This window comes from Petaurus breviceps, unplaced genomic scaffold (genome assembly GCF_028583685.1).
Source record: "Petaurus breviceps papuanus isolate PSGF00001 unplaced genomic scaffold, PetGlider_PUasm1.0 37, whole genome shotgun sequence".
Classification (NCBI taxonomy): Eukaryota; Metazoa; Chordata; class Mammalia; order Diprotodontia; family Petauridae; genus Petaurus; species Petaurus breviceps.
In genome coordinates this window covers 5,783,562-5,922,485 of record NW_027186296.1, presented here as the reverse complement: position 1 = coordinate 5,922,485, position 138,924 = coordinate 5,783,562, and the positions used below count along the sequence as shown (strand labels likewise).

At 37.5% G+C, this 138,924-nt stretch overlaps 2 protein-coding genes across 2 annotated transcripts; both read left to right on the top strand.

Annotated features, from left to right (window-relative positions):
* The first annotated feature begins 23,172 nt into the window (after nt 1-23,172).
* KATNBL1 (katanin regulatory subunit B1 like 1) lies at nt 23,173-78,853 on the top strand. Its single transcript, XM_069097666.1, has 10 exons — nt 23,173-23,336; nt 57,392-57,519; nt 58,076-58,116; nt 58,516-58,795; nt 63,661-63,779; nt 64,152-64,202; nt 64,278-64,367; nt 64,671-64,760; nt 66,347-66,440; nt 69,323-78,853. The coding sequence occupies exons 2-10, from the start codon at nt 57,406-57,408 to the stop codon at nt 69,353-69,355; spliced, it is 912 nt and encodes a 303-aa protein (XP_068953767.1). The 5' UTR covers nt 23,173-23,336; nt 57,392-57,405; the 3' UTR covers nt 69,356-78,853.
* Nucleotides 78,854-120,814: 41,961 nt separating this feature from the next.
* On the top strand, nt 120,815-138,829 carry EMC7 (ER membrane protein complex subunit 7). The gene is made up of 5 exons (XM_069097665.1): nt 120,815-121,094; nt 123,919-124,038; nt 127,831-127,969; nt 135,440-135,520; nt 138,338-138,829. The coding sequence occupies exons 1-5, from the start codon at nt 120,853-120,855 to the stop codon at nt 138,488-138,490; spliced, it is 735 nt and encodes a 244-aa protein (XP_068953766.1). The 5' UTR covers nt 120,815-120,852; the 3' UTR covers nt 138,491-138,829.
* Nucleotides 138,830-138,924: the final 95 nt, after the last annotated feature.

The window sequence follows — 138,924 nt, the reverse complement described above, 5'->3', positions numbered from 1 at the left end:
GCTACACTGCAGAACAGTCTCAGGAGCTCTGAACCAACAGCAAGGTTCCAGAACCTCTGCAACAACAGGACTGTCTTTCACCAGTGGACAAATCTGGCAAAACAACATCAAAACAGACAAAGTACCAGCATAACAGCCATGTCTCCTTAGTCTTTGGCAGCTGTGGGTGGCAGCTTTCAAAAGTCCTGGGCAATTCAAACTGGCCCTCAGCAATCCTGTTTGTCTCTTTCTGCCTCCAAGATGCTGCTTCCAAAAAGTTCTTCTGCCTCTCTTTTTTCTTGTGTCTCTCTAAATTTACATCACCAGCTCCTCCCAGCTCAGCATTCTCTTTTCACATCAGCAAGTCCATCCCACAAGTGGGATTCACAAGCTCTGGGTTTTAACACAGTCAATCCAAAAACCAAGCCAATACAGGGGGATCTTTAAATTCCATTACTATTACACAGAGGCAGATTGATGATGGTGCTGACAATGTGTATGAATATTATTGTGGCTCTGTCAAGCTTTGTCTTCCCAGAAACAGGAACTGTGAAGGACTTGAAATGGACTGGACACTGTGAATTTCAACATGGAATGGGAACTGGACGAAGAACTGGGCAAGGAACTGGACGAGGACCTGGGAGCTGCCTGCCTTTGAACCCAAGTGATAGTTGGAACTGAAACCATGGAAGAGGTCCTGGAGGAGGGTTTTGGAGGTCCTGGTACTTTACTGATGATTTGTGCTGACCTTTTGGACCTTGTTTGTGGGTCTGTGTTGATTTCAATGTTGATGATTTGTGTTGAGTTCTCAGACCTTCTTGGTGGATCTGAGTTGATTTCATAGGCAGATTGATGATGGTGCTGGCAATGTGTATGAATATTATTGTGGCTCTGTTAAGCTTTATCTTCCCAGAAACAGGAACTGTGAAGGACTTGAAGCGGACTGGACACTGTGAATTTCAACATGGAATGGGAACTGGATGAAGAACTGGGCAAGGAACTGGGAGCTGCCTGCCTTTGAACCCAGGTAATAGTTGGAACTGGGACCATGGAAGAGGAACCATGGAAGCTGAGAGCCAGCCTTGAGTCAAGCTGAAAGAAGACTTTACTTGAATACTGTGTACTGACTGACAAGATTATGATTTACTGTGACCTAGGGGTGGAGAACTTTTACTTTTGTACTTTGTGATGGAATTAAGGATTTTGTAATTGACCAAAATGAATGTACTTTGCTGAAAACTATATGATCACTTAGGTAAAAACTATGTGGCCATTTTAATGATAAGTTTTTGAGTTCTGACATGGTGAATGCTGTTCTTGATTTTCTGTTATAAGTTGTAACAATGTGAATGCTGTACCTTGATTTTCTGTGATTTTTTGTTCTGATTTGTTATTGAATAAATAAAGAGCTCACTATACTATGTAATCAGAACCTTGAAAGCTGTTCATAGCAGCAATCCTCTGGAAAGCTGCTCATGCATGGCTTTACAAGTATTCCTTCCTGCATTCTCTACCAGCAGTCCAGAAACTATGTCTCAAATAGCAAAGCTTTTAAATGGAAATAAGTAGTAAAGTTTGAAAAAAAACTAGGAGAAATTCCTCATATACACAGTGATACAATTTCCAACAAATTTCCTAAGTAATGGTGTGATAGGAAACACTCCTCATACAAATTATGCTCCTAGAGTTGCATCTCACTTGAAACACAGCTAGAACATGGCTAGAACACTTTCCTTGGAACTAGTTGTACCTCATTCCACTTCTTCGGCTACGAATATTCTCTATCCTTGTTGCTTCTCTGCAAAACTACTGCTGATATTTGCTGTTAGACTTCTCTTCTGAATTGGCTTTAGCTATTGTGGCTACTTCTGCCTCAAAGGTAATACTATCACTTTTTTTGTGAAATTACCTCTAGGATTGGTATCTGAATTTTCATCTGTTTTGTTAGAGAGGCCCAAGGCCTATTCAGTGCCAGAAAGGACCTCTGAAATTGAGATCAATTTTTCCAATGATCTTACTTTTCCACAGTAGGAATAACCTTTGACTCCCTTGAAATACAGGTGGGTAAATTACTATGATAACCTGCCTGAATTCATTCCTCAATAATTAGTATACTCCCACCCCATGCCAGTGATTCTGAACCCCTGGCTGTCATTGTACAAATGCCTGTCCTTGTCTCCCACTGCCCATCCTATCTTCTGCAATGCAAACCTTCCAATGTACCACTCAAGCAAGATCTGCCCATGCTATCTTCCACTGTGCTCTCTGGAATGCCTGCTCCACAGGTAACAAATTTGCTTTCATACTAAATCTTTTCTTCTTTTACTCTTTAAACCTTCTAGACGTAAAGACTGGAGCTTCATCCAGGTTATGCTAGATAAATGTTCATATTCTCCCAAGGGAATAGAGTGCCTGTCCTAGGTACTCTACTCTTCTCCTATATTATTCACTTGGAGATATAATCAGATTCCATGGATTCAATTATCATCTCTCTGCAGTCTCCCTCCTGATGACATAGCATCCCTAGCCACCCGTTTGTAATGTTAATGGGGATGTAAGATCTTCCCCAACCATTAATAGGCATTACATGGATCCCATTAAGGGAAGCTTGCTTAGGGGAGGCTTGCTTGCTTGTAGGAAGACTTTCATATCTTTTACTAATTTCTAATTAGGCACTGAGTCAGGAGGGCTGTGATTCCTTCTGGCTCTGGGAAGTGTATATATAGTCTGCATTGGATTTTGCTTTGGGGTATCACTTATGAGAAGGATCTTGTAATTCCCTGTTCAAGATTCTGAGTGACCTTTTGTTCAGAGCTCCCTAACCGCTCAGATGTAAAGGCTCTCTTGATCCAAGGATGTATGTAAAGTGCATAGTTGATTCAGGCAGTCAGAGCATTGTCTGTTGGTCTTTATTTCTCTGCTTGTATTTTCTCTGAAGTTCAGGGTGTTGACTTTTCCCCTGAACTAGTGAATGTAATTTTAAAAAATTGTTGACCCCTTAAACAACTATCTTTCCTAGTAAAACAGATCTAAGAACCTGTGCTAGCAGCCATCCTGGGTATGCCAGTGTGGTTGCCACTACACCTTTCCAGCTTTGGTTGCAGTTTCACCCATGCCTCATCTCACTCACTACACTATTAGTCATCGTGGTAAAGTTGGAATACTCTTTGTTCTCTGTGGATACTTCCAAATTCTCATACTCTACTATCACCTCTTAGTAGCCTCTCCTCTTTGAAGTTTATTCAATTTATATTTATCACTCAATCAAGATTCTGGTGATTGTTATATACCAACTTCCAGGGCACTCTCCTTCCTTCTTCAAGGAGTTAAGTGCCCAGCTAAAAATTTTTCTCTCCTCCCTAACTTCTGCTCTCATACTAGGGAATTTTGACAATTCTCTTAAACACCCTAACTTCCCAGTTCCTCAACTTAGCTCGTTTCCCATGACTGACCTCTACCCTACCTCATCTATACACAGATGGTCAAACCCTTACCATCTCCCACAAGTGTTGTTCTCCAATGTTCATGAACTCTGAAATTCCTTTATCTGATCATAATATTTTGTCATTATCCTTTTCCCTCTGCCTTACAACCCCTAACTTTGTTTTTCATCCTCCTTGTGACCTTCCACTCCAAGTGATCCTTCCACTCCACCCCTTATTTCCTTCCCAGGTCATCACCCTGGCACTGAATATACTCTCATCTCTTCCTTATCTTGACACCATATCGTTAATTTTGCCCTTTTATGCCCCAGCCTGGAAAACTCCCACTATCTTCTTCTTTCACTCCTATTCATGTACTGCTAAATGAAGCTGGAGAAAAATAATGAAACCATGATGACTGGGTCCACAGTATGTCTAAGTTACATAATCTCCACTTTGCCTTCACTATAGCAATGTAATGCTTTTACACCTCCCTAATCAAGTCACTATTCCATTCACCACAGCAGCTTTTCCAAATCTTTTCATCCTTCCTCAAACCTCTATAGTTTTCTATTTCCCACTCTCTCAGTTGAGAATCTTGTCTCATATTTCACTGAAAAAAAATCCCTCTGAAATTTCTCTCTTTTCCCCTTATTTTTAATCACATATCACACAGATTTCTTCTGTTCACTATCTCTTTTTTTATTCCTGTTTCACAAGAAGAAGGTGGACCTTTTCCTTGTCAAGGTAAAATCTTCTACCTGCACAAGTGGTCCCATTCCATCTCATCCTTTCCAACAGATTTCTCCCTCCATTTCCCCAATTCTGTCATTCATTTTTAGTCTTTCCTTTTCTGCTGGCTCCTTCCCTTGCTACCTACAGATGTGTCCATGTCTTTCATTCCTTAAAAAAAACCCTCACTGGATCCATCCATCCCTACTCATTATCATGCTACATTTTTCCTCCTGTTTGCAGTTAAACTCCTTGAGAAGTCCATCTACAATTAAGAATTCTAGCTACATTTATAAAAGGAAGTCTTCGATTCTTTTTCTCTCACTCCTTGACTTTCTTCAGTCTGTCTTCCAACTTAATCATTCAACTGAAATATTGTTGTTGTTGTTGTTTAGTAATTTCAATTGTGTCTAACTCTTCATGACCCCATTTGGGATTTTCTTGGCAAAGATACTGGAATGGTTTGCCATTTCCTTTTCCAGCTCATTTTACAGATGAGGAAATTAAGGCAAAGATGGTCAAGTGACTTGCCCAGGGTCACACAGATAGTAAATGCCTGAGGTCAGATTTGAACTCAGTAAGATGATTCTTTTTGACTCCAGGCCAGGTATTCTATCCACTGTGCCACCTCACTGCTCAAGTTCAAATGAAACAGTCCTTTCCAAAATTACCAGAGATCTATTACTTGTCAAATTTAATGGTCTTTTCTCAATCCTCATCCTTCTTGAACTCTCAGCAGTCTTTGATGCTATTGATCACACTCCTTTCTTTGATACTGTTAATTCCAGTGCTTTCTCTCTTTTAATTATTTCCCATTTATCACATATATAGTTTGCTTTGTGTATACTTGTTTGCATGTTGTCTCCCTCATTAGGTTGTAAGCTCCTTAAAGGCAGGCAGGGACTATCTTTTGCTTCTTTCTGTATCTCCACCACTTAGCACAATGCTTGGTACATACAGGTGCTTAATAAATGTTTATTGATTGATTGATGCTCTCTTATTTTTAGATTATCTTAACACTATTCTCTCCTGCTTCTCCTCCCATCTGTCTGACTGTACTTGACCTTCATCCAGGTCATGCTAGACAACTGTTGGTATTCCCCCAAGGGAATAGAATACCTGTCCTAGGTACTCTAATCTTTTATATTTTTCATTTTGAGATATGATCAGATTTCATGGATTCAATTATCTCTCTGAAGATGATTCTCATATCTATTTATCTAACCCTAATCTCTCTCCTGACTTCTAATCTTTCATCTATAACTGCCTATTGGACATTTCAAACTGGATGTCCATCTTAAACTCAACATATACAAAGCTAAACTCATTATCTTTCCCTGACAAGATACTGTCCCCCAAAATATATTGTCCCCTTCTTCCTAATGTTCCTATTACTGTCAAAGGCACTTCCATTTTCCTATCTCCCAGGTTCTCAAACTAGATGCCATTCTTAATTCCTCATTCTCTCTTACTACCACTACCCTTTCCAATCTATTGCCAAGTCCTGTTAATCCTACCTTCATAGTGTCTCTCATCTATGTCTTCTTGTCTTTCTTCTTATGTAGCTGCTACGCTGGTGTGGGCTTTTATTACCTTATGCATGAACAGTTGCAATAGCCTTCTAGTTGATAGCTGACCTTATCCCTGGCTACATGATTTTAATAATTATACATTTATACATATGTGAAAGTACAGGAAAAATGAGTATAAGGGGACTTAGATTTATTGATAAACTTATGTTGATATTTGTAGGCTTAAATACCTATTTTTACAAGTGGGTTTGAATATAATGTTCCAAGGTTTTTGTTACATAATATCTCTATCTCTTGCCCTCATTCCTTAGGTCCCATTTCTATCATACTTGCTATTCTTCTTCCTATCAAAATTTGTTCTATAGAAAGTGATTTACAAAATATTCATATGAATCTGTAAAGTGAAGTTAAGGAGTTACCTCTACCAGTGAAGAACTTTTATATAGCAAAAGCTCCAATCAATAGGATGAATCTCTTAATGAAGAAACTTCAGGTATTACATCACACAAAGGGACCTAATCTGCACTCCTAAAATAACAACATTAAAACTGATATCTACATCCCTATGTCCAAAATTCTCAGTTGTGAAGGTGGAGTGAACTACTCATGATTCCTATGTAAAAGGGCCTCTAGCACAAGGACAGACCACATCAACTTACTCAGATGGCATCTGTACTAATGCCAACAGGAAATCTTTGGACCTCTGATAAGGTAGGATTCATTCCAACTGCTATATTGATGAGCTATGACAGTATCTAAAATTTGAAGAAGTGACTATCAGTGTTCCTCCTCTTTAATTCTCTGACATTGTCCTTTGTTCTTCAGTGGAATAGCCTTTGTGTAGAATACTTCAGCCTAAATGTTAACTTGGTCAGGTAGATGACACAGTGGATAAGAAGGTAGCTCTAGAGACAGGAGGACCTGAATTCAAATCCAGTCTCAGATACTTCCTAGCTGTGTGACCCTGGACAAGTCACTTAATCCTATTTGCCTAGTTTCTCATCAGTAAAACAAGCTGGAGAAGGAAATGGTTCTACTATCTTTGCCAAAAAAATCCCAAATGGGCTCATGGAGAGTCAGACACAACTGAAATGACAACAACAACAAACTTTGGGAAATTATTCATGGACTTAAACTGTCCAGAAATAAACTCTAATTCATCTAGAAGTGACTAAGTTCTGGTCTCCTCTACATTACAGGGCAAGGGAGTATATATCAGCTGTATGACTTTCAAATAAGAATCCTACTTCTATTAGATTGGAATAAGCTGTGTGAGGTACATTATAGCTTTTGATATCTATAGGTTACTTTAATATGCAAAAGAGCTTTAGCATCAATAACATAGGTCCTGTTAACTATTTGGGTCTAGAGATTTTCCTTAGTTCTATGATTCAAATATCCAAGTTATGAATGTGTTTTATTTATTAAAATGAAAAATATGTGGATAGGGGCGGCCAGGTGGCTCAGCGAGTAAGAGCACCGGCTCCAGTGTTGGGACGACCTGGAGATCGAATCCCGGGCTCAGACACTCAGCACCACACCCAGAAATAACTGGCCGTGTAACCTTGAGCAAGTTACTTAACCCTGATTGCTTAATAAAAAAAATAAAATAAAATGTGGATAAAAAATTTTAAACTACTTAATTTTAAGTGGTTAAATGAAAAAGTGCTCCTAACAATGGAGGCAGCACAGCCATTGAGGACTCAAACCAATGACAATAGGGAAAAGGCTCTCACAAACCTCTCAGGGGATTTGAGAATCCTGAAGGGGAGATACATGGGGTCAAAGTGACCACTTCAATTAGTACCGATGTGTCAGTATCACCAACAAAAACTAAAGCATCAAGATTATGTTATTTAAAAAAAATCCTTCTATCCCTCAAAAACAATAATGGTCTCTAGTTCAATAGTTAAGTATTTGCAGGATGTACTAAGTCAGTCATAGTCAAATTTTGGCCACAAGAGGGTGCTAAAGATCAGTTTTTGTCACTACAGATCTGCTCCATGTTGGGGAATGTAATGAGCCCCTTTTCTTTTTTTCATTTAACTGTTGCTATCCTCCCTGTAGCCTTTCCCCAATTCCTCCCCCCAAATCGAAAGGAAAACAAAAACCTTGTAACAAATATGCATAGGAAAGCAAAAAAAAATCCTCACATTTACTGTGTCTGAAAATATCTCTCTCATTTTGCACCTCATTTTTAGGAGATGGATAAGATGGAGATGCTTCGTTACCAGTCCTCTGGAATCACAGGTGTTCATTTGGCATTAATGAGAAGTCTTAAGTCTTTCTTAGTTGTTTTTCTTTACAATTTTGCTGTTACTATACAAATTGTTCTAGTTCTGTCCTCCATTAGTTCCAACAAATCTTTCTGGGTTTGTCAGAAACTATCCCCATCATCATCATTTCTTATGACACAACAATATTCCGTTACATTTGTATACCATTTCTTCAGTCATTTTTTAATTTATGGGCACTTCCTTAGTTTCCAGCTCTTTGCCACTACAGAAAGGGCTGTTAATATTTTTATTTTTACATATGAGTTCTTTTTCATTTTCTCTGGTGTCTTTTGGATATAGGTCTAGTAGTGTTGTCACCATGTCAAAGGATATATGTGGGTTAGAGATTTTTTTGGCCTACTTCCAAACTACTTCCAGAATGATTAGACAAATTTACAGTTCCATCAGCAGTGTATTAATTAATGTGCATGCTATCCCATAACCCTTCCAACAATTGTCATTTTAGCCAAACTGAGGGGTACAAGGTAGAGACTCAATTATTTTAATTTGCATTTTTCTAATTATTAGTGATTTGGAGTAACTTTTCATGTCTGTTGATATTAACATTTAAACCATAAATTATTACCTATCACTTCTATTGTACCCTCCTAAGATGAAGAAAAGACTCCTGGAAGACTTGTAGGATTGGTGAATAGGTATTTTACTTTTATCTCTGATTTATTATGCCTCTGAAATTCCTAAATCCAATCTCCTGGAAGCATAGGAGATAGTTTGGGTATTCACCCTTTGGCTGCATAATCCAACTGGTGATTTTTCCCGGCAGCGTTGCATCTTTTTCTTCTGAGAAACACTTCAGATGCAGGTATTGCCTACCATTGTAATTCAATACCTGGGATGTCTGGATTTTTCTAGGTCACCGAAATGTCCATCACTAGGGATCTCTCTTGTGTTTAGTGATGGATGCTCAGGAAAAGCAGAAGAACTGAGATCCAGGGACTTGAGGTCCAGTCTCAGGGTTACCCAGATAGGCACATGTTATCTCTGTTGTAGATGGATAGTCACTAATACGGGGATACGGGGGAGAGGAAGAATCGGCTGTGTCTGTGTCCCAACAAAGAGGCTTTCTTGAAAGAGACCAGAAACGCTCTCCTTCCTCTTTATAGCCCACAAAAATAGGAAGTTCTTCCCATTACAATCGCTAATACTGTTTTGTTTTGTTTTTTGGCACATCCCCTCATTCCCTACCTTTTAATAGGGACCAAGAGACCAACCAGGAGCTTTTGGCCATTCATGTCCTTTAGCAAGGAGCCAAAGGGATCATGCCAAGTACTCCAATACAATCCCTGCTACACAATGACTAAATGCTAATGATGGTTGATTCATTGTTTTTGTTGAGTCCTTTCAGTTATATCTGACTCTTTGTGACCCTAGTTGGGGTTTTCTCCACAAAAGCACTGAAGTGGTTTGTCACTTCCTTCTCCAGCTCATTTTGCATAGGAGGAAACTAAGGCAAACAGGGTTAAGTTACTTGTCCAGGGCCATACAGCCAATAAGTGTTTGAGGCCAAATTTGAACTCAGGTCTTGGTGATTCTGGGCCCTACACTCTATCCACTGCATCACCTCAACTGATTCATAGAAATAATCTAATCTAGCTTCTTATTTCACAGATAAAATCCTGAGGGGAAAAGCAGCTGACAAAGGTTGTACAGCTAATAAATAGTGCACCTGAGATTGGAATTCATTTCTTTTTTTCCTCTTAATTCTGTGTTCTTTTCCACTGTATTATTCAGGTTCTTAAACTGATTTGCTTTTTTTTTTTTAAAGCAATTGGGGTTAAGTAACTTGCTCAAGGTTACACGGCCAGTTATTTCTGGGTATCTGAGTATCTAAGTATCTGAATCCGGATTCAATCCCAGGTTATCCCAACTCTGGGGCCAGTGCTCTTACTCACTGTGCCACCTGGCCACCCCTCGCTTTTTTTTTTAAGCTCAGTTTTTACATATTTTTAAATTACATGTTTTATTTATTTATTAACACATAGGTGCCTAATAAATGTATCTATCTACCTAGTTATTGAAAACTTAATATTAAACATCAAACAACCACCCAAGCTTGTTTAGTTAGCTTTTACAATAGACACAAAAACTTTTTTACAAAGGGATATTTGCTTCCAAAAGTAAATCTTAAAATATACAAATTTACTGCCTTTAACACATGGGAGGCATAATTCCTTTTCTTCTTGTACCACATCAGTTCCTGTGTGGGGGAAGGAGATTAGGTTCACAATTTAGCTCCATTTCCATTAGAGCACAATCCCAGTTCCAGGTTTAAAACCTTTCTTGGGCTCACTCTGGCTTCCTAGGGCTTCCAACCTGGTGGGTTAGCTGGCTGGCTGGCTGCACTTCTCTGCCTGCAGTTCCGGCTATAAGGTCTTCTTGGCTCAAACTCCCAGTCACATAGGGATTACCCCTAGCACCTGAAACTGAGGACAAATAACACAAAACAGAAACATCATCAGACTCATTTCTCAGAGCTGAGGTAAAAGAGAGGTAAGCTGGGGAAGGACTGTCCTTACCCTTTCAGTTCATGTTCTCCATGTTGGGCACAGCAGATAGAAGTCACCGAAAAGAGCACAGTGGAAAAGATGGTGGAAAGGAGATTTTTTTTTTTAAGCAATCGGGGTTAAGTAGCTTGCCCAAGGTTACACGGCCAGTTATTTCTGGGTATCTGAGTATCTAAGTATCTGAACCCGGATTCGATCTCCAGGTCATCCCATCACTGGAGCCGGTGCTCTTACTCGCTGAACCACCTGGACGCCCCGTAAGGAGATTTTAAAAAATTTAAAAGATTAAAAAAAAAAAGTTTTACCACTTTTAAAGACAATCAGTCAATCAAAGGAGGTTAGCCCATCCACATGCTAAGGGATGGGGGGAGGAGCTCCCCATTTGACAAACTGGGTATGCTCAAAGGCCCCTGAATGCCAACTCCATGTTAAAACTGGGCATACTCAGAAAAGCCCAATATAACAGTAAAATTAATTCATTTCAATGGATGAAATATCATAACTTTTTTCTTATTTTTCCTGTTTCTATTACAGTCTTCCCACCCATCTTCCACTCTCTCCAGCTGATGTTCTTCCTTATGAAAAAATATGAATAGTCAGGTAAAACAAATGAACAGATTGGCCATGTCTAGAAACGTCTGTCTAACTTTGTACTTCTAGTTCAGGGAGTCAACAAATTATAGCCTGAGGGCCAATTCTAGCTGCCACTTGTTTTTGTATTGCCTGATACCTAAGAATGATTTTTACATTTTAAAATGCAATAAAACTTTATTTAAAAATACAAAAACCATTCTTAGTTGGAGGACTATAAAAAGGAAATAGGTGTGGACAGGTTTTGGCCCATAGGCTGCAGTTTGCAGACACCTGTTCTAGTTCAAAGAGTAGAAATTATGTTTCATCTTCCTTCTTTTGTGTTCTTGATTGTTTGATGCCTTGGTCAAAGATTTGAGGTTTTTCTGGATTGGTTCTACTCACATTATTGTTGTATTCATGGCACAAATTATTCTACTGGCTCTGCTAACTTTACTGTGCATTAGTTCATACAAATCTCTCCAACATATTCCTGATTTCTTATGGAAGCTAGGTGGTGCAATGGTTAGAGTACTGGGTCCCAGAGTCAGGAAGACCTGAATTCAAAATCAATTTCATTACTTATTAACTGTGTAACCCTGGGCAAGTCATTAACCACTATTTGCCTTAGATTCCTCAATTGTAAAATGGGGATAATAACAGTACTATATCTCAGCATTGTTGTGAGAGTCACCTGAGATAATATTTGTAAAGTATTTAACACAGTGCTTCCAATGTAGTGAAAGCTGTATAAATGTTTGTTCCCTTTACTCTTTCCCCTATGGCACCATAAAATTCTTGTACATGTATACAACACAACTTGTTCAGCCATTCCCCAATTGATGGATATCTGTTTTGTTTCAAGTTCTTTGCTACAACTAAAAGTATAACTACAAATATTTATGTACAAATAGGTACATGTGTACACTCTTTTACCTCTTTAGGGTACATACCTAATAGTAATATCAATGGGAAAAGGATGCATATATTTTAGTGATTTGGGGGGGTATGGTTCCAAATTATTTTCAGAATGATCACACCAATTTACAGCTCCATCAACAATACACCAATTTATTTATTCTCTAACAATTCCCTATTTAATCTTCATTGCCAAATTCATGGGTATAATGTAGAATATCAGAGTTGTTTTAATTTGATTGTCTCTTATTATTAGTGACTTAGAGCATATTTTCCATATTATTGTAAACAATTTGTATTTATTCATTTAAAAATTAGCATAATAATTTGTATTTTTTTTGAGAAAAAAACTGGAGAAAAATTTCAAGAAATCTGGAAATAAATCTAGGGCATCTTACTATTTTAAGAGATCAGCAAGAAAGTTACTTAAACATAAATTAATCCAATAAGGAAAAAGCTAATATTTATTAGTTATTTATTTTAGGCCTAGTAGAAACTGTTGCAGAAAATAAAAATAATACATAATTATGAATTATTAATGAAGGTTACTTCTCCTATTCTGTTCTTGGCCTTAAACAGAAAAATACCAGCCCAAATATGGGGCTCACTTCCAATTTCATCAGTGTAGAAAATTCTATAGTTCTGTAATAACAAATCAATAATCATTATTAAATGCTTACTACATGCCAGGTATGCTAAGTTCTGGGGACACAAATAAAAGCAAAATGAAAGACAATCTCCTCCCTCAAGGTGCTTACATTTTAATGGGAGAAGATAGCATATAAAAGGAAGCTGAATTGGAGAAAGTTGGGAGTCTGGAATGGAACAGAGAAAACAATACAGCTGGTTGTTCTCCTTGTAATGGAGTTACTGGGAGGAACTTCCAATTAGAAGAGAAAACTAGGGTGTGTGTTTGGGGAAGGGCGAGGGTTGAGGGTTGGGGGAGTTGGGGGGATGGAGTGAACTTCCAGGGCGAGAAGGCTGTAGGATAGAATAAACTTCTAGGGTGAACTTCCTTCATTTTACTCCAGGCTGTACTATTCTATTAACTCTGGACTTTCTCTGCCATTCATACAAATCCTCTTCAGCCTGGAAGTTTAATTTACCCCTGGACTTCTCACACTGGAAATATCTCCTGCCCTAGCAGCCTCTCCTTTTGATTGGGTGGTTCCTCTCAGAATTTCCATTTTAAGAAGGACACCCAGGCTAACCATGTCTCCATTTCTCTAAAGGTTGAACTCCTCTCTGGACAAGTCACTTAACTTTTGTTTGCCTCAGTTTCCTCATCTGTAATATAAAAATAATGATAGCACTTACCTCTCAGGGTTGTTTTTCGGATCAAATGAGATAATAATTGTGAAGTGCTTGACACATACATAGTAAGCCCTACATAAATGTTAGATTATCATCATCATCATCATCAATTAATTCCTGACTCTCAGTCTTTTTCTACTATGTCCCCATCCTTGGTACCTTCATCTTTTCCCACCTCTTCAGCTTTTCAGCTTCCTTTTGTGTATTGTCTTCCTTATCAAAATATAAACTTCATGAGAGCAGCGACTATTATTTTTTCCTCTTGTATTTGTATTCCTCTGGTTGGTGCAGCAGATACAGTACTGGACCTGGAGTCAGGAAGACATCCTCCTGAGTTCAAATCTGGTCTCAGACACTGTGTGACCCCGGGCAAGTTGCTTAACCCTCTTTGACTTAGTTTCCTCATCTGTAAAACAAACTAGGGAAGGAAATGGCAAACCACTCCAGTATCTTTGTCAGGAAAATCCCAAATAAGGTTACAAAGAGTCAGACACAACTGGAAAAAAAAATGACTGAACAACAACAAATTTGTATTCCTAATGGTTAGCACAGTGACTTGCACTTAGTAGATGCTTCACAAATGCTTTTTGATTTGACATACTTAAGAAGGCTGCTGTGGCAGGGTGTAGAAAGTCTGGAGAGTCAGGAGTGGAACCAAGAGAAGAATGACGACATGGCTGGCCTGGACACTTTCCTTAAAATGGAGGTCTGGGAGGAATCCACCATCCAAGTAAGTGACCACAGATCAGAAATTAATTTGCAACTTATATTTTAAGAGGGTTCCCTTGGGTACTGAGATGTTTGGTGACCGTTTATGGTCACCCAGGTAGAATGTGTCAAAGCCTGGATCCTCCTAGATTCCAAGCATGGCACTCTATCCACTATACCAAGCTTCCTCTCCACTAAATGTGTTGTTTTAAGTAAATATATAAACAAATGAACAGATAGCTTTAAGATTGCAAGGTATTGCTATAAAGCATTTCTTTCTTAGTTCATACCATCTTATTCTACTAGTTGAGTTTTTATATCTTGCTTGGCTTAGGAAAGGCTGTGAAATTATTTCTAATACATTATTATATAGCCCTGGACTGATACATTTGGGTAAGGAATCCAAGCCAATAAAATATCCATTCAAGCAAAAATTTCTTTTAGCATAAATAAATGGGAAAATTACAAAGACAGATACTTTTAAGGAAAAGCCTTTTATAGAAATAACCAATATTTTTAGTCAATACTGTCTAGAATGTCACTGTACTGATTCTACTTGGCCACTGTCCCTGGTCAAACAAGTTCTACCACTATTTCCTAAAATCTCTTATGACTTTTTGCTGCTTCAATTAAGTGGGCTTCCATTATAAGTCCTCCAGTTTATGTGTTGTCTTTGTATGTGGTATCATTCTATTCTTTTGTTAACCTGGTTTAATTATACTGTGCTGTCCATGACTTCAATATACAGCCTACTAAACAGTGTTGGTAGGGAGAGTCTAAACAGGTAAAGAAGATTTCTTTACCCCCATTTCTGCTGAATTTTCATTTCCCTACCCTTTTCAGTTCAAGAAAAAGATCTACATTTACTGGATCTCTGACTAATTTCCATATTAATTTGGAATTTACTCAATTCTGGTTCATGGGCTGCCATGTCATTGTGCTTCCCCCTTAACCAGCAGTGACTTGGTCTGGAGGTATGTTCCCCGGAGAAGACGTTGGTGGTATGACCTACAAGTGGTTAGTAACACCATTCCACCCTGACAATTATCTTTTGTCATTAAGACTGAGCTATGTAATTATTTCACTGGTTCACATGATCTATGATCCCATTATGTTGCTTCCCTCAAGCATTTACTTGGCAGAATGAAGGGAGGAGGGCATCCATTCCCACAGATCATATCAAAGGATGAGAATGACAACTATACAGTGAGTCATAAAGACAGCCAAATAACTACATAAGAATAGCTCCCTGCTTGGGCTGGGTCCAGTCTAGAAAAAAAAAATCAACTAATATTTATTTAGTACCTACTATGTGGAAAACTATATAAGGCACTGGGGTGATAAAAAGATAAAGTCCAATCCCTGTCTTGGTGGGATACAGCATTTAAATATAATATTAAATAGGTTATAGGATCTACAACTGGAAGAGATGTTAGAGGTCATCCACTACAACCTCATATTTTTACTAGTGACAAAAGAGGCCTCTGAGAGACTCAGCAAGGATTCCATGCTGTGTGCCAGTCTAGCCTAGCAGTGGAGTCATCATTGGCCTGATATCTCACAGTGAACTTTGTGAGGACTCTCTGGTGAGATAAAGGATATTAAAGCTCCAACGTTTCAAAGTCATGACCTGCTTTGGACACAAGTTCTACCTAAGAGTGTACCTACTTACCATTGTACCTAAAGTTTGTGCCTACTCTTCCCTCTCACTGCCCCCCCACCCCCCACCCCACCCCGATCCCTTGCTATGACTATAGTTATGAGAGAGTGCATGCTTTGGGCTGTGTTTGACTCAGGCCAGTTTCCTGTTAGAATATAATGAGACAAGTGTAAGTCATTCAACAGCTGATGAAAGGAGATTTTTTTTTTCATAGCAAGAGAATATTTAACAAGGGTCATCCTAAGTTGATTCTGCTGAGTGAAGCTCTCTTGTGTCTGAGTTGCCTTCCTGCCAAGCAGAGCCCACTTGGAGCTCCTCCTGTCTGCTTTGCATTCAGGGTACCAGAAAGTGAGAGCAATAGCATGAAATTTTAGTCCTCTGTGCCAATCAAGTTTCAAGGATTTTAAAAATTACTTATTTTTGACATTCCTTAAAATTTTTTTGAGTTCCAGATTCTCTCCGTCCTTCCTGTCCCTCATCCATCCTTTGAGAAGGCAAGCAATTTGATATTATATATATATATATATATATATGTATGTAAAGTCATTAGCCATGTTGCAAAAAAGGAAAAGAAGGGAAGAAATATAAAGCAAGTGAAAGAAGTATGTTTCAATCTCTACTGAATTCATCAGATCTCTCTGGAGGTAGATAGTACTTTTCATGATAGATGCTTTGGAACTGTCTTAGATCATTGTGTTGATTGGAGTAATTAAATCTTTCACAGTTGATTATCATTACAATATTGCTGTTACTGTATACAAGGTTATCCTGATTCTTCTCACTTCATTTTGTATCAGTTCATATAAATCTTCCTAGGTTTTTCTGAAATCTTCCTGACAGTCATTTCTTTTAGCACTATAGTTTATCATCACAGGGCAGCTAGTAGGGCCAGTAGATAGAATGCCAGGACTAGAGTAAGGAAGATGTGAGTTAAAATTTAGCCTCAGACATTTGGTAGCTGTGTGACCCTGGGCAATTCACCAAACCCTGTTTGCCTCTGTTTCTTCATCTGTAAAATGAACTGGAAAAGGAAATGGCAAACCATTCCAGTATCTTTGGCAAGAAAAGCCCAATGGGGTCGCAAAGAGTGCGACACAGCTAAAAACCACTGGACAAAACTAAATTTACATGGGGGAGGGGATTAGGCTATTGCTCATCCACAGTGCATCCCAGGGTTTAGAGATATTATGTAACTATTATTCTTGTTAAGTATTTGCCTGAATGCTTTGGCTAAGCAGTAATTGAGTCAATGACTGGTTTTCAGTGGGTAACACATTAGTGAAAGATGATGAGTTAAAGTATTAGGAGTATAACTATTCAGGGTTGCCTAAAGAATGAAGGTATCAGTTGCCCTTCTGGGGATCCAACCTGCCAGTGGTAGTGCAAATTTAGGGGAGTATCTCCAGAGGAGGTGTTACACATGGAAATGAGATGTTCCCATTTGCTTCTCTACCAGTTTCTTCTTAGGTCTGGATTCTATGAATATTGATGAAGGGTTACATTGCCTTTCTCATACCTCATAGTGGCTCCTATCAGCAACTAAAATAGTTCAAAGTAGTTATTCAATCCCACTCTTAATGGTACAAGGACCTGGGTTGGAGCAGGAAATAGAAATGGGGTCCTCCATGATGGCAGAAGGATATAATGGAAAGAATGTAAAACTTGGAATCATAAGGGAAATTGGTTTAAATTCTACTCCAACACTTCTTAACTGTACAACTATAAGCAAATTACTTAAAATCTGAGCCCCAGTTCCCTCATCTATAAAAACAGGGAGAATAATACCTATAGAATAAGAGAGGGGAAGGAATAAGCATTCATATAGGACCTAATATATGCCAGGCACTATACTTGATGTTTTACAAATTTTACATATTATATGACAATGCTATAATCATTCCTATTTTATATCTGAGGAGACTGAGGAAAACAGAGGTTAAGTGATTTGCCAGGGTCACACAAGCTAGTAACTGTCCGAGGCTGGATTTGTCCTGACTCCAGGCTCAGTACTCTCTCCATTCCACTACCTAGCTTCCTCCACAAAGTTATTTCAAGTATCAAATGAGATAATATATGCATATCCTCTACCCGTACATATGGCAGCAGATTTGGTGGGTATTAGGCAGTTTTGTAAATCAAATCAAGGTTAAGTAACTTGCCTACATACCAGTTTCTTAAAAAGTCAAGGGTTCCATATCCTCTTTTTATTGTTTTCTGTCTCTCCCTGTGCTGCTTGGTCCACTGTATTAGACACACAGAGGAACGATTATTCAATTCAATTTGATTCAAGTGAACTAGTATCTTTTGGCCTCTCAGGATATAAATTCCTTCAGGGCAGGGACTCTGCTCTTTATCCCATCCCACCTTGATCTCTTATCAGATTGCATTCTTAACCATCTTCCCTCTCAGTAGAATTTTCTTCCTATCAACTGGTTCCTTCTCTACTGTCTTCAAATATACACAAATCTTTTCCATTCTTAAAAACAAAAACAAGCTTAACTAGATGCTACCTTCTCCTCAAGTTATCATCCTATAACTCTCCTCTCTTAGCCAAACTCTTTGAAACATCTATCTACTTTTACTGCCTCCACTTTCTCTCTTCTCAATCACTCCTTAATCTCTTTCAATATGGCTTTTGACCTTATCAGTCAACTGTTAACAGTGAACTCTGAATGGCCAAGTCTTTGGCTTTTGGAATATCATATTCTAATCTTTCCAACTCTGTACTGTAGTAGCTGCTAAATCTTGTGTGATCCTGACTGTGCTGCCTTAGTACCCAAACTCTTTCTTTCTGGTTGGTTACTAGCAATATTTCATTTTTCCCAAAAGGTTCTGCATTTGCCTGTAACTTTCCTGGAAGCAATCATTTTGGGATCTCTTTCAGGACATAAATGACGAATTATTTTTATTTTTTACTTTTCTCAATTTTATTTTCACAATTTAAAAAAATATAATATTTGGGCTCTTTTTTGTTTTATTTTGTTTTTGTTGTTGTTGTTGTTGTTGTTATGTTTTTTTGGTTCTGGCTTTCAGGTAGTCCAATGTTTCTAAAATTAATTTTCCTTGATCTGTTTTCTAGGTCAGTTGTTTTTTTATGTGACACAATTTCTTCTCTTTTTTGAGTCTTTTGACTTTGTTTTAATATTTCTTGTTTTGTGGAGTTGTTAACTTCTGCTTGATCCATTCTAATCTTTAAGGAGTCTATTACTTAGACAAGGTTTGTTTTTTAATGTCTTATATTGTTATTAATTCTTCTTTTCTCTAAAGCTTTCATTTATTTTCTCTTTCCTCAAGCCCTCTAATTTCATTTATAAAATCATTGAAACTTTTAAAAAACCTTCTTCCTTCACTTATTCTAGGAATTCTACTTAACCTTGTGTCTAAGTTGTTTTACTTTGAGGCTTTGCATGTCCATATTTTGGAATCATTTTCTTCTTCTGAGTTTGTGTCTTTGGAGTCCTTATTTCTATCACAGTTTTTTATCCTGGTAGACTTTTTATGTATATTCATTTTTTCCAGTTTTACTTCCCAAAACTAGACCTTTGTGTTAGGTCCAGGTTCTTTGCATTTCTTTAGGGAATGTCTGGACCTTGTTTGGTTCTGATCTGTATTCCCTGGGATCCTGATGCTGCTTTCTTCTGAATGTTGTATTCCTCAAAGATCTGAAGGGTGGTTCAAGGGGACCTACAAACTTCAGTGTACCCCAAGCAATTTAATCTAGAGTAAAGTCTGAATATTGTTCTCCTGCTCTGAGCTTTGAGATCTATTTTAGGTTTAGGTCTGAGTGATATGGCTGTAGATGTACTCCTGGTTGGACCTCTAATAGATTGCTACTGGCCCCATCCCCTGTCAGGTAGCCTAAAGGCTACAGAGGCTCAGGCCTTCCCTTGGTCTTAACTCTCTACCCTCCTCAGCTGTAGATAAGCCAGGGTAGAAGATGAATCTAATTCTCTAGGATCAGAGCCACTTGCTGCTTTCACCTGCTTCTAGCATAGGCTACATCCTTAGGCCTATGACCCCTGTATAAAGCATAGATCCCTCCTTCCTAGGCTCATATCTAGAGCTGCCATTTGGTTCCTGTTTCTGTTCCTTGCACAGCCTCAGGTCAGTTTCTGCTTTAACCCAATTACTTCTTGCTCTAGTAGACTACTGGTTTAAGCTTTTAATTTAGGCCTTGGCATAGAAGTTCTGCATGGCACCTTCCTTTCAAGACCATCCCCAATGTCCATAGATCTCTGTCTCCTTATCCTGAACTGAGCTGGAAAAATGACTTACTCTGTTTTCTGCTTAGAGTTCCTGATCATTACTCAGTTTGGCACTATTTATAGGCCTTTGAGTAGCTTTAGGGGAAAGTTGGACAGTACAGCTTCTTCCTGTTTTTCTATCTTTGTTGATTTCTCACTTGGACCAGGCTTTAAAGGATGGTTAGAAATTTAACAGGCATCTTTGTGTGCCTTTCTGAGCTCAGAGGGATGATAATCCTTTCTGAGTGAACTCTCCATATCCACCACATTCTCCAAGGCTTCAAGATATACTCACAACTTCCAGCCTGTGTAGGTCAGTGCCAAAGTGGTAGAAACCTCATTTATTGGTAGTGTACCTTAGGAAAGCTTTAGTGGTAACTCATATACTTTAGCTATGGCAAGAACAAATCTGTCCCAAATTAAGAGAGACTAGAAAATTTTCTTGAGCAGATTCTCCAAAACTCATGCCTAACCTTTAATAATTGCTTTGATGTCATAGCCAGGTCCTTCTAAGGAACCAGGATTTGTTTTTGTTTGTTTTGTTTTGTTTTGTTGTTGTTTGTTTTAGTAACTAGGGCTATCCAGGACTTTATAATTGAAGAACCAGATGGTAAAGTAGCTGAATGTTGATCTAAAAAAGATTTTCATGTATGACTATTTTAAAACTTGGCAAAATATAAATATCTCTGATGGCCTGACTTACAATGCATGAACACTAGAACTCTGTCAAGATGAAATCGTGTTTTTTAATGATGATGAAAGGCTTTCTCCTAAACCCCCTTCATTCTGGCTTCCAACTTCACCACTCTAAAGAAACTGTTCTTTCCAAGGTCACCTAATCACCAAATTAAATAACCTGTTTTCTTTCCTCATTCTCCTTGACCTTGATGCCAGTTTTATGCTTGCTGACTATGTCTCCTTCTTTAGTTTTCTGACTTCTCTTTTTCTCTAGCTAATCCTTCTCAGCCACCGTTGCTTATTCCTTTTCCTCTTTCTGCCTTCTTAAGTGTTGCTATTCCCATTGTTTCTATTCTTAGTGCTTTTCTCTCTGCACTTTTTCTTTTACCCACTCTCCTATTTCTTTATTATTCACTATTTTAGGTCATGACTCCCAAATATTATTTCTATGCCTGATAGCTTTTTCAAGTTTACTACCTACATTTTCACCTGTCTTCTTAGAATTTTTATGTAATTATATCACATTCAAACTCAATATGTCATATAGTTGTTTTGTAGGATCTCAAACTCAAGCCTAAAACAGAACTTATCTTTTCTTCCTTCCCCTATATGCTTCTTTTCTGAATTTCCCTATTTCTTTGGAAGGTGCCTAGGTTCATAATTTATGTTTCATCACTAACTCTTTTTTCCTCATCTCACACGCCCAAATGCCATGTTTTATGTGCTGTCTTCACAGCATTTCTCACATATGTCCCCGTCACTCACACAGTCACTACCTCTTATCTCCTCTTGCCTGTACTATATCTCAGTTGATTCTTTTTCTTTAGTTCTCTCTCTCTCTCTCTCTCTCTCTCTCTCTTCTCCCCCCACTCTTTTTCCCTCCCCCTCTAATCCATTATCCTTCACACAGATATCAAAGTACTTTTCCTAAAGCACTGATCTACATCTCTCCCCTACTCATAAACTCCAGTGGGCTCCCTCTTGCCTTTAGGATCAAATACAAACTCTTCTGCTATCATTTAAAGCTGCTCACAACCTGGCACCAATCTTATCTTCATGTACTTTACAATCCAGACAAAATGGTCTTGTTTTTCCTTACATGTGGCATTCTATTTCCCATGTGTGTGCTTCTGTACAAGCTGCCACCCTTGCCTGGAATGTACTCTCTCTTCACCTCTGCCTTTTAAAATCTCTAATTTTCTTCAGACTTCAGTTTAAACACTACCTTCAAGATAAGGACCTACTTGACTCCCCCAGTTGCTAGTACTTCTCCCCCATAATTATCTTGTGTTTGATTTGTCTATATGTGTAGAGGTTGCCTGTCCTCCCAAAAGAACATAAACTCCAGAAGGACAGAGACTATCTTATTTTTATCTTTGTATCTAGGGCATGCCACAATGTCTCTCACATATTAGGTGTTTAATAGATACTTTGTTATTAACCGTTTTCCAAAACCAAACTCATCATCTTCCCTTTCTATCTATCTTGTCCTTCCAATTTCAATTCAATTTGATTCAATTAAACAAGCATTTATTAAATTCCAACTATGTGCAAGGTACCAGGCAAGGGGACATAAAGAGAGAAATGTAAAAGTCTCTCCCAGCTATGAGTTAGTGCAGGGTTTTATGTCTTTTTGGGGGGTGGGGTGAGTGCAGAAGTTGCATTCTCATTTGAGGTTTTCTTATCCTGAGATCACTGAGGTATACTTGCAATGAATTGTCAAAAGTCACCCACCTGATGAGGACAGGAGCTATTAACCAAGTCTATATCCCTACATTCTCCACTCATCTGTTCCCCACTGAGATTATTTCCTCTTGAAAGCAAAGGTGGTCCTAGTTGTAGGCTGAATGGTTAACTGGTTTGATTTGAGGGACTTTAGGAAAATTCACCTTACCCCAAAATATTTCTCCTGGTAGTCCACTACTATTTTCTGGGACTTAAGTAAGTTACTTTATCTTATTGGATCTCAATTCCTTCAGTTACAAGATGAAGTTGATGGACCAGATGATCTCCAAGTTCTCTTCTAGAACTAAAATACTGTTAATTTTTTTTGATGAGTTCTCTTTGTAGGATGAAGGAACATCAACTTCAAAATCTTGTTTATGGACAGTTCCACTTAAGGGTCATCACTTTAAAGATGGAGTTCACTGAACCTTTCAGTCTCCATTTCCAGGTGTTTGGATTAGAGAGATTTTAAGGTCCCTTCCAGCTTTAAATTGATGATCCTATAATCTTTGAGACGTTCCCACAAATGGAGTATAGGGAAGGTAACTCTTGAGCATGAATAGAACTTTTATTCTATTCTGATGCTTATCATCATCATGGTATGGAGATCAGAAGGTTGTAACAGGGAATTTAGGGATGAGGGGGTCCATTTGATTGTAAGCTCCTGAGGGCAGGAACAGTTTTTTGCCTCTTTTTATCCCACCACTTTGCACAGTGCCAAGTATAAGGTAGGCGCTTAATGAATGCTTATTGAATTGGTTCAGGGTTGCAGCCACAGGAAAGAGCCAAATGGACAAAGCGCCTGCAGTGAGCAGACATTGCCGCCAGGGGGCAATGTAGCGGAAAGTGGGGTGCTGGAGCCCTTGGGAATGTGGGCTCCTCCCTTTTCCTCCGTCGGGAGGGCGGGGCCAGAGCGGGGAGAGTTGCTATCCCAGCTGGCCGCGCGGCCGCTTTTGAATGGCGCTGCCTGGGGGCCGCACTCTGGGCTTCGCGGAGACGCTCTAGGCTGTCGGGGCTGCAGCTAAGGAGGCGCCGCTGTACCATGAGCCGCCGGTGAGTGACCTCTTACTTCCCACACCCGCGGCTGCTCCCTCCGCCCAGCCAGCTTCGGAGGCCTCCTCCTGAGCCTTCTGCTGCCCAGCCCTGGGGCCACGGTCTCGCTGCTCCTGCTGGGCCTGACTACCTCTTCCCCGGCAGAGGCCGCCGCCCCCTCGCAGCTCCGGGTTCCCTTCTGTCTCGTGAGCGCGAGCGCGGGGCCGCGCGCTTGCCAGGCCTCTTAGCTTGGGGGGGGAAGGGGCGGAGGAGGAGAAGGCGGGGGTCGGTGCCACCGAGGAACCTGCCTCTGCTGTCCCAGGGCAAGGAGCTGCGTCTGCTGGGGCCGGGACGAGGGGCGGCCCGAGCGAGGCGGCTGGGCCCCTGCTAGGGCAGCATCCTGGCTAGGCGAGCGGGGGAGAAAGGGAGACCCGCGGTCACGTATCAACTGATCCTCTGGGTGGAGCTGACATCTGCAGGGTGCTTAAAAAAAAAATCCAAAACATTTGTGCCTTGGGAGGGGGAAGACTAAAGGGGTTTCAGGTTGGCCCTTTAAAGATGAGTGAACTTGATTTTGCAGAAAGTGTGCCTACACACTGGATTTCTCTGATTGCACTTTGGCATCCTTCTTTTCTTCTCTGTTGTGTTTTTTTTTTAAAGCTAAGCTTTTGTTTTTGCCAGAGAGAAACTTGGAGTAGTTGCATAAAATTTGCTGACTGCGCCTTTGAAAACCCTCATTGTGTATTTTCTGAAAAGTTGTTCTTCTATTACAGTACTCGGGCATGGAACCTTCTTAGGTGACTTAAATATAGCGATAACAAAGAGTTGTTTTGTTTTTTTCTTGTTGTCTTTTGAAGTTCCTTGAAAACAGAAGTGTCCAAACTGCTTTCTGTGTGATTTTAAACACACACACACACACACACACACACGCACACACGCACACACGCTGGAATAGAGAATTTATTTTTAAGTAATTTAGATTTTAACCATTAAAAACGGTCTGGAATTTCGGTCTGTATTTCAGTAGTTTAAAATACAATGCCTGGAGTCTTAGCCTAATGTTGTTTAGTAGTTTAAAATATTTAACAGTTTAAATTTTTTTTTTAATTACCAATATTTCAATTAAAATGTTAGAGAGAAGTGCAAAGGCCCCAAGCAAACAATGGGAAACAACTCTAATCAGAACTCTAATCTCTAATTGGTGATTTGATGTGGAGGAATTCACAGTAAGAACATGCATGTGGGTTTTGGTTGTTCTTTGAAATCAGGTGCCTCTGTTAATGACAATTTCTGATTTTAGAACACTGGTTAAAAATGCAGTTGTGTTTTCCAAGGTGAATGTAGCTGACAGGGTTAAAGTAGGTTAAGAAATACCATGCATGTATATATCTATAGTTAATGACTAAGTAGGTAGGATAACAAAGGAAAACCAGTATATTGAAATGCAGCTATCAGATTTTTTAAAATAACGTATATGGGTCCCAGGTTAAGAAAGGAATAAAAACTTTACATCTAATTTTAAACTGAATATTTAAATGTGTCACACATTACATGAGCATTTGCATGCTATTTGCCAAGTACAATGTTGGGCACCACAGAGACACTTAAAGCATGAGATCTTCCCTAAAAGGAGCATATAGTCCAGCTGTAGAAATAAGACCATCAGACATGAAATAATTAGTAATCTTAGAAATCATAGAAATCTTACAAACAGCTGGTTAAATGGAAAAAGTGATGAACTTTTTCATTGAACTTGGGTAGGACTTTGCATCCCAGCTCTGCCTTTGTAACCTGGACAACTCCTCTAATCTTTCTGGACCTCTGTTTCCTCACTTGTAAAGTGAGGATACTGGGCTAGATGACCTTGGAGGTCCTTTCCAATTCTATATCTAGCTTATTGTCCTGTATTGGGGTTATGCAATAGTACTTGGGAGAAGACAATGTTGTCAGGGAAGTTTTTTTTGAGGAGATAATATTTGAACTGGACTTCAAGGGATAGGTTGGAATTAATGAGAAATTTAGGGATGGACAGAACAGAATGAATTAAAGTTCTAAGAATGAATAAATATAATGTATGGAAATTGAGCTTCTTTTTAAGGAAAAGGGACTTAATAATCTGGTTCACTCTGTTGTTTTACAGTTTAGGAAATAGAGGCTCAGAGAGGAAAAGGAATTTGCCCAGGGTACTGTGTAGTAGAATCTAAATATGAGCCTAAATCTTCAGACTTCAATCCAGTGCTCTTTCCAAAAAGATACTTGAGTCAGCGGGTTAAGTTAGGCCCTAGAAGCTAGACATATGTTTTGAGCCATAATACAATAGGAATAATAGGCAAGAGGGATCCCAAGTAGATTGAAGAGTAGGAAAGTAATATGATAAAAGTGGCATTTTAGGAAAATTAGTCTGACCCTAGTATGCAGGAAAGGTTTAAGGAATAGGAGGTAGATACAGGCTAGATTTGAAGTGATGAGGTACTAAGATAGTAGCAGTGTCAGAGAGTAATCCATAAGTCATTTTGAAAGAAGAAATGACAGAATTTGCTGACATATTACTGAGAGGATAAAGATGAGCTGAATGAATTTAAAGCTTTTTTCCGTGAGAAATTGAAACACTAATACAACCAGTAACAGATTTATCATGATGCTTTTATTAAGTTTCCTTGGGAAACCTCAAATGGTTAGAGAGCTATGTGAATTATTCAAGACATTTATAACTAGGAAGGAAACAAGCATTTATCAAGTTCCAACTATGTGCCAGGCTCTGTGCTAAGTGCTTTAAAAGTAGTAACTCATTTAATCCTTATAACCCTGGGAGATAGGTGCTATCATTAACCTCATTTTATAGTTGAAACTGAAGTAAACTGAGATTAAGTGACTTGTCCAGGATCATACAGCTAGTAAGTGTCTGAGGTAAAATTTGAACTCAGGTCTTCCAAATGCCTGGTTCTGTTCTCTATTCACTGGACCACCAGTTGCCCCTAGATAACATTGTAATCTATTAAAAGAGTAAGTGTAATTATCTAGATCGAGTTTTTTCCCCAGAAAATTACATTTTAAAAATTTTGTATTTCTTTTGTTGCCACATAAAGTAGATGAACTTTTTGCTTTTGTTTTATTTAGCTCATTCTTCCAAGCCTTTTTATTTAAGGAGTTTTTTTTTGGGGGGGGTGCAAATATGTTTACATAGGTTAGATTCTAATTTCTTTACTCTGATTAAAGAATACAGTTCTAACATAAAATATTTTGAATGCCTTAATTTGACAATATGAGAAGGGAATGTAATTGTTTTATGGTATTTCTTTTAATGATCCTGAAATATATATCCTTTGACTAAATACTTGAACAGACCATGTTAGCATATTTAATTATTAACTTTAGCTCTTAATGGAACATAGATTCTTACTGGAAAATAGTCAAATTGATGTTTGGGGAAGTGACTTTGTTTTCTCTTAAAAAAAAAGGAACAGCAAACCATAAATTTGATCTGGATTTTTATTTTTTTTTAAGTCAAACATATTCTATACTCTTATAAAGTCCTCAATGTGTTTAAAATTGATAGATTATAGAGCAGCTAGGTGGCACAGTGAATAGAGTACCAGCCCTGGAGTCAGGAGGACCTGAGTTCAAATCCAGCCTCAGACACTTAACACTAGCCATGTGACCTTGGGCAAGTCACTTAACCCCAATTGCCCTGCCCTCCCCCCTCCAAAAAGAAAAAAAAAATTTTAATTGATAGATTATTTTTCAAAGCATGACTTGAACCACCTAAATTGATATGAGAGTTAATTTCCTGAAAGATTGTGTTTATATAGTCTTGTTTTTTTCCTCTACCTTTACTTTCACTATCTTGTCATTGTTCCATTTAATTTATACACTGAGTAGGGCAGAACAAGCCTACTTCTGGGCTAGTCCACTATTCATTAAGTGGGATATCAAGTTGGCGGGAGAGTGGAACCTAGAAGAATTCCATACTCCCCCATCTGTCCCTCCACTCTCTCAAAAAATCTGCCCCTCAATTAGAAATTGTTACCTCACTTTGACAGAATTTTGGCATTTTTGCTAATCAGAGATTCATTTGGGTTGAATAAGGAGATAAAATCCTTTTTGTAAATGTTCTTGTAAGGGCTTTCAGTCTTTACCGCTTTAATTAGTTAAGCTTATTTTCTTCTGAACTACAAGAGTTTTTATGGGGCAGGGGAGTAATTCGTGGAGATTGATGCACTAAGGAGAGAAGGCTTTGGGCAGCATATAGCCTTTAAAAACCTAGTGGTTTGAAGGAGATAATGAAAGGGATGTGAACAGGGGGATCATGCTTGCAACTTTGTCTAGGGCTGGCCCTTTGACTCATCTATTGGGGAACATATTAGGACTATAGGAAATTATATTCATTATTGGTTCTGGTAATGATAAGCTAGATTTGGAATCTCTCTTTTCTCACCTACCCAAGGCCCTCCCACCCCCCATTAGCCTAAGTGCTGTCATATACTCCCTGGGTGTTATCATAATGGAAATATCCCCAAATTTTAGATTTATGGGTTTTAGGGTCAATGCCATTTCAATAGTGTGTCTAAAGATTTTGTCTTAAGAAAATGAGGAATGATCTCTCAATAGAAGAAAAAAAGAATTGTGAGTTGCTGCTTTCTGTGTTTTTTTCGATTTCTACATTTCATAAGGTTAGTGCTATGTTAAAGAGGGTATTAGAAGATGTAGAATACATTAAAAGGGAGTGAGAAAAAAATAAGCATTTATATAGTGATTACTACATTCTAGGCTCTGTGCTAAGGACTTTTACAAATATTCTCTCTTTTAATTTAATTTTAAGACCTTTATAGCAGTATTGCCTAAACTGATTTGGTCATGGAACATTTTTCTTTTTTACTTAAAATACCTTGGTCTAGGAGTATGGGAAACTTCTGGGAAAAGGAGAATCAGGCAAATTTGGGGACAGTATAGAAAAAATAAGCCTTTTCTCACGTCTCCTCAAATTACTGTACATAACGTTTTAATGTGTGTATAACAACTTCTTGTTAAGGTTAACATCAGATATCTAGTATTTTAAAGGTTAAATATTACTATTATATATTTTTTTTCATGGAACCCCTAATCACATGAATTACATTTCAAACCATTCCTTTACAGAATATATATTAGAAATTCTTTTCTGGGGACCAGTATCTGTATTTAATCATTGGGAAAGAATGCAAAGGTCAGCCACCAATTTTAGTACCTTTTGGAAACTCTTATAAAAGCTAGATGGTAGTCTAAAGTCACATATTAGCTTTTATCTTTGAGTTTTTGTTGTAACTATTTAGATAAACCTTATTATTCTTTTTTTGTTCACTTACCACACTGAATCTGGCATCATTATAATAGATTTTAAAATTCACAACTTTAAATCATTTTTGCTATTTAAACAACAAGTAGTGAATTGGTACACATTATAGTTAAAAGGAGTGACAACAACAAAAACCCAGTCTGTTTTCAGACCACATAATGTATTGTGAGGAAAGCCACATTAAGTCGGCAGGCATTTAATAAGCGCCAAGCACTGTGCTAAGCTTTGGGGATATAAAAAAAAAACAAAAAAATAGGACCTACTCCGAAGGAGCTCACAACTAATGGGAGAGACAATATGCAAATTACTATGTACAAACAAGCTGCATACAGCATAAACTAGAGATAAATGGAGGGAAGGCACTAGCATTTAGGGGGGTTGGGAAAGTGTATAGAAAGTGGGATTTTTATCAGGGACTTGAAGAAAGTAAAAAAATACTGTAACGAGATGAGGAAGGAGAGAATTTCAGGCATAAAGGACAGTCAGTTAAAAATGCACTGAGTTGGGTGTGTTAGAACATCAAGGAGGTAAGTGTCACTGGGAGTAAGATGTAAAAAGACTGGAAAGGCAGCAAGGGGCCAGGTTATAAAGAACTTTGAATGTCATATAGATTATTGCTGTAGACCAGGAATGAGGTGATAAGGGTTTGTGCTAATATAGTGAATGGAGAATGGGGCTCAAATTAGATGTTGCAAAGAGAATCAACAGGACTTGGCAACAGATTGTATGGGGATGGGGTGGGGAGTGAGAGAGAGTTTGGAGTTGAGGATAACACTTCATTTGAAAGCCTGGGTAATGGGGAGGATGCTGATGCCATTGATAGTAATAGGAAAGTTAGGAAGAGGGGAGGATTTGGGGGAGCAGATAATGAGTTCATTTTTGGACATGTTGAGTTTAGGATGTCCCTGAGGCATCTAACTTGAGATGTGTAATAAACAGTTGAGATGTAAGACTAAAGGTATGGAGAGTGGCAAGGGATGAACAAATAGATTGGGGAATAATCAGCAAAAGGAGAGTTGTAGGAAAAGACTATCCTACATATTAAGGGGGATTGTATGTATGTGAAATGTAAATGGTTAGTTGAGTTTGGTTAGAATAGGGAGTTACATGAGGGCAGTATGTGGTCAAGCAGGTTGCAGCCAGACTTTCATTGTCAGACTAAAGAATTTATATCTTGTTTGTAAGCAGTGGGGAGACATTGAAGATTTTTTGAGCAGGCAATTGATAAGGTTAGGTTTGTGCAGTGGAATTATTATGGCATCAATGTAAAAAGGCTGATTGGAGAAGAGGGAGACGCAAGGAGCCCATTTAGGAGGCTGTTATCTAAATTTAATTTAGAAGTAATGAAGTCCTAAACTAAATTGATTATAATGGAAGTGGAAGTGAAGGGGATGGATGTGAAAAATATTAGAGAGGAGGGAGATTGACAGCATTTGGTTGCTGATTGGATATAGGAGAGGGAGATTTGAGAAGGAGGGAGGAGTGGAAGATAAGAGCTGGTATTTATATGGAGCTTTAAGGTTTGCAAAGCACTTTACAAATATATTATTTTATGCTTATGACAACTCTGAGAAGTAAGTGCTGTTACTATCTCCATTTTGCGGTTGAGGAAATTGAAAAATATCAAGGCTAAATGACTTGGGACACACAGCTAATAATTGTCTGAGGCTGAATTTAAACTCAAGACTTCTTGACTTTAGCACCAGACCTCTAATCACAATGCCACTTAGCTGCCTCTGAAGAGCATGGATGACCGGAAGAACTGTCTTTGGCATCATCAACAGAGATAGGGGAGTTGGGGGTATGTTTTGAGAAGATGAGTTCAGTTTGGGAAATAATGAATTTGAGGTTATGGCAGGACTTTTTTAGGTAGACATATCTAACAGGCAGTTAGAAATGAAGGATTGGAACTCAAGATTAAGGCTAGAGATACAGATTTGGGATTCATTTGTTTAGAGGGGGTAATTGAAACCATGCAATGTGTTTCAAATCTTCACAGAACCTGGAATTGAATGCTGCCTCTAACAGATTTTCTAACAGATTTGATGGCTCTGTGATCTGTCAGAACCTCAGTTTTCTCATGTAAAATAGGAATAATATATGATCTTTCTATTTGGTGGGGTGTGGAAAGTGCTTTGCAAGCTTCAAAGTGCTACATAAATGTAAATTATTTCTCTTTTCATTGGAGTTTATAAAGTCATTGTTAAAGGAGCAGTGAAATAGGAATGAAATTCTGTGTTTGAATAGTTACTGCAGTGAATTTGATTGGAGAATCAAGAGATGAATGAAAAATAATTTGTTTCCTTGAGGGCCCATTTAAAGTTAAATGGGGTAACCTTGTTGTGGATCCAGTTAAGATCATTTTGTGACCTTTCAATATATCCCGGTGGCTTAGATATAGGAATAGAGAAATCTGGTGTTGTAGTTTATCTGGTGCTGAGGATTGAGTGGGAATAGCAGAGGGATGAGAAAGTAGGGGATTAAAGAGTAAAGAGCAACATTGAAGTAGCTAATTATTGAGTGAGATTTGGGTTGAGAAAGAAGTAAAGCTGGAACAGGAGTGCTGGGGCTCAACCAAAAAGGGAGGGATCAAGAAATTGGAAGTTGTGGTGAGAATGAAGATCAGATTAGGAAGGAGTAAGCATGTGGAAGAATAGAAGGATGGGAAATTGTGGTTAGAGAGGGATATTGAAAAGCTCAAGATGTTGGAGGGGGAATAGTTTCAGATGCAGGTGAGGTCTAAGGTATGACCACCTTAGATCCAGTGGGGAACAGAAGTAGAATACAGATAGTGGCTCCTGGATTTGAAGAGTTGGAGACACTTATTTGTGTACATTTCTTATGTCCCTTCTAGATTGTAAACTCCAGGAGGCAAAGGACCTTATTTAAACTTTGGATCTACTTTAGTATTTAAGACAGTGTTCTGCACACAATAGGTGCTTACTGTACATAGAAGAGTAATGTCAGAAATGAATTTCTAGATTTTAAATTTTTTCTCAAAATAGAAGATTTTACACAAAGGAAAATTTGAGGTTATTTGTATATAATGTAAAGTAGGGTAGATGAGTTTCCACTGAATCTAGAAACCAGTCTCCAAGTATAGGAGGCAAAAAGATTTATTTTTAAAAATTGAATGAGGGGCAGCTAGGTGGCATAGTGAGTAAAGCGCTGGCCACGGAGTCAGGAGGACCCGAGTTCGGTTCTGGCCTCAGACACTTAACACCCATACATACACACAAAAAAAACTAGCCATGTAACCTTGGGCAAGTTACTTAACCCCAATTGCCCTCCAAAAAGCAAAAAAAAAAAAATTTAATGAAAAAGTTCTTTTTGGTCAAATGTCTTTTTAGCATTTAAAAAATGCTTATAGTTAAGTAAGTGGGAGGGAAGACTTGCAGGCAATGAAGGCATTATGGTTTAGTAGAAAGTGGGCTTGACTAGGAGTCCTCAGGAGTCATGGATTCTTGTCCCAAATCTTTCTTTAATCAGCTTCTGTAGGTGATGTTGGGCAATTCACTTAAATCTCCCTGGGCATTACTTTTCTCATTCTTAAACTGATTTTTTTCTTTTTTTTTTTTTTTTTTTTGTTTTGGGGGGGGGGGCAGTTGGGGTTCAGTGAACTGCCCAAGGTCACACGGCTAGTTTTTGTGTTGTGTCAGAGGCCGGATTTGAACTCGGGTCCTCCTGACTCCAGGGCCGGTGCACTATTCACTTTTCAGGTCTGTTTCTATGATTTTAGGGCCACTTTTCCACCCCAGTATAAAACCTAACTTTACAAAAGAGTTCTCCCCTGCTTGTTGCAGATATCCTCCTTTCTCTAACTTACATGAGATAAGCTGGGAAGAAACACTACAGAAATTCAGGGCAATAACAATAACTTTATATTGAGAAGCATCATGACTTAATAGAGAACCTGACATACCCTAGCTGTGTGACACTGGATAAGTTGCCCATATCCATTTTCTTTTCTTTTTTTTTTCTATATGAATAAAGTCACAGGTCTGGTTATTTTAAAAAATGTAGTGCTTTATTCCTCTCTCATTTTAATTTTACAAAACTTGGGGAAAATTGTGCATGTGGTATTTGTGTATGTGTGTATAGATCATGAGATATGACAGGAAGGCACTATGCAGTGTTCACTTCTATCCTTTCATTAAGAATTGGCCCCCTTAGAAGAAGAGGGAAGAAAGAAAATAACTAGCATTCAAAGGGGTGCTTTAGATCACCTCTTAGACAGAGAATGACTGAACAAATTCTGGCATATGATTGCAATTGAATTATTATTGCACCCTAAGAAATGATGAAAGATATTGAAGAGAATCCTGGGTAGCATTAATTAATTCAGAGTGAAGTGAGTAAAACCAGGACAACAATTTATACAAGAATAGCAACATCATAAAGAAAACAACTTTGAAAGATTTAAGACCCCTCTGTTCAAGGCTATGACCAACTATGTCTACAAAGGACCTATAATGAAGCATTGTATCTACTTCTTAACAGAAAGGTGATGGACACAAAATACAGAGGCATACATTTTTGGACTGGCCACTGTGTAGATTTGTTTGGCAGACCTAGGCCAGCCATGTCTTCATTTCCCACCTGGTTGCATTCCTTTGGACTTCTCATGCCCTTAAGAACCTCCATTATCCTGCAAGATAGCATGAACTTTGATACTTACGTCTTATCTGTAGCCTTAGCCTCAGAGACCCCTCTGATTGGAAGGTGGAATGGAGAGCTCCTCCCAGAATCTCTGTTTAAGGAGGATGCTCAGGCACACCCTCTTCATTTTCCCCACATAGCTGTACTCTTTTGGACTTCTCCATCATGCCACCCCTATATCTTTTCCATACATTTCCTTCTCTTTCCACCCTTTTCAGCTTCCTTTGTGTGTTGTCTTTTTAGTTATAAGCTCCTTGAGAACAAGGACTGGGTTTTGTTTTGGTTTTTGCATTTGTTTCCCTAGCACTTAGCCCAGTGCCTGGCACATGATAGGTGTTTCTTCCACCTCTTTTATGTGAGAAAAATGTCCCCATTTTACCTCTCCCTTTTCCCAGTGCATTCCACTTACTCACCCTTTCATTCCCCCCCCCCCCAATTTATTAAATTATTTATTTTTAGTTTTCAACATTCACTTCCATAAGTTTTAAATTTTCTCCCCCTCCCTTCCCAAGATGGCCTGCAATCTGATATAGGCTCTACACATATATTCTTATTAAACACATTTTCACATCAGTCATGTTGCATAGAAAAATTATAATGAAAGGGAAAAACCATGAGAAAGAAAAAGAAAACAAAAAAGAAAATGGTCTCCTTCACTCTGCATTCCAACTCCATAGTTCTTTCTCTGGATGTGGCAGGCGTTTTCCATCATGTGTCCTTTGGAATTGTCACCCCTTCATTTTTTTAAGAGAGCATCCCAACATAATCAACTCATACCTTCCCTCTGTCTATGTAGATTCCTTCTAATTGCCCTACTAATGATAAAATTCTTAGGAGTTACAGGTATCATTATCTTCTCTTATAGAATTGTAAACAGTTTAACTTTATTGAATCCCTTATGATTACTTTTCCATGTTTACTTTTTAATCTTTCTCTTAAGTCTTCTGTTTGTCAGATTTTCTATTCAGCTCTAGTCTTTTCATCAGGAATGCTTGAAAGTCCTTTATTTCATTAATTGTTTATTATTTTCTCCCCTAAAGGATTTTACTCAGTTTTGCTGGGTAAGCTATTCTTGATTTTAATATTAACTCCTTTGCCTTCCAGAATATCATATTCCAAGCTTGTGGTTCCTTTAACATGTAAGCTGGCAAATCTTGTGTGATCCTGACTGTGGCTCCACAAAATTTGAATTGTTTTTTTTTCTGACTGCTTGTAATATTTTGTCCTTAACCTGGGAGCTCTGGAATTTGGGCATAATATTCCTGGGAGTGTCTATTTGGGGATCTCTTTAAGGAGGTGATTAATAGATTCTTTCAATTTCACTTTTTTTGTCTTCTAGATCTAAGATATTGGGCTAGTTTTCCTTAATAATTTATTTTTTTTTTTTGGAGGGCAGTTAGGGTTAAGTGACTTGCCCAAGGTCACATAGCTAATTTTTGTGTTAAGTGTTTGAGGCCAAATTTGAACTTGGGTCCTCTTGACTCCAGGGCTGGTGCTCTGTTCACTGTGCCACCACACCGCCCCCAATAAATTCTTGAAATATGATGGCGAGGGTCTTTCTTTAATCATGCCTTGCAGGTAGTCCAGTAATTCTTAAATTCTCTCTTTTTGATATTATCCATGTCACTTGTTTTTCCAATGAGATCGAACATTTTCTTCATTTTGACTTTGCTTTATTGCTTCTTGATGTCTTATGGAGTCATTAGCTTCCACTTGCCCAATTCTGCTTTTTAAGGAATTATCTTCTTCAGTGAGATTTTATACATCTTTTTCTATTTGTCAAATTCTGCTTGTTAAGGAGTTATTTTCTTCAGTGAATTGTTGTGCCTCTTTTACCATTAGGCCGATTCTTTTTTTTTTATATGTTATTTTCTTCAGTATTTTTTGTGCCTCCTTTTTCAAGCTGTTAATTTTCTTTTCATAACTTTCTTGCATTACTCTCATTTCTTTTCCCAAGTTTCCTTCTAACAGTCTTATCTTTTTCTTTAACTCTTCTAGAAATTCTTGTTGAACTTGGGTCCAATTAGCATTTTTCTGTGAGGCTTTGCTTGTAGTTGTTTTCACCTTATTGTCTTCTTTTGAGTTTATATCTTGGTCTTCCCTTCCCTACCATAGTAGCTTTTTATGATCAAATTCTTCTTTTTATTGTCTGTTCATTTTTCCAGCCTATTTTTTTACTTTGAATATCATGTTGAAGTTGGACTTTGCTCACCTCAAAGTGAAGGGACACTTTCTCAAGCATCAGGCAAATTTTTCATGATGCTGTTTTCAGAGCAAGTTCTGGGAATCTGAAAATTTTTTGTGCTTCCAGAGTTGTATGATTCCAGGAGAAATGTAGTCATACTTTCTAGGTCTGTACTCTGGTCTTTACCCAGAAAGGGTCCCTGCTCCCTTGCATATACAAGTACTAGCCTTCCTCTTGTCCCTGTAACTATGACCAGGTCGCCTGCTCTCTTGCAGCCACAAGTGCTGGTGCTCCTCTCTTTCTTGTAACTGGGAACTGCCTTTTGACTGACCACAGGCACTTCTCTCTGCTGTGACCCTGAGCTGCTTATGGGCAGTAAAGCTGCCAAATAATGCCAGCAAAGGGTCCTCTGTAACCTGTTTCTGACCAGTCACCTGATCTGCTTACCATGTCTAAGTTGAAAGCTTCTAAAGCTGCTGCTGCTGCTGCTGTTCTGGCCACCTCTAGAACCTGCCACTGATGTTCTTGTTATGCTCTGGGTCTGCACCTAACCTGGTGTTAGGGACCTCTCCTACACACCTCTGAAGTTGTCTTAGGCTGGAAAAATGTCTCCCCTTTCTTGGTTCTGCTACTCCAAATTTTTTTGGAACAGTTATTTTTAAGTTACTTTGAGGAAAACATTGGGAGAGTTCGGTGGATGGCAGCCTTTATTCTGCCATCTTGGCCAGCCCATCAAGAGCAGTTCTTGCCAAATTAAACTGATTACTTTTTTTTTTTATAGGAGTACTAGATTGGTAGATCAAGAGAGTGCTATAGTTGACAAGTAAGTACTTACCCTAAAAGTGTTAGTCTTATAGAGGAAATAGGGTCATAAGAGGGTTTGGGACAAACATCCTAGAAATTGAAAGGATTTTTCTAGCCCTGTTTCATATCTCTGTATACACCCAAACTAGACTGTTCTCTGACTTCCATGTCTTTCAAAGTGAAAAAGCCGCCCTTCCTGTTTGGAATGTTCTCTCTTCTTGTGTTCACCTATCAAAATCCTTCTTATCAGGGGGTCAGCTCAAGAGCAGTCTCTTTTGTGAGGTTTTTTTTTTTAATATCTTCCAGCCAAAAGTATTTTCTTCCTCACTTTTTTGTAGGATATTTTGTCTCACTTTTTCCTTTTCCCCCATTGCAGTCTGTCTTATACTATACTTACTTGTGTGTGTGTTGCATGTAAATGTAAAAATGTAGAAGCCTGAGATTGTCTTTTTTTTCCTCCATTGTTCCCTCTCTAGTATCATAGTCTTGCATATAGTAGATCCTTATTAAAACTTTTGTGTGTGGTGGGGGGTTTTCATATCCATGATTGTGTCTGTCTTTGTATGGAATTAGTCATGGATGGGGTAGAAAGTTAGGAAAGCTTTCCATGCAAGAATTAGAATCGAGGGGCAGAGTCAAGATGGTGGAGTAGAAACAGCACTTCCTCAGGCTTCGACCTCCTCCAATTCATGTAAAAGGTGTCTCTGAAGAAACTACAGAACCCACAAAATGACACAGAGAAGCTAACCTCCCACTGAGGACAGCTTGGCAGGCCAGCAGGAAGTGGCCAGCAAAGCACTCTGGGAATTAGACTAGAGCAAATGGAAGCTAGTGACTTTATGAGAAATCAAGATACTATTAAACAGGTCCAAACAAATGAAAAAATAGAAGGCAGTGTGAAATATCTCATTGGGGAAACCACTGACCTGGAAAATAGATCCAGGAGAGATAATTTAAAAATTATTGGACTACCTGAAAGCCATGATCAAAAAAAGAACCTAGAAATCATCCTTCAAGAAATTCTCAAGGAAAATTGCCCTGATGTTTTAGAACCCGAGGGCAAAATAGAGGTTGAAAGAATCCACCAATCACCTCCTGGAAAAGATTCCAAAAAGAAAACTCCTAGGAATATTATAGCCAGGTTCCGGAAATCCCAGATAAAGGAGAAAATATCACAAGCAGCCAGGAAGAAACAATTTGAATATTGTTAACACAATCAGGATAACACAGGATCTGGCAGCTTCCACATTGAGGGATCGAAGGGCTTGGAATATGATATTCCAGAGGGCAAAGGAACTGGGATTAAAACCAAGAATCACCTACGCAGCAAAACTGAGTATCCTGTTTCAGGGGAAAATATGGTCATTCAGTAGAATAGAGGACTTTCAAGCATTCTTGATGAAAAAAGCAGAGTTGAATAGAAAATTTGACATTCAGATACAAGAAGCAAGAGAAGCATGAGAAAGTAAACAGGGAAAAGAAATCATAAGGAGGGGTGGCCAGGTAGCACAGCAAGTAAGAGCAACAGTTCCAGTGTCGGGATGACATGTGGATCGAATCCGGGCTCAGACACTAATTACCCACCCAGAAACACCTGGCCGTTTAACCTTGAGCAAGTTACTTAACCCCAATTGCTTAGGGGTGGCCAGGTGGCTCAGCAAGTAAGAGTACCAGCTCCAGTGTCGGGATGACCTGGGGATCAAATCCTGGAGCAGATACTTAGCACCACACCCAGAAATAACTGGCCGTGTAACCTTGAGCAAGTTACTTAACCCTGATTGCTTAAAAAAAAAAATCATAAGGAACTTATCAAAGTTGAACTATTTATATCCCTACAAGGAAAAACGATAATTGTAACTGATGAAACTTTTCTCAGTATGAGAATAGTTGAAGGGAATAGAAGTGTGTGTGTGTGTGTGTGTGTATACATACACATACATACATATATATGTCTATAGAGGAGGGTATATGGGCATATGAATACATATGTGAATGTGTGTATATATGTGTACAGGTACATAGAGGGCACAGGACCAATTTAATAGGAAGGGATGATCCTTAAAAGGTGATAAAAAAGTGAGAGAGGAATATAATGAGAGGAGATGGGGAGAGACAGAATGGGGTAAACTATCTCTATAGAAGAAGCAAGGGAAAATGGTTACAATGGAGGGGAAGAACAGGAACGCAAAAGGGAATGGGGTCAACCTTATTCTCATTAAATTTGGCTTAGGGAGGGAATGACATACACTCTAAATAGGATATCTTACCCTACAGGACAGTAGGGGGGAGGGTATCAGAGGGGAGATGATAGAGGGGAGGGCAGGCAGGCTGGGGGGGAGAGAAGTTGGAAGCATCCACTTTTGAAAAGGGACAGGGTCAAAGTAGAGAATAGAACAAGTTGGGGGCGGGATAGGATGGAGGGAAATATAGTCAATCTTTCACAATATATCCACTATGGAAATGTTTTGCATAGCTACACATGTACAACCTACACTGAATTGCTTATCTTCCCAGCAGTGGTGGATGACAAGGGAGGAAGGAAATGAATCTGGAATTCAAAGTTTTAGAATCAAATGTTTAAATATATATATGTATATGCTATTATTATTATTTTATATGTAACTGGGAAATAAGACATACAGGCACTGGGGTATAGAGATTCACTGTGCCCTACTGGAAAGTCGGAGGGGGTATGGGAGAAGATATAGGAGAGAGCAGATTGGAGGAGGGGATATCCAGTGGAATCGCTGTTTTGGGCTGGTGGGTAGGGGAAAAACGGGGAGAAAGTTTGTAACTCAAAATCTTGTGGAAATGAATGATGTTAACTAGAAGTTAATAAAGCATTTGATTAAAAAAAAAGAATTAGAATTATAAAGTCTTTGAGCTGTCAAGAACCTTAGAGGTTATCTCGTTTTGTTTTGTTGTTTGTGGGGTTTTTTGCCCTTCTTTTTTGGAGGGCAGTTGGGGTTAAGTGACTTATCCAAAGTCACATGGCTAGTAAGTGTGTCAAGTATCTGAGGCCGGATTTGAACTCAGGTCCTACTGACTCCAAGGCTGGTGCTTTATTCACTGCACCACCTGGCTGCCCCATTTTTTGGGGGGGGGGTTTATTTGTTTGTTTATTTTGAGGTTTTCTTGTTTTACAAATGAGGGAATTGAGGTCTAGACAGGTTAAACTAAATATAGAACTGTTGGTAGAAATTTTTTCACGTGGGGCTTACAGCATTTAGGGTTAGGGAAAGGGGCAGTGACATATTAGACAGTATGACAGTAGTTGGAGTTGTGCCAGGAGGGAGTGCCATCCCAGAGATAGAATTGTGGAAGTAGCAGCTGAGCCACTTAGGAATAGCAAAAACTAATAAAGGACTGTGTGTTGCAGGCCTGAAAGAAATACACTCTCCTTTGCATAAGAGTGTGTGTGCGCATGTGCTTGTGTGTATATACACACACACACACACACAGACACACACACACACAGACACACACACACACCTCTCTATGCTGATAACTGCAGAAAAGCCCCCTTTTGTCCCATGCTAGATGGTTTCGGCTAAGTGACTAATTTGTTGAAGGTCACACAACCATTCTGAGACAATCTCACTATGCCTTCTTATTCTATGCAGTTCTTGTCTATGTCTTCCTGTAATTTCCATAGTGTTCTTACCCAGTGTACATGGAGGTCTTTTTCTAGTTCTTTTTATTTTTACAAGTAATTTTAGATCACTAAGGCCATTTTATCTCTTATACCTCATTTTTACCACATGACCAACCCACCTCATTTTCCAGTTGTACAAATCCTTAAATTATCTTTTAATACTTTTGCAAATTATCCTTGATAATATATTGAATCATACATATACCATACGTTTATTTACCTGCCATTCAACTTTCTTTTTAAAATTCTTAGTAAAGTTTTTTTTGTAGTAATACTCTGGATTTCCTCCAACAAGAACAAGCAAGTATACTTTTCCCCATTATGGTTCTAGCTGGGGATGTGTCTCTTAAGCCCACTTTCTGTAATGTCCCTTCCCATTAGCTCTCTGTGATTAGCATACCAATTCATTTAACTATAATCAATTAGTTTCTACAAAGGGATATTTACTACCAAGATATAACAGGAAGGCAATTAAGTAGAAGCATAACCCTCCAACACCTGGGGGCACATTTTCTCTGGTATCACTACCATTGCAGTGGGTATTTGACTGAGGCAGGTTTCAGTTTCTACATAATGCTCAACCCACCAAGTTCATTGGCAAATGCGGCATGCCTGATGGGTGAATGAGTTGAGTTTTTATCTCTGCTATTGCTAGACTGGACTGGAGAGGTCACTTGGGATACAGCTCCTTGCCAGCAGGACTCTAACAAATCCCAGAATAGATTTTCACTCCTATACTTCTGGTGGCTTGCTCCCCTGAGCTTTTTAAAATGTTACAAGGTTATAGCTATTTCCAGTCTCCTTCATCTAAAAGCAGCAAAATATAAGAGAAACAGAAGCATCAACAGCACCATTATGTTTAAAGGCAGCAAGGTTTTCATGGGGAGATAGAGGCCTCTTTTTTTATCTGAGCTTAGTGCTTGCCTCCTCACTTGAATACAGTCAGACAGGAATTATGAAGAACCTACCATACATCTTGCCATTGCTCTTTGGGTCATTTGTGGTTTTTAGTCTTCTGAGATAAAAGTTTTCTGTCATTCACCATTGTATTGACTATATTGCTTGGCTGGGAGATTGTTGGTAGTTTTTTTTTCTTTTCAGTTACATTCATGTATTTTTTTTTACATACTAAACATTTGTAGATTACTCCTCTATTTTGTTCAGTCTCTTGTAACAAAGCAAAGATAGTTAAATAAAACAAATAACAGTGACCTCTGAAAGGTCATGCAATATTTCACATCTGTAGCATTTTCACCTCTATAAAGGATATTGCAAGAGTCTGTCATTAAATTTGCTGGAGACCTGATAAATCACAGTTAAGGGACATGATTTCTAGTTCTAGCTCTGTTATAAATTATCTGTGTGCCCTTAGATAAGTCATTTGACTACAGAGGGCCTCAGTTACTTTAAGTATAAAATGAGGATGTTGGACTAAACTAGATAATCTCTAAGATCTCTCCTAGCTCTACTATATTAAGGCATTTTATAATTTAGCAATCTAATAACACTAGCTAAAGAGTTGCTTTGATGTGACTTATTCTTAGTAAATATATGCTGTTCTCTTAGTATTCTTTTCCTTGATGTTCACAAGTCTATGGTTTAACAGTTAATTCTAGAATTTTGCAAGGGATGGATACCAAACTATATAGTTATATATAGATATATATAGTTATTAGATATTTTTCCTCTTTCAAAAGTCACTTTGATACTTTCCCTTGTCCATTGTTCTGTGATCTTTCCTTTTCTTTGTGATTCCTCAAAGATAACTGACAACATTGCCATATGCACGTCCATAAATTCTTTCAGAAGCATGTAGTATAATTTGCCTGAGACTGGAGACCACAACTCATTTAAAATCAGGTCTCTGTGTTTCTGTTGCTATTTCATTATCACTCTATTTGCTAATCATGTTTATGTGCATTGTTAGCCTTATCATTTGCACTGAGGGAGAAAATAAGAAAAACATTTAATAGTTCTACTTCTCTGTGTAACACACCATTTTCTTCAAGAATAGGTTTATCCTTTTCTTAAGTCTTATTCTGATCCTAAAAAAAAACCTTTTTGTTACCTTTAGTATTTTTTGCAAGGCTGAGCTTTCTTGACACCATTCTAAAATTTCGTGTGCTCCTTTGTATTTGTCCTTCATATTATGACTCTCTTTTCTGTCTTTTGTGAATTGTTAGCCCTTTCGCAATCTTAGCTGGTTGGAGAGAGCCACTATACAAGTACATTAATGTTTTTTTACTATCTCATTTTTATTAATATCTTTAGTTTTTACTCCATCTTCATTTCTAAACGTCTTCCCTACCCCCTTAAAGCTCTCTTGTAACAAAAGTTTTTAAAAAGAGAAAAAAGGTAACTCAGCAAAGCCAATCAGTACATCAGTCCTGTCTGACAGTTTATATAATATTCTACATCTATATTCATTCATTTCACAAACTACAGGAGCAAAGTACATTTTCTTAACTCCTTTTCAGGGCCAAGCTTGGTCATTGTAATTTAGTAACATTCTTTAAAAATTTTGTTCTTTTTTTTTTTTTTTTTGCTTTTTGGAGGGCAGTTGGGGTTAAGAGACTTGCCCAACGTCACATGGCTAGTTTTTGTGTTAAGTGTCTGAGGTCAGATTTGAACTCAGTCCTCCTGACTCTAGAGCCGGTGCTCTATTCACTGCACCACCTAGCCACCCCAAAATTTTGTTCTTTCTGTTGTCATTATTTCTATTGCTTTTCCTGGTTCCACTTATTTTATTATTTCAAATAAATCTTTCTATTCTCTGAATTCTTCACATTCATCATTTCTTAAAGTACAGTGGTATTCAATTACATTAAGTCCCTACAATGTTGAGTCATACCCTAATTGCTGGGCATCTAACCCAGGAAGATAAAATTTCTTGTCTGAGCCCCACAAAAGGTGCCACAATGAATATTTTGATGTATAGGGGACCATCTTTTGGGGGTATAGCAGTGGGACCTTTGCAACCTTTGGGTTTTACATGTCTTAAGCATTATTTTTAGTATAATTCCATATTACTTGGTAATGGTTGAACTAGGTCCCAGTTCCAGCAGTATTAAATTTGTGTGCCTGTCTTTCTATAATTTCTCTAATATTGACCATCAGTTGTAATTTTTGCCAGTTTTCTGGATGGAATATGAAAGTTCAGTGTTGTTTTCATTTGCTTTTCTCATTGGCAGTTTTAAGCAATATTTCATATGGTTGTTAATAGTTTGTAATTATTTTGACATCTTTTTATTCATATCTTTTGACCACTTACCTGACAAGAATGACCCTTAACTCTTCCATATATATGTTAATTTCCTATTTTGCCTTGAATATCAGACCTTTGACAGAAATATTTGATGCAAATATCTTCCCCTTATTTGATGCTTTTCCTAGCAGCATTTATTATTTAGTTTGTGGAAAAGCTTTTCTGTTTCATGTAATCAAAACTATTTTGTCTTTTCTCATCACCTTTATCCCTTGTTGGTTAAGAACTCTTTCCCTTGCCGTAGATATGAAAGGTAACTGATTTCTTTCTCTAAATTATTTTTTGATGGTTAACATCCAGGTCTTATAATCATTTTGCTCATTGTGGTATATAAGATAGTAGGACAAACTCAAATAGAAATGGAGCCTCTAAACTGTACCTAGGGATGCCTGTGTGCCGCATATCGACTTTAAAAACTACATTGTTTTATTGTATTTTTCTTTAGTTTGTTAATACATTTCCCAGTTATTTTTTAATTGGTTAAAGCTACAATCCCAAGTGGTTTGATACCTCTAATGTAAGATTCCATTCTAATTTCACTTTCAGCTAAATTACTTTTAAGTTTTCAAGGCAATTCTTGTGTAATACACATTTCTCTTAAGTATTTGTTATTTTGAGGTTTATTGAACAGTAGGTTATTGATTTTCATTGTTTCTGATTCTTTACCTAGATTGCTTCACTGACTTGCTTTTCTATTTTTTAACCAATACCAAATAATTTTGCTTACTATTTTATAGTATAATTTGAGGTCTGAAAGTGCTATTTATTCCTATTTTTTTCATTATTTCTCTTGAGCTCAAAGTTTTTTTATCTACTAAATGAATTTTGTTTTTTTACCTAGTTCTGTAAAATAACCTTTTTGAAATAACACCAAATCTGGACCTAACACTGAGCAATGAATATCCCTCCATTTAAATAATTTCTTTAAAGATTGCTTTATATGTGTATTTCCATAAGTCAAGTGTTTCTTGGTAGTTTGACTCCCAGATATTTGATTTATCTCCGTGTGTGACATTTCTCTTCTATTATTTTACCTTGATTTTCTTACTGCTACCTATCACTGATCTTCTAATAGCCAAATCCAATGACCTTTTCTCAGTATTATTCATCATTTGTGACCCCTGGAGCATTTGACACTATTGACCATCTTCTCCTGGATTCCCTCTTCTCTCCAGATTTTTATGACACTGTCTCTCTTGCTTTTCCTCCTGTTTAGCTACTCTCATTCTTTTTTTCCAGATCATCATCCATGTCACACTGCCTAACTGTGGATATATCTTGAGGTTTTACTTTGGTCCTTCTTTGCTTCTTTTTTCCTTCTTTCTGTTTTGGTGATCTCATGGACTTCAGTGGATTCAATTATCTCTATGAAAAGGATTCCCAAATCTTATATACCCATCCTGTTCTCCTGAGCTCAGGTCATACCTCACCAATTGTCTGTTTCATTTTAAAAATTAATAATAAGAGGGGCAGCTAGGTGACACAGTGAATAGAGCACTGGCCCTGGAGTCAGGAGGACCTGAGTTCAAATTTGGCCTCAGATGCTTGACATACTTACTAGCCATGTGACTTTGGGCAAGTCACTTAACCCCAGTTGCCCTCCAAAAAGCAAAAAAAAAAAAATCAATAAAAAGAAAAATTGTTACCAGGGGTGGGGTGGGCATGGAGAACAACCGTGTATCTTTAGTTTTAATGGCAGGAGTAGAATCAGTCAATCAACAAGCATCATTAAGTACTTTCTATGTGCCAGGAACTATGGTAGGTGCTGGTCATACAAAGACAAAGAATAAAATGATCCCTTTTTACCTACTACACATGCAGAGTTACAATAAAAAGGCTTTTTTCTCTTGATTCATATATATGATCTCATCATAAGAGGGAATCCTAGTGTGAAAGCCCCCTCCACCAATGCAGATCAACAACTAGAGACTTGGCTTGGGGCCACTGAGAAATTAAATGACTTGCCTCTGAGATACAGTTATGTGTCAGAGGCAGAACTTGAACCCAGGTCTGCCTTACTTTAAAACCAGCTTTCTCTCCACTAGGCCATACTACTTTTTATAGACAGGCATAAGTTAATTTAATCTTGTTTTTTTACTTTAATTATTGAAGATATAAGTCTAGGCAAGTCTCATTCCTTTGTGGTGAGCTTGCCTTCCTAAGTATTGTGGGCATGTAGGGAGTAGTTGAACACTCTTTGCCATTTAGAGTCTTTGACTTGGCTGCTGTCAAGGTAGACTATGAAAGATAATACCTTTTTATCTTTCATGTAGGAGATAGTTAATTCATACCTAAAGTTCCTTCTGCAGGCTACTGTTTTTCTTACCTTACAACACAGCAACTTTTGTAATGCTTTCAGAAAGACATTGAGCTGTATTTAATTATCCAGATAGCTATAAATGGAATCAGTGGTTTTTGTCTCTTCTCTCTGCTGCTCCTTGCTTTTTTTTTTAACTGCTAATGTTGGATTTTTTGTTAATATATAATTATTTTCTTTTCCATCGATTATTCTCATATTCATTTTTTACTCAAGTTAGTGTGTTAGAATTTCTGAATTTGAAGTCAAATCCTAGATTTGCTATTCAGTGTCTATGTGACCATGGACAAGTCAGCTTCCTTTTTTGGATCTCAGTATCCTCACCTCCAAAATGGAGGGTTGTACTTATATAAGCTTTGAGACTTCTTCCAGATCTAAATCTATGATTCTATAATACTACTTTCTTGGAATGTCATTGGGCTTATGAAATTGTGTTCCCAAGACTATCACCAAAAGCAGTTTGGGAATAAGATTATAAAATACTGTATTACACTTTTCTTCTGGAGAAAACATATTTCAGTGATCTGATTGAGCTGTGTACTGTAGTGTTCATGATAAAATGTGGAATTTTTCCTAAAATTTCTTTGATTCCATAGGAAAGTATTCTAATATACTATCTGACTTATTTAATATTTATTTTAAAGTAAAACCTAATAACCTGTTATTTTTTCTCCACAAAAACTTTTTCATTTGTATTACAGCTACTCTCAGATTTTAGATTTAAACCTTTTTTTTTCTTTTACTGGCTCTCTTTTTTTTTTATCCCTTTAAATAGCCTTGTCATTCTTATGCCTTTTAAAAGTTATGCCATCCTAAAATTTAAATAGCAATCTAATTAGAGCAAAGCTTTTTTAATTTCTGTTAATGCCTAATTGATTTTTATAGAAGTATGATACTTATGTATAGTCCTACTTTTAAGAGCCCATTTGTTATACATATAATACCAACTCACAAATGAGTTGGGTTTTAAAAGTTTATTTGCAAACAGATTTCTTGAAATTCAGATTTTATTGTTATACAAGAACAGTCTTAATAGTAACTAGGTAGCAATAATAATAGCTAATATTTACACAATAGTTTAAGAATTACAAAATGCTTCACTTACCAATCCCCCCAAAAAATCCTGTGGTGTAGATGCTATTACTTTCTCATTTTTAAGAATGAAGAAACTCAGGGAAGGTAAGTAATTTGCCCAGGATCACAAAGCTAGTAAATGTTAAAGGTAAAATTTGAACTCACGTCTTTCTAATTCCAAATCTGGTGCTCCCTCATATCTACCAAGAATAATAATACTATTTCAGCTACATTGTAAAGACTTTATGAGCAATGTTCGCAACCTAACAACCATTTATAACAATTTCTTTGCAACTGGAACCACATTTTGAAGTGCAATCTGGGATTATGCCCAAAGAATTATAAAACTTTGTATAACCACTGGTAACCACTTATTCTCTAGCTTGTACAGTGTTGCTTTTTCCCCACATGTGGTACTTATGCTTGTCACTGCTGAACTTCATTCTTCTTGTTTCTGAATCTTCATTAGCCTTCCACATTTGTCTTTGCTTATTCTCTCCCCCTTCTGTATGAGTACAACCTATCTTCAAAGACCTAACTTAAGTTCTGCCTCCTGTACGAAGTCTTTTCTGACCCCTAAACCAAAAATGTTATTTTTTTCCTTCATGTTTATACCACTTATTTTGTCGTTTAATTGTTTGGTGTTATTTTTTCTTGTCTCTCTGGTAAGCTCCCTGAGGGCTTTGTTATTTTTTTTTTCCTTTTGAGCTAAAACAACAGTTCAGCAAAAATTAAGCCCTTATGATGTGCAAGGCACAGTGCCATATGCAACATTGGTAGAATTTTGAGATTGGGAGAATGAGAGGATATCAAGATAAAAGAAATAACATGACCAGGAAGGTAAGAGAGCAGAGGCAGTTTTGCCAGATTCTTACATGTAGGGAAGAAATATAAAGCTGAACAGATAGGTTGGGACCAGATTTTGAAGGGTCTTTAAATACCTTGTCATTTGGGACGAGCCAGGGGAGTGATGTCGTTAGAAAGGTGTTTTTAAGTTTTAGTCTATAACAAGGAGAGACTAGAAGCAACAGGACCAGATAAAAAGTTAATGCAAAATCTCAGTGAGAGACAATAATGGCAGTGGGGATGGATGACCCCAGTCTGACTTCCCTTACCCTGATTGTTGAGTTCCTGGCTGGGATCACTGCTCACTACACTCCCAGCTCAGTTTACGTATCAGATTATACTACCACCCCACCAGCTGCCTTGCTCCCTCACAGTTACCCCTCCACCCGCCCTTGTTTGTTTTGTTTGTCTTCCTCTCTTAAAATGTAGGCTTCTTAAGAGAGAGGGCATTTCTGATTGGGGTGAACAGGAAAGGTTTCTTGTGAAAGATCAGACTAACAGTCTAAAGTAAGAGAGGGAGGGAATCTCTGGGGGCGGCGAGAAGGGAGTGTGCACTCCAGGCATGGGAAATAGCAAATGCCAAGCAAGAAGACAAGAGTGTCACTTGGGAGGAACAGAGAGACCACTTTTAGCTGAATCCAAAAAAAGGGAGGGAGAGTAATGTCCAAAGTAATGTCTGGAAAAATAGAACCTAGGTTATGTAGAGCTTTAAAAGCTAAATAGAGAAGTTTATGTTTATATTTAATTCTAGAGGCAATAGGAAGATGAAATTGGTTGTAGGGGAGTTGCATTATCAGATCTACACTTAAGGGAAATCATTGTTGCAACCTTGTGTAGTATGTACTAGAATGAAGAGAGACTAGAGTCAGGGAGAACAATTAAGAAGTGGTTGCAGTAATTTTTGTGAGAGGTGACGGAGGGCCTGACCTGAGATGGTAGCTCTATGAGTGAACAGAAGGGGTCACTTGTGAGAAGTGTAGTTGATGTTGAAATAGCAAGATTTGGTAACTGGTTGAATTATGTTTTGAAGAAGAGTAAGAAGTCAGTGATAATTTTGAGATTGTGAACCTGAGAGACTGGAAGGATGGTGATGTGATAAGGATATTAAGTGTTTTTGAGATGAAGAGACTAAGAGAAGAGGAAGTTCACATTGAAAACTTCATTTTTTTTTTTTTAAGTACAAAGAGGAAAGATCTTCAGCTGAAAAAGAGTAGGAGGCGGGGGTGTAATTAAGAAGGAATAGATTAGGAATAATTTCTTTGAGAAGTAAGATAGGGAATCAATAAGGGAGGAATAAAAGGACTGCCTTGCTACAATGAGCTGATGTTGGATAACATGAATTTATAATGTACCAGTCAGCATGGTTGTGAAACTTTTCCAGTTTCATGCAGCAGCTGGTGAGTAGGAGTGGAGAAGGTAGATGGTACTGAGGATTGGTAAGAGAACAGCAGTCAGACAAATGGGCAAGAGACTCAAGAGCAAAGGACAATGTTAAGTGGAAATGGATGACTCTAGGGTTGAGATTAAAGTGAGGAGGAAAGTAAAGTCAAGAAAAGTGGTAATGACCTGAAAAAGTACTGAGGCGTGGGAGCAGTGGAGGTCTCTTAAGGCAAAGAATAGATGTAGAAAGGGGTGAAGTATAGGGAGAATGGAATAATAACAGGGTATGGTCAGGTAGCAGAATGTCAGAATTTCTTACTAGGGAAGCATAGAACATTTGTGGATAATATCTAGACCAGACCTGCACAACTTGGCAGTAGGTAGGAGCCAAAATTAAAACAGGCCAAACTTCTTCAAGGCTGCAGATAGGTTAGACTAGAGACAGACTGTTGATGGTTGGTTACCTGGGTCGTGAGATAAACAAGAGAGTGCACAGTGGCAACCTTACATTTTTCGTGGGTGACCCAAAATTCTTTGGTGGGCCGCATGGTATGCAGTCCTGATCTAGACCTAGAGTATGACTGACCGTTCCTGTGTATGGCAGAAGTGAGGAGTAAGGGTGAGTGAGGAGTTTAAGATATTGTGAAGATTATAAACCTGAGACATTTGGAAAATAGTGTGAAATAGTAAACTCTGGGGGGAGATGTTAAAGGGAAAGATAATGAGTTCAGCTTTGGATGCTTGAGTTAAACTTTGAGTTTAAGTTGTCTCAGGACATCCGCTTGTAAAACCTTCCAATAAAGTCAGTTGTCAGAGCCTTTAAGTATCCAGGATCCCCTTCATGCCTTGATGAACCATCATTTGTGTGTATTATTTAGTGGAAAGAGTGCTAACATTGGAGTCATAAAGACCTAAGTTTAAAACTGCCTCTAACAATTACTAGCCTCATGACCATAAGTAACTTAAACTCCCTGAAGAGGTTTCCTCATTTGTAAACAGATACCTGTAGTATCTACCTCACAGAGCTGTTATGAGCCTCAGATGAAATCATGTATATGAATCTCTTTGCAAACCTTAAAAACACCATGCAAATGTTGGTTGTCAGTATAAAATAATTTATCAAGTGCTTTACATAGACTCGTTTGATTGATGAGTTTGTTAGTGGCCTTTTCCCAAGAACATGATAAATCTATGCCTTCCTAATCCATCTAGCATTTATTAAACAGCTCCTGTATGTCAGGGAAACATCAAGTAGTGCCTTAAAGAATGAATTGTATTACATTTTAACAGACTAGAAAAGGCTTGTTATTGATGTGGGAGTTTTCCCTGAGTCAGCTGTTTGTGCAGTCTTACCTTTGACTTGTCAGAGCTAAAATCAGAATTAGCAAAAATAATAAGAAAAATGTAGGGCATATAGTTGAAACAATTTAACATTTAATTTTTAAAACTATTTTACAATAATAAATGGAAAATAGACAATAAAATGACAGGGATCATAATAATTTTGTGAAAAGTTTAACCAGCATAAATTAATTACTACAACAAGAAGGCAAAACAGATCTCAGAAAGCACCTTCATCAGCAAACATCTCACTGACTTGCCAGATCAAGAGAGATGGCTTCCAAAGTCAACACCAGGCTAGAATATAAGCTTCTTTGTAAAATCTTACAAAGAAGAATGATGTATCATAATGAGTAATATCTCATAAAGTACTTAGGAACATTGGAGGGTGAAGCCAATTTAAAGAAAGGTTGACAAGAATCCAACTACATAAAGTCATCCCAAGGGTAGGTAAAATGGAATTAAGATATCAAGTAGAAGGAAAAAGGAAAAGATTTGTAAAAATTGTTATAATAATCATTATAACAAACTTTATCCTTTTCTTCAAGGATATTGAAACCAGTATACCTAATATCACAGACCTAGATGTCTTTAATAGAGGAGGTAGAAAAGTCACTAAGGAAATCAAAGACAAGAAAAGCAGACTAATTCGTTTAATTCAACCAAGTATGTATGGAGCGAAATCCACGCCAGAAGCAGCAAATCTAATGGAATATTATAAATCCTCATTCTCCTTGACTTCTCTGCAGTATGACACTGTTGACTACCTTCTCCTCCTGGATTTACTCTCGTATCTAGTTGATCATGACACTGTTCTCCCCTGGTTGCTTTCCTTACCTGTCTAACTTTTCCTTTTTAGTTTCCTTTGCTGATTCATCATTCGTGTCATGCCCCCAAGGCCCTCTTCCATTTCTCTCTACGTTAATTCTTGTTGGTGACGTCATCAGCTCCTGTGCAATTGATTATACATCTGTGCAGCTGATTCCTATTACTATATGTGCAGCCCTAGTTTCTTTTCTGAGATTCAGTTCTACATCATCAACTACCTACTGGACATTTCCAACTGAGTATTCTGTAGTTATCTCAAACTCAGCAACTTATCTTTTTAAAAATATTTTATTTTTCCCCAGTTATATGTAAAAACAATTTTTTAACATTTGTAGTTTTTTTTTTTAAGTTTTGAGTTCCGTATTCTGTCCCTCCCTTCCACTCCCACCTCCCTGAGACAGCAAGTAATCTGATATGGGTTATACGTGTGTGATCATGTAAAACATTTCCATATTAGTCATTCTGTGCAAGAAAACTAAAAAAAAAAAAGTGAAAAATAGTATGTTTGTCAGTATTCAGATACCATCCATTCTTTTTCTGGCGGTGGATAGCATTTTTCATCATTAGTCCTTTAGGATTATCGTGGATCGTTGTATTGCTGAGAAGAGACAAGTAACTCATAGTTTCTCATCATACAGTATTGCTATTCCTGTGTACAGTGTTCATCAAAACTGCCATTCTTCCAAACTTTACCTGCTTCTCTTGTAGGCACCATTATCCTTCCAGTCACCAAAGTTTAAAAACTTGGTATCATCTTCAATTTCTAACTCACACCCTATAGATAATCAGTTGCTAACAGCACTTGTTCCTTTTCTGCATCTCTCACATAGCCCCTTCTTCTCCACTCACACAACCACCACCCTAGTTCAGCTGTTCATAATATCTCACTTGGATCATTACTGTTGCTTTCACTTTGGTCTCCATGTCTCTAGCCTTTCCCCATTTTAACCATCCTTCATACACCTGCCAGAGTGGTTTTCCTAAAGTGCAATCTGATCATATCACTCACTCCTTTACTCAGTAAACTCTTAGTGGCACCCTTTTGCCCCAATGGGGCAATATAAATTCCTCAGTTTGACTTTTAAAGTTCTTGACAATTTGGTCCTGTCTTAACTTTTACATCTTCTTATACTTGACTCTACTGCTTGCACTTTGTTACACTGGCCTGATTCTGTGCTGTGCTCACAGTGCTCTATCTTTAGTCTCTACCAGGGATGGGGAACCTATGGCCTTGAGGCCATATGAAGCCTGCTCTATACCTTTTGCTCTACACTAGCCAAATCCTGTGCGTGCAATGCAATTCTTCCTAACCCCTGACTCTTGGAATCCTTGGTTTCCTTCAAGATTCAACATAAGTGCTACCTTCTTTATGAAGCTTTTCCTGGTTCTCCCAACTGCTAATGAATTCCCTCCCAAAACTATATATTTTGTGTAAATTTATATGTATGTGTACATTATCTTCCCCATTTAAATGTAAATAACTTGATGGCAGGAACTGTTTTACTTCTGCCTTTGTATCCCTAGGTATTAGCATAGTACTACTGTCTAATAACGGCTTAATAAATGCTTATTGACTTATTGATTGACACATTGGTGAGTGTTAAGGGGCTATTATAGCAGACATCTCAAGGACAGGAAAATACCAAAGGCATGGGGAAAAAAGTCTCAGACCTTATTAATAACAAAAAAGGGCAACTGAAAGAACATCAGTAACTACTGCCATATATACCTACTCTTCAATCTGTATGAAATTTTGGGGAGTCATCTCTGCATGAAATGACATCCTTGATAAGAGTGTTATTAAGGAAAAAAAGCAGGCTTTTGCAAGTAAAATTCAAACATCTTTACCATTTCAAAATTAACTGAAAGAGAAAATATGATGCCATTGTGCATATTGTTTGTTGATTATGGAAAAACTTTTATTCAGTAGTAAAAATGCTGCTTTTTTGTTTTTAGTAAGATGTCTCCCATCCATACATTAAAATCATCCAAAATTCCATGAAAGATGTAACAGCGGGGGAAAAAAATCTTATTCAGTTCAGTACAGATATGATGAAAGATGTCTAGCGTAGCGTCCAGGTTAAAGAGGTCATCCTGTAGGTGGTGATGTATTCCAGATTCTTTTTCTGTATAGATGACTGTATGCTGATTGCATCAAGGTCCATAGCTTTGAAGAGCCTTCTAACACTAAGAATTTGGCTTTACCATCACCCTGGAAAGAACCATGTGCACAGAAGATGTTCATCATTGCCCAGATTTCTACATATATTTGGATGGACCTCCTATAGATTTTGTCCCTTAGTTTGTATATCTGGTATAGTACAGCTGGACAATGAATTGGGTCCCAAATTAAACAGGAGGAAGAGAATTGGATTTATTGCTTTTGGAAAATAATAGAATGCCTTTAATGACTTTGTTTCCCGTGAAAGCAAAGCCTACATTATTAATGCTGATATTCTACCAGTGTTGCTATATCACAGAAATGTTGAACAAAAGTCTTCAAAGAATTAAGTTAATACTAATTATTATTAATAAATTAAATTAATATTAACAAATATCAATACTAATTAAAAGTTAATATTACATAAAGGGCAATGTTGTTTAGTCATTTTTCAGTAATGTCCAACTTTTCATGACCCCTTTTGATTTCCCTTTGGGAAACTGAGGCAAACAGAGTTAAATGATTTGTCCAGAGTCATACAGCTAGTAAGTGTCTGAGCCCAGATTTGAACTCAGGAAGAGTAGTCTTCCTGACTCCAGGCCCGGTGTCCTATTTGGTGTATCATCTATAAAGGGCAGTAGAGTGCCCCAGCAGGCTGTAGAATATAAATAATTATGAAATGTGAAGAACTAGTGTAAAAGATGTCATTAAGGAATTATATGATAGGAAGAGATGATGGACTGGACACACATGGTAAAAGGGAGGGCTGACAGGTGGACAGCCAGAATGTTACATTGATAACACTTGTGGTGACAGGAGAAAATAAGGAAGGCTTCTAGGCAAGGGTCAGCAAACTAGGGCCTGTGGCAAACTAAGAATGGTTTTTATATTTTAAAAATACAATAAAGCTTTATTTAAAAACTGCAATTACCATTCTTAGCTATAGGGCAATACCAAAAGAGGCCCTGCCTACCCCTGCTTAGCACATTGGGTAGAACTCCTATGGAAGATTTCTCTAGCTGAGGACATCATCCAGAGCATGCATGGGTGGGTTGTAGTTTGTATCACTGAAGGAACATCCAAATTAATGAAATCATAAATCCATTTGATTATATGTCAGCTACTGTGCTATGGCCAGAAATACCAAGGCAAAAGTAAAACAGTATAGTCATTAAGTTCTACCTCAAGAAAATTAGTCTGGTTGACTTTTATTCTAAAACTGATTATTTGCTTAACTAATTTAAAAGACTGGCAAACATTTGTTGGGAGCAGGTTTTCCAGGTAAAAAGGAGGCTTTTGTTTTGGACTGAGTGGTTTCAGTTTGATCTGTATATCAGTGGTGTATAAAGTTTTTTACAAGTTTTATGGATTATTTAAATTTGCAAATCACTCCTACATTTTGAGAAATCTCTTGTAACAAAGTAAAGCGGTTAAATAAAACTAATAATACAATGGCTATAAAAGAAATTGTAGGTTAATGAGAGGTACTGTGGATTGTGAGGAGCTAACAGTGGGACTAGAAGTCAAGAAGATCTTTGTTCAGATTCTCTTGCTGATACTTAAAAGATCCATGTGACTAGGGCAAGTCATTGAGCCCCTCAGAGCCTCAGTTTTCTCATCTGTAACGTGAAGCATTGAACTAGATGGCCTTTTCAGTCCCTTGTAGTTATAATTCTGTGTAGGTAACTGAAAGGCATTGCAAAAACTCTATAGAATGGTATTTCATAAGCTTTTCATACTAACTTTTTCTTTCTTTTTTTTTTTTTTGGAAAGGGGAAGGTAAGGCAGTTGGGATTAAGTGATTTGCCCAAAGTCACACACCTAGTGTGTCAAGTATCTGAGGCCGAATTTGAACTCAGGTCCTCCTGGCTCCAGGGCCAGTGCTCTATTTGCTGCACCACCTAGCTGCCCCTATGCTACTTAGCTGACCCCTAACTTTGTCTTTTTGTGGGTTGAGTTGGGATTCTGTGAGAATTTCAAGATTATTCTCTATATAATATGACTGTGTATTTGTTAAATGTAATTTTTGTTTCTATTTTGCTCTGAAATACCCTGTTTTCCACCTTCTTTCCCCAACCTCTCATACTGATTGAATCTTGCATTTTTGGATTCCATGAGTATATTTCAAGCCTAAAATTGTTCATTTCTTGAACAAACTAGTTTTGGGAAAATGTTGATCTAAAAGGTTTAGGCCAAGATTTTGAACCAGTTTATTTAAGTGCTTGGAAATTAAGCTTGTTGGCAGTCAGCTTAGGGTAATCATTTAAAATGCATAGAACTTAAACCTAGAAATGCATAAGGAAGTTTTTTCAAATATGACTAAGACCAGTTATCTTCTGCTAGGTTACTATAGATATTTTCACTTCACATGAAAAGAGAAACTATTCTATATTTACTCATGAATTATGAGGGTTATTTATTTGATTTTTTTAAAAAGGCTCATGTCTGTAATGTCATCAAATTAAGAGTATGTAGATGAATAAGGGAAAGACTAAGATATTTTTGCCCATAGTGTTTAAATGTATGGACCAGTTACATTGAAACACTTTAGTTAAGCATCTACTGATTGCTCAACACGTTATCTTTTTTTTTTTAATAATTTCTTCCTTTTTTTTTTTTAAGCTGTTGGGGTTAAGTAACTTGCTCAAGGTTACACGGCCAGTCATTTTGTGTGTGTGCCAAGTATCTGAGTCCCGAACCAATCCTGGGTCTCTCAATGCTGGGGCTGGGGCTCTTACTCACTGCGCCACCTGGCTGCCCCAATAATTTTTTCTTTATCTTTTGTTTTTATATAACTTCTATTTCTTAGTATATCCCTTGTCCTACCCTCTTTCAGAGAGCCAACCTTTATAACAAAGAATAAAAAAGAGGAAAAGTTCAGCCAAACTAACATATCAAAAGTCTGACAGCATGCAATGTTCCACACCCTGCTTATTTTGCCTTATATCAGCTCTACATCATCTTTTAGGAAAAAACAGTATAATAAAGCAGATTTTGAGCATGTACCAGGCATCCTTCAGACATATTATTGGAGCGAGTTAAATGACAAAGATTTGTTAAAATATGTTCTAGTAAATACCATCTCTCCAGGGACTTCCACACCACCTGACTTGATAGAGGCAGTGTATTACAGTGGAAAAATTCTTGAATTTGGAGTCAGAGAACCTGGGTTTGAATCTCAACTTTGCTACTTAATACCTAAGGATTTTAGGAAAATCACGTAACTCTCTTGGCTCTCTGTTTTCTCATCTGTAAAATGAAGGAGCTGAACTAGATGAACTTAAAAATCCTTTTCAGTTCTAAATTTTTTTTATCCAAAAGGTGATTCCTTTTGTTAAAGAGGTATAGACTTGAGTTAAGTGAAAGTTACCATTTAGGCTTAGTTCTATTTTTCAGCTCTTTTACAAATTAAAGTTTGTTTATTTAACCTAAACTCTTAGTAATATATTTCTAATCTTTGAACTCCAATTGAGTAAATGTTAATTAAGCACCTACTATGTTCAAGGCACTGAAAATCAAAAGATTAATTTATAAGCAAGGTTATATGAGTACTAGTAAAATCCATAAGTATTCAAAGAGCCACTTTTGAGAAACAATGATTGAGCTCTTGAGGTCAGTTATTGGTATGGTTTTTTAAAAAATAGCAACTCTTTACTATTTTTAAATGGTAAAATTGAATCAGCTGAAATTCTCCAAAATTCTCCAGCTCAAATATGAAGATGCTTTTGCTTATTGCAGTCTTATATCACAAACTGCTTTTCAGATTAAATGCATTAAATTTGCATTTCAAACAATATAATATATGCATCTCAAATTCAATATATTTAAAATAAAATTTATTGCCTTCTCCCCAACTTCCCAGCACTTATGTATTACTGTAGTGCACCACCATCCTTCCAGTCACCAAAGTTCACAACCTTGGTGTTATTCTTGGTGTTACACTTATTGGCTTCCCTAATCTTCAATACAACTTAAAGCTAATTATCATGTATTGCCAGTAGTCTAATGATTTGGTTTTTATAGTCACTTTTCTAGATTTCTCTGCCTGATGTGCCCCTCACTAAGGTTTTGTAAATAACAAAATAGAATTTACTTTGTGAATGAAGCGGAATGGGTGTGTGTGTGTGTGTGTGTGTGTGTGAGAGAGAGAGAGAGAGAGAGAGAGAGAGAAAGACAAATATTTCACTATTTGTAGTCAAAACTAATTTCTTTCAAATTTTGCCAACCAGGGATTTAAGAGATTATGGCATCTGAAGCCCACAATGATAGAAAACGGAACCTTTTGTATATTGAGGGCCATTCCATTGATCTTCCTAGGAAAAGGATTTCTCATTTCACTAATAAGAACATGAAGGAGGTATGTTAATATTTTTGTAAATTTCTCAGCTAATATGTAACAGATATCATGTCATAGAATTTAAACTTTTTATGCTACCTGGTGAGTTCTGGTTAACGTTTTAAACAATAGAAGAGGAATAATCTAGCATTAAAAAAAGTGTTCTCTATGCACAATGCTAATGCTTGTTAACCTTGGCATAGTTTTTTCTAAATCATGATGAAATTCTTATGGAAGAAAAAAAATATAGTCAATGTATTCTAAAATATAAAATGCACTCTTCAATGAGAATAGAGTAGCTGAGATTGACAGATTACCATATACCAGTGAAATCAATTGAACCATTGAAGATGATGTCAGGTAAGAGTGGGAAAATATGTACAGTTTAATAACAGTTAAAGGAATGGTGAATAAAAATAGAATTCTAATCTTTCCCTCACCTCCAAATATTAAGAACAGTGAAGAATTACAGATTTATTGGTATCACCCACTTATTCTGACACAATCCCATTAACAGAAACTTTTATCTAGATATACTTGCTCTTGGGTAACAATAATTTTCTGCTTTTATTAATAGGGTAAGAAATCTCCAAAACAGTTGGCTGCTTATACAAACAGGTAAGAGATACTTTGAAATTTTGGGGAAGCAACAAATCCTGAAAGCTGGGAATGGTTAAAAATAGGAAAGTGTATTAATCATCTATCTGTAAAATGAGGTTAGACAGTTATAATCTTAGGATTTCTCCTAGTGTCTCAAATTCTTTGATTCTTTGTTTGATACTACATTCTATAAAAGAGCAGTGATTGCTTTCAAGCTAATTCTGTGATATATATTACTCCCTCAGACCTAAAATTATGTTGTCAGAAATATTCAAAGTTAAGTACAACAGACTATATATAGCACTTGGTTGGATAGATGTCAGATGACCAAAACTTTACTGCAAAATTGTCCCTTGACCTTTAATAATATAAGATTTTATTTCCTTCTTTATTTAAGTGAGCTAATTGTTTTTACAGAACAGTTGGATACGCTGTGAAAAGTCCAGACAAATTGCACAAAGAAGTATATTACAGAAAGAAAGTTCGTCATTATTTTCCAAATCCTTGTTATAGAAGAAAACACTTCCCTAGAAGCAGGGGCAGTGACATGGCAAATAAAGAAAATGAACTGGCTTGTGCAGGCCACCAGCCTGAAAAATTACGCCATGAAGGTCGGACATTTTTACTTAACTCCAGTGATTCTAGTTCTTCACAAACAGAAAGCCCATCATCAAAATATAGTGGATTTTTTACTGAGGTGAGTGGTTCCATAAACTCATTGTTTTTAATGGAGGGGGGAAGGCAAGGCAATTGGGGTTAAGTGACTTGCCCAAGGTCACACAGCTAATAAGTGTGTCAAGTGTCTGAGGCTGGATTTGAACCCAGGTCCTCCTGGCTCCAGGGCTGGTGCCACCTAGCTGCCCCCATAAACTTATTTTTTACCTAGCATGATTATATTTTTTCTTTTGTTGCTCTCTTCAGTTTGCAGAGTACCTCTCATTCCTTGTGAAATCTCTTGAGTGGTACCCTTGGGTGAACTTTCTCATATTTAGATCAAGCAACTTGAAACAATTATGTCTGCTTTTAAAAGTTTGTATTTTTCTGTATAAATAGAATAGATTTATTAACCAGTTACCTATCTCCTGAAGGATCCAGACTAGCACATTGACAGGTGGAGGCTATAGGGGGCAGGAAGAAAGAAAAGATCAGATCTTATAAAAAAAAATAGAGGTCTTCTGTATAGATGCAGGAACCAGCTCTCCTGGCATACTTTACCTGCCCCTTATTTCAATGGAGTCCTAAAGATTTAAACACCCTAGTGTGGTAGGTTGTCGGTTGTGACCCTGGCTGTAGTGCTGTAAAATAGCTTAACCCAAAGTGGTCCTTTTAGTAATGGTTTGGTAAACTCATGTTTTGTTTCTAGAAGACAACTCCTATACTCCTCCAAGCAGGAATTGATTTAAGGTAGCATAGGTGATAGAAGATGAATGTAATGATTAAGAGAATGATTACAAGTATAGTATTTTTAAAGAGCTCTTGATTATGGAAATACAGGGTCTTTTACAGATGGTGCTTGAAATGATGTTGGAATTATGTAGCAAGATTCTTCAACTTGCTCCTTGGAAAATTATGAATACAAATTTCTAGAGGGGGGCAACTAGGTGGCGCAGTGAATAAAACACCAGCCCTGGAGTCAGGAGGACCTGGGTTCGGATCCGGCCTCAGACACAACACAAAAACTAGCCTTGTGACCCTGAGCAAGTCACTTAACCCCAATGGCTTTCCAAAAATGAAAAAAGAAAGAAAGAAATTTCTAGAGGAACAGAAAGTTAATCAGTAGTAGATAAAAATCATGACAGGGAAGGAGACTAGAACCAGGGATTCTGGGAGATTGGTAGGAAGTTAAAACATTAAAAAAATTCTTCATGAAATAAACAATGAGCCAACATAAGAATTAGAGAATGGATGAAATGATACTATACTTTTGTATAATAAATGTGAGATGAATATTAACTATCCCCATTATAGAAGTACTGGTCTTTTGGGGGGATCACAATGATATAGTTTCTAATAACTGATGACATGAGTATAAACTAAAGGATCAGTGACTATGGTTGTGTAGGTAGAATACAATTGTAGTTTCTTCTGTATTGTGAAAAAACTACACACAGTCTTTCTTTCCTTTTGCCTTTTCATATTCAAATCCTTTTTCCAAAAAATGGCTTACTGTCTCTGGCCTCCATCTACCCTGTGCAGTTTTGAAAGGTTTATCAATTTCTGTCTTATTGTAGAGGCCTAACTTATCTTGCTTTACTCATACTTAATTTTAAATAGTTTTTTTTTACCCTAAAAACTTTAAATTAATGCCATAACACTGTAGAGAAAAGCTGGACCTACTAGGATATTTTCTCTTATATCCTTATCCTCACACAACAAGAAAGAAGAGTAATAATTGAGGAAAGGGTATTGATGCTTCATACTTCTTGATGATCGTTTTCTTCAAATGCTGTATTACTCTAAATTATGAACAAAGCTCATAAAGATTTTTAGTTTTGGGAAATAGGGACTAGCATTGTTTAAGTTAAAAATCTATCTACATTGACTTGATCTAATTGATCTTTTTTCCTACTTCATATTTTTTTTCTTCGATATAGCCTTTAACAAATTAGCTTGCTGCTTGTTGTAAGGTATCCATTGTGGTACAGTGGAAAGAACTTTGGACTTGGGAGTCAGGAGATTTGGATTCTTGTCTTGGTTCTGCCAACAGCTAACTTGGGCTAGTCACTTTACACCCTGAAATGTAATTTTTTTTTCATTTTTAAATGCTTTATTAACTTCTGATTTACATCATTCATTTCCGCCAGATTTTGAGTTACACATTTTCTCCCCGTTTTTCCCTTACCCACCGCCCCAAAATAGCAGTCCCACAGGATATCCCCTCCGCTAATCTGCTTTCTCCCATATTTTCTCCCATACCCCTTTCAACTTTTCCAGTAGGGCATGGTGGATCTCTATGCCCCAGTGCCTGTATATCTTATTTCCCAATTACATGTAAAATAGAATTAATAATAGTGTGTGTATATATATATATATATATATATTTTTTTTTTTAACATTTGATTTTAAAACTTTGAATTCCAGATTCATTCTCTTCCTCCCTTGACACCCACCCTTACTGGGAAGATAAGTAGTTCAGTATAGCTAATGCAAAACGTTAACATAGTAGATATATTGTAAAAGACTGACTATATTTCCCTCCATCCTATTCCACCTCCCACTTATTCTATTCTCTACTTTGATCCCGTACCTTTTCAAAAGTGGGTGCTTCCAACTTCCCTCCCCCCCAGCATGCCTTCCCTTCCATCATACCCCCTTTCATTTCCTTCCCCCCTACTCTTTTATAGGGTGAGATACCTTATTTAATGTGTATTTCATTCCCTCCCCAAGCCAAATTCAATGAGAATAAGGTTGACCCATTCCCTTTTGCCTTCCTATTCTTCCCCTCCATTGTAACCATTTTCCCTTGCCTCTTCTTTATGAGATAGTTTACCCCATTCTGTCTCTGCCCATCTCCTCTCATTATATTCCTCTTTCACCTCTTAATTTCACCTTTTAAGTATCATCCCTTCCTATTAAATTGGTCCTGTGCCCTCTATCTATGTATACCTGTAAACATATATACACATATTCACATATGGATTCATATGCCCATATACCCTCATATATAGACATTATATATTCTCTTCCACTATTTTCATACTGAGAAAAGTTTCATCAGTTACAATTATTGTTTTTCCATGTAAGAATGTTGATAGTTCAACTTTGATAAGTTCCTTATGATTTCTTTTCCCTGTTTACTTTCTCATGCTTCTCTTGCTTCTTGTATCTGAATGTCAAATTTCTATTCAACTCTGGTTTTTTCATCAAGAATGCTTGAAAGTCCTCTGTTCCACTGAATGACCATATTTTCCCCTGAAACATGTAGGTGATTCTTGGTTTTAATCCCAGTTCCTTTGCCCTCCACAATATCACATTCCAAGCCTTTCAATCCCTCAGTGTAGAAGTTGCCAGATCGTGGGTTATCCTGATTGTGTTTCCATAATATTCAAATTGTTTCTTCCTGGCTGCTTGTAATATTGTCTCCTTAATCTGGGAATTTCAGAACCTGGCTCTAATATTCCTAGGAGTTTTCTTTTTGGGATCTTTTTCAGGAGGTGATCAGTGGATTCTTTCAACCTCTATTTTGCCCTCTGGTTCTAAAACATCACGGCATTTTTCCTTGAGAATTTCTTGGAGTATGATTTCTAGGTTCTTTTTTTGATGATGGCTTTCAGGTAGTCCAATAATTTTTAAATGATCTCTCCTGGATCTATTTTCCAGGTCAGTGGTTTTTCCCATGAGATATTTTAGATTACCTTCTATTCTTTCATTTGTTTGGATCTGTTTAACAGCATGTTGATTTCTCATAAAGTCATTAGTTTCCATTTGCTCCAATCTAATTCTGAAGGAATTATTCTCTTCAGTGAGCTTTTGAGACTCTTTCCATCTAGCAAATTTGGCTTTTTAAGGCATTCTCCTCATTGCCTTTTTGAGCCTCTTTTGCCATTTGAGTTAGTCTATTTTTTAAGGTGTTATTTTCCTCAGTCAGGCTGTTGACTCTCATTTCGTAATTTATCTTGCATTGTTCTCATTTCTCTTCCCAATTTTTCCTCCACTTCTCTTATCTGCTTCTTAAGGTCCTCTATTGCCTGTAACCAGCTCGTATTTTCTTTTGGTGCAGGAGTTCTGACTTCACTGTCTTTCTCCTGTTCCATGCTTTGATCCTTTTTGTCCTCAAAATATGAATCTAATGTTGGATTCTTCTGTTTGCTTTGTTTCCTTTGCCTGGTCATGTCACCCCTCAGTCACTTGACCCCTGGGCTTTTTGCCACAGTAGGACTCTGCCACCAGACGGGGGAGCTTTCGTCCCAAACACTGGGGTTTTCTTAGCTGCCAGAGGTATTAGTTGGGTGCCCTCTCTGAAGCCTCCGCATGCTCTGGCAAGCTGGACACACCCCCCAGGACCTCCACCCTAGACCGCAATCCAGATCCAAGCAGGTTAAAGCAAGAGCAATTACCCCTCAGACTGGTGCTTGGTCCCCCTACATTCTGTAGGCCATGAGCTGAAGCTGCCACGTGGGGTCGGCTTCTTGCCCCAGGGGCAAAAAGCCGATGCACTTCCAACTACTGGGTCCCAAAGTCCACACTGCACTGACCTCTCACTTTGTCCTTTGCATCTATGTGTTGATAAATCTGGAAACGGCCACAGCTGCTGGTGATCTGGAGTCCCTCCAGCCGGCAGCTTGGCTCAGCTCTCAGAGTGCTGTGCTGGCCGATTCCTGCCGGGCTGTCCCCAGCAGGCGGTTAGCTTCTCTGTGTCATTTTGTGGGTTCTGTAGCTCCAAAGTTTGTTCAGAGTCCTCTTTTACATGAACTGGGGAAGGTAGAAGCCAGAGCTGCGTGGAGGTCCTGCTTCTACTCCGCCATCTTTGAAATGTCATTTTTATCATTCATAAAATGAGGCATTGGATTGAATAATATCTCTGATGTCTTCTAATTTTAAATATATTTTCTTTGCTTGCAGGTTTCTCAGGACCATGAGACAATGGCACAAGTCCTTTTCAGTAGAAATCTGAGGTTGAATGTAGCTTTAACTTTTTGGAGAAAGAGAAGTATAAGTGAACTGGTAGCCTACTTGGTGAGGTAAATCATTATAATTTTTTCCATTCTTTGTTCTCCTAAATTGTAGCAGCCAATTTCAGGGATAGCAGTCTAGAATCAGCTTTTCAGGTTATGATAATATTGCTGACCAGAAAATTTTAGCTCCCTATACTTAATTTTAATTAGAGCAGTGGTGTCCAAAGTCAGTGTAGCACAAGAATCAGTAGTTTATCTTCATTTGCTATGTGATAATGAACAAACTTGCTAGCCTTTGTTACTCAGATCTTCATATTATAGATAATCTGTTGATTTTGGGGAAAAACTAATTGTTATTCACCTTTACTGACTTCGGTGAAGATGACTTGAATGTGAAAATGGCTAGCTACTTAACCTTTGCTTCTCTTAATGCTATAGGATAGAAGACCTTGGAGTGGTGGTAGATTGCCTTCCTGTACTCACCAGCAGGTAAAAAGAGAATATTTTTTAGAAGAATAGAAACCATGATCCATATAAGTTTTTGTAACCAAATGTATATTTTAGTTTACAGGAAGAAAAGCAGTACATTTCACTTGGCTGCTGTGTAGATCTGTTGCCTCTAGTAAAATCACTACTTAAAAGCAAATTTGAAGAGTAAGTGTCTGTATGAATTTCATCTTTCATTTTCAGCACCATTTATTGAGGTTCTGCTATATACATAATACAGTATTAGGCTGTGCAGGAGATAAGGGCAGTCTGGTTGGGAGAATAAGATTTATATGTGTGGAACAACTGAGGAAGATTGAAATGGTATCTTCACAGAAACTCTGTAATACGTTAGCATTGATGGTATTGTCAAGTGCTGAGAAAAATTCAAAGAAAATGAAAAAAGTTTGTGTTTATTAGTAAGCACTTTTTGAAGAAAAAGCATGATTTTCACACAAAATATTATTTCAGATATGTGATAGTTGGTTTGAACTGGATTCAAGCAGTCATAAAAAGATGGTGGTCAGAACTATCTGCTAATACAGAAATAGCAAAAGATGGGTAAGTATTATAATGAATTTCTATACTTTGCAAATAATGCTGCTAAGCTAGTAAAAATTGTATTGTCAGGATAGCATCAAATATATAAATAGCAAGAAAGAAAAAATTTACTAAGCTCTTACTATGTATCTAACACTACTAAGCACTAGGAATACATATAAAAGAAAATAAGACAGTCTGCACACTCAAGGAAATTATTCTAGTATTTCATAAGGGAAGACAGCTTATGGGAGCTGGAAAGGGAGCAAGGGTGGGGTTGGAAGAGGAAGGGTATCTTCATGGGGATAAGGCTGCTGATGAGGAGATGGAAAAGTGAAGCGATCCAGGAGTAGAACTGGGAAAGCTGTGACCTAGGCATTTCATAACATGGTGATTCTAGCTAAGGCCTCGCCAATCAGGAAATGGTACAAAAGCAAAGGTATCTTCAAGAAGATGAAGAGGCTACTGGTGAGTGGGTAGAAAAGCCCAGAGAGTCAGGAATGGAGCCAGGAGAGAAGTAAGCGTGGATGGCCAGGACACTTCATGAAATGGTGGTTCTATCAAGGATTCCCCAATCAGAAGAGAGGTTGCAGGAGCAGAGAGGCCTCTCTGATCATATCACCATCTATGATCATCAACACAATGTCATTCACTCCCTTTCTTAATAGGGAGGATTTAAGGAAATGTTATGCTTGTTATAAAATTATAGAAAAAACCTTGGAGGCAACATAGTGCATGTAGTTAATCCAAAACTAGAAGATGCGAGTTCAGATTTTATCTCTGCTGCTTACTAATTGTGTCACTGGGGCTCAGAGAAATTATTTGCCCAGTGTTTCTGCATCTCTAAAAGGGGATAACAATAGTTACGTTATCTACTTTGCAAGGATCAAACAAGTATATATAAACATTAGAATAACATAAAATGTAAGTTGCTATTATTAGGCTACTGTGATGATGCCTTCATGATAAAGTTCTAAGATAATTGCTTAGAAACTTACTTTTTAGCAGATTTTATTTAAATAAGTGTTGAAGATTTTCATATTACAAGCATTTAGAATATATATTTGAAGAATTTCAGAACCCAGTAACCTCTCTTTTCCTGCAGTTGACCTTATTTTGCATAAAAGACAGGGATAGCAATGCTATAAGTCATCTTACCCATTATAATTGGGCATTTCTGGAGTTGCAGGTATTTGGGATTTAGTGAGGGCATCATTTGGGGCTTTTAGACTAAAAGCCAGCCTTTTGAGAGTTCAGCATATATTTCTTTAGTTTTGGAAATATATAGATTATTCTGTAGATGATCTTAAGTAGCTCCTGACTTTCTCCTAAGGGACTAGAAGACTACCAGAATCAGCTGTTCCCTGTATTACATAGGCACTGTTTTCAAGCAGTTATGATAATGGAGCAACCTATAATCTCCATGAATAACTGACACATATAACTATAAATAATTAATTTGAGTTACGATATGTTGTGTCAGGTTAAATTCTTAAATATTAAAATTTATTCATTCACTTTTGGATGTATCTATATTACACTAGATTGTACATGTAAATAGTTATGAATAAATTTTTGCTTAAATTCTTTTTTTTTTTTTAATTAAGAAATGTTCATATTTTAAAACAACAATTAAGTGGATTGTGGAAACAAGAAAACCATCTTACATTGGTTCCAGGATACACTGGTAATATAGCTAAGGTATGTATATAACCAAAGGTGTATCAGTTTGACTTTAGATGTTCAAAATATGTAATAATCTAGCCCTATGAATTTGTAAAACTAGAACTACTAAAGAGCAAGTCAGTAAATTACTTAGCTAGGTAAGTAAATGATACTATAGAGTCCTGAAAGTAAGTACACCTCCCAAAGTGCCAGAATATTCTGGGTGTTGGTATAGCATTCCATTGCTTGGCAGGGAGGAAAAGGATGTTTTTCAGATGCATTTCAAAAGACAGTTGTCTTAAGGGGAGAATGATATCCTGGTGTGATTGTCAGATGTATTAGAGAAAGCATTTAAAGAGTTTTAAAGAAACTCAAAGGAGTGGACAGTGGTAGGAAGCCAGAGAGAGAGGATAGACTCACAGTAAAACAGTTCTGGGCACTTAAATTAGAGCCACTCACTGTCACTCTTGAATGAAGGACTCTCTGAGTGTGTTTTAAAAATGAGGAGGAAACTTGATCAGTTTCTCATACCCATTTAATTCTTTTATTTAGTGACAGATGCCTCTCCAAATGAATGATTGTGTTTTAACTCAACATTTGCATTAAATCCATATACAATAATTGTGTCCAAAAGAGATCTATTAATTGACTTATTCAGCTATCTGGATAAGGGAGTGGAGTGCTGCAAATCTACAAACCTAAATCTCTATATAGAGTGCTAGAGGGATGTTTCTCCAGATTAAGATGCTGGTATGTCAGTTGTAAAGATGATCCCCCCAGCCTTCTCTTTTTGGATAAGAAAATTCAAATTACTGACATGTGTTAGAAGAGTTGCAAGATAATGATTGATGCACAATAAACTATTATCTGCTACCTTTGCTTCCAGATATATGTTATGACTTTGGATATAGTAATAAATCGAAGGGAATAAAAAATCTGAGAGTAGGATGTTTCTTGATTATCTAGAGGATATCTATGTACCAGGTTCTTTGAGGTCATTTGCACCCAGTTGAACACTTATTTTTCAAATTAAATTGGAGAAAGAGGAGAACTTCCAGGCTGGCTTTAGCAATAAAAGCAAAAGAAAGCAAGAAACCAGGATACTAGCCAGTAGATATGGGTCTGAATCTTCCCAGAGAGTTCAGGAAAAGTGCCAAGAAGATGGTGTTGGGCGGTTTTCTTAAGTGAGAATCAAAGGCCATAAATAGGTGCTTATTACTTTTTTCTTTGGCGTTATACATCTGAAGTGATAGCACAAATTATGGAGCAAAGGAGGAACACCCTCCCAATATAGACCCTAATGAGAAAAAGAAGCCTTGACTGTTAATGCAAATATGTATAAACTTTGTATGCTTGTATATATTCTATAATAAGCAATATCGATTTATTTGTACTTTCCCAGAGAGAAGCTGGCATTTTCAGTTATGAAATTCTGAGAAGCAAATATGTCTCGATAAAGGTCATAGAAACCACGAACTAGACACTAAGTAATGAATTTTGGTAGTCACAGTTTAACAAGCCCTGCAGAGACAAACCTCTAATTTTCCAAGTGATTCTTTTGTGCCTCCTGAGAAAAATATCCAATCAAACCATAAAATGAGTTTATCATCAGAATTGATATTTAATAGTGATTTTCCAGGGTCTTAAAGGAAAACATAAGCTACAGTTTGGGATAACACATTTTTTAGACTCTGGAAAAATATTTATTTATTAAAAAGTTTTCCTTTCCTAAAGAAAATACTTAAAAGTATTGGGAATATTATTATTGGGAATACTGCCACTTTTAAAAAATTTGCTGAATATCAGAGTACATTATTTGGGAACTGGGTCACCCTAAATTTTAATTTAAAAATCTTCCTATTAGGACTTCTCGGATGTCTTCAAGAAAAAGTAAAATGATTTAGGGTATATTGAAACAATTCAAGCAGCATATTCTATATAGAATTTTTGTAATAAAAATATTGCCAAAAAATTGTTCAAAATGTTTTCTCAGTTATTGTGGTGAGGTATAGATGTTAGAAAATGATATGCTGTTATTTAGAATGTGAATTTATATTGTGTTACATTTTAGAAAATTCATGGCAACAGAATTCATAGGACATCACAAAAATAAGAGAAGTTTTATTTTAAATTTTGCCAGAGAATCTTTATTGTAAGATAATACTGATTTTATTTTGAAATTATGCATACAATTCCCAAGTTTCTTTATGGGAAAATGCTGTAATAAAACGACTCCTTAAACAATTGAAAGCCTAAAATAACTGACTTTTTTTTTTATGGTGACAAACCTGAAACAGAGCTCAAGAAATATCATGATTGTTTGACCAAATGACCCAGGAAGCTACAAAAATAAAAATCTATGAGACATGGAGAATAGAAGCTAGAGGAGACCAAGGCATATGGAGGAGGCAAGAGGGAAAGGAAGCAGAGGAACATTAAGAGAGCACAGAAAAAGTGTCAGGGACAGAAAGAAGTGATGAGGTAGGAATAGAGAGACCATGCAATTGACATTTTTATTTTACTTTAATGAGACAAAGAAATCAAGGTTTAATAGAAGTTACCTCCATATTTCTTGAGATCGTCATTTTAAAAGCCTTTTCTCTTAATGCCTTCTACATCTCGGTTTGTATAGCTTTGTTCTGTGATAATTAATATTCAGAATTGTAATTTTGAAGCACTGTAATATTCTGAATAAGCAGAAAAATTTATTTGTATTTTGCATAGTGCATTTTTAATGATTTCCAGTATAAAGAGGAAGTACAAAGGATTGCTGTAATATTTGTTAGTTAAACAGAAAAATAATTTATTAAATTTGTTAATCAGAAATTAGCATTTGAGTTAAATGAGGGGATGTTTGTATATACAAAGGAGTGGGGCTAAGTATTGGCTAATAGTCTGTTTTTATTTTGTTCTCCAAGGATGTAGATGCTTATTTATTACAATTACATTGAGAAGTATCACCACCTGAGGAGGACTTCCTTATTCCAAATATTCCTGGACTTTGTAGCTTCCAGAAAGAGGTTTCTTCTGAGAACTATGGACCAAGGAAGGGAGTGAAATCTTCCAAAAATGCCATTTAATGAAACCACTAATGAAATCCTAACAATCTACTTCACATTGAAGTGGAAAAATATCCACAAGGAGCATCTTTGACTTCAATGAGGTGAAAGTGCACTATGAAAATTGTACGCCTTTGCCGCGTTTGGGATTTGTATGGTTATTTGGGGAAAAGTTGTATAAGTGCTTCTGTGTCTTAGTGCAGTGAAAAGATTAAATGGGCAAGACATTTTGCTAGGAACCACAAAGACCAATCACCATAAATATTTTTATAAGATTGTGTTTTATAAAAAAAAAACAAACCACTAAATGTGTGCAGCTACTTTGTGATCATATTGAAAAGACTTCAAAGATGTTTAAAACAATGTAGCAAATAATGTATAATTTTTCACACTGATATACTGTGTAAAGCAAGATGCCTTAATTATTAGTATGTTTTAAAAAAGCCAATCTGTTGTGTTACTTATATCTTATAAAACAGCCATGCATACAGTCATGAAATCAGGGGTTTTACAGTCATGTAGAATATTGATTTTGGAATCTATTTCACACAGTTTGAAAAACTTGAGGATATTTTTCTCTGATTTTTGCCAGAATTGAGTGTGTGTGTGTGTATCTGTGAATATAAAAAACTGAATATTAGTTGGATGAATGCTTAACTGGAAATGTCCTTACAGGTAGCTAATTTATATTCACTTTTTAAAATTTATATTTGGATTTCTATTACTTTCAGTTCTGAGTCATTTAAACTCCTTTTGAGTAAATATATTAAATGTTTCTCTTTGCTTTTTAAAAATTCATATAAAGTCATACATGTTCTAAATTCTTTCTCATCACTTGTGTTTTGGATAGTAGTATCTAATGGTTTAGAAATGTTTACAGCTAGAGTTGACCTTATGTTCTCCATCCAAATAATTGATACACTACCTCCTCTAATGGTTGCTTTGAAATGGGGTTCATATATACTCTTGGTGTGTACAAACCCAGTTTTAGTATGATTAAACAGTGGTATATGTTAAAATTCCATGACTTTTGTCAATACACTTTATATTACCACTAGGTAGGGATAGGAAAGTTTATATAACACCAACTCACAGGACACGCCTGGTAGAGATCTGGCCAAATAGTTTTGGAAATCAATTTTCCCTGAAATGCCCCCTTATGGGCATGAATGTAAATCTATAGCATTTGCCCAATCAGTGACTACTGATGTGAATACTGAATGTTCATCTTTCTTGCTTTAAAAGAGTAGCTTTCACTGATTCTGAATACTTTTATTATGCAGTTACGTCACACACAGTGGAAAACCTATTATGGTCATTGCTTTTGTTGAATCTTAGAAATGTTCCATATTACTCTGATTCTGTGATCTTAAAAGGATTTTTTTCCCCCAAGAAGTGAGAAGGTAGTAAGCATCTATTTATTAATAAATATATTTGAGATTTCCCTTATTTCTCATTTAATTATACTAGTAATTACTGTTTTTATTGAATAAATAATCTGAGCTAATCAATGGATTGGAATACAATACTGATGAGACTTAGAAAATAGGGATTTTATTCTTTTTAGGCTAGTTAGTTTAACAGAAAGATAACTGCATTGAGTACCCCCAGCCAATCTTCCAAATGTATACCCTTGTTGACAAGAGGAACCAGTTGTGGATAGCTCAGCATAAAGCAATCATAACTGGAAAATAATTCAAAAGTACATGCTCTGCTAACAGAGTCATTAGTGTCTTTGTATATCAAAGAGCATTTTATGAATACTACTTTTATTAATAAAACTGCTGTGTTGATCCTTGCATTGGAGCAAAGTTTTTAAAATTTTAATGTTTTAATAGATGTTGTTTAGTTGATCTTAAGTAAAAATAAGACAGTGTATATTGTCTGTTAGACAATATATATAATAAAAAATGTAATTTCCTTCTTTCCCCCCCTCCCAGTCCCCCTACCCCAGAAAAGGAAGAAAATATAAAGAGCCTTTGTAGCTGAGCTCAGACTCTTTGGATGGGAATGCATGCCACTCCACTTTAAACACTCTAAGCAGTATAGGCAGCCTGAAGAGCTTCTAAGTAAAAACTATTGAGTAGCCCACACTCCTGTTTTTCTGTTTTTGGCTCTTGTGTTTTTTATTTCAGTACCTACCTCTCAGACGTTGAAATTTGACTAGTGTTTGTAAGTGGCTTTTAAATTGCAGAAAGAAAGGTATTAGATAAACAAGTATAATTAAATACTGGTGGTGTTAAGTTCTGCTCAGCTACAATAATTTTAATCAGAACAGTGTTGAATTCCAGAAGGAGCCAAAGAAAGTGTTTACAAAGTATTCTGGTAATTGTAAACAGTTCAAACATGGTTTGACCTAGATTAGGACAATTGCATACTTGTTGCCCATTTGTTGAACACTAGCAGTGTTAGTTCAGTGGCTATATCTTATACGGAATTTAAGGACTAGACAAGGTCTCTACCCATTAGGGACGAAAGAGACGCTTCCACCTTTTTAGATTCTTTTCTTGATTTTACAGCCTAGCAAGTCATTCGAACTAGAAATTTAAAGATGTGATTTGGGGTTATCATGTTCATTTGGGTAGATTGTGTTCTGAAGAGTTGGTCATGAGTAGAATGACATGAAAAGTTGTAAGGCAGGGATTATAATGGCATGGCTTTAAGAAAAAGTGGTTTAATGTTAGCAGTACCCGATTTACATAGAAATTGTATAGGTCTAGGGTTATATGATAGTTTACAAATATGCTACCTATATTTCCTTTGTGAGGGGTGATAAATTTTTGCAGCCAAACATTGGAGACTACTGAGAAGTTAACCTAGACATTAGTTGAAACAAAATTCTGCTAAGTTCTGTAGAGAACTGCTACTTAATTTGTAACTCAATCTTTTGTTGTTAAAATAATAATCTTACTGACCTTAGAATATTCTTACACTTCGAAAGCTGTTGAGAAAACAAATAATATGCTACAGAAATAAAGATTAAATTATTATGCTCTCTAAGCCTAGGTCACATTATCAGCATTTTTATCTATTTGCTTAGATACTTAAATCAATATAGGAGCCACAAATGGAAAAAGAAAACAGTTTTCATTAAAATCTAACAATACTGCACTAAAGTCTTATCCTTCCAAACCCAGTTGCTTTCTTCTTATTTAAAGTCATGACAATATCAGATGCCACTGTCAGTTAAAAAATAATAATTATAACTTAAGCAGCTGACTCAACTAGTCTGATCCATTTCATATAAATGCAGCAGACTGTCTTTTGACATAGGGTTTTTGCCTTGTGGGTCCCTTCAGCTAGAAATAGTTTTGTTGAACAACTGCTGGCAGGGATTTACTATTCTTTTTCCTCTAACAAGTTACAATTCAGGCTAATTTTAGCATGATTATAAAGCCTTTCTTTTCTTGTGGCATAATCTGAAGAAATCTAATAGCTAGTAGGTTTAGAGTGAAGAAAACATCTCCAGACTTTTAATGTTCATGTGATGTGTCATAACCTTTTTGGTTGTTTAATAATAAAATTGTATTTCTCTAATAAGAATATAACAGGTCATTGACTACCCCAAGAACTTGAGATCATAACAAATAAACCCTGCAAGCTAAACCATAGACCAGGCTCCACAAGTAGGGTACAAAATAAGTGGCATCCTCATTTAAGATTAGACTACCTTACTAAGTTTGCTATCCAGCATACTACATTGTTGATTCAAGAATTTTATTTCACATCAGGATCTGCCATATACTCAGCCACTATCCATATCACTACAGTGTAATCTCAGCATAGCAGTTAAGCTGGACTTACAGGAAGGACTTAATGCATATTGGGGGTTTGAAGCTGGCATCCTGTTTCCCTTTTACTGTAACTGGAAAGGGAACATAATCAGCACCTATTTTCTGCCCTGGAAATGAGTCACAGAAATTTAGATTTGAGTGCTGAAGGGAGGGAGGCCTCAGAGACAATCTACAAATTGTAGAACAGAAATTGATTCTAGAGCACCCCTGAGAAGTGGCTGTATTACTTCTTAAAAACGCTTCCTTCAGAGACCCTCTATTTTTAAAAAGTTCTAATCATGGTAGAGTTTTTCCTTCTATCAAACAAAAAATCTGTCTCTGGGTCACTTTTACCCATTTTTCCTACTTCTCCCCTGTAGGATCTTTTCTGTATGACAACTCTTAAAGTGATTTTTTCAAATTTCACAGGGAATCAAAGTTGAGGATCAGGGACATTTGTTGATCTCCAGTTTGTACTACTTCCAAGGTCTGCAAAGGTGGCTGATAACCCAGCAATCATTTCTGGATAGCTATAATTTTTTTTCTTTGTATCAAACCAAAAGCTGCCTCCTTATATTTTTCTATTCATTGCTTCTGGAGAGAAGCAAAAATCACAGCCTTCATGTTCTTGAAGTACATAGACAGCTGTTTGTTCACTCCCCCCCCCCATATTTTTTTTCTAGTCTAGTCATTCCCAGTTCCTTTAGTTGAACAAGGTCTATAGTCCTTTACCATACTGTCCTCCCACCTCTGGAAATGCCCAAGTTTGTCAATGTCTTTACTAAAATGTGGCATCCAGAACTAACATTTCAAACTGGATATTCCATGAACATCTCAACTTAATAAGTCCAAAACAGAATTATCTTTCTTGCCTTCCACCTTCTCAGACCCCACTCCTCTTCCAAACTTCTCTGTTACTATCAAGGGCACTGCTGTCCCTCTAGTCACCCAGGTTTGTTGGGTGTTATTCTTAATTTCCTCATTCTTCTTCACACTACATACCCAGTAAATTACCAAATCCTCTTTTTTCTTTCTGTACATTTCTCACATACTCCTTTCCACTCACACAACAACCAACCTTGTTCAGACCATCGTAACATCTTGCCTATACTACTATAATAGCCCTCCCTTTGGTCTCTGTGACTTAAGTCTTTGCCCACTCCAGTCTACCCTTCACACATTTGACAAAGTGATTTTCTTAAAAAGCAGTTCTGATCATGTCAACTCCTTTCCCCTGTTCAAACTCTAGTGACTCCCTATATTAGCGCATGCATCAAATATGAACTCTAAGCTCTTTACAACCTGGCTCCCTACCTTTCCAGTTTACTGAGAAATGACTAATGTCCTCACACTCCATGATCCATCTTGATTGGCCTACCCATTGTTGTACTGATACAGTCTTTGTGCTTTTACACTAGCTATGACCTCCTCCTCTCCCCCACCTTGGGCAAATGCCTACAGTGAAGTCCTTTCTCACCTCTGGGTCTTGGATTCCCTGGTTTCCTTCAAGACTTGGCTCCATTGCCACCTTCTTCATGAAGCCTTTCTAGGATTCATTCCCCAGCTGCCAGTACATCCCTGCACCAAACTAAAGTGGATTGATTCAGTGTGTGTGTCTGTATTCTGTATAGACTTGTATGTGTACAGGTCTCCCTCTTTAGAATATAAGCTCCTTGAACACAGGGACTGTTTTAAATGTTTTAAAGATTAAAATCTTTGTATTTCCAGAGCTTAACATAGTTGCTAGTACATAGTAAGTGCTTAATAAATGCTTGTTTAATTATTGGCATGCTATCATCAGTGGAAAATACAGTAGGACTGTTGGGCACTCCCTTTGTAATAGGTACTGTGCCTCTCGTAATGCAGCCTAAGACTGTTAACATTTCTGGCTGCTGTTACATTATTAACTCAATGAAGATTTTTCACATAAATTAATTTATTCCCTATTTTGTACTTTGTGGTACACAGGTTGATTTTTTGAACCCACCTTTTTTTTTTTAATCCCTATTGGAATATCATCTTATTTAATCCTTACCCAAGTGGTTTTTTACCAAAACTATCCACTTTGGTTCATGAATTTCTCTGCATGAGCATGTACTAGTATACAATTCTTTGTCACCACCTCCTTAATGTAGTGCTAGACTTGGAGTCAAGCACAGGGCTCAAATATATGCTCAGATACTAATTAGTTATGTTCTTCCTTAGATACTTACTAGCAGTTTTAGTTTCCTTAGCTGTAAAATGGGGCTAATAATAGCACCTCTCTCACAGGTTCCTTGTGAGGATTAAATGAAATAATGCCTGTATAAAGCACTTTGCAAACCTTAAAGTAATATCTGAATGTGCTATTTTTAAATATGATGTGCTAGTGATGGCACACATCTAATGGAGTCTGATACCTTTGGACATCAAATTTATCTCTTGGCATTAAGACATCTCATTTACCTTGTTTATCATCCATACTTCACAACTTTTGAGTATAGCTGTCTGAGGTTATGAATTTTATTACTTTCACTCTTTTGTACTGATATGCTTTCTTTCTCATAATTGCTATTTGCTGTACTATCTGATTTCAAATAGAGCTGTGACTGGTTTTTTCCTTTTCATTTTCAATTTAAAATTTTGATCACATTTTTGCATAAAATTTTCTTGATCACATTTGCATATTTTCAAGAAAATTAATTTTTTTCCAGATGTATTTGTATCCATTTTTCCCTGGCAAAAAACTAATCATTTTCATAAAGCCAGGTTCCAGAACCTATCTTGTTAACCAGTTGTTCGCATTCCCAAATTCACCCTTTTTCTTTGAAGTCCCTATTTTCAAATGGTAATGAAAACAGCATTTATGTTAAGTACTTTAGTTTTTTTGCACAAAACTTGATTATTCAGCAGTATTTTCTAGGTTTCTTTTGGTGTGGTATGCTTTGTCTCCATGTGAATTATCTGTAGTGCATAGCAGTTACCATGTTTGACCAATACTGGGAGATTTTATATCAAATTCCAAACTTCTTTCCCTCCTGGAAAATGGCATACTTCTCTCTTTTTTTACAACAGGTCTACAAAAGACTGTTCTAGCACACCTTCCCCTAAATCCCAGCCCCTAGATTTCACTTCTTCCTTTGACTAGAATATGAACTATTTCTTGGTGGCACTTGTGAAAATTCATAATCATTCAACAAATATTAATTGCCTACTATGTTCAGAACATTTCTAGATACTGGGGATCTTTCTGTGGCATATGGGAAACTGTTCTGCCTGAGAACACCTATAATTTACCCTCATCTTCCTTTGAAAGTTTCATACCTGTGCCCAGTGCCAAAAGTTTAGTGGTTCTTCCTTTTTTGTTTCTTGTTCTTCCATTGTTTGACCTTCCAGTACAGCTTAGAATTCTTCTGTACTTCTGTAAATTTTTTTTTCCTCTTTGTTTCCCCTTTTAATCATTTCTTTTTATTCAAGCAACACTTCACTTTCCTTGATAATTTAGAGAGAGTTCTTCAGCTCATTCACCTTCTGTAGTAGGAAGGCCAAACAATTTATTGTGCACTTTACTGCTGCTACATGTCATTGGCAGAAATTAAGCTGTAGCACATTCTCTACAGATCATTGTAAAGCTCTTTGCCGTCTGTATGTGATAGAACCAAAATCCTTAAGTCTGTTATTCTTGTGGCTCTTCCTCTTGGGTTTGGTGGCCCCCTATTTGCTTCCTTTCTCAGCCTGATACACAGTTAGTTTCCTGCCAAAGCACTAATATAAGCAGGAACTGCCTTCCATTCTCTCTGTGAAGGTGCTGTGTAAAAATCTAGATTCCAGTAATCCATCTGCTATGCCATTTCTCTTGTTTTCTTTCCTTCCACTGCTAATCAAACCTCATACGCTTACCTTCTGATTCTTAGTTTTTCAATATTTCATTCCCTCATCTTGATTGTAAGAATCATTATAAACTCTTCAATATTATCTAAAGCTTTTCTAGAATTCAGTATCACATTTGTGTTTTTTCCTTATAGGAAATGAGGCATTTGGACTTGTTTTCTTTAAGGATTTCACATGCCTTTTGGGGCCTGTTATATAAGGAAGTAAATTTAATATTGCACAGAGATGTGTGAGACCAAAGGAGTTAAAATGCCATAGTCTGGAAAAAAGATATTATTCCCTTTCTTTGTTTTTGTTTTTTACTAAAGCAGGTAGGTTTTGCGCTATGTAAGTTTTCATGCTGTTGCAGAAGTCAGTTGAAGTAGCATTAATTTCCTACAGGTTATTGCTATATTTGTCTTTCTGTTGTTTGCTTTTCACATAAAGCACATAAACCATCTCTAACTTGAGGGCTGCCTTTGTTGATGTGTTTTGTTTCTGCCTCAGTTTGATCTAAATGCAATCCAGAAATTTATGTGAGATAGTATTTCACCTTTTTTTTTTTACTGAAGAAAAATTGAGAAAAAATCTTTCAACATAAATTGCCTACAGATCTTCTAGGAGAGAAACAGGAAAAGTATGAAAAAGAATGGTTTGAAGAATACCCTGAACCACTCACAATATAAGAATCCATTTTCCCTGACAATTTCTAAATATTAAAGTAAAAAAAAAAAAACATTAGCAGAGAGATAGCACATAGCTATTGTTTTGATATTTGGAGAAGAAACATTAGTCTTTTGGGGGTTTTGTTTTTAATTAGAAATATTTGGAGGCAGCCTTTCATTTTAATGTTTTGACTTTTCTTCAAACATCAGAAATTTTCTGAATCAATAAAAAGGTTATTCATTATTTGAAAAATTTAGGTATCAATTTTAAGCAAGTCAGTTGAAATAAGTGAGTGTGTAGAGCTGGAAATCAATTTTTAGATAAATTCCTGCTTGTGATAACCATCATACTGTCATGCTTGGGAAAGAGGGACCAATCCAACATAGTTTATAATTTTAGCTCTATAGGTTAGGCTGATTGAGTCCTTCCTGGTTATTGAATACATTTTACAAGAACCTCACAACAGCAGTTTACTTTTGCATCAAATATTAATCTTAAGATCATTCTCCCATTGCAATTAAAGCAAAATGTTGCCATTTCCACAAGCTTTCTTGGGGAGGAGGGGAGAAAAGTTTTCTCTAGCTGAATTTAGACCAAAAGTTATAGAAATTCTCATCCTTCAGAACAAGCAGAAGCAAAGATGTGAAGATTGTATTCCTACTTCTTGTCAGAGGAGGCAAAAAAAGAAGTAAATTAACCTTTTTCTTTCCTGGCCATCTCTGTTGCTTTTTAGAAGCCTGCAAGAACAAGCTCGAATGTTGCAGTTAATTTTGATGAGTCTACAAATTGAATATTGTTAAATGGTTATCCCAAGTAGGAATTGATTTTAAAATAGATCTTGGCCATTGCTATTCACAATTACCTTGCATAAAAGGGTGTGTTTGCTATATGCACATGCATGCAAAAGAGGAAGAATAATAATGTTCTGTTAAAATGTATCCTGAAATCATAGGTTTATTTCCCTACAGTGTTACTTTTGCCACAGCTGAACCTCTTAGCAAACACTTATAATAAGGCCTGTGGTTTACATTGGCTTTGTTTAAAACAAAAGTATTTAAATGACTTTACTATATCAGCAATAAAACTGTATTCTACAAATTAATTGGTGGTAGTGTTTGTTTTAACCTAATACAGTTTTTACCTTTGACTTCTAGGCTTCTCATTTTAACAACCAGAGATCAGTGCAGAACTGTTTGTACCCATGTGCTTGACTTTTTATGAATTATTCTTAATTTTGTGATTTTTACTTCATTTATAAGCTTTTTCTTTAAAGGAAAAATGGATATTTCTCAAAGTACAGTGTATTGAAGGTGACTTCAACTTCTAGCCTTTGAAACTGTTCTCTCTGAAGAGAAGTAGGAGCATCAACTAAAATGAATTTAGCAGGTACCAACATATTAACCTTCAGTAGTATTTGTTCATGACTGTTACTGCCGATGCCTTTTTAAAAATAGCTTGTTCAGTCATTGTTGCTTTATCAAATCCCCTATGGATTTAACAGTTTTATATTTTCTGCATTATAGAAACTATTAAACCTACTATAGACCATAATGTTTTCATTCTATCAAAAGTTTAATGAAGTTGTTCCTTTTGATATCTGGAAAACTGTATTGCTATAAAATGTTTTGATCAGGTGATATTTTTTCAATTATTTACAGATAACATCATAATCAGCTCCATAGTGAAGTTCACTGAGCCCTGGAACAAAAGCAAATGATGGATCTTACTGAAGGAAAGTTTTTGAAGGAATAAAAAAAAAATCTGATTATAAAGCGAATCCTCATATTTTTCCAGGCAGGAATAACTTTCTTTTGTTAGCAGATTAGACTAAAAACATGACCGCATTTTTCTGTATTCTGCTAACTTTATATACTTTAAAATTTTAGATAGTTAACTGCATATTTGTTTTGTTATCTAATGACTTTTTGTCAGTTTTTAAAAAATTTTTACTTACTTTTGGCTTTAAAAAAATTTTTGAATTCCAAATTCTCTCTCTCCAATCCTTCCCCCACCCATTCAGAAGGCAAACAATATGATATCAGTTATACATGTGAAATCATGCAGAACATATTTCCATATTAGCTATGTGGCCAAAAAAAAAAGTGAAAAAATAGATACTTCAATTTGCACTGAGTTCATCAGTTCTCTTTCTCTGGAGATAGGTAGCACTTTTCATCCTGAGTCCTTTGGAAGACAGTAGTTATTTAGTAAACTGATATTTAAGTTCAGATTTAAACTGAGTTAGAGAAACTTATTTAGGCTTTGTCTTTAAAAGACAAGACATTTCTGCTATTCTGTCATAGTGCTGCAGTTGTCTGCCAAGTTAGTATTTACATTAGCAACTGCGTTAACATCTGAAACAGAACACATGAAGATCATAGCAGCAGTTTGTTCAATCCTTAGTCAAATCCCATGTGATCTTGGTTTCTTTTTCAACATTTTTATTTCATCATATTTATGCCTTAAATAGTATTTCTGTGACCTTTCTTTTAAGAAAAGAGTAACAGTTGACTAGACAGAATGAAAAATGTTACCTGTTTTATAGTAGTTTTAAATTTATGTGTGTATACATCTACACACACACAATATCTGCCTGTGATGATATAACTAAATTGTGAAGAGGCACACAAGTGACCTGTAGGCTTTCTAATCAGGAGAATGCACACTGGCTAGTTTGAGTTACAAGGGACTCAAAAAAACATGAGTCAGATGAATACAGTAGAAAGAACCATGGATTTGGAGTTAGACTACAAGTCCTTCTACATAGGAGTTTGAGAAATTCACTTAACTTTTTTGATAGTTTTCCCTTCTGTAAAAGAAGGGATTGAAATATATGACCTCTCAGATCCTTTTTAGTTCTAAAGATAGATCCTTTGGTCCTAATCATAGTTCTTGGGATACTTGTTTCACAAACTGTTAATGTGTTTAGTTTTGCATAAAGAAAACATATTTTCAAAGTTAAAATGAAATCATGGACTCTCCTCTCCCCCACCAAATAAATTGGAATTAAGAGTGACATAAACCTGTTTTTTCCTTTACTTTCCTTTTATATAATGCCTTGGAATAATTTCACATATTCTTACCCTTCTCCCCAAACAAGGAAACTAACCATTGTCTCTTTTGACTAATTTCCTTGACAACTTTTTAAGTAAAAAATTAAAGGGGTTATCTTTTCAGTGGATAAAAACAGTGAGGCGTCTGCTGGGTACCATTGGTATGAGATGCCCCTGGGCAGGGTGTACCTGGCATCTAGTCATATGCCAACTGTTTGTAATGCTAATAATCTGGCTCCCACAGATTATTTGATATGTTCTCATGGGGGCTAGACACAGTACAAAATACTTGCAGTGCTTATTCTTAAGAAGTGTCCATAATTGGGGCGGCCAGGTAGCACAGCAAGTAAGAGCACCGGCTCCAGTGTTGAGAAGACCTGGAGATAGAATCCCGGGCTCAGACACTCAGCACCACACCCAGAAACACCTGGCCGTGTAACCTTGAGCAAGTTACTTAACCCCAATTGCTTAGGGGCGGCCAGGTGGCTCGGCGAGTAAGAGTACCGGCTCCAGTGTTGGGACGACCTGGAGATCGAATCCCGGGCTCAGACACTCAGCACCACACCCAGAAATAACTGGCCGTGTAACCTTGAGCAAGTTACTTAACCCTGATTGCTTAAAAAAAAAAAAAGTTTCCATAATAAACCATGAAGTTGCAAGGACAAAAACAAAACTGGTTATTCCAAAATTGTCCAAATAAAATAAGGGATTATAGAATTTTGAAATACTCAAATACATTAAAGGACTATAGAATTTAAATACTGGAGAAGACTTTTGAGGATGTCTTCTGGCACACTTCACCCAAATTATTTCATATAGTGTAAAAGTAGTCTATTGGACAAATAAAAAATTAATTGGAAATCCATAGAGATCACAGACAATCTGAAGTATGTTTAGAGGAAAACAGCCAGGATTGTTTGAATTTGTTAACAGAGACTAGAGGAGAGAAGTCGCAGTTGAGGACATAATAGTTGTCTTCAGATATTTAAAGGACTGGCATTAGAGGAGGGATTAGTCTTATTTTATTTGATCCTATGAAATAGGAAGCTGCAAAAAGCTGTATCTGTTTTGCCTGTGTTTTACAGTATATCTATATAGGCATGTAGTCTTCCCTCATTAAACTCTTTGAAGATAAGTATTTTGTATCTTCAGATCCTGACAGGTGCTTAATAAATTCTGGTTGATTCATTTGCTATCAGGAAAAATTTCCTAAACAATTAGAGCTGTACAAATTTGGGATAAGTTGTTTAAACATCTCTCTTAAATTTCACTTTGCCCAGAATACTTCAAGCAGAAGCTGAATGTCTGCTTCTTAAGAGTGTTGTAGAGGGCATTTCTGGTTAGGTAGAGGTTTGAATAAATGAATCCTGAGGCCCAGCTCTAAAGATTTTATGGCCCAAAGAATCTAATTAACTTGCCCAGATGCACAAGGCTTACAACTGGTAGATCCAATATTAATTCCATAGTCTTAATTTAGTGTACCCTGCTTCTCTCAAGTTTTTATCTTTGTATGTACACCCTTATTTTTATTGGCCACCTCGCTGCAGAAGAAGAAAGTAACTTCCCATGGTGAAATATTTCTCAGCCCATGATCTAAGCATACTTTAGATAATATAGATTAATGTACAGGTGAGAAAACTGAAATTACATTTGCAGTTATTCCCATTTCTTAATTTACGGATGTTCAAAATTACCCATTAGAATTCATGTTTTCCCCACCCCCATGTCTTATGAGATATGCTAGGACCAAGATACATTTTTTAAAAGACACGTTAGATTGTTAGTGGTTCTCCCTCACATTTCCCTGCATATTATGAGTTTCACAAGCATAGATAGACCTGTTGGAACAGGCACCTGGCTAGGGAGTTTTCTGTATGAGAACATGCCCTAGAAGAATTCTGGTTACACAATTCAAATCATCTCTTCATACTAGGACTGAGAATATCAAAGGTATTCTACTGTACTCTGCTGCCATTACATATGTATAGCTAGTATCTTGTTTATTCACTAACACTTTTGAAACCAGTTAATACTTGGTAGACTACTTTAAAAAAAAAAACACCTCATTCTTCTGTATTTGCTTTTTAATTAAATCTAATTTAGATTAGGAAGCTAGTAAAATAGAAAATCTATGGTCATAGGATCATAAATTTAGAGCTAGAAGCAATCTTAGAAGTCATCTATTACAACTGACTGACTCATTTTACAGATGAGGAAACTGATGCCCAGAGATGAGAAAGATGACTTGGCTAAAGTCACACAGGTGGTAAGTGGTATAGGTGGAATTTGAATCTCAATCTTCAGACTTGAAAACCCAATAATTTTTCCAATATATTAAACTGGGTTCAATAGAATGTTTAGCATATATGCTGAATTTTGCTCTAACTTTTTATAGGGAATTCCTTGCTATAAGTAAGCATTACCAAGATGCCGTGAATATTTCCTGTCATCATTGTTGTTCAGTTGTGTCCAAGTGTTCATGACCCTATAGACCATACTGTCTGTGGGGTTTTCTTGGCAAAGATACTGGAATGATTTGCCATTTTCTTCTGCAGTTAATTAAGGCAAACAAAGGTTAAGTGACTTGCCTATCTTAGGTCACACAGGTGTCTGAGACCAGAATTGAACTTAGGTCTCCTTGACGGCAGGCCCAGGGTTCTATCCACTGAGTCATCTAGTTGCCAGCATTGAAAGATTGAATATTTATACAAGTATAAAACTCTATGGCAAGTACAGTAAAATGAACAATGGGTTTGGAGTCAAAAGATTCAGGTTCAAATTCTACCTCTCCCATTTATTTCTTTGTGACCTTGGGCAAGTCCCTTGACTTCTTTCAACCTCAGTTTCCTTTTCTCTAAAATGAAGGAGTTTAACTAGATGTCTTCTAATGTCCCCTCCACTCTAAATGTATTATTCTATGAGCCTAGGATTTATCAGTAACTAAAGGGATACTCACACTGATGAAATAACAGATACTTTAATTATTGAAAGAGTTGGTGCAATAGATACCTACCTAGGGTTTAACAGAGTACATTGAAGGTGGTGAATGTTAACATAACATACATTGGAATATTAGTGATAATATTTTTTATAAATACAAATATTTTTAATGCTAGAAAGTTCCATCTCCTATAACCTGAAGGTATTTATTTTGTGACCAGTAAAATCTCAAAGCCTACAATAATGATAGCTAGCATTTATATAGCACTTTAAGGTTTATGCAGTGCTTTACATGTGTTATCTTATTTGATCCTCACTACAACTGTGAGGTAGGTGATAGTTTTCCCATTATATGAGGAAACTGAAGCATGCAAAGGTAAAATGACTTTTTCTGTGTGATTTGCCACACAGCTAGTAAGTCACTAAAACATAACTTGAATTCAGTCAGACCTTCCTGTTTCCATTCCGGTGCTCTACCCACTGGACCACCCAGCTCAATGAGTACACAACATGAAGACACATAGGGACACTCAAGATAGTGTATCAGGAAAGACTTTGTAGAGATTATGGCATCTGAATGAGGCCTTGAAGGAAAAGATGGACATGAGGTCTAGGGATGACAAGAGTTTATACTCTACACATGGAGAACATGAGAAGCATCTATCAATAAGGAAACGAGTCAGGAATATTAAAAACAATTTTCCCTCAATTCCAGTAAGTAGTGACTTGGGCATTTTAGAGTGGTTGCTCAATAACTGGAGGTGCCATTTCCAAAGCATTAGATAAAGCCATATACCAACAGTTCTCCCTGTTTTTGGGCGTGGCTAGTATAGAAATAGCTACACACCCTAACCTGCCTCAAATGAAATTGCCAATTTCTTAACCCTTTAAAATACTGTCCTAGAAATTCATTAAAGATCCAGTTTTGGTTTGGTCATGGCCACATATTAAGGGAATTTCCAGTTTTTTTTCTTTTTAATAATTCAGAAGAATGAGGTGCCTTAGTCCTCCAAGAACTGCATTTCTATAGAATATATCCAAACAAAGTTTAACATTTAATCAAAGTTTTTGGACCATAAAATTAGGTAAGTATCTGAATTCAAATATTCTACCTCTGAAGAGATTGATAAATTCTCTGTGTGTACTCTGATAGCTTAATCACTAAGATGTAAAACTGCCTTGGTTACACTAATTCTTGTTTGACCTAAGGAAGGAAGGCTTAGAGAGGGGGCCTCACTGTGGCAGACATACTTCTGCTGAAAACTTGTGCCAGAAAAACAGCTGCTAAGCTAAATCCTTAATAAGCTTAACTCACGTCACTGTAACCTGACTTGCCTTCTTATATGTATAAGATATTAAGAATCTGAGTATACACGCAGAAGTAACAAATTTCATTTCAAGCTCTGAACTCTTGTCTCCTCTAAGCATTGCAACATAAGTTTTGGAAGTATACTCAGGTTGTATGAATTCCCACTATGGCATTAGGCACAATAAAATTAGTTTCCTGATGCCTATCCAAGCTTCACCTTGACATTTTCCATTGTGTTCAGGTTTGACTCACCCCTCATCACCATTTACTGCTCTCATGCACCCATAGCAGTTCTTATATGAAGCATCATAAGACCATCAGCATATTTTACAGAACCTCAAGCCTTTCCTTGGATGTGGTCTTGAGGTTTTCCTGCATTGTTTGCCCAAAAAACTTTATGCAAGTTCAAAGATGTACAAGGATCATCCCTGAAAATTGAAGAGAAATGTGAAAGATGTAGAGAAAAATCTAGAAACAGTTTTTACCCTTTGGTCCGTTCATAAACCATTTGTCTAATTGTTGATTATGATGTTGGAATGCTATACGTATCTAGCTAATGCCAATGATAGTATCTGAGTGATTTTGTGTTACTGCAAAGAGCCTAATATGAGTCTTGCAATTTTGTTCTCACTGAGTCTGTGAGTATATTTTAAATTCTGAATGTGGGATACATTAAACATGATGTGAATGTTGTGATTAAGATTGAATATCAGCTAAATTTTTTCTCCACCTCCAGTTAAAATAAAATTTTGACTACTTATAGCTATTAGTTGTATAAAATCTATGTCTCTTATCTACCATATGTAATCACAGTATCACATAAAAACGTCTTTATATATTCATTATCATTTTGAAAGCAGGAAAATTAAAAGTAATTTTAAAAAACCTTTTTCAAATTTGATCACATTTATATTAGAGGCTTTAATTAAGAACAGGGTGTCTGAACTGTGACTGAATTCCAGTGACTAGTTGAAATTTTATACCATAATAGCAAATATTCATTCAACCAAAATGCTAAGAGTAATTTAAGAAAATTGAAGCAAAATATGATAGTTTTTGTCTGTATATATAAAGAAAAATAGAGAATTTATGTAATTTGTCCACATAATGGATTGTAAAGTGTTTTATTTTGAATTAGATACTTTCTCACTTCACTTTTGTTCATATACTTAGAGCCTAAAGTAATGTGAGGAAACAAGACAAATTAGAAAAATAGTTTTTGGAGTATTAAGTACCTAAAATTAACTGCCCAAAGTTGCAAGGGAAAGAACAGGAACTTGAGAACATTTCCCTGTAGTCATGGCACCAGTGTGATCCAACAGCTGGACAACTTGATGCAAACTACCCAGGACAGATATTTCAGTTGTGTCCTGAGACTCACAGAAAAGTGAGAGCCCAAAAAGATGAAAGACTTTTAGTACAGTTTCCAAAGCCCTCTCTCCCTGTAGAGAATAATACCAAGAGGTAGAAAACTACTGTGTTGTATGCAGAATGACCAGGAGTGGGAACCATTCCATTTCAGGCGAAATTGCCACTAAGGCTTTCTGTTAGGAATAGGGGCCCAAGTTCCTTGAAGGAACTTGGATGTCACATCAAAGGGTTTAAAAACAGGACACCTTTAAAAAGAAACAGATTTAGAGCTAAAGCGGACATTAGAGATCTAGTCTAATCCCTTCCTGTTACAGTTGAGAAGTGTTAAAGGATTAGCCCAGCTATTCACTGGCAGAGCCAGAATTTGAATTCAGGATATCAGACTACGAGTCCAGCCACTGTGCCTGAAAACATCAAGATGAAACATTAACGTTCTTCTTCAAAACAGGTTCTAGAAGAGGTTGTGCTTACCTAGATCTGCTTTCCCCTTCTTTTCCAACTACCGTGTTTTCCCGATAATAAGACACTGTCTTACTATTTTTTTTGGACAGAAAAACACCAGAGGGCTTATTTTAATGAACATTGACAGCAATTTTAATAAACAGGTAAATGTGAACAAAAAAATGTACCTTTATTCAATAAGCAAATCACTGGGGAAGAACAGGATGACGCGCTCACTGGTGCAGCTCTGATTGGATGCAGCTCGGAGCGAGGAGTGTGTTTCATGGGGGGGGACAGACAGTGCATACAGAGGGTACCGCAATGTAGCGTGTAGCGCAGGGGATCACCTTCACTACAGTAGCGATCTCAATAGGGCCTATTTTCGGGGGAGGGCTTATTTTAGAGGAATCTTACACAGTAAGGGGAGGGCTTATTTTTGGGATAGGTCTTATTATCAGGGAAACACGGTAGTCCTGTCAATGGTACCTTCACAATGACTAACTCATTTTCTCAGTTGTCTAGGTTTGAAAAACATAGTTTAACTCTTCCCTTTCTCATCCTCAGATATTCAGGGTTTTTGTTTCTTCACAATTTTATCAGCTACCCTAATTTGGTCCCTTTTCACCTTAGTTCCTGCAATATTTAGGAAAACTATTAGCATAACTGACCATATAAATAACAAATCTAATAAAAATTGTATGATTATCTCAACAGATACAGAAAAAGCTTTTGACAAAATGCAACACCCTTTCCTATTAAAAAGTGAACATTGGGGCGGCCAGGTAGCACAGCGAGTAAGAGCACCGGCTCCAGTGTCGGGATGACCTGGATCAAATCCGGCCTCAGATACTCAGCACCACACTCAGAAATAACTGGCTGTGTAACCTTGAGCAAGTTACTTAACCCCAATTGCTTTAAAAAAAAAAAAAAAACAGTGAACATAGGAATAAATTGAGTTTTCCTTAAAATCTTAAGTATTATCTATCTAAAATAGAATTATCTGTAAAGGGGACAAGCTAAAAACCTTTGCAATGAGATCAGGGTGGAACAAGAATGCCCATTATCACTACTCTTATTCAGTATTGTACTAGAAATATTAACTATAGCAAAAAGAGAAGAAAAAGAAATTGAAGAAATTAAAATAGGCAATAAGGAAATAACTATCACTTTTTGCAGATTCAGTCTGCCTGCCAAGACAAACCAGGAACTATAGGAACATAATTATAAAACTTCACACAAATAGATATGAACTGGAAAATAATTGCTCATGGGCAGGCTAGCCAATGTAACAAGAATGACAATTCTACCTAGATTACTTATTCTGTGACATCCCAATCAAGCTACCAAAAATTATTTCATAGAGCTAGAAAAATAATAAAATTTATCTGGAAAAATAAAGGTCAGGAATATCAAGGAAGTTAATGAAAACATGTGAAGGAAGGTGGCCTAGCCATACCAGTTCTCAAGCTGTGTTATAAAATGGTAATCACCAAAACTATCTGGTACTAAGAAATATAGTGGGAAATCAGTGGAACATATTAGGTCAGGGGTCGGGAACCTGAGGTCTCAAGGGTACATGTGGCCCTCTAGTCCCTCAGGTGCAGCCCTTTGAACCCAAACTTCACAACCCAAACACAATCACATGAAGTTTGGATTCAGTGGAAGGACTGCACTCAAGGACCTAGAGGGCCACATGTAGCTTCAAGACCACAGATTCTCCACCCCTGGATTAAGTACACAAGACTCAGATATAAATGACTTTAGTAATCTAGTGTTTAGTTAACCCAAAGACCCAAACATTTGGAACAAGAACTCACTATGACAAAAACTGCTGGCAAAATTGAAAAATAGTATGGTAGGAACTAGGTATGGACCAATATCTTATATCATATACCAAGATAAGATTAAAATAGGTACATGATTTGAACATAAAGGGTGATGCCATAAACAAATTAGGAAAGCATGGAATAATTTACCTGTCAAATGTACAGAGAAGGGAAGAATTTGTGACCAAATGACATAAAGAGCATTACTAGATGCAAAATGGATCATTTTGATTATATTAAAAAGGGTTTACACAAACAAAACCAGTGCAACCCAGATTAGAAGGAAAGCAGAAAGCTGGGACATAATTTTTACAGAATGTCTCTGATAAAGGCCTAATTTCTCAAATACATAGAGAAGCACGTCAAATTTATAAGAACACAAGTCATTCTTCAATTGATAAGTGGCCAAAGGATATGAACAAATAGTTTTCAGATAAATAAATCAAAGCTATATGAAGAAATATGTTATATGAAAGTTATAAAGATGTATGAAAAAATGCCCTAAATTACTATCGAATAGAAATGCAAATTAAAACAACTTTGAGGTACCACCTCACACCTATCAGATTGGCTAATATGACAGAAAAAGAAAATAATGTTGGAGGGGATGTGAGAAAATTGGGACACTAATTTACTGTTGATGGAGTTGCAAACTGATCCAACTGTTCTGGAGAGCAATGTGGAATTATGCCCACAGGGCTATAAAACTATGCATACTGTTTATCTAGCAATACCACTACTAGGTCTGTATCCCAAAGAGATCCAAAAAAGGGGGAATGAACCTATTTGTTAAAAAAAAAAAAAATATATATATATATATATATATATATATATATATAATTATAGCAGTTCTTTTTGTAGTGGCAAACAATTGAAAATTAAAGGGATGCCCATGAATTGAGGAATGGTTGGGCAAGTATATGATTGTAATGAAACATTATTATGCTATAAGAAATGATAAGCAAGATGCTTTCAGAAAAACCTGTAAAGAACTGATGCAAAGTGAAGTGAGCACAACCACGAAAACACAGTAACAGCAATACTGTATGATGATCAACTGTGAATGACTTAACTATTCTCAGCATTACAGTGATCCAAGACAATTCCAAAAGACTCATGATGAAAAATGGTATTCATCTCCAGAGAAAGAACTGATGGAGTCTGAATGATTCTTTTTCTTTTGGGTCAGTGTCTTTAACAACATGACTAATATGGCAATATGTTTTGCATTATTGCACATGTATAACAAAAGAAAACAAAAATACTTATTAGAATGGGATACAAGGTAAACTGTGGCCTCTTTTCACTGGTTAACCTTAATTTCATTCTCCAGGTATCAGACAAGGCAACCTTAGATCCTTTGCAACTCTTTGAGACTGATTCAACATTGGCTTATGAAGCTATCTTAGAATTGCTGTCTCTGGGAGGAGGGAAGTAAGGAAAGGAGAGAGAAAATTTGGGACTCAAAATTTTTGAATGTCAAAAATTGCTTTACATGTAATTGGGGGAAAATAAAATACTCAAATTCCAAAAAAAATTCCTGGAATATGGCAATAGCTTCTTCCTAAATGATCTCTCCAAGTCTCCTCTCCCAACCTTCCTTCACTCTGCTGCCAGATTAACGTTACTAAAGCATTTCTTTTATTATGTTATTCTTTTGATTAAAAATCCTAAAAGACTTCCCTGTGGCATAAGGGATAAAGTTCAGCCATGGAATTTTGTTTATGTCCTCAAATCTGTCCATGTCTCTAACTATAGGGACTTTGCACCAGCCAATTGTATAGAGAATGTCCTCTACCTTATTGCATCCTTGCCCTTTTTTATACCATTCTTTTCATAGAAGTCCTGCTGTTTTCCAAGACACAGGTCAAACTCGGACTCTTGACCATGCCAGTTGAAAGTGATTTCTCTTTTGACATTCACTAGGTAACATTTTTTGGTGCCACTTGTTTGATACTCATTTACTCCTTTCTTTTATCTTAATGTACATTTATCTTCTCTGTCAATTAGATTCTGAAGTTCTTGGAAGTAAGAACCTTGTGTCCTTCACAGTACTTATTGCACATAGGAGATGCTCGGGTATTATTTTTGGTTGCTTGTATATTCTAAGATAGCTTCATAAGCCAACGTTGAATCAGTCTCAAAGAGTTGCAAAGGATCTTTCTAAGGTTGCCTTGTCTGATTCCTGGAGAATGAAATTAAGGTTAACCAGTGAAAAGAGGCCACAGTTTACCTTGTATCCCATTCTAATAAGTATTTTTGTTTTCTTTTGTTCAACTTTTGTGAAGAAAGTAGCATAAGAAGCCCCTTCTTCTATGAAAAAGCTCAGTCTGTGACTAGTTGAATTTTGAGATATTAGGGTCAGGGTGGGTCAGGCACTTAACATGTGTCTCAGCCAGCTAAATATATATAAAATTAGACATTCTTAGCACTTAATGCTTAGTGCTTCAGGGATACACGATTTCATCAGAAAGTACCAACCTCAACTAAGATTGTGATTCCTCTGTGCTTTTCATGAGTCACTGTGGACAAAAATAAAATACCTAGTGATTAGCTTTCTGGTGATGAGCCTTGGAACTTAGGCTCCTCCCACATAACTTAGGTCCTCCCACAGCAGATACAAAATTTGTTGCCCAGCAGTACTTGATGCCTTTCCCACTTGGTACAACTCTACATGTTTTGTGCTCCATTGGCACTAACCTTTGAGAACCCAAGGCCTCATCAAGAGCCTCCACAGCACAGTGAAGCTTCAGAGGACCTTATTGGAAGGTTATATTATCCCCTATAAAAGAAGTGGGACAGTGCCACATGGGTCATATAGCTCCTACTCATACTCCAGGGAGCCTTTAATGAACATATCTCCCCAACTTTCTTACATATTCCCTTATCTTAAGTTATCCTTGCAGTGTGGTATCTGTGACATATCCTATGTATGTGGGTATTTTATGCCTGGGTCTGGGAGCACACTGAAGAGAAGCCCAATAAGAGTTTGAACTTAAAAGTTACAGTCACTTATATATGAAGATTTTAAAGGGCTTGGTGGGATAAAGGGTAGAGAAGAGTCGAGTTCCCATAGTCTAGTTCCTTGCTAGTTTTTTTTTTCACACACTTGAAAAATGATGTTGAGAGCCAAAGGCTTTGAAGGCTGATCTATTTGAAAGTACCTGCTAATTCTAAAATTTGGGATCGCTTGAATTAAGCAATCCAAATATTCAAATGTGCACTATGTGGTCAGCCCCATGCTACAAAAATGATCTCTGAGTTTGGAATGAAAATTGGTCCCTGCCTTTAAGCAGCTAAAGAAGGGAGAAGGGAGAAGACAAATTCATCTGGATAAAAAAAAAAAAATAATTCAAGGCAGTAGATCAGTGCTAAATGAGAGTTACATGTGATCATTGCTTGGGGGGAGCATTCACTTTTACCTAGTTTAGTCATAGCAAGCTTCAAGCTGAGACCTGATTAGGGCTTTAGAGTTCAGGGAGAATTTTAATTTGGGGGGGAGGGGAGTGGGAAACCAAGAGAAACCTCCATGGGTTAAAGTATTTTAAATAACATTTTGTACTTTTACCCTGACACAACACCACTTAAAAAGAAATTAAAATTGTCACTTTGCTGAGTACAAGAGTATATGAAAAGGAGGGATAAGGATAATAATATTTGTCTTATCCATCTCACAGGGTGATTGTGAGGAAAACATTTTTAGCAAATTATTTGCATTTAAATACCTACTCAAAATGGTTTTAATGAAATCTATTTCATACCCCTGGTCCAGTTCACACTGTGCCCACATCTTTTTTTATATATATATATATTTTTCTTTTTTAATTAATTTGTTTCCTTTTAGTTTACAGGATTCAATTCTACAATTCCTTGAGTTTCACATTTTGTCCCCCTCCCTTCCCTCCCCGCCATGGCGGCATATTGTCAAGTAATCTGTAAATACTTTCACATTATACATTAGTCAGGTTATGAAGACAGATTGTATCAGCTGGAATGAAAAATGGTAAAGAGGGCATAAAACCAAATAAGAGAAGGAAAAAGATCAGGTATTTTGCTTCCACCTGGATATAAACAGTTCTTTCTAGTTCTTTCTCTGGATGCACATATTTCTCTCCATCATGAGTCTTTTGGGATTGACTTATATCACTGCATTGCTGAGAGGAGTCCAGTCTATCAAAGTTGGTCATTACACATACGTTGTGTCTGTAATTGTGTACAAATTTCTCCTGGTTCCACTCTTCTCACTCAGCATCAGTTTGTATAAGCCTCTCCAGGTAAATATGAAGACCGTCTGCTCCTCGTTTCTTAGAGCACAATAGTATTCCATAACATGCATATACCACAACTTGTTCAGCCATTTCCCAGTTGATGGGCACCCCCTTAATTTCCAATTCTTTGCCACCACAAAAAGAGCTGCTATAAACATTTTTGTACATGTGGGTCTTTCTCCCACTTCTATGATCTCTTTGGGATATAACCCTAGGAGTGGTATTGCTGGATCAAAGGGTATGAAAGTATTTATAGCCCTTTGGGCATAATTCCAGATTGCTCTCCAGAAAGGCTGGATCAGTTCACAACACTTCCAGCAATGCATTAGTGTTCCAATTTGCCCACATCCTCTCCAGCATTTATTGTTTTCCTGTTTTGTCATCTTAGCCAATCTGACTGGTGAGATGTGGTACCTCAGAGTTGTTTTGATTTGCATTTCTCTAATCAATAGTGAATTAGAGCATTTCTTCATGTGCTTATAGATAGCTTTAATTTCTTTCTCTGAAAACTGCCTGTTCATATCCCTTGACCATTTATCAATTGGGGAATGACTTGTATTCTTATAAATTTGACTCAATTCTCTGCATATTTTAGAAATGAGCCCTTTGTCAGAGACATAAGTTGTAAAGATTCTTTCCCAATTTCCCACCTCCCTCTTAATCTTGGTTACATTGGCTTAGTTTGTACAGAAGCTTTTCAATTTCATGTAGTCAAAATTATCCATTTTACATTTTATAGTGTTCTCTAATTCTTGTTTAGTCATAAAGTCTTTCCCTCTCCACAAGTCTGTTAGGTAAACTATTCCTTGTTTTAGGAGATTGCTTACAGTATCAACCTTTATACCTAGATCATGCACACATTTAGACTTGATTTTGGTATATGGTGTTAGATAATGGTCTGTGCCCAGTTTCTGCCATACTATATTCCAGTTTTCCCAGCAGTTTTTGTCAAATAGTGAGTTCTTATCCCAAAAACCAGGTTCTGGGGGTTTATCAAACAATAGATTACTATAGTTGTTGACTTTCTGAATCTCCTGTGCCTAATCTATTCCATTGATCCACTCCTCTATTCCTCAGCCAATACCAAGTAGTTTTGATGACTGCTGCTTTATAATACAGATTGAAATCTGGTATAGCTAGTCCACCTTCCCTAGCATTTCTTTTCATTAATTACCTTGATATTCTGGACCGTTTGTTCTTCCAAATGAATTTTGTTACTATTTTTTCTATCTCTATAAAGTAGTTTTTTGGTAAATTAATTGGTATGGCACTAAATATATAATTTAATTTAGGTAAAATTCTCATTTTTATTATATTAGCTCTACCCAGCCATGAGCAATTGATATTTTTCCAATTAGTTAGATCTGACTTTATTTGTGTGAAAAGTATTTTGTAGTTGTGGTCATATAGGTCCTGGGTTTGTTTTGGCAGGTAGATTCCCAAATATTTTACAATGTCTACAGTAACTTTAAATGGGATTTTTCTTTCTATCTCTTGCTGTTGAATTTCATTGTTAATATATAGGAATGCCGAGGATTTATGTAGGTTTATTTTATATCTTGCAACTTTGCCAAATTTATTGTCTCAAGTAGTTTTTTACTTGATTCTCTAGGATTCTCTAAGTATATCATCATATCATCAGCAAAGAGTGATAGCTTGGTCTCTTCTTTGCCTAATTTGATTTCTTTTTCTTCTCTAATTGCTACTGCTAACATTTCTAGTACCAGATTGAATAAGAGGGGTGATAGTGGACACCTTTTTTTCACCCCTGATCTTATGGGAAATGCTTCTAGCTTCTCTGCATTACATATAATACTTGCTGATGGCTTTAAATAGATGCTACCTATTATTTTAAGGAAGGCTCCATTTATTCCTATACTTTCTAGTGTTTTTAATAGGAATGGATGTTGTATTTTGTCAAAAGCCTTTTCTGCATCTATTGAGATGATCATGTGGTTTCTGCTAGTTTTATTGTTAATATGATCAATTATACTGATGGTTTTCCTAATATTAAACCATCCTTGCATTCCTGGAATAAATCCTACCTGATCAAAGTATATTATTCTTGAGATAAGTTGCTGTAGTCTTTTTGCTAGTATTTTATTTAGAATTTTTGCATCTATATTCATGAGGGAGATTGATCTATAATTTTCTTTCTCTGTTTTATCTCTTCCTGATTTAGGTAATCAGTACCATATTTGTGTCATAAAAAGAATTTGGTAGGACTCCTTCACTAATTTTCCCAAATAGTTTGTAGAGTTTGGAATCAATTGTTCTTTAAATGTTTGATAGAATTCACTAGTAAATCCGTCTGGCCCTGGAGATTTTTTCCTAGGGAGTTGACTGATGGCTTGTTCAATTTTTTTTTCTGAGATGGGATTATTTAAGTAATTTACTTCCTCTTCAGTTAATTTGGGCAACTTGTATGTTTGTAAATATTCATCCATTTCCCTAAGATTGTCAAATTTATGTGCATACAATTGGGAAAAATAATTCCTAATTATTGTTTTGATTTCCTCTTCATTGGAGGTAGATTCACCCTTTTCATTTTTGATACCCATAATTTGGTTTTCTTCTTTCTTTTTTTTTTTATCATATTGACTAAGGGTCTATCAATTTTGTTGATTTTTTCATAAAACCAGCTCTTGGTTTTATTTATTAATTCAATAGTTTTCTTAATTTCAATTTTATTATCCTCTCCTTTGGTTTTCAATATTTCTAATTTAGTATTTAATTGGGGATTTTGAATTTGTTCTTTTTCTAGGTTTTTCAATTGCATGCCCAATTCGTTGAGCTCCCTTTTATCTAATTTAATCATGTATGCACTCAGGGATATAAAACTTCCCCTAAGAACTGCCTTTAATGTATCCCACAAATTTTGGTATGTTGTCTCATTATTATCATTCTCTTGAATGAAATTACTGATTGTTTCTATAATTTCTTGTTTGACCCACTCATTCTTTAGTATTAAATTGTTTAATTTCCAATTAGTTTTTAGTCTGTCTTTCCCTGGCCCTTTATTGCATATAATTTTTATTGCATCATGATCTGAGAAGGATGCATTTAATATTTCTGCCTTACTGTATAGAATTGTGAGGTTTTTATGCCCTAGAACATGGTCAGTTTTTGAGTATGTGCCATGAACCACTGAGAAGAAAGTATATTCCTTTTTATCCCCATTCATTTTTCTCCAGAGATCTGTCATACCTATCCTTTCTAAAATCCTGTTCACCTCCTTAACTTCTTTCTTGTTATTTTGAGGTTGGATGTATCAAGTTCAGAGAGGGGGAGATTAAGGTCTCCCACTAGTATAGTTTTGCTATCTATTTCTTCCTCTAATTCCTTTACCTTCTCCTCTAGGAATTTGGATGCTAACTGTGCCCACATCTTAATACTGGTATGTATCTCCTGGAACAAATTCAGAGGATGGAACTAATGGGGCAACTATATTTAAAGAAGAATACTTAAAAAAAAACTTTAATGATCTTTTTAATTTAACCTTATTTTGTCAAATTCCTTGCCTTTTGTTTTCTCTTTAGGATAGTTGTGCTTCTGATATCCATGTTTATGCAAAACCTTTGTGTTCTTTTTTAGACTGGGCTTGACTAGTTAAGCCTGAGGAAAACAATATTAAAGAGTATTAACTTTTCCAAAGAAAGAGCCCATAACTTGGCGTATATCAACTCATTTAATCATTCGCAGTTCTCTACTACCAGTAACCTATGAGCAGCTTCCTACTTGTAGGTAAAGCATACAAACATAAGCTCTAGATGAATGCAGGTTCTTTGAGAGCAAGTGCTGTTGAGCATGTCTTTGTTTTTACAGTTCCTGTATGTGTTTGCTGATAGATGACTGGAAAATGAAGTTTTTAGATGGAAAAAAATTTACAGACCCCATTAGGCAGACTTTGGGCATGACTGAAAGGGGACTTCTCTGTCTTCCTGCACCTTATCCAACCATGACAGAAAACTAATTAAAGCATGGTTGTTTATAACCATTCTAGTGTGTTTGTTAACTGCTAGGAGGCTGTGTAGACCTGGGCTGTGGGTTGTTGTCAGTCATATCATTCTGGGCTGTGTTCTTTTTGACAGAAGCATTCAATGAAATATCAGCATTTTTTCTACTATGTGAAGATTTCTGGAGACAAGACTTTGTCATGCAATCAAAACCAATGCAAAATGTATTACTGCTTTTGGAGATTAGTTGTTGCAAGCATGGGTCGTTGTAAAAGTAAACGTTTTGGTGAAAAAATAACATAAGCTGCTTACCTTCTGTGTATACCTAGTCCAGTGTTCTGTGTGTAGTAAATGAATGCTCAATAAAAGTGGGTTAATGGTGGAAATACAGGTCGAACAAGGTCAGGGATTTGAAACTGGGTGCTGCAGTCACACAACTTTCCAGGGTTTGCTGGGATTCCTATTGGGGAAAATAGCAAAGCACTCATAGACTTTACTGTTAGCACCTTTAATCCCCTGACCCCACATTGTCACACTTGGTGGTCTCAAGACATTACGGGGGTGAAAAATAATTTTCCGTGATAGTTTTAATATGTATAAAGTATTTTGCATCCTTTTTTGATCCTCACATCCAAGTCTCATCTGACTGGTTTCAAATCTTAAGATTCAAAATCAAAGTGAGGCACTCTATCCATTATGCTACCTTGCCTGTTATTTCCTTGATCTTTCAGAGGAAGAATCATCTCTTCTCTTTTCAACTACTCATACAGTTTTTCCCCTTTGTTCTCCATCCCATTTCTGCTTTATAAGTCTAGCCAATATCAAATTTTTCATCAGTTTCTTTCTCTTAAATTTTCTCTCTTATTATTGGCTGCTTTCCTTGGGCCTAGAAATGTGCCCAAACTTCTTTTATTTTATCCACAAGTCTACCCTAATTCTCCTGACTCCAAATCTAGCCATCTTCCCCAAATACTTTATTCTTTTTTTTTTTTGAGGTTATAAACCTTTTATTACTGACAACTCACTCACATCCTCAGGTACATGGAGATAATGAAATACAGAATTTAAATGCAGTATTTAAAATAGACGTCTGTACAGACAAATACTTTATTCTTAAAAGGCAAATAAACCTTTTACAACTTTAACTACTATCCTAACTCTCTCCTTTTCACAAGGTTCTAGAAACAGTTATGCAAAAAGTTAGCCCCTTTCAGTCTTATTCTAGCTATCACCACAACACTGAAACTGCTTTCTTGAAAGTCACCAAAGGTTGAGTTCCAGTTCCAATGTCCTTTTCTTTGTTCTCAGCTTCAACCTCTGCAGCCTTTGAATGCCCCATTCTTCTTGAAACTCTTTTGGCTTTTGTGACACTGCGCCTTTCTCTTCTCCTGCTACCTTCTTTCTCTCTCTCGCTGTCTTCAATAAAAGCCTATCCTAAATTGGGGTGTTCCCCCAAGATTCTTTCCTCTCCCCTCTATCATTTCTCTATACTGTCTTCCTTTGCTATCTCATCTACCCCTTTGTGGCTTCAAATATCACGGTGTAGGAATAATTCCCACTTGATTATCTGCAGCCCCAATCTTTCCCAGTTACTCCTGTTCCAACTGCTTGTTGGACATCTCCACCTAGTTATTGGGTAAGCAGCTCAAAGTTGGTATGTTCAATATTCCTCTTAAAATTTTACTCCTCTTGATTTCCCCTTTTCTGAGTAATAATAACACTGTCTTTACATTTATTCAGGCTGAAAACCTTGCAGTCCTTTTTGACATTCCATCTCTCGCATTCCCCATTGTCACAGTGAATAATGTTGTTTTATTTCTGCAGGGCCTTATGTCTGCCCTTTGCTTCCTGGTCACCAATCTTGAAGGTTGGGTGTTCATTAACTTTCACTCAGACTATCGATAGGAGACTCCTACTTTGCCTCCCTGCCTTTAGTTTCTAATTTTCTAATATTCTAAGAATAAGAGTGTTCTTTCTAAAGCATAATATTGATCATATTAATCAGAGGAGAAGAGGAGGAGGAGCAATATTTTGAGACTCTATTACTATTGGTATGGGTATTTTCTCTGCCACAAAGCACTGTTTCTTGGCAGGTGGTCTTAAGAGTCGCAGTGATCAAAAACTTCATCACATTGTGCCCATCCTGGTAATAAACTTACTTGAAACCTTTCCAGAGCTTGCACTCAGGTGACACAGCCTTTCAGTGCCCAGGGTCATGTACATGCCACAGTGAGCCATCAGAAAACTCTAGTGGAAACTAAACAAGCAAAACAAATTAAGTTGGGTATGTTTAATGGAGGTGCAGTTGTTTTTTTCCTCCACTCAAACAAATGTAATGGGAGAGCTAGATTTAAATAGATTCCTTTTCATAATCCTACAATAAAAATAACAGAAAAGGTCACATCAAGGCTATCTTGTGATAGCCATCTTTCTTGAGTTGAAAGGAAGGCATAATTAGAAAAGGCACTGGATTTAGGAGTCAAACAATCTGTACTGAAGTCTTAACTCTGTCCCTGCCTTTGTGATCATAGGCAATTCAGTGGGGGCTATTTCCTCCTTTGAAAAACAAAGATTATGATCCTTGATGAGGCAGGATGGGATAGTGGATAGAGAGGCTGAAAGCCCGGAAGGCCAGGGTTTCAGTCTTCTTACATATTGGCTATGTAACCATGGGTGATTCTGACCAGCTCTGAGACAAGTTTCAGAGGAGGTGCTAACATATTTGGTGGAGGGAGTTTCCTCGCCTGGGAGTGACCTAAACCTAAAGCACAGATGCAGGCCTTATTTGCCTTATTTACCTCATAGGTCTGTGTGGAACAAATGTTTATAGAACTATAGAGTGGTTATATAAACGTGAGTTGATATAAACCTTAGAAGCATCATGTAAAATGGATAGAAAGCTTGTCTTGGAATCAAGAACTCTTGTGTTCAAGTCCTTCCATTGAGTACTTACTGTGTGACTGAGTAAGTCACTTAATTTTTTAGGTCTCCCTGCACTACCATAGGACTATAAATTGCCAATACTGATGAAATTATAGACCCAGACCAAAGAAAACTATTGAATGTAAACTACAGAAAATTTCTTATGTTTTCTGTAATGTCCACATAGGGATATTTTAGTTTGTGTTCCTAGAAAGGTACTAATGACCAATTGTAATCCAGAAAGCATTAAGTTCAATAATAAAGCTCAGGAGCTTGTTTAATTCTTTAATTTACATGTTACTCATAGGGAAGAAATGAGTATAGGAACACTGCCCTTAGGGAGAACAGAGGCTTGTGGTCACAGAGGAAGTTTGGGACTGAAAAGAGTTAGATCTCAAAAATCTTAACTCATTGCCCTTTGCTCTTGATTCTCTTTTGGATACATACATTTATTTGAGAGGCAAAGATCTTTAAGTTGTAACTCTCTGATTTTGCAGATGAGAATGCTGACTCAAAGAATTTAAGTGACTTCCCCGTGATCACAGAGACACAGAAGCATGCTCACATGTTCCTGTAACAGCTTGTGGTTGGGACCATTTACTTTCCCAGAGGAAAAGAGAATGACCAATGGTAATTCATGGTGGATTGTAATTTGCCAGTGCACTCTCCAGTCATGCTTATGAAATATATTGAGAGATAGAACCCACATTGTTCGACTCCAAATCAAGAGTCTCTGCTACATCATTCTGCTTCCAAGGGAAGTCTGTAAAATAAAGAGACTGATTGTCTTTTAATTATATTCAGAAGCATATGCGATTTTCCCCCTTTATATTCACTGGGGAAAAAACTAATACAGAATGCAATTATCTTTTCACATTGCACCTGAATAAAGATTTCTTTCTTTCTCATGTTTCAATAGATTGTAAACTCCTTGAGGGCAAGGACTTTGGTTCCATATGTCCCTTGTAGGACCTAGCATTGTGACTTAACCTAATAGACGTTTAATAGATGTTTTAAAGTCTTTGTCGTCTTCTGAGTTTGAACTTCCCTGTCACCATAGTAGCTTATTATGGTCAGGTTCTTTTTTGTTGTAGTTAGCTCATTTTCCCATCCTATTTCTCAACTTTGGACTTTATGTTAGAGTTGGGCTTTCCTCACCTCTGGGAGAGGGTAACTGGCCTGAGCTTCCAGCTTTTATGTCCTGCAGTTTTCATAGCTAGATCTGGGGGCCTGTAAGTTTTTAATGCTTTCAAAGTGGTATGATCCAGGGATTGGTCTGGTTATTGCCTTCCTAGTCAGGACCCTTGTTTCCTTATAACTGTAACCACTTATCTGCCTGCTGAAACTGCAGCTGGGAACGGAGTACTGGGTGACAAAGATGCCCAACGGTACCCAGTACTGTGTGTGTAGTACTAGCACAAGGTCTGCCTGTAATCTCTGGTCAGGCGTTCATTCTCCTTACGATCCCTGCCATTAGGGGTGATGTTGTGGCCACCTCCACGGCCCATTGGTGTTGCTGTACCTGCTATGCTGTGTCCTGGGCCAGCCCCCACCCTAGTGCCCACAGACCTCTCTTTCTGTTCTCCTGAGTTGCTGGGCTGGGAAAAATAACTCAGTGTGATTTTTTTGTTGGTTATGATGCTCAGAATTCAGTTTGACATACTTTTTAAAGTTATTTAGAGAGGTGGTCTAGGAGAGCTCAGCAAAGCTGCTTGTTTTATTCTGTCATCTTGGTTCTGCCTCCCTCCACCAATAAGTCTTTATTAAATGTTTGAAGAATGAGTAGAGCAAAGAAAATTTACTAAATTGTTCATTCCATTTGATCTAGAGATTCTGGTAGTGGAACCAAATTTTTTTTTTGAGGGGGGGAAGGCAGGGCAATTGGAGTTAAGTGACTTGCCAAAGGTCACACAACTAGTGTCTACAGTTGAATTTGAACTCAGGTCCTCCTGACTTCAGTGCTGGTGTTCTATTCACTGCACCACCTAGCTGTCCCTAGTGGAACTAAATCTTGAGGTTATTGGCAGTAAGAAAAGATCTATATGTACAAAAATGTTTATAACAGCATCTAGACTAGATGGCTTCTAAGGTCCCTTCTAGCTCTAAATCAGTGATTCTATATGTGATAACAAAAAGCCAGAGACAAAATATGTGTCCAATAAATGAGCAGATGGCAGAATGTATTCTGTTTTACCAAAGCAATAGAGTGTTGTTACCACCCCATGAGGAGAAAGATGAAGAACTCAGAAACTTGTATGAAATAGTAAAGAAAGCAGCTTCAAAAGAATAACATAATAACGACTGTGTAAATAAAACCAACAGGGAGAGGCAACAAAACTGTTCAAATGCAATGGTCAATAATAATTGTCCCTTGAAACTCTGAGCTTCCTTTAAGGATCTCTCAAATGCTATTTTCTTCAAGTCATTCCTGCTATCTCCTGATTCTGATGCCATCTCCTGATTCCCCCAGTTCTTAGTGTTCTATTCACCCTATCCCAGGCCCCCAGAAAATTAACATGCATTTATTTTGTGTAAATCTTGTATTTACTTATTTGCGAATATAGTTTATTCCTAAGGCATAATATAAACTCTTTGAAAGCCAAAACTTTTATTTTTCTATTTGTATCCCCAGTGCTCAATACATGATAAATGCCTATTGATTGACTGGTTGATCGATGTTCATACTATATTGCCAAAATCAAGGACACATCCCTTTCTACTAGCAATCCATAATCTGTCCAAAGAAGAGACATGAGGATACACATCCCCCAACCTTCTTTGCAGATATGGGGGGTCATGAGTGCAGATTATTTCCTATAATATTAAACTTTTTTCAATATTTTGGTTAATTTTGTTGAAATTTACTAAAAAGACAACCAAACAAAAAACACTTCCATAATCTGTTGTTGTGGGGAATGTACTTTGTAAAGGCATTTGTTTAGGTGTGTTTTGTGAAAAATCTGTTGTGTCAAAATAAAATGTGTTACAAAAATATAGTTTTTTAAAAGAATGAACAAAATTATTAATTTTGGGGGGGTTCCATTTCTTACTCAGTTTGCCCAAAACCTTTGCTCCATAACATAACCACAACACTTCAGATTAGTCTGCTTACTATTGCTGCATTCACAGCTTCTGCCTCATTTTTAAGTGGTCAAGGAAGGCTGTTTCATGTCCAGGTCATCTAAGTGAGCTGTTTCCTGGAATAATGTACATGCAATTACAGTTGTTAGAAACTAAATGTCATGGTGAAACATGTGTGTTATATATAGATTTATAATGGGATGTGTAATCATAGAAGCAATACATTAAGATGAAACGAGAACTGGAATCTTAAGTTCTATCAGGGCGTTTATAACTAATGCTCCAATTATATCTATGGCCATGTAATTCACATGCTGTCATAATAGCTGAAGCATAAGATGGTGAGGAGGCAATCCAGTCATGTTTAGAAGTCTTAAGAAATATTTGTTTTTGTGATGAGTGGCTCTCAACTTCTTCAACAGTAAATAAAATACAATGTAATAGATACTGGTTGCTTCCACTGCTCCCCCTGAAGTCCATTAAGAGAAAAGCAGCATTCATGATCTTTCTGGCTTGCTGGTCCTGCCACCTGAGCCCCTCTAATTAAGAAATAGGTTTTTATTTATTTTTACTTGCTTTTTGAAAAGAACAGACATTTTGGAAGAATTCACAGCTCATGCATACTCTAGCACTATGATGCTATGACCTCTGTTCTCTTGACTTTTTTTTTTTTTTTGGAGAGGGGAAGGCAGGGCAATTGGGGTTATGTAACTTGCTCAAGGTCATACAGCAAGTGTTAAGTATCTGAGGCCAGATTTGAACTTAGGTCCTCCTGACTCCAGGACCAGTGTTCTATCTACTATACCACCTAGATATACCTGACAGAAATATTTTTTAAAAAGAGTCCATGCTCTCAAGAAACTGCTTACTCTATAATGCTGCCTCTATTGTAATATCTTTCTAGAATAATAGTTTCCCCCATAATGGCATATTTGTTTCAATAAAGCAATAAATGTACCTACATTTCTATTTAATGTAAGTAGTTCTGAATTCTAGTCAAGATGCATTTATTAAGCTCTTACTCTGCAACAGGCATTGTGCTAAATGAGCTCTGGGTTCTATTTCCAGTCCTACCATGAACCAAGTATGGGACTTTGGATGAGTCACCTGACATCTCTGGGCCTCAAGATCGTCAGTTGTAAAATAAGGGTGTCAGACTAGACCATCTCTAAATCTCTTTCCAACTTTGATATACTATACTTGTCCCCATAAGTGCTTTTACTTCACTGCTTTAAGACAGTGCTGGTTTGGACCATACTGAATTTAAAGGAGAGGTCCTACTAGACCTGGCTAGTAAGCTTTTCTCTGTGTGGAGTCCTTTCTCATAGGGTGCAAATGCTGTTTTTTCCAAAGGGGTTATATTTCTGTTACACCCTTCTCTGGCTAGCTAGTGTTATGGCCTCTCCTATTACCCCTCCCTTTTAAGCCTATTTACTGGTTCATTTAAGGCCAACTGAACTCTAAGCAGAGAACAGCTTTCATCTTTGGAGGCAAATAATCAGAAACAGAAAACTAAAAACAAAAAACCTTAGCTCATAAAAACTCAGGATCTAGGGTGTTGTAAAACAAGTCCTCTGGCATCCCAACAGGACTGAGCTCCAGATAGCCACATGATTCTTTTTTTTTTTTTGCTTTTCGGAGGGCAATTGGGGTTAAGTGACTTGCCCAAGGTCACACAGCTAGTTTTTGTGTTAAGTGTCTGAGGCCGGACTTGAACCCGGTCCTCCTGACTCCAGGGCCAGTGCTCTATTCACTGTGCCACCTAGCCGCCCCAGTCACATGATTCTTAAAGCAAGGTTCACGTCTTTCTAAATCTAGCACTTAGCACCATGCCGGGCACATAGGAGCTACTTATTAAATTTTCCTTAGTGTTTCTTTGTATCCTCAGTGCTTAATATAGTGCCTGGCACATAGTATGTGCTTGATAAATATTTTTTGACTGACAAGAAATCTCAGTAACATCCTCTGTGGTCTTCTTGTCCCTTGGGTATTTATTCAGAGTTGGTTGGTATTCTGCTTTCCTTGAAAGACAAGGAATACCCTATCAAAGAGAATCTTGGTATTTAAAGACTAGTAAAACTCTGCTACCTATCTCCTATGTGACTATGACCAAATAATTTCATCTGGGGAATGTTATTTCCTACCTATCACTGAGAAATTCTAAGAAGATTTAAGGAGGAGTGTGTTCTGAGTTGTCCTATGTATACTCACACAAAATATTACTAAAGTGGTTTGAAAGCACCTGCTTCCATAATAGAGCCAGTCAGTTCTGGAAGCAAAGTGATAAGCATTTAATGAAATGAATATTCTTTATAGTGAGGCTGAGTAGTCTATGTAAGTGTCTAGCTTCAAACTAAGAGCAACTCCTTTGCGTATATTTCTCTGGGAAAGAGGGAACAGGTCTCAACAAATGCGTAGGGGTCAGATATGTGGGTGGCAGAGAGCAGAGGAAAATTTTCCATTCCTCTCTATTCCATATTCATGGGAAAAGGTTCATTCTTTGAAACATTCAAGCACTGCTATGACCATCATATTTCTAACCATAAACATCCCAAAAATAAAAGATAGAACTTTTAGATTTGTGATGGTGGTGGTGGTGGTGGTGGTGGGTTTTTTCCCCAATGAACCTTCTGACCCTGGTACCCATGAAATGTTTCAAGAAATATCTTGAGAGAATACTATTGTGCTATAAGAAATGAGGAGCAGACAGACTTCATCATAACCTGGAGATACATATAAACTGATGGTGGGTGAAGAGAGCAGAACCAGGAGAATTTTGTACACAATTACAGGCACATTGTATCTGTGATGACTAACTTAAGGTCTCCTCTCAGCAATACAAGGTTATAAGACAGCTCCAAAAGGCTCATGATAGAAAGAGATGGCTACATCCAGAGAAAGAACTACAGAGTCTGAATGCAGACTGAAGCAAACTATTTGTTCTCTCTCTTTTGTGTTTTGTTTCGTTCCTTCTTTCTCATTGTTTACTCCACTGGTTATAATTCTTCTTTACAACTTGACTAATGTTTAATGTGAAGGTATTTGTTAAACCTATATAGGATTGCATGTTGCCATGGGGGGGAAGGTTGGAGGAGAGGGAAGGGGAGAAAATTTGGAACTCAAGGGATTGTGGAACTGAATGTTGTAAATTAAAAGTAAATAAATAAATTTTTTTAAAGGAAATATCTTGAGGAAGACCTGTAATATGTTGGCTACTTCCTTTAAAGAAGATTGTGGGAAAACATAAGCAATCTCAAAGGAACAAAAGGGGAAAGATGGGTTGCTGTCTATAGTTTCTTGGGTAGGATCTTTGTGGATGATATCATACATTCTGAAGTACATACCTTATCCCAGCTGAGATAAAGAATAAAAGTAGAGGTGGCTAGGTGGCTCAGTGAATAGAGCACTGGTCCTGGAGTCAGGAGGACCTGAGTTCAAATCCGACCGTAGACACTTAACACAAAACTAGCCGTGTGACATTGGGCAAGTCACTTAAACCCAATTGCCCTACCTTCCCCCCTCCAAAAAAAAAGTAGCAATGATAGGTATCAGATTAAAAATTAAACCTCATGGGGTTATTGTCACTTTCCTGGGTGAGCAGAAACAAAAACTTTCTTGGTAGTTTTATCTGGCTTAATACTGATGCCATTTATTTCTGGTTCTCAGGCCTTCCCAGGGAACTAAGTTAAACTGATCTATTTGAATTCTAGTGTCAGAGCAACTACAGAAATGATATACTAACTATCACAGAAGAAACTCAATACTCTGATTCATGTGAAAATAGATAGTGTGGAATAGTGAGAAAAGAACTGGACTTTGAGTCAAAAGTCCTAGAATTGAGACAAGCCATGTCAGTTTCCTTATTTGTACAGTAATAGGGATAATATTTGCATTATATTAACTCATAAGGTTGTTGTAGGGAAACTATAAAATCACGGACAAATTGCTTAACAGGTCTTACTGTGTCACTAACTAGCTCAAAAAACTCCAATGACTCCCTATTACCTATAAGATCAAATATAAGCTTCTCTGTTTGGCATTTAAAGCTATTCACAACCTGGCTTCCAAATTACTTTTATAAGCTTTTATTGTACATGCACCCTCTGATCCAGACAATCTGGGCTTCTTTCTATCCTTCACACACGGCACTATTTCCCTTTTCCTTTGCTTTGCACAGGCTGCCTATGCCATTACTGGCCTCTGCCTCTTTGAATTGCTATTTCTCTTCCTTTAAAGCTCATTTCAAATGCATGATTCCCTTAGCATACTAGTCCATCCTCCCAAATTATCTTGCATATATTTTATATGTATTTACATATGCAAATATTTTCCCTCCCTATCCCCTTTTGAATATACACTCCTTGAAGACAAAGACTTTCATTTTTTGTCTTTCTCTCTTTAGCTCCAGACTGAATGATTTCTCAGTGCCCCAAGTAGCTCTCTAAGAAATCAGTTACTAGTGAGTTGCTAATCTGCAATGGAGGGAATTTCTACACTCCTCTAGGGAATTTTCCCACTTGGGCCAAACCATAGGTCTAGCCCTCACTTTCAAAATAAAAACATAATAAAAAAAAATTAACCCTCCATAGAATTATAGAGTAATAGATTTGGAAGCATCTTAACGGTTATTAAATCTACCCCATACCTGAAGCACGAATCCTGTTTATAGTATACCCAACAAGGACAATACAGCCTACGTTTAAAGATATCCAGGGATGGGAAATTCATTATCTACTAAGAAACCCATTCCATTACTGCACAGCTCTAATTTTTAAAAGGCTTTTCCATATACAAATTTGTTATAATAGTGAGAAATAACTTTTGAGTTTTGAATGGTAACCAGATAAGTACTTCAGACATACTGGATACTCTAATGGATCAGTGATCTCATCTATTTGGATTTTCCCTCTAATTATGCAGGTTAGAACCCATCCACATTTGCTGGTTTTGTGTGCTCTTATAGAGGTTGCCAGGGACTCTTCTCAATTTTTCTTGACATTGTAAGAACACAAACTGAAAACATAGACTTTATGATGCCAAACCATGCTTCTATTATATGATCAACCCATCTTTTTTTTATTCCTTTGACAACGTCCTTTTCTCTAGTTTTTTATAGTTACTGATTTTTAAAACATTACAGCTTATTCACATCCATTATGTGTTTCTCCATTGCCCTCTGAGTGACACCCATTTATAATTCTTTGGAGATCGGTGTTACAAATCTCTCAGACATATAATAACACTAGTGGAATATTGGTATGAAAAGACAGATCTTTGTTTCAGGGAGACCTTTGGAAGCTTTACAATTTTAACCTATTTGTGATGTGTGTCCTATGATGGTTAGTATCTATTGGTTACCAATCTAATTACACTTCATAATCTAGACAATAGAAATACTTCTTCATTTGTTTTTTTTTTTCCTGTTTTCATGGTTAGGTCAAAACAGGGGTGGGGAACCTGTGGCCTCAAGGTCACATGTGGCCCTGTAGGTCCTCAAGTGCTGCCCTTTGACTGAATCCAAACTTCAATGGATTCAAACAAATAGATTTGTCCTGTGGTGATATGGAATGGAGGGCCTTGGCCTCCACTTCAGAACATAAGAAGGTATCTTATGACTATATTTAGGTATTTTATGACCACATTTTAGTAATAATACATTATAACTCTTTCTTCTAGATGGTGAAGAAAAGGCCTTTTGGCTGGCTGCTGAGTCATAGTGTCTCTGTTTGCCTAAGTTCCTGTGGTAGGTTGAAGTATTGGGTGTTGAAGATTAAATGGACTAGGTTGACCTTCTGAGAAAAGGTTTTTTTTTTTTGAGGGGGTGTAGCAGCAAGCACCCCAAGTGTCCTCAGGGTTTGCTGCCACCACAGGTTCTTGGATCTGCTTTGATAAAGAAAAGCAACTCAAAATGGGTTAACAAGCTTACTTTAATCAGTCAGACATATATCGTTTACCTTGTTCAGGGGAAAAAGGTCAGCACCCCGAACTTCAAAGTGTACAGGCAGAATTATCAAGACAGAAACAAATCAAGTAGACAGCTTTCCAAATTGTCCAGCCATTACATCCATACCAAATCAACATCTGGGTTTCAACATCTGGGTTTTTCAAAGCCGGGGGATTCTGGACAAGAATCCAGATCAAATCACAGAACACTTCTCAAAGTGAGCCCCCAAACAAAGCCTCACATCAGGGCTTATATAGCCTTCTCCTGGCTCAGATAATGTAACAACCTTTTGGACCCACTGGCCAATCAAGAAGTATCTGCTGAAAAACAAGCCTCCCACCCCAGGCTCCAGGTGCACTTTAGCCTAGGGGCAGGGAAGATCTTTAAAATTTACATTCCCATTACAGAGGGGAAGGCAAGGTAATTGGGGGTTAAGTGACTTGCCCAAGGTCACACAGCTAGTAAAGTATGTCAAGTGTCTGAGGCAGGATTTGAACTCAGGTCCTCCTGATTCCAGGGCTGGTACTCTATTAACTGTGCCACCTAACTGCCCCATGATCTTCTTAGCTTTGAAAGGTCAAAAGAGCACGAAGAGTTCAGGACCTGTGATCCATATAGAGTCAGTCAGGAGCTGAGCCTCCTGAGGAGTATAGCCCCAAGGACCAGCCTATGGGGCTCAGCCTAGCAACAGATTAATAGCAGCCAAGAAGCCTTGTCCTTCCTACAGCAAGGAGCAACTCATCCAGAAGCTATGCAGCATTCCCAATTGATCTTGCTGGGGCAAATGTTTTGTTGAAATCTCTTTAAATTTGAGCCTACCCTCTAAAATTGGTAAAGGAGGGAGTGTGCCTCCAGTTTGGCGTGTGTGTACATTTCTTTCAGTAAACATTCCTTTGTAAAAAGCTAATTGGTGGGGCGGCCAGGTAGCATAGCAAGTAAGAGCACTGGCTCCAGTGTCGGGATGACCTGGATCAAATCCGGGCTCAGACACTCAGCACCATACCCAGAAATAACTGGCTGTGTAACCTTGAGCAAGTTACTTAACCCCGATTGCTTAAAAAAAAAAAAAGCTAATTGGCATTAATTGGTTAAATGATATTGGGTATTAATTACTGGACTAGTCAATTGTATAAGAGAGGTGCTAACCATAACTGGCATTTGCTACCAGGGGAGAACATAACAGAATAGATTAACAAAAAGACAGTCCAACTCTAAGGTGCTACCCCCTAGCACTCTGAAGGGGATATAGCTAGCTGCCATATTTAGTGGACCAACCCCCTAGGATGTATGTAGGCTGGAAGGGTAAATCTGGAATCTCTAAGTGATACACATTCATAGAGATGAATTATTGAAAAGTCTTCCTGATTGTGACTGAGCTGGGATTAGAATCCAGTTATCCTACCATCCATCTGAGAGTTTGTTTTGTAAATTATTCTGTTTTCATTATCAATAGATTACATAAGGAGTCAGGAAGACCTGAATTCAAGTGCTGGCTCTAACACATACTGCCTCTGTAAACCTAGGCAAATCATTTAAACTCTCAATGCCCCAAGATGGTTCTCTAAGAAGAAAAATTGCACAGTAGATGTTGATATCCATTAGTATAAATAACTTGAGTTAGTCTATTTTTTAAGGTGTTATTTTCTTCAGTATTTTTTGGGTCTTCTTTAGCAGACTGTTGACTTGCTTTTCATGATTTTCTTTCATTATTCTCATTTCTCTTCCTAATTTTTCCTCCACTTCTCTTACTTGATTTTCAAAATCTTTTTTGAGCTCCTCCATGGCCTGTAACTAGTTAATATTTTTCTTGGAAGCTTTTGATGCAGGAGTTTTGACTTCTTCTGGTTCCATGTTTTGATCCTTTTTGTTCCCCAAAAAGTATTGTATGGTCTGATTGTGTTTCCTCTGCTTGTTCATCTTGCCAGCCAATTACTTGACTTTTGAGCTCTTTGCCATGGTAGAACTCTGCTTCCAGAGTGGAGAGAGCTGTGTCCCAAATTCCTGGGGTTTTCACAGTTGCCAGAGGTCTGAGGAGAGCACCCTCTCTAAAGCCACCACAAGCTCTGGCACACTGGCCACACACCTGAGAACCACCACCCAAGACTGCAACTCAGATCTAGGCAGGTCAAAGCAAGAGCCATTACCCTCTGAATGGTTACTTGGTCCCCCTATGATCTTCAGGCTAGGAACTCCAGAGGCAGCCATGCCACAGCAGCAGCCACACCTCCACCACCTCCCACCTTGGGGACAGGGGCTGGACCATGCTCTTTTTCACCCAGTTCCAACAGAGTTCCCTACTGACCTTTTACTTTCTCTTTGCTGTTTATTGGTTGAGAAGTCTGGAAGCTACCTCAATGCTGGTGATTCACCTGACTGAAGTCTGCTCTGACCAGTCTGTGCCACTGGTCAGGGCCACCACAGGTCTGGGTGCTGTAGCCTCATTCGGGACTGTGCTTGGCTCCCAGCTAGGTGCAATAGATCCTTCCTGTCCACTTGTCAGGCTGCCTTCAGCAGGAGATTTGTTTCTCTCTGTCACTTTGTGGGTTCTGCAGCTCTAAAATTTGTTTAGAATCATATTTTACAGGTTTTGGAGGTGGTTGGAGTGGGAGCTCAGCTAAGTCCTTGCTTTTTACTCGGCCATCTTGGCTCTGCCCCCCTCTATCCCCCTCCCCCAATTAAATTTTGAAGATGGTTTCATTGACTCTAAGGAGAAAACTAGCCTCATCTGCATAGAATAATTGCTGCTTTTTCCATTCTGTAGAAGTCATTCCATTCCATTCAACTAAATAGACATTTATTAAGCATTCACTGGGTACTGTGCTAGGATGTGGGGAAAATAGAAAGCTTAAAGATAATTCCCTCTTGGAGTCTTCTTAAAGCTTAGTCTTTTCTGCCTCACAGTTGCTCCTGATGCTACCCCCTATAAAACAATATACCACAGTTCTCTTTACCTCTCTAATGAACATTTTTTTTTGTATCAATTATTTGTAACATTTTTTTGTGCTGTAGCTGGTCCTCTTACAAACATACATTTTGTACCTATCTTGGGCACTTGGGTTTATGTAACCCTTCAGGTTTCACTTGTCTACCTCACATCTCCATTGGCTGATTAGGTCCTCACAGATATGGTTCTTACAACTCCCAGGGCTCTAGTGGTAATACATGGGTGGCTATTGTTCTAGCCTGTGAGGCCTCCATGGTTGTACTGCCCATTAATAGTCACCTAGTAGATAGCTAGGTGGAGCAATGGTTAGAGTACTGGGCCTGTGGTCTGGAAGAACTCAGTTCAAATCTAGTCTCAGATACTTACTAGCTTTTTGACCCTTTGCAAGTCACTTGATCTCTTTTTCCATCAATTTCCTCAACTGTAAAGTAGGGATAATAACATCTGCCTCATGGGGTTATTGTAAGGATCAACTTAGATAATATTTGTAAAGTATTTATTACAGTGCCCGGCTTATTCTCTTCTCTTCCCCTCCCCAGTAGACTGATTTATCTTTAGCAAAAGCATTTACTTAAATGGCAAAACAAAAATCACAGTTATATAGCATTTTCTCCAGTACTGGGGGTCATATACATTGTCCTATAAAACACTCGAATCACCTGGGAGTCTAATCTCTACAAAATACACCCAGAGTGGGCACATGTGTAGGGAACACACATGGCCAAAGCCACTCCCAATCCCTGAACTTCCAGACTCAGCTGTCCTTTTGATGAGGTATGGGCTCTGGGAGCTCCCTGGAGCAATCCTTGAGTCCTTGAGGTACAGGCTCTGGGAACCTTGCTTGGACTCTTGATTAAATCATTCCATTTGATGAGGCATTTGCATGAGCCTTACATTGTGGCTGAGCCCAAGCCTCTGTTACTAGACTTCCCACCTATCAAAATATCTGATCAGCTCTTGAACTGGCCTAGCCCACCATTGTCTGTAGTCTCCAGCTCCTTCCCACCCTTAATCACTCATTGACCTCATTAACTCCTCCTAAAGACCCTCCCCAAACTCCTCCTCTAGACCACCCTTAGATTCCTCCCACAACTTTCTGTATATAAGACCCCATCTTACAAGATGTGGTGTGAGAGCTCCACAGAATGCCATAGAATAGTGAGAGTCCCATAGAATGCCATGTGGGTGAGAGTACCATAGAATAGTGAGAGCACTGTAGAATTTTCTAGCACAGACTTTACTCTGTGTCTAATTCAAGTGAACTTTTAATAAATTTTACTTTTCTTTGGCTGAAAAGATTCGAATGGAATTCATTCAGCAGGACCCAGAGTTTTGGTATTTTGGGGTCTCCAGAGCAACTCTAACCCTCTTAGTGGGTACCCTCTTCACTTTATGTATCTCCAGAATATTGTCATAAAGCTTGCTCCTCAGGTTTGCCCCTCTGGATGTGTGGTGTCTGTTGGATGGGCTGCTTTGCTGCTGAGTTGAGTCAAACAAGTCCCAGTGGTTTTGCTGGCTTTTCATGAGGCTCTTCTGATGCTGGATGGGTCAGGGCTGGTTGTTCCGATTCTGGGCAGTGGCTGCTGTTGAAACCTGGGAAACTGTTTTGCCCTTGGTCAGCTGCTCTCATGCTAAGTCAGGTAGGCTGGACCCTTCTTAGGATACAACATTTCTGCTAAACTGTTCCATCTACTAGTCTCTTGGCCTTACTCTTCAATGGGCAGTTGTCATCTCCTTCCACCTTTAGCCACTGTCTGAGCTGTGTGGTACAGCTTTTGAATTCTTTATAGCTATAGTGCTACATAGGTCTTTCAGATGGGAAAATAACTTCCAGCTTACCATCAGTGGAAGCTTCAGAGTTTAAGCTCTGAGGCTGCCACCTTCAGGCAGGAAATGGGAGGTTTACCTCTTCTAGGAACCAGTTCTTCCTGATTCTCAAGCCACTTTCCTCCTTGTAGCTTAAGGTGATTAGGTTCAGTTTGGTAATATTCACCTCCTAACCTCCTTGGGGCATCTTATGTATGTGAGTGCCTAGGGACAAAGTTGGGAGTGCAGTTTTTGGCCTCCTGGCACATTCATTGCCATGCTGATCTTTTTGGATGTGGATGATATAGTAAGCCTCCCCATCCTTTCCAGCATGGGGAATGTCTATTTTGCTTTCAAAAGCTTTCTTCTATCACCTTTCAATGTCTATCGTTTAGCCTCTGCAAAATGCTAAGTCTCACCTTTACATTTATGTTGGATCAGTTCTTTGTAATACCTACTGTATAAGCTCTTGATGGGAGGAACTGTCTTACTTATCTCCCTCAGAACCTGGCAAGCATAATTCATGAATTCAAGAATAATTGTATTGGGAAGGACCTTAGAGATCACCTGAAGCTCAGAGAGGTTGCAGGCCTTTCCCTAGGTCACACAACTGGTTGTTGACAGAGCTATGACAGAGGAGGTAGTGTTGACTGATCATTGGATGAAAGGTTCAGTGCTACACTAAACAGTCATAAAGAAAAGATGTAAGAGCTCCAAACAGTGAGGGAGAAGGGAAGCAGCATAATGAAAAGAATGGACTTAGAGGCAGCAATACCTGGGTTTGAGTACTTTTTCTGACATATCTTAGCTATGTGACCATGGGTGATTTAAATAAATTTAACCTCTAAGTCTATTTTCTCATGTTTAAAATGGTGATAAAGTACATAGTACCTACCTAAAATGGCTGTTGTGAGGTAAAATGAATTGATTCTCTGATCTCCATCTTCACCCACAAGTATTAGGTGGCACAATGTAAAGCGCTGGACCTGAAGTCAGAGAGATCTGAATTTGAATCCTACCTTAGACTCTTATTAGTTAACTCTGGGCAAGTCCCTTGACTTTTCTGTGCCTCAATTTCCTTATTTGTAAAATGGGTATACTAAATAGCACCTACCTCCCAGAGTTGTTGGGAGATTCAAGTATGATGGCATATTATACATTTTACAAACTTTAAAGATGTAACATACAGTGCACATGCAAAACCAATTTACCATTATTTATATTAGCTAGCACAATGTAATCACTAATTAGATTTATACTTCTCAATGCCAGCAATCAAACTTTATTAATCAAATGCATACAAATATCAATTCATATTTTCTATTAAGCAATACAAATATTAAGCCTACCAGGAAAAAACTGCCAATCTGATTTTTCTAGAGTTAACCACAAATCGTGTCCCATACTGGTACTCAATGACAAGGTTTTCTCTCTTTCTAGGCAGAAGTCAGATTGATTCCCTTTGAAGTGGTTACCTGGAAAGTCAGCAGATCTGTCAATCAATACTGCACTCAAGGGAATACTAACAGGGGTTGATGTTTGTCAGCATCTTTGAGTGAGGAGTGGGTGGGGGTGTGGGGGTAGTTAGGAGTAGGGAAATGCAAGTACCGTGTTTCCCCGATAATAAGACCTATCCCGAAAATAAGCCCTCCCCTTACTGTGTAAGATTCCTCTAAAATAAGCCCTCCCCCGAAAATAAGCCCTATTGAGATAGCTACTGTAGTGAATGTGATCCCCTGCGCTACACGCTACATTACAGTACCCTCTGTATGCACCGTCCCCCCCCCCCCCCCCCGTGAAACGCACGCCGCACTCCGAGCTGCATCCAATCAGAGCTGCAGCAGTGAGCGCGTCATCCTGTTCTTCCCCAGTGATTTGCTTATTGAATAAAGGTACATTTTTTTGTTCACATTTACCTGTTTATTAAAATTGCTGTCAATGTTCATTAAAATAAGCCCTCCCCTGAAAATAAGCCCTCTGGTGTTTTTCTGTCCAAAAAAAATAATAAGACAGTGTCTTATTATCAGGGAAACACGGTAATTGCTTTGGTTGAGATCCAAGGACAAGGTGAAGGCTGAGGGTCTTTAATGGGTTTCATATAGTTTGTGAACCTTAAAGTTTGGTTAAAAGAGAAAAACAGTCTAAGTGATATACATTTATCATTTATTCCCTTAAAGCTAGATGAAACTAGCTTACTTGTATGTACAAGGAGTCAGAAGCTAAGTTCTGACTGCCTGAACAAAAGAATGAGAAAGCTTAAATACATTTTAGAACCATCCCAAATCAGGGTGGCTGTGTCACTCAAATTTATGATCTCCTTATATTTGCTATCCATACCATAGATAAGAAGTTTCTTGGGGCATATAGGTGGCATAGTGAATAGAGCACTAGCTCTGGAGTCATGAGGACCTGAGTTCAAATCCCACTCAGACACTTAACACTAGCGTGTGACCTTGGGCAAGTACCCCAATTGCCCTGCCCTCCCCCCTCCAAAAAAGCAAAAAAAAAAGTTTCTTAGTTATAAATACAGGACAACTGACAAGGCAATGCCACTGGAATTTACAACCTCAGAATGTCTCTGTTTTTCCCCCATATGGAATATGTCCCCCAAGATGAGGGAAATCTCATTATTCTGAATTTCCAAGCATCCTGTCACAAAGGGGAGAATACCCATTGATGATTTTATCTGGTCTTTCAAGTTACAGACACAAGAAAAGGCTTTTTGAAAGCAAAGCAGTCTGTTTGATTAATTCAGACTTTGGCCAAAAAAATGATATTTAATGATTATTAAGTTCTAGCTAGGGGTATTGGCTAGTTACACCCAAATTCTGATTGGTAAGTAAATGACCTAATTTGTTTACCAATTAATTTGATTGATGCTTGATGACTTGAACTAATGTTGATTGTTTACCAAATTTTTCCCTTGGTGTTCAGTTATCTGGGGGTACCATATGTTTACTATTTATGTATGAATAAAAATATATTGTTTACTAACCTGTACCACAAGATGCTTATCTTAATATTGAAAAACAAGTTATGAGAAACAAACATCAAAGATAGGCCAAAAAGATAGACTAATTTATTACCAAGGCAACAAATTTATTCTAACTACTAAAGGGCTAAATAAATGCTAGCTATGATTACATGGTTCTTTCAAAGTGCTTTATTCACAATAACTCTGTGAGGTAGAGATTACAAGTAGTATTATTCCCATTTTATAGATTAGGAAACTCAAGCTCATAGGAATTGTGACTAACTCAATATCACATAACCAGGTTGTTTCAGAGATAGGATTTTTTTTTTTAAAGCAATTGGAGTTAAGTAACTTGCTCAAGGTTACACGGCCAGTTATTTCTGGGTGTGGTGCTAAGTATCTGAGCCCAGATTCGATCCAGTGTCATCCTGACACTGGGGCTGGTGCTCTTACTCGATGAGCCACCTGGCCTTCCTTAGAGATAGGATTTGAATTTAGGTCTCTCTTAAAACCCCCTAACCAGGGCAGCTAGGTGGTGAAAGTGGATGGAGCACTGGGCTTGGAATCAGGAAGACTCATCTTCCTGAGTTCAAATCTGATTTAAGACACTTACTAGCTATGTGACCCTAGGCAACTCACTTAATCCTGTTGCCTTGGTTCTTCATCCATAAAATAGGCTGGAGAAGGAAATAGCAAACCGCTCCAGTATCTGCCAAGAAAACGAATCAACAATTCTTCTAATCTCAAATCTAGTTCTCTTTTCACCAAATCTTTGTACTCCCATCTCCATTTCCAAACTTTTCTCTCTCCAAATATAATCTTATCAGTAAACCTTTACCATTCAACTCTGTCTCACTATTCCCCAACATATATAATATGGAACCCGGTGCCAAGATCAGAGGTCTGTGTGAAGACCAGCATTCCCTTTAAATTGTGTACTTAGAATTTACAAAATCTTAAATAATCCATACCTTGCTCACCTTGCAGAGGTAATCTGGACTTTCTATGGAGTTTAACCTATAGTCCTGGCCATTTACCAAATAACCACTTCCTATAACAAGTGAGGAAGGTACAAGAAAGGGAATTTCTATTGTGTGACCTAGGAATATCTGGAGGGTGAAGGAGACGTGTGTCTTTTGCTCCTTTGACTTTTTCCTTCTTCAAAACTTCCTTTTGATGAGGTATGGGCTCTGGGAGCCCCCTGGAGCTCTCCTTGAGTCCTTGAGGTACAGGTTCTGGGAACCTCCCTTGGACTCTTGATTAAATTGTCTCATTTGATGAGGCATTTGCATGAGGAAATAAGCCTTACATTGTGGCTGAGCCAAAATATTCTGTTACTAGACTTCCCATCCTTGAGCCTATCAAAGTGTTGTTCCACCCTTGAACTGGCCTAGCCCACCAATGACTTCCCACCCTTAATCACTCATTGACATCATTAACTCCTGAAGACCCTCCCCAAACTCCTCCTCTAGACCACCCCTAGATTCCTCCCACAACCTTCAGTATATAAGACCCCATCTTGTCTCCATGTTTGTGAGAGCACCATAGAATAGTGAGAGCGCCCTAGAATGACCTAGCACAGACTTGTCCAACACAAGCGACCTTTTAATAAACTACTTTTCTTTGGCTGAGAGACTTGAGTTGAATTCATTTGGCAGGACCTGGTGTGTTGGTATTTTGGGGTCTCCAGAGCAACCCTAACCCTCTTTATAGGTAACCTCTTCACTTTCATTGTTCTAAGAAAAAGTGTTTTGATTTAGTTAACTCCATGCTAAGATACAAATGACCCTCTCACTGAGACATATGCATTTTCTTCTCTTTAATAAAATGTTATTGATCTTTTGTTTTTTACAACACCTGCATTTCACAACGTATCCCTCCTAATGCTCCCAGAGAGTCATCCCTTTTATAACAAAAAAAAAAGGAAAAAAATTACAGTTCAACAAAAGCAACCAAAGTATCAGAAAATTCTGACATATGTAGTGTTCCACAACCCACAGTCCCTCACCTAGGCAAAGAAGTGGGGGAGGTAGGAAAATGCCTTCTCATATCTCATTTTTGTCCTAGTTGGTTTTTATAATTTCTCAATGTAATTCAATGGAAACCTCCATTTTCAAACAGGAATACTTCGATCTGAGAGACTCTCTAATGTGAGTTTGTGTTTGTGTTGGAGGGTGGCACAAATAGAGGAAGAAGAGAAGGAAAGACTTATTGTCTTTGCAGGTGTAATGGGAATGCAAATTTGGAAGATCTTCCCTGCCCCTAGGCTAAAGTGCACCTGAAGCCTGGGGTGGGAGGCTTGTTTTTCAGTAGGTCAATAAGGTTGTTACATTATCTGAGCCAGGAGAAGGCTACATAAACCCTGATGTGAGGCTTTGTTTTGGGGGCTCACTTTGAGAAGTGTTCTGTGATTTGATCTGTATTCTGGGAAGCCGTTGTCCAGGCCCCCCCCCTTTGAAAAACTCAGATGTTGATTTGGTATGGATATAATGGTTGGACAGTTTGGAAAGCTGTCTACTTGATCTGTTTCTGTCTTGATAATTCTGCCTGTATACTTTGAAGTTCGGGGTGCTGACCTTTTCCCCTGAACAAGGTAAACGATATATGTCTGACTGATTAAAGTAAGCTTGTTAACCCATTTTGAGTTGCTTTCCTTTAACAAAGCAGATCCAAGAAACTGTGCTAGCAGCTACCCTGGGAACGCTGGGGTGCTTGCTGCTACAGCAGGTGACCAACTTAATCCCACCTATCCTTTCTTCCAGCTGAATTCCTCTGGGTTCTAATTTTCTCACCTGTAAAAGGTGGGAGTGAGTGTTAGATAACCTCCAAGTTTCCTTCCAGCTGTACACATATGATCCTGTGATTCCATGCTTTCTTTCCTGGTATCAGCTCCAATAACCTCTCAACATAGGAGAGCCCAGCCTCAAGATTTATAGTAGGGATTCACAATTTGGGGTCCTGGCCAGTTAGTCAATAAAAATAGTATTTATATAGGTAGGTACTTGACATATACGTGATCCTCATTACTCTGGGAAGTAGATGTTATTATTACCCCCATTTTACAGTTGAAGAAACTGAGGCAGAGGTTAAGTAATTTGCCTAAAGACAATAGCTAGTCTCTGGCCACTGCGCCACCTAGCGGTCATCTATAATAAGCACTTTCTAAAATCCTGTCATGATCTGTGTTGCGGGAGTGGGGGGGGGACGGGACAGGACGGAGGAATACAAAAAAAGGTTCTCTAAGAGCTCACAGCCCAGCCTAATTGGGGGAAACCACTACAAACCAAACTTTAACTCTTTCGATTCATCAGTAGACGGAAAGCACTAGCATTAAGGGGCATTAGGGGAGACCTTGCAGAAAGTGGGATTTTAGCCGGGACTTGAATGAGGCCAGGGAAACTCCGAGACAGAGATGGGCGGGGCTGGAGGGCATGTCAGGCATCCAGAACAGCCAGTGAAAATGCCCAGAGTCGGGAGATGGCCCTTCTCAAGGCAAGAGGCCAGTGTCACTGTTCTGCTGAGAATCTGCCAAGTAAGGTGTAACAACACTGGAAAAAGAGGCTGACAGACCTCGAACTTAAAAAAAAATTAAACACGTAGATATCGTTATTTTAATATAATTGTTTTCCTCTGTAATCCTGAGGATTTTATGCATTGGTAAAGATTATTCTGAGAAGGGTTCCACAGGCTTCAGCGGCCTGGCATAGGGGGCCTGGACACAAAAAGGGTAGGATCCCCTCTTATTACCGGATGTAAAGCGCCGCGTGAACCTAATAGGGTTGTGTGTGTATGTAAGCTACGCTATGCTATGAGACTCAGGAGACCTGCGCTGGGGAGGCCACTGTTCCGTTCTTGCCCAAGGACCGCTTCCCTCACGACCCGAGAATAGTGCGATCCTGGAGGCACCAGGACACCATCTCTACTTAATCCTCGAATCAGGTGGCTAAAAGGAACTGCCGTTCTCTAGGGGAGGAAGCGATCCGACTCCACCCACAGCTGCTCCTATGCCACGTGACTCGCTCCCGCCGCGCGTCTTCCGGTGCGACGGGGATGAAAAAGGAAAAGAGCTCCCTCTCCATTTTCCCCACTTGTACTTCCGCCAGGTCAATTTATTCTTTCCCCGCGCTGTTTGTTCTAGTAGCCGGATGAGTTCCGGTGCAGGGTGATGACGTTAAGAAGCCGGCTGGCTGAGACTGCCGGGACGCCGATAGGAGAGAGGTCGGTGCTTCCGGCCAGCCTTCCCCCCCCCCCCTCCCCGCCCCCAGGATGGTTGTCATGGCTGCCGTGCAGTGGGGTCTCGTCTCGGTCCTGCTGCTGTTGCTACCCGCCTCTTCTCAGGGTTCGGAGGGGGCGGGGGTGGCCTCCGAGGGGCCGGGCGGGAGCGGGGGCAGCATTGGGGAGCGCTTTAAGATCGAAGGGCGGGCGGTGGTGCCGGGAGTGAAGCCGCAGGACTGGATCGCCGGGGCCCGAGTGTTGGTGGATGGTGAGGAGCATGTCGGCTTTCTCAAGTGAGTGTCACCGCGGTGGGGAGACGGGTAGCGGGGGGCCAGGCCCGGAGCTGTGTCATGGCCGAGCCCCGGCCTGCAGCCCTGTCTAAGCGCCTGCGCCGTGCCCCGCGTTGTGCTGAGCGGGGTGAGGGGGGGGGAGTCTCCTCGAGCTGAGCCGAACCCCACGTCACAGGTAGGGGAAGCCTCCTGGAGGGAGCGGGTGAAGCTGGCCTTTGGGCACAGCCTGACTTCCGTCAGGAAGCACCCCGAGGTAAGGCACACCAAGGGTTACTCCCTTTATGTGTCCTGTCCTGTTCCTTAGGTAGGAACGGTAAATACTCGCCCCTGGGCTTAGCCAGTAGCGGATTTTAGTCCATTTTTTTCACTCCACCCTTCCTCCCTTCTGCAGGTAAAACTGGCACCCTGTTGGGTTGGCCCGTATACACAGGTCAACCCTAGATGCCACCTGCATTTTGTTTTTCTTAATCTTATTTCAATTGAAGTTTTGCCTCCTATTCGTGACATGCCTTCAGCCCTCGTTGCAACTTTTCCATTTTCTCTGCTGAGTGTTACTCAGCAAGTGGGAATTAATGAAGCTGTTCCTAAGGGACTTTTTTGTTGACTACTCAGCTAGGCTGGCTAAGTACATGGCAGCTAAAATTAATGAGATCTGAAACCTCTAAGCAAAATAGCTTTTACCAGAAGCTGGGAGTGAGGGTTGGAAATGAATTGCCCTTTTTACCACTTTTGAATCAACTGGGGAGATTTACAGCAAAACTTGTCTCATTGATTCTGGACTTCTTAGTTTCAACGTTTTAATTTCATGGTTTTCCTTTTGTAGTATTAGGATTTGAGGCCAAATCAGGAGGCTGCCAAAGGTAGTGGTAAATGAATGGCATGAACACTCCTGTAAGATTTTTTAGTGTTCTGGTGCCTTTTCTGGTGCATGAGGCAAGAATGTAAAAAATAGGTGCTTATATCTCCTATTAAAAAACGAAAATATAAGGTGAATCTTCCGAAGAATTGCCTTTTTTTTTTTTAATAGGCAGGTAGTATAATATGAACAAAAAAGAGAAAAACATCCTGGCTCAGGAGTCAGCATCTAGATTCATATCCCTCCTTTGAGCTTTTCTGACTGTGTGATCTTGGGCAAATCACTTAACCTTCCTGGGCCTTCCTTTTCTCTTCTGTAAAATGAGGGCATTGGATTAGAAGCCTTCTGAGTTGACTTCCAGCTCTTTTTTCTATGATCCTATGACTCTTTAACTGGACTTTAAAATCTAGTTTTAATTCCAGATTTTTGCTACTTTTCTCATTGGAGTTGACAACTCATCTATCTGGAAGTGTGAAAGTAACATTTCAGGATTAATTATAATTAGTAATTATAGTTCACCTAAGTGCCTTTACAGGCTGTCACACATCTGTAGAAGCTGATTTTTTTCTGACATATTTAATTTCTTTGCTTTATGCTTAAATAGTAGGAAATAAATATAGGTGTTACTACTACTAGAGTTTTGTGGGGTTTTTTAGCCAGTTCACCAAGTTTTTCCTCTCTTAGAATCACCTTTGGCAGAGAGATTTGTTTCCTACAGTAGTTGACAGTTCTAATTTTTTTCTATTGTATTAATTTGCACTTATTCTCCAGCCTTCTGCTATATAGTTTAAACCTTAGAGAAATGTTTAAAGAATGTTTGAAACTACTAGTATTCTTTTTTTGATGTTTAGTTTGAAGTAGGCAAGGAAAATACTTGTCCTACCACTTATCAATGAATACTTTGGAAATAGTTAATATATGCAAATGGTGAAAATGTCAAATTTAATATGTAATAATGGGAGTCAATAAATGTAGGCTGTATTTATTTTTTCAGCTCATAAAAACTCCCCAATAGCTTTCTTTTAAAATACAGTTTTTAATATTTTTTATTTTAAGATGAGTTCAGTACATCTTGTTATACTTAATTCATATCTGATTTTATATAGTTAACTCCTGAATATGTCCATTGATTATTTGAGTTTTATATTTGTATAATGCTTTAGACTTTTCTAAATACTTACCATACCATTTGAATCTTGAAACAACTCTATGAAGTAGGCAGATTATGTATACTTTGTCCCCATTTTGCAAATGAGAGAGCTAAGGCTTAGAGTAGTTAAGTGATTTGCTCAAGGTGGGTCACTTAGCAAGGACATGAAGCTGAGACTAGAACTCAGATATTAAGGCTCCTTCCTAGTCCAGCATTAATTTTATTGTAGCATGCTAAACAACACATATGTCTAGTCTTCTGGAAGTTAGGGAATTGAGAATATTGAGGGCTAGTATATGACAACAAGAGTTTCTTGGTGTCCCTTGCTTTACTGAATAGGACTATATAGTTGCTTCTTTGGTAAATCCTCTCGTGTCCCAGCTTCCAGAAGAAATAGGACCATTCTTCCACTCTGCAATGGTGGCTGTATTTCAGGGAATTCTACTAAAATGGGCAATGGCCCTCCTCTTTGTAACAACATTCCCAGCTGTCATTATAGTGGCCCAAATTGTCGGAATTATTTGTGGTTTTCAGTTACATATCCATTAGGACAGATAACCATAGTTAACCAGTCTCTTTCATGTGATAGGCATTTATAAAGTCCTTTCTGATATTTATCCTCCTGAAAAGTAGATGATATTTATTCTCATTTTGTGGCTGGAGAAACTTGCATAGTTGAGCAGGCACATTACTTGTTCTTATCAGCTGGTTTTTGTATGATTTTTGAAATAGCTTTGAGATAGAAATTTTTAAAGTCTTAAGTTCAAGGAGAAAATAAATTATTGAATAAAAGTGACCGAGGATGATTTTTATTTTTCCAGGACAGACGGAAGTTTTGTGGTTCATGACATACCTTCTGGTTCTTATGTTGTAGAAGTTATATCCCCAGCTTACAGGTTTGACCCTGTCCGGGTGGATATCACTTCAAAAGGAAAAATGAGGTGAGATTTCCTGGTGTTATTTCTTCTAAGGGCTTTTGAATATTTCATTATATCCCTGTTGGTTTTTATTAAGATCCATGCAATATGTCTCATTCAGACTCTAGGTTTTTGAAAACAAAACACCTTAAAAGAACCTTGTATTTCCAGTACATTGTTGAAATTGTAAAGTTGAACTATCTTTTATTTTGATTTAAACTGAATTTATTTTTACATGTTCAAGTGTTATATGTATCAGGTTAAATAGCAAGGAAGATCTGAGGTTACTCAGAGACTTGTTTGTTGAACTTTTAGTTAGGATGTCATTATTTCCTTTACACCTTCCATAAGCATCTTTCCTTTTTAATTACATGTTAATCTATCCCTTATTGTTGTGATACTATTTGCTAAAATTGAAACATTAAACTTGTTTGTACTTCGAAAATAACTATCAGTTGTTTGTCAGGGGCAAATACTAGCAATGCCCCTAGTGACTATTTAATGTTAGCCTTAAAATTTTCTTCAGCCCTTTCCTTAATTTAGATTATTTAATTGATGATCACAGAATTTTAAAGTTTTTTTGGGATAAGCTAGAAATCTTCATACAGTTAACCATCGTACTAAAAATTGATCCTAATTAGGGAACAAAAATAGGAGAAAGAAAAATATGATGTTTGAAATGAGTAATACAGTGTTCCTAGGTATTGGATCTTGTTTGTAAGTTTAGGCTTTTGGTTTTCTTGAGTTTCTGTTCATTGATCAGCTAATTGTCAACGATTTCTGACCAATAAACATATGAACAAGTTTCCAAGTAGCAGTGTCTTATCTGAGAAGCTGCATAGCATTGTGGACAGAAAATATGCCTTAGAATAAGGAAGACCTTGGTTCAAGTCCTGCGTTTGGCACTTACTGACTGTGTGACTTTGGGCAAAAGTCTCTGTTTTTTGACTGAAAAATGATTTGACCTCTCTGTCTCAGGCAACTCTCTGATACCATTGCCAAATAGTTAAATAGGTGCATTAGTAAAGTAAGTATCCCTACTGGAAGTTCCTTACCCTAATTAAATCATAAGTGTGGGCCAAAACAAAGTTTTAACCATGTTTGAGCCGCCATGCAGCATTAGTTTTTGTTGATGTATTTTTTTGGCACATCACTTCCCAATAAATAACTCTGGAACCTTACCATTAAAAAAGACAGCTAAGCAAAATAATCTAATACAGTTATTGTATCTGACAGTACATATAACTTTTCATTTTATACTTTATTGTTTCTTTTTAATAATTTTATCTTAATGTCAGACCTGTGATTTCATCCTCCGAGTGGAGGAACTTCCTCTACGACATTGCAAATGGGTACCTGTTCTCCAACTTACAGTATTAAATAGTTAACTTGAGCACTGAGAAAGTCATACTGTTTCTAGTGGGAAATAAAGGATGTGGTTTCAATGTTAGTAATTTAGAACCAACATTGTCAATTATACTTGACCATAGTTTAATTACCTTTTGTTTTCATTTACATTTACTTCATCATTACATAATGTAGTAGTTATATGTATTTTGTTTCTAATTTCTTTTTTCTGCATCAGTTTGTTCAAATCTTACCATGGTTCTCAGAATTAACATGTGTTGTTCTTTACAGTGCAGTGTATCTCATATATGTATGTGTCAGTATGTTATTTACTTCCAAGTTATGGGGCACATAATTTGTTTCTAGCTTTTTGGTATCACAGCTAGACAAAATTGTTTTTTCTTTAAATAGTAAAGTACAGAGGCTGAAGAAAAACTTTATGTACTATTACTATACTTGATTGAATATTTTAATATGATGTGAGATATTCTTAATACCATGTTTCTCAAGATTCTACATTGATGATTTTAAGGGGTTTTATTTATTTAAGGTGAAGAGTGTTCCTTGATGGTTAATTCTGAGGTTAGTAGTTAAACTGTTATTTCTGTCCTTGGACCTCATTCCAGTGCTTAAGTCCCTTAACAAAGACTTTTAATTTTAATGAAATGTTAGACCTTGGTAATGAGAGGAAAATTCCTGTAAGATGATAGATATCCACTCCAGCCATTTCAAGGTAGATTCTTCTCTGGTAATAGGTTAGGAAATGTTAGGGCTAAAAGCATGTTTATATCAGTAGTTTCCAGAGCTATCTGGAGATTTGGGGGATTGGTAAAGGGAGAGAGTCAAGTTTAAATTGAAAATGGAAGAGAAATCTGATTATGAATGGGGAAAGAAAGGTAAGCAAGGTCAATCAGAAAAAAAGATACTTGGAAAAACTGACCAAATGTTCAGATTTTGGATGATCTGCATCTAGAAGAAACTGTTCTTGTAAATTATCTAGTTGGACTCTAAAAAGTACTACGTGTAGCTACAGAAGAACTAAAATGTCCTAGTTATTTTTAAAATTTCCATATTGAAGCTGTTTGTTCAAACTGCTACTTGACTTTGCCTTTAGCTTGTAACCTTTCCTAGTAATTGGAATTGCCCTGGGAACATATATCCTTATAGTCCCACAAGCTTTAAAGAAGCTTTTGCAGTTGAAGCATTTGAAGCCAAGGGATTCCACCTCTGGGTTGTTATCTCCTGGTATTTTTTCCTCTTGGAGCAGATACTTCGGTATGTCACAGAAATCAGGTCTGAGGATAGCAACTCCTACAAGGTCAACAACCTATATACATTAGCATCCTGAAACACTCAAAATCAAAAAATCTTAATTTATAAACTCCTGTCAAATATCACTATCATAGCTTTTGCAAAACAAATCAGATTTTAAATTTTCAGCCTTAGTTGATCTACAGCAAGGACGTCTTTTAAAAATAACCTTAATTGTCACATCATTCTAAGAGATTTCTTCATTAGCAAATTATATCCTCATCAACAAAAGAACCTTTGCATGGATTGTTAGTTTTAGAGTATGGATTCTGTGGCTGCTGATTATTTTATCAAATATTGGCTAAAATGAAGGCTTATTGGTTGAGGCTTAGAAATCTTTTAATTAGACCTTTTTTGTGAGTATATAATGGTATTCATGTTAACTGTATTTTATCATGTCAATCTCTGCCTATAATTTTATGGTTCCATCATTGTGATAAATCTGAGGGGCTAAGCAGATAGAAATGATTATATATCATGTTGATTTGCATTATGGTAAATGTTAACCTGTGCCTGAAATTTTGTTTAAAAATTATGGTATCTGGATAGAAATGAATACAACTTAATTTTTCCATTTCTGGGTGTTCTTTCTTGAATTTTAAAACTTTTTTGTAATACTGCGTTGAAGATCAGGTATATCTATAATCCACATGATGAATAAATACATTAATTTTTAAGATGCCTGTGGTAGTAAAATATTAAATATAAATGTGGAATTATAAAACTTCAGAACTGGAAGGAACCTTAGAGATTTAGTTCAGTTTCTACATTTTATGTATGAAAAAAAGGTCCAGAAAGTTTAAATCACTTGCCCAGGGTAAGTAGCCCATAGCTGCTTACACTATAGAAGAGACCTGGAGAAGACTATCCTACATTTTAAGATATTCAGTAACTCTCCTAATATCACAAAGCGAATTAATTACAACTGAGACCAAAATCTGTGTCTTCTGTCTTGTTCCAGTGTTCTTTATGACAATGTGCTGCATGATTTGGTACTTTTAAAAAAGGTTGCTTAGATTTTTAAAAAGTGTGGGTATGAAGGCACTTGTAAAGTGTTTCCTATATAAATATAAGGCATTATTAATATTAGGACTTTTTGAACTAGTGTTATTTTTGTAGAATTATTCAGTTGTTTCTTATTGTTGTTGTTTTTACCAGAGCAAGATATGTTAATTACATTAAGACATCAGAAGTGGTCAGGTTACCCTATCCTCTTCAGATGAAATCTTCTGGTCCACCTTCCTACTTTATAAAAAGGGAGTCCTGGGGTTGGACGGATTTTCTGATGAATCCAATGGTATGTATTATGACAAAACTGAAACATCTTTATTAATTCTGAGCTAGTTTTTAGGTTACAGTTTTCAGAAGTGAATGTTTCTCAGCAGTTATATAGACCCCTAAGGTTAAATTTTTTGATAGTGAGAGATGATTTCAAAGAGTATTGATTGAGGGAAAACAGTGACTTGGGGATGAGAAGTGAGAAGATTATACTGAGAATTCCTTCTCTTGAAAAGTGGCATAGTGGTTGGAAATGTGCTTGTTTTTTGTAGAACCTTAGGGTTGGAAGGGACCTTAGAGATTATGTAGGCCAACCTTCTACATAGTTCAGGAATCCCTTCTACAATATTCCCAGCAGGTGGTCATCCAGCCTCTGATTGAATACTCCCAGTGGTGATGAGCCTACTGCTTTTACAAAGCAATCTGGTACATTGTAAGAGAGTTCTGATTGTTAGTTCTTCATTTAGTTGAGCAGAAATCAGCTACCCTGTAACTTCTACCCTAGTTTGACTTTTTCAAATGACAGCATTCCACAATTGGAAAAGAACTGTCATATTTCCCTTTAATTGACTCTTTTCCACAGCTTCCTCAGTGATTTCTTCAGTCATTTTTTTCATACAGCACAGTGTCCTGATCCTTTATTATCCTGGTCACCTTCCTCTTCAGTTTTTGTCAGTTACCTTCTTGAAACATAGCAAATAAAATAAGACAAAAGTACTCTATGTAGGCTGAAAAGCATATAGTGAAATTGGACCTATTCTGTGATAGGATAGTATGATTTTATTAATTCAGCCAAAATTGCATTAGCTTTTATAGCAGGAGGCCGTCTCTAGTCAGCTTGATCTATATCTGGGCACTGGATCCAGGTGGCTCTGGAGGAGAAAGTGAGGCTGATGACTTTGCACAGCCCTCCCTCACTGTAATCCAGTTCACTTGCATGTCGTGGCATCACCTCCATGATGTTGTGATCCTCTTCAACAACAAAGGACAAACAGTAGCAGCTGTTTTAGCAACTGGATTGTACTATTGCCTTGTATTGAGCTTTTAGTCAACCTGATTCTTCATGTCTTTTTTATGTAAACTGTCACCAGGTCAAATGTCCCTCATCCTATATATAGGATCATAGATTAGAGGCCATCTGAACTAATAACCCTCTCATTTTATGGATGAAGCACAGAGATCCAGAGAAGATAAATAACTTGCTAGTTACGGGTGCAGAAGTTGAACCCAGCTCTTCCTGACTGCAAGTCCAGTGGTCTTTCCAGTACACCTTGCTGCCTTTTCAGACGTGTTCCTTTTACATGCTGCTAATACATATGCAGCAGTGCAAAGTTGGACTAGATGAGTTCAAAGGTTATTTCTAACTCTTAAGATGATGTGGTTTTTATATTTACCCCTAATAAATTCATTACTGATTTTTTTATCCATGATTTCAGGGTTCAAGATAGTTTTAATTATTGATTCTCTCATATGTAGTTTGAGGTATCCCTCTCAATTTTGTATTACTTGCAGATTTGATAAGCCTCTTTCAAAAGACCTTCTAATAAGAGGTAACCCACTACCTCCAAGAGGAGCATTCTACTTTTGGACACCTGTTGCATACTCAGGACCAAAGAGAATAAATCTGATCACTCTTCTACATAACATTAACATACTTGAAGACTGCTATCATCTCCCTTGGCTTCCTTCCCACCTCTCCCCTGCCCCTTGGCTTTCCTCTGGGCTAATTCTCATTCCCTTCAGCAGATCCTATGGTCCTCTCATTGCCCAGTCACTCTTATGTAGGAACTCCAGCTTGTCACTGCCCTTCTTTAAATGTGGCATAGCATGGTAGTCCAGATATGTGGAGTCAAGGGCAAAATAGAGCATAACTATTACTTACTTTATTCTGGGTGTAGTAGGCTGATAGGATCAAGTGGGGATTTTTTCAGGATGAGGGAGGCATGGATGTGTTTGTAGGCAGTAGAGACTGAGCCAGTAGAGAGGGAGAGATTGAAAATAAGTGATAACACCCAGAAATAACTGGCCGTGTAACCTTGAGCAAGTTACTTAACCCCGATTGCTTTCAAAAAAAAAAAATAAGTGATAGAGGTTTTTCACTGGGCAAAACACAGAATCTCAGGGGCACTCCAGATTGCCATCAAGCCATTAATGGTTACTCTTTTGGCCTCCCTATTCAACCATTTCTAAGTCTACCACGTGTAACCAGCCTACATTTTTCTGTCTTGTACACAGTGATATCCTGAGTATTTTAATGAAATGCAATGTTTAAATCTATAACTAGAGTGTTCTCTGAGCAGTCCCCTCTACAAAGGAAATGAATTTAATGTGACATATCCTGCATTTTTTTTTTAAAGCAATTGGGGTTAAGTAACTTGCTCATGGTTACACGGCCAGGTGTTTCTGGGTGGGAGCTAAGTGTCTGAGCCTGGATTCGATCCCCAGGTCATTCTGACACTGGGGCCGGTTTTCTTACTCGCTGAGCTACCTGGCCGCCCCCCTGCATTTTTTTGTAAATAAGTTTTATTGATGTCTTGTTTTTATATTACAGTAATTTCTACATTGATCCCCCCTCTCCCCAAATTGAATTCTTGTCTTCTAACAAAGAAAAATAGTTAAACAAAAAACTTGTACACTGACTGCATATGACATTGTATGCAGTGTTTTGCTCTGTAGTCCTTTGAATCCTGAGAGGAAAAGATGTATTTTTTGTTCTCCAGAATTTTTATTGATATTTCACTTACTCAGCTAGGCTTCCTCTAGTAATCTTTTCATTTACATTGTTATAGTTTTTGTATGTATTGTTCTTTTGGTTCTGTTTATTTAATCTGTATCAGTTCATACATTTCTTCATGTTCCTCTGAATTCCTCATATTTGCCATTTCTTACTGCACAGCATTTCATTACCATATTCATATACCATGGCTTCTACATCCTTTCCTCAATCAGCAGACCCACATTTTCTTTCCAGTTCTTTGTTATAAAAAGTACTTATGGGGCAGCTAGGTGGTGCAGTGAATAGAGCACCAGCCCTGGAGTCAGGAGGACCTGAGTTCGAATGTGGCCTCAGACACTTAACACATACTAGCTGTGTGACCTTGGGCAAGTCACTTAACCCCAATTGCCTTACCTTATCCCTCAAAAAAAAGATATTTACTATGAATATTTTTGTATGTATTGGACCTTTCTGTTTTTGTCAGGTCTTTGGGCATATATACCTCCTGGTGAATTACTTGATCAAAAAGCATCATGATTGATGCTTCTTGATGAAATCTTACTCTCTCTTTGCTTACTTTTTTCTCTCTCTATGTATCTTAATATTCTCTTTAATAATAACCTTCTAGAATTTTTCCAGGAGTTTAAATTAAGCTCACAGGACTATGGTTTGCTTTCTCCCCTCTCTTCTCTTTTGGGGAAAATGGGACAACATTGTCCTTTCCAATACTACAGCACATCTCACTGACAAAGGTGATCATACTTATGAGTTCATTCAGCATCCTATAATGTAGTTTTTTAAACCTGGTGATTTGAATTCATTAAAGGCAACTAGTTGCTCTTGTAACTCCTTATATATCTTGGATTTCTACTCCATACTAAACATTTGTTGTTCCTTTCCAATCCAAAGATCATCCTGAAAGAGAAGACAGAAGGAAAATCAGTTTGCCTTTTCAGGGCAGATCTTTATCATCATTTATCCACCTTGAAGCATCTTTTCTTTTCATTTCCTTTTGCCCCTCAAATAGTGAACAAACTCTTTTGTTGTTGTCCTTAGCACTGCATTCATTGCCACTCAAAGTTCATTCTAAGCTTTAAAAAATTGCTTTTAACTGCTGTTCTTATAGCAAGATGTTACTCTTTGTATTCAATATTAGTTAATTGCCCTTGCTTCTGTCTTATTTGCGTATCTTTAAAAAAAATTAGATAGTGAAGCACCTGTGCAGCCCCTACAGTTTTTTGTTTTTTTAAAGCTGCTGCTTCTCTCTGCAAATTGTCGTCTTGTATGCTCACAATTTCATTCTTGAGTTTCCTGTCCCGCTTGTCTCAGCCAGTTTTTCCTGTAAAATGTTAAGCCACTGAATGCTGCCTATTGTTTCTCTGAACCCTTGGAATCTGCTCCTCTGAAATCTAGAACGCACATCAAACCATACCTGGTTTTCCTCTCCTTCATATATGCGCTCTGCAATAAAGTGCTCCCCTCCCCGAAGTACCCAGCATTTCTACGTGAGTAACTCGTTCCTTCTTGTTAGAATCAGTCCCAGGATGGCCGGTTCCTGTGTTTCTTCCTCCCTGGGCTCATTCTCCCCTCAGTGGCTCTTCCATGCTTTATGAAGTGAAATTACTTGAAAAGTTCTGTCTTCTTCATTGTGCCTTCTTCGTCTACGTTCGTTAGATGATTTCCTTAGACATAGTTCTTTGGGTTTCTCCAATGTTCGCTTCTTATAAGGGTCCTTTGCAAAGGGACAGTCAGAAAGTTTAGTTGGAATCCCCTGGTCCTTTCGAGGGTTTCTAGCCATAGCATCACAACTATTTTTTTTTCCTCTGAATGTGTTCACTTAGGGTGCATGTCCAGCTCTACTCAACATTTCATCTCTTTAATATTTTAAGTATCAGGAATGAAATGGCCACTTTTTCCCAAGGTTCCTTTAATTTCATGTCATCCCTGTGTTTTGCTTTTGTTGGAATTAAATAAAAATTCCTTAATGCTTTCTCCATTTTGTAAATTGGAATTTCTAGCAAGTTAAGAATTTTTTACATAGCATTTTAGGTCTGGAGAGGTAACTAAGTGATTATATAGTACAATCCTCTCATTTTACAGATGGGGAAGTTGAGACGCTGTGAGTTGACCATGGTCACATAGTACGTTACCTGGTACCTCCCAGACTAGAATCTGATTCTTTATATGACATCATTCTACCTACAACCACTTTTTTCTTTTAAAGCAGTCTGAAACCCAATTACCAAGGTAGTTAAAAGTTCCTCATCACGTAGATTGTCATTGCACCAATTTTGCTTATCTTTTAATTTATATCCTAAATCTCTTTAATTTTATGAGTTTGTGTATATATATTTCCTTTTCAGTGTCACTAAATATAAAAACAAATCCAATGATGATGATTTTGGGAAAAATCTTACTTCATTTCAAAATATAGCAATTCAGTTTTTAATTTTTATTTAAAGATTTTTGTTCTTTCAATTTGCATATAAAAAGCACATTTACAAACTTTATTGAATTATGGGAATAGAATGAACTTGGGATTATATGTGTTGTAAAAGCAATCATTTAGCCATCTAGGCAGTCTGCTGTAGTTAGCTTTGTATTTTGGTGCCATTTAAGCACATTCAGACACATCCCTTCTCACTTTTTACAGCCCTATGAGCAGGACCTTTCTGTGTTCACTGAGCTGAGAGATTAAATCTGAGGTAGAGATAGCAGGTGGTGCTAATGATGAAGGGTTATTTTATAAGGCATTCATTTAAATAACCTTCTTGGAGTGCTTCAGTAGAGTGTTGTCAAGTTTTTGTTGGAATGACCAAATAAATCCTAAATGCTATTTGTTAATTTGGAACACAATAACAGGATATTGGAGCAGTAAGTTTGGGTTTGGAAAATTAATTCATTTCTAAGTCTCTGGCATTGAATAGTTCCCATAGGTCATAAACAAAATGGAAAGTACTCTTCTGTCAATATCATAATCCACATCTTTACTTTTTTCACTGATCCATCCTCTCTTTTACTGCCCCTTTATACCCATTAGCAGATTCCAGGAGCCAATATATTGTAGCTTTTTCTTCTCTAGAGAAAATACAGTTATCTGAACTACCTTAATGAATTAGTCCCTGTTCAATAGCATGCACCATAATAAATTGAAATGGCCTTAGTATTAGTAAATAGAATTCACCTTTCTTTAAATCTAATACCACACTCAGCAACCCAGCTCACCTTTATACAAAATAGAGAATTTGATTCATCAAATATTTTTTGCCTATCACTTGAAGAATACTATGTTATACTAGGAGAGATACAGAAATGAATAAAAGTTTATGGTGGGCATGGTGATGCCCATGTGTTCTGCTACTGGAGGATGGTAAGGCTGGTGGGTCACTTGAATTTGGAAGTTTTGAGGGACAGCAGGAATAAAGTAGATCAGTGCCCATAAGTCTGTCACCAATATAATGAGCTCTTAGGAGTGGAGGGTCACAAGGCTGCCAGAGGAGGGTTGGAAAAAGGAAGCAGGTTACAGCTTCTGTACCATTGAGTATTGGGGTCCAGCCTAGGTTCCTATAGTTGTAGTAGTAGTGGCGGCAGCAGCGGTAGAAAAATAACTGACATCAACATAGCACTTTAGATTTTATGAAACATTGTACTTAACATTAACTCATTTGACTCTCACAACAACCCTGTGAGACACATATGTACCCTAGGGAGACAAATAAATATGATATGAATTAAAATTTGATAAGTGTTGTAAGGTGAGGAAGAAGTCACTTCCACCTTGAGGAATTGGTGAAAGCTTCATGGAGAAGGTAGGCCTTTGCACTGGAGAGGAATGGTTATGGTGCTAAGCAAATAATATAAAATAACCAGGTTGGAGTACAGTGGTATACTCACTGATCAGAGACCAAAAAGGAAAAATTAGAGGGTCCATTGAGGGAAGGTATATATGCAACAATGTGTCTTGCTTTCTTCCCCCATTATTTTCCCTACTTTTAATTGAAGTCATAGGTAAGATAAATTGGGGAACTTGGGAGTATGGGCAGAGCCAGGACCAAGCTCTTGTGGATGATCTTTTGCTCTCAAGACTGCATTAGTGATTTCGAACTCTGTTTTTATTCGACTTTATTTCAAGAAATGTCATGAAATTCTTAAAACAAAATTATTTTGAATAATTTAATAGTTGTTGGTGTTCATATTTTGTCTTAAACTTTAAAACTTTACATGTATTATCTCCTTTGATTGTGAAGTAGCTCCATAAAGTGGACCTCCATTTTACAGAAGAGAAACCTGATGTTTACAAAGGTTTAAGTGACTTGCAATAGTCAGATTCCTATCTAGTATATCCCAGGGGTAAGATTCGAACCCAAGTTTTCCCCTTCTCAAGTCTAATGATTTTCTAATACACCATGTTCCAACTAACTATACAGCACTAATAGGAGGCAAGGTGTGTCCAACAGTGTAAACATAGGTTATGGACTAAAAGATTGTAGTCACCACTCTAGAGCATGAGGCACCTACATACCAGTCACCTGTTGTCAAGGGATATACTTTGTTATATCAGCAGAGGTGTTTGGAAAAGTGCATTGGAGAGAAATTTAATAATTGCCCAAGTCAATTAGTTTTTGTCCTGAAAAAAATCTTTTGAAAGGTTGTGGGCTTCTGGTTTAATTCTGTACACTTAAGCTGTTTTGATTCCTATACTAGTTTATATATATGATTGTTAAGTTGCTTCAGTTAGAAAAAATTTGTGAATTCTTGTTCTGTCTTCTCTAGGTTATGATGATGGTACTTCCATTACTGATATTTGTGCTTCTGCCCAAAGTTGTCAACACAAGTGATCCTGACATGAGACGGGTAAGGAAATTGCTCAATTGAAGCTCTTTGACTATGTCCAGTTGATCACATTTAGGCTGCCCCAAAGGATATTAGATTTTTACTTCATCCTTAACCTGCTCACAAATTAACCTGACCTGTAGACTAGGCTAATACATTGTTGTGTTCTTGGTGGGTAGGTGGAGAGGAACCTGAAAAAGAGAATTACAGAGATAGGAAGAAAACCAGGGAACTGTGATTGATCAGTTAGTAAATATTAAGTGCCTTCTATGGGCCAGGTGTTGTGTTTGGACTGGGGATATAGATTCAGAAAATAATACATTCCTTACTCTCAAGGAGTTTACATTGTCAGATGACAACATGTACATATATGAACAAGATACTTAAATTCAAGGTATTTGGAGTCAACGAGGTCAGTAGTATTGGGGAATCAGAAAAGGCTCCTTGTAGAAGGTGGTGTTTGTGCTGTGTTTTGAAGAAAAAAGGGGTTCTGTGAGTCAGAGTTGCATTCCAGGCATGGGAAACAGCCAGTGCAAAGGCATGGAGAAGGGGGATTGAGTGCTATCTATGTTTGAGGGTCAGAGAGCAGGCCAGTTTGGCTAGACCTTAAGAGTGCCAGAAGAGAAGTAAAATGTATTATGAGCCTGGAAAGATAGGTTGACAACCAGGTTGTAAAGGACTTCAGAAGTCAAAAAAAGTATAGTTATATTCATTTCATGAAAACCATGAGTGAGCAAAGTATAGTCATCAGTGTCAAGTGCTGCAGAGATGTCAGGGAACATGAGAACTTGTTCGTTGGCTTTTGGTCATTAAGAGAAGAGGGAATTTTCACTATAGTACTGGAGGTGGACGATGAACCTGGGGTAGGGATGGAGTGATGGAAAAATGGAGGTGTGGTAATGATACCAACTCACAGGGTTATTGTGGGAACATTAAAGTGCCATCCACCTAAGATACTGTCCTGGATAGAAAAGAGCTGAGTTCATATCTTTTCTCACATACTTCCTTGCCCTTGGGTTAGTCATCTGATCTCCATAAGCCTTGTTTCCTCATGTATAAAAGTGAAGATAATAGCACTTACTTCATAGTGATGTGAGGAACAAATATGGGGAGTGCTCTGCAGACCTTAAAGCACTCACTATAAAATGGTAGCTCTAGTGTTGTTATTGTTATGTGTATTGTTATTGTTGGTCCAGACAAGGCTCTCAGGGCAGACAGGTCAAACAAAAGGCAAGCAACCATTTACTTCCTGATAGTTTAAGAGCTGGTACTTTTGTCTTATATATTGACAGTTGTTTGTTTTTTAGTTTTAGTCAGGTCTTTCTTCTCTAATCTGTATGGTGCTTAATAGAAAGGAAGAGATGCATTTAACTGGGAGCTGCAGCTTGAAAACAATCTCTTCTGTGGTCTGGGAACTACTTCAGAATTTGTATTTTGAAGTACCCTGTGCTTTGGGGCCAGAGAGTCTGCCCATTGAGCAGTGAGCGTGTTTCTCCTGTAAAATTAGTTTTGTTTTTAAAATTCATTTGCATTAACCTTCATTCCTTGCTAAACGAAGACTTGCTTTAAAAGAACTAGGATTTGTTGCTTAAAATCTTTTGGGTGACTTTAAAAGGAAATTTATCGTAGCAAAAAGATTATAAAATTGATTGGGTCATAATTTCATTTCTTGACAGTAATTAAGGTCATTTTCACACTTTAGTTATTACATTTCTGGCTTACTTTGTTGGATCTTGGTAAGAGTCATGGTACATATTGGAATAATGGTATGTCATTTGCTGTTTTGTCATAGTTTTATGATGAGCAAGGTTATTCCAAATTTGCAATATTAATTAGAATCTTATTTTTAACATACTCTCTAAAAAAGACTATGTAAAATTTAAATGAAGAAAAAAATGACTTTTAACAAAGTAAGCAGTACAAGATTAGTGTAATGACTTACTATTTTTTAGATTACTGACTCAATGGAGGGGAAGAAAGTATGTTTAAAGGATAACTATCTCCTATACGCCCTTTTCCTGACCTGTTTCTGTCACAGATTTCTTGGTGCCTCTTTTTTCAAATGACCAATATGAGGTCACTTAGAACATAGGATTTTAGGATTTAAAGTTGGAAGGAACTTTAGAGATCCCCCATTGCATTCCTCTCATTAATGATGAAGAAACTGAGATCCAGAGAAGCTCCATGTAGTCATAGAGTTCTTACTTGTATGAAATTTGTAAAGAAATAGCTTCCAAATACCAGCTACCTTTTTTAGCATGAGATTGACATGTTAATAGATTTAAAATAATTATATACATACAGAGAACTCATAGTTAAAATACTAGTTGAATCAAATCAGCAAATATTTATTGTACCCTTGCTATATGCTAACTGTTAGAGGGCACAAGAGAAGCATAAACTATGATTACTGATGACTTAGAGTGAATCAGCGTGTCTTGGATTTGGCTGTTTTGAAAAATTATTAGTTTATATGAACGTTGGCTTTCTGTGAAAGTGTTATTTAGTCTTACAGTGTCATTATTTAATAAAATCCCATTACCTTCATCTGTTAGTTTAATTTGGGTGCTCTTCACCTAAGGTCCACGAATTAGGTTAAAAAAATTTTTTTTGATAACTGTTATATGTCCATTATAATTGATTCCCTTTGTATTGTTTCGGTTCCCTGTGTATTTTATTTTATGCATTTAAAAACATTGTTCTGAGGATTCCATAGACTCCTGTAAGGGGTCCAGACATGCAGAAGTTAAGAATTCATGCCTTAGTAGATGCTGACAATGAGTGAACCTAAATGGCTGTGGTGTATCTCTCACATCATCATGCTGTGTCTTCCCGCAGGAGATGGAGCAGTCAATGAACATGTTGAATTCCAACCACGAGCTGCCAGATGTGTCAGAGTTTATGACAAGACTCTTCTCTTCAAAATCCTCGAGCAAGTCCAGCAGTGGCAGCAGTAAGACAGGCAAAAGTGGGGCTGGCAAAAGGAGGTAGTCAGGTAGTCCAAAGCTGGCATTTGCACAAACACTTGACGACACTGGGTGGCATCCAAGTCTTGAGGGAAAACTTCACAAAGCAACTACTGTAAACTTGAACCAGCCTGAAAGTTGATCTCTTGCAACTGTTGTATGTGATGTAACTTTTTAGCTCATTTAAACTGTTTGGTACTTGGTACGCTGAAGATAACCCAGATCCCATCCTTTGCCATATGAGGTCAACATTGATGTCACTGAATTAATTACAGTGCCCTGTAGAGAATGACATAAATAAACTAAATTATATGAAGTGCTATACATTATGTATAATAAAATAAGTCTTAATCCGGAGACACAATATGTTATCTATTTTTTGCTCTTTTGTTAATATTCCCTTATTTTTGCTAATGCAACTTTCTTTGCTGCATGTGTTTTGGGCTTGAAGCTCCATTC

What these genes read in the sequence shown, in the direction of transcription:
- KATNBL1 (XM_069097666.1), top strand. Translation starts at nt 57,406, where the DNA reads ATGGCATCTGAAGCCCACAATGATAGAAAACGGAACCTTTTGTATATT. An exon ending in CTAATAAGAACATGAAGGAG is followed by an intron (nt 57,520 to 58,075) that starts GTATGTTAATAT and finishes TTTTATTAATAG; the next exon opens with GGTAAGAAATCTCCAAAACA. An exon ending in ACACTGGTAATATAGCTAAG is followed by an intron (nt 66,441 to 69,322) that starts GTATGTATATAA and finishes TTGTTCTCCAAG; the next exon opens with GATGTAGATGCTTATTTATT.
- EMC7 (XM_069097665.1), top strand. Translation starts at nt 120,853, where the DNA reads ATGGTTGTCATGGCTGCCGTGCAGTGGGGTCTCGTCTCGGTCCTGCTG. An exon ending in GAGCATGTCGGCTTTCTCAA is followed by an intron (nt 121,095 to 123,918) that starts GTGAGTGTCACC and finishes TTATTTTTCCAG; the next exon opens with GACAGACGGAAGTTTTGTGG. An exon ending in GTGATCCTGACATGAGACGG is followed by an intron (nt 135,521 to 138,337) that starts GTAAGGAAATTG and finishes GTCTTCCCGCAG; the next exon opens with GAGATGGAGCAGTCAATGAA.